This window comes from Haemaphysalis longicornis, unplaced genomic scaffold (genome assembly GCF_048455015.1).
Source record: "Haemaphysalis longicornis isolate Haplotype H1 unplaced genomic scaffold, Haemaphysalis longicornis Haplotype H1 scaffold_14, whole genome shotgun sequence".
Taxonomy (NCBI): Eukaryota; Metazoa; Arthropoda; class Arachnida; order Ixodida; family Ixodidae; genus Haemaphysalis; species Haemaphysalis longicornis.
In genome coordinates, this window is record NW_027526245.1 from 48,779,850 (window position 1) to 48,924,028 (window position 144,179).

Sequence of the window (144,179 nt, forward strand, 5' to 3'; positions counted from 1 at the left end):
TTTTATTGCTGCTCGGAAAAAAAGGGTTAGCCACATTTCACATAATGGTCACCTCCTCGCCGATCCCAAAGTTATTGCTGACCACTTCAATAGCTTCTTTCAGAGCGTTTTTTTCACATTCTTTCCTGACAGTCGAAAATAAGCACGCTTTGTTTTCCTCCAGTTCCCAAGTTATCTCCTATTCTGGTGTCCTGAACATGCTTCTTAGATTGAAAACAAAATAATCCCCTGGACGCGATAATATATCTAACGCCTTCCTTCGGGGTCATGCAGAAACCTTGGCTAGTTTTCTCGTTCCCATATTCCAGGCTTCACTTAGATCAGCTACTTTGCCTCCTGACTTCAAGATAGCCCGTGTTGTTGCCGTTCTTAAAAAGGGTGATCCTCTTATCATACCTAACTATCGGCCTATTTCAATAGTCTCTTCAGCCTGTAAACTTCTTGAATATATTGTAGCAACTTGCATCTCTGATTTCCTGGACCAGCACAAAATATTGACCCCTTTTCAACACGGATTCCGAAAATGCCTGTCTACAGTCACTCAACTATCCACAGTAATTCACTCTATTGCTTCCACTCCAGATAAGGGCGGCCAGGTTGACGTCATTTTTCTTGATTTCAGTAAGGCCTTCGACTGCGTTCCACATGACAAACTAATTAATAAGCTATGTATAATAGGCAATCCTCCTTTCCTTGTGGCATGGGTTTCTTCCTATCTCACTAACCGTAAACAGTATGTGAGCTTTAATGACCACTTTTCCGATGTCCTCCCAGTTTCATCTGGTGTTCCACAGGGTAGCGTACTTGGGCCCCTTCTTTTTCTTATCTATTGTAATGATATTGTTGATGTTGTTGCTGAACCAGTACAAATACGTCTGTTTGCCGATGAGTGCATTCTGTTTAATAACATCCACTCTTTAGATGACCAGACAGCCCTAAATTCTTCTCTTAACAGTATTCTTTCTTGGTATACGCAATGGGGTATGAGAATTAATTACGAGAAATCAGTTTATCTTAGAATTACCAATAAAACTCACCCCCTCAAGTTTTCCTACATGATTTCCAACAATCCCTTAGCCGAGGTAAATGAATATAAGTATCTCGGTGTTACAATTACTAACAACTTATGCTGGAATACCCATATCAGGAACATTTGCGCTTCAGCTTTCCGTAAGTTATGTCAACTGAGGCATAAACTTAAAGATGTTCCCTCTCATGTTAAATACCTGGCCTACACAACCCTCATAAGACCTAAATTAGAATATGCTTGCACAGTTTGGGATCCGCACACTAAAGTTAACATTAGCAATCTCGAGAAAATCCAAAGAAGAGCTGTACGTTTCATCTATTCCAAATATAGCCGCCTTGATTTCGTATCTCAACTAATGAACACGAATAACATCCAAACTCTTGAACTAAGGCGCAAATTTCTTCGCTTGAAGTTTCTGCACCAACTATTTAATAAAAAGCTCGGATTAGATAGTAGTTTGTATGTGAATCCACTCTCAACCAGATCCCGTCACACCCATGACAAATCTCTAACCCGATTTTTTGCTAGGACTAACATTTTCAAATTTTCATTTTTTCCCCAAACTATTGAAGAATGGAATTTGTTACCCGTTTCTGCACTTTCTACTGTTGAATCCCTCGAAGCCTATTTTAGCCCAAATGCCACTGTACTGAGCTGATGCCTTACCCTTGTTAAATGCATTGTTCTTTCCTGTATGTTTTTTTTGTTTTGTTTTTATCTTTATACCTTGTATTGTTCCTTGCAATTGTGACTCAAGTATTCTTGTATTTTGTAGTTTCTTGTCCACTCCTGCTTGGGCTGTCAAGCCTGCAGTATTGAATAAATAAATAAATAAAATTACGCAAAAGGAACGGTGACTGCAATACCTCGCGCTACGCAGTGCGAAGTTTCATGTTTCTCGGCGCAACCGCCACAATTTCTCCCTCTCTGATGTGTTTACCGCTTGGCTAAGGCCTGAGTGTTCCTAACAGGGTGCAGGGAAAGGCGCTAGGTTGGCGCGCCGCTTCTTTCTTTCTCTCCAGGGGTGCTATCACAGTGCTAGGAAATGAGCCAAGGGCAACAGAAATCGGATGCCTCTCATTGGTCCATGGTGTGGGTTTCCCGAGGTCAGCAAAACAAAAAAACAAAAAAGCGGATTTTTCGCCGCCTTGTGCCGTCGGTTGCACACTCTTTCTTTTTACTATCACGCTCGCGCTCCCGCTCCCGCTTCCGGCGCGCCAGAGAGGCGGCTCAGCGAAGAGGGAAAAATTCTCATTTCTGATGCATTTCTGACGCCGCGCTATGGTATTTTAATTGTTGCGACGTTTTAATTGTTGTGTGCTCCACTGTACATATAAATAATGCCCTCTCGACGCCGGTAGCGTCAGAAAGCTCACGGCTGTTAGCCAAGCTTGTATGGCTACGGTTTCGTGTATAGTTTATGTCTGTATATAAAAACCCCGAGACTCCATGTGTCTTCCAAGCGCGCGGAGTGCTGTAGCCTGAGACTTTCACTTTCACTTTCATATCCCTTTCGTATTTATGTTTAGGTTCAAATATCCCTAATGTTTTTTTTTATGAACAACGCTCATAAATAGGCATGGTACCAACTTTAGTAGCGAGGGAATATTTTGCCAACATAAAGTTCTCGATCAAGAAATATTTTAACTTTTGGCCGAGCAGCTGAATCGCGGGGCATTTGGCCAGTTGTATAGAGAGCACATTAATTACATAAAGCTACTTGTTTGGTTATCCCTTTGTGTACTTGTCTATCAGATTAGTGAGAGCGTTTTCCCGTAGTAACAAGTTTTCTTCGACGGTACACGGCGCGTTATCTGTTAGAAAGTGAATCGCAAAAAGTGAGAGTTTGTGGTTAATACGATCCAAATTAGCTTTCTTGTCATGTAAAATGAGCTTGGTAATCGTTTCCCTTTTGATAAAAGGAGGAACGTCATGGAATGAATCTTTAAGGTTTGGTATGTCCGAGCATATATCTGCGTTGGTTCCCTTAAACGTAACCTCACAGATGCTACCGCGCGTTTACGAAAGTTGGAATATATTACACTTATACACCGTAAATTAGAGCATGCGGCAGCCATGTGGGACCCTCATGAGGCGTATCTAGTATATGGCTTCCCAGGCAGCACAGGACTGTTCGGCCTAAAACAGGCCGGTGTACTTTGGCCGGTGATTTTTTGTCCGGCCGTTTTCCGGCTTCCATGTTCGGCCCATGTCCAAATGTGGGCCTTTTGGCCGTATACGGCCGTACTCCCATGGCTGTCGAATGGCCAGTGTCCGTCGGCCAGTCGACCGGCTTCCGGTCATACGGCCAGATTCCAGCCGTAGGGCTCTGGCCATTCCAAAGCTACCCGTGTACGGCCGAAGTACGGCCGCCGGAGGACAGCCGAGATGCGGTCGTCGGACTCCAGCCGGACTAAAGCTACCGGAAATACGGCCGTGCTACGGGCATTGGAGTTCAGCCACAGTATGTTAACTGTACTGAGGCCGGTCACTGCATGTCGCGCAAGCAGATGACTCATTCGCGCAGTGCAGAAGCAGCACAAACCAGCATTTTGGGTCCAATGCAGCCACATCAAAGTGAGCTCGCGCGCAACCACCAGCCGTCAAGCTTTCAGCGCAGCCTTGCTTAATTACCAGCCTCAGTTGACAGCAAAATTCATTTATTAAACAGTGCTCACAAATTGTCGTTCCTTTAATTGCTGTGCCACTTTTACTCCCGAACACAGAAAATATTCAGTTCTTTGCAGAGCTTGAATAGATGTATTGTCCCGGTCCTGATATCCTCAGTGGGGCGGCTTACCTGTAATACACGGGGAAAGAGGAGGGGAGGGGGGCGGAGGGCGCATACTTTAGTGGGTTGAATTTCAGAGAGATAAATTGCGCCGCTTTTAGCCAATTTCTTTTAGGGCAACATTCCGGAACACTCTCATGCTATGACTACATAAACTATTTTTATAACAGTTGCTTGACCAATTTTGATGGATATAAAACCGGCGTGAATGCCTTTACGAAGCGTTTTGGTTCTCAACAAAACACTCAGGAGCATTTAATATAACTCCTTCACAAAAAAGTATCTCCAGTTTCTCCAGTTTTTGCCCATTTTTCTTGCAAAGACATTGTCTACTCGATCAACTTTTCTGATGATCTTGCGCAGGGCTGATCCTAAGAAGGAGCGATGAGGTACTTTCATTTTCAATCTATTTTAATGTTGTTTTGATGAGTATACGTACACAGCCCTTAATAGTCCAAAAGAACTTAATTTTCTTCTAATGTCATACTACGTTAAAAAAATTCTAGACGCGTTGCGAATGACGCCCTGCTTCAGGTGGCTGCAGTTGTATCCCTCTGTGTTCACGCAAGGAAAGGCGTAAAATTAGAGTTACAGAATTTGTTTCATAGCAATAACATAGCAATGGTAGCATGCATACAGGAAACCTTGCATACTGTAACGAACAGGGCAATAAATATTACATTGGTCAAGGTTGAATGCGTAGGGTTCTCAACCCGTCGGAGGCAAACTTGCACCTCTGGAAGTTTATTTATTTATTTATTTAAATATTTTTTATTTTTTTATTTTTTAACCATTTATTTATTAATTGGTTTATTTATTTATTTATTTATTTATTTATTTATTTATTTTTTTATTTATTTATTTTTTTATTTATTTATTTGATGCCTTCTTCCCTTTTCATGCATTACAGAAGGGAGATACATAACACTAAGCAATAAATATGAGACAAAATAACAAAATAATTCTACAAAGCGCGCTGAAAATCGTCAATATAAACAGTTAATGCAATCATACGTGGAAGATAATTACACTGCAGTATTGGTGTAAAATAAAATGAATCGCGCAAGGCGTCACCTTTAAAGGAAAGTTAATAATTTGCTTTAAGCTAGCGGTCCCATTTTGCGATATGTAGAATATTGGCGCTTGAATATACTTCTCCCCTTCTACTCCAGTTTTCGAACGATAGATATTACGAAAAAAGTTCAAATTGTGGTTTCGTCTGTGATCTTTCACGTCCTGCCATTTCACTGCACTTTTACTTTCTCTCATGCTAAGTTGAGCGCGCCAATTACCTAATACGAATCGCACTGACATATTCTGTATGTTTTCGAGCGTATTATCCAGCTCTTTGGTGTAGGGATCCACGAAAACACATGCGTACTCCAAGATTGAGCGCACATGAGTGAAATACGGTTGTTCTTTTCAGTTAGATGGAGGTTCACTGAAATTTCGTCTCAGAAAGCCAAAAACATATGCAGCCGTAACTTTTATGGCGTGAACCTGCCTATTTAACCTGTAACCACTCCCTAAATAAACTCCTAGGTATTTATATTCCTCGGCCGTCGTCACAGCAGCATAATTTACGGTATACGTATGCAATTGGAATGAAGGTTTTCTTGTAAAGGTGCCGTTAACACACTGTTTAACATCCAAAAACTTTTCTGAATCAGCACACCAGGATGTTATTAAAATCGAATAAAACTGCAGGTATACGGAATCACGTTCATTTGCTATAGTCCGGTAAACTACACAGTACTTTTGAACAAAGCTATAGGGCCAATAGTAATAACAATGCAAAAACCGATTCATTCAGTTCATAGGATCGATGAAATGTACTACGCAGAAGGTGATATGAAACACCATGATTTGCTTTTTTGCAGTCCAAGAATATAGAGTCAACCACTTTAAGCTTATCTATTGCAAGAGCCAAATCGTGCGTGAACTCAACAATCTGCGTTGAGCAAGAAAATCCTGACAAAATCCGTGTTTGCTAGGATGCTGGCGATTATGTTTAACCAAATGAGTCATATCCCAAGAGTAGCTAAGCTCACCTTCAAACATCGGAACTAAATTAACAGCTAGGCTTCGTCAGTGACAAGGCTCTGTTGTTATCGCAAATTTAAAATACTTTTTTTTTCTAAATACGCAGTCGTAATAGGAGTCGTAAGAGACTCGCTCGCGCATTGGTAGGATCAACATTCATGCTCTGAACTATGTTATCCCATGAAGTAACATAGTTCAGGGCATGAATGTTGATCCTACCAATGCGCGAGCGAGTCTCTTCTACGTTTATCACGAACAACATAGTGCAACATTGCTTGTCGCAGTTTAATTGTACGCAGAATAACTTGCGCTTTTGCTCGCACTTGCCTTTCTTTGGTGGGGAGTACTTAACATGGTGGCGTTTTAGCTCCTGCGTGGTGGCCGCTTGCTCGACGCCCTTGAAGGCCAGTTATTCTGGTGAACCATCTCCATCTCGGATCGGACATCTCTGCCGGGTCGATGTCTCCAATGCTCTCCATTTCTTGAGGGGGCGAATAGCCTCGAGCTGATGCGTCGACGAAGCCGGCGGCAGCGGCGTGGTAGCGGCGATGACTAGCGAGGCTTAGCTCACCCGTCGGTGTGGCACAGTCTTCTTGTGGCAATAAATAACATTTCGATGGCCTAAACGGTTCCCTGCTAATGTCCAGTGAGTCCTTGCACCTTTCCCGTTCACCGAGAACACTCATTACTGTTTGACAAACGATGTTCGTTCATTTAAAACGTAGAAACACGGAGCGGATGAAAAACGCGTCCCCGTCGTTCGGCTCCCTAACGGCTTTTTCTCCCCCCAGAAAAAAACCGGTCGGTCTCCTTCCAAACACGTCTGTGCATGAATTCTCGGCGCACAGGCGCGTGCCGTTGTTCGGCTGTATGCCGTTTGCCGAAAAAATGACGTATAACCAGATACCTTACGTAGGCCGGTGTCCTCTTGAACACCGGTTGCCAAATATTCTGTCGCCATTCGCTTGCCGTAATTCGGCCGAAGACAGCTAACCGAATGAAAAACGTATATTCTGGGGCCGTACGTCGGCCGGTATCCTTCATAACACTGGTTACCCGAAGAAAACGAATATTCTACCGCCGGACGCGAGGTTCACCGTTGAAACAACGAATGCACGGCAGCCGCGCTCCGGCCGGTCTCCTTTCGAACACCAACTGCCGCAAGAATACGCATATTCTGTGGCCGGTCGCTTGCCGTGCTTCGGCCGATTACCGCTTCCCGAAGAAAAAACGGATGCCCTAAGGCCGTACTTCGGCCGTTGTCTTTCTCAACATCGGCAGCCGTAATAGAACTCAATATCTGGCAGCCGGTTAGCTGCCGTTGTGCGTCCGGACACGGGCGACCGGAAAAATACCGAAGCGCTGGTTGCCGAATGTTGGCCGTTCAACGCATGATCAGTGGCTGCCAGAACCTGGATGCTGGCCGGACATTCCAGAATGCGGCCATAGACGGGCCGGTCTTGGGGCACACTTTCTGTGCCGCCTGGGTTAATAGCCTTACAAAACCCTGGTGCCCGCTTCATATTTTCTGATTACTCACCCTACACCAGCGTAACCGCATTAAAAATCGCGCTTAACTCGAAGGCTCATTGCATCGTCGCCACATATCTCGCTTAATACTATTTCATAAACTATACTATCATGTGTCCCTTCGTAACAAATTCATCTGTGAACCCGCAGCCATTTTTTCTCCCCGAGATCAGTCATGCAAAATCAAACGCATCACATGTCCTACCGTTGCTTTTGCCGAATTATTTGTTCCTCGCAGCACAATAGACAGGAATGATCTACCATCAAAAAATGTTACTGAACCGAATACCATAAAATTTACTAATGTGTTGAGAAAAAATAATAATGCATAGTATCCATCATTTCACTGCCTCCTTTCTCGCACTTAAGCGTTGTCAAAAGACGTGTGGTAAAATCATGCGATCTTAATATGTGTAGTTTGTTTTAGTTACTGTAACAGTAGCTGTACTTATTGTTCCACTGAATGTTTTTCGATTTGTTTCCACTCTAGCGATGCAAATTATTTTTCCCATTTTTAGTTCTTGTGTTTAATTTGCTGTTTCTGTAACACCAGTGGGGTCCCCCTACCCTACGTATTACCTTCCACAGAGGGCACTTACAGAGTTTTTAAAATAATAAATAAAAAAATAAATCATATCATCGCCTTCAATTTGGAAAGTAGGCACGCACACGGCAGTTAATAAAATATGCCTTCACAGTTTCCCGCAGGGTGTGGCTGGCAAATGCTAGAAGGAAGTGTCGCGTCTTGATTTATGCCCCATCTCTGGTCATTACGAATCCGTAAATGCCAACCACACCTTCATCTTTCATTTCATCAATGAAATCAGTGTCTGTCTTGGCAAGGAGTTCTCTTCAGAGAATAGCGCCCGTACGATGTTTAGCGGCGTTGCGACGTAACGGTGACGACCAAGTTGGCAATCCTTTCTTCCTTCAAGATGTGCGGGATTTCGTTTTTTTTCGCATAAGCTCAACAAGAAGGTCGCCAGAAGGCATCTTTTTGGCATTGTAATTTTCTCCAGAAATGTTTTCAATCCACTTGCAAGTCAAGAAGAGTGACATGCCGCTGATTAGTAATTTTTCATTGGTAGGATGCCCAACTAGTTTTTTGCATAATGTTCCCTTAGGTAGTTCGATTCGCAGTGTTTCGGTGCAACCCCCTTTTACGAGGTCCATCAGGACTTTCGGTGAAATAAAAAATGTACACATAAAAAATAAATCGATGCGGTTGCAAATCTGGTCGCGCACGACCGAGCCCAACAACGTACATCACCTTGCAGCACACGCTAAACATACCTTGCAACCTCACATCGTTCTTTGACTCAAAAGAGAGCTGTTTGCAAACGGTTACTTCCCCCGCTTGAAAAAAAACGTAGAATGACGAAGCAGACAGACAACAACGTACGGAAGAAAGAGGATAACTGTCTAATACGGATCGACATTTCTTCGGACATGTGTAGCTTAGGTTTGTCGTCTCCAGGTTTTGTAAGGCATCTCTTTCTTGTTATTGCCTACAATATAGCGAATGCTTATCACAAAATAAAGGAAATGAGTGCGCGTGCTTGTTACGTGTTTCTCGTAAATATATAAAATACTCGCAAGCCTTGGGACGAATTTGGTTTCATTATCAGCCTACTAAAGCAATAATTCGACGCTTTTTATTAAAAAATAAATTTCCCTCTCTTTCAACGGCAAGAGTTCCTATAAAGCCCATGCTTCTCTGAGCACGAACAATACAAAGTAAGCAAAGCAACCGCCTGCGCATATTGCACATTGACTTTTGGTAGCCAAAACCAACGGACGGTTTTTTAAACTGAAACAAGAAAAACAATACTTTTCTTCCAAAAGAAAACAAAGTGAAAAATCCGTTTAACCCCATTGTCCAATGCAGGCTGAGATACGCACAATAGAGCGAACCAGCCTCTCGATTGGGTCACGAAGAGGCAACAGCAGCGTTTTTAAATAACGGTCGCTGCAGTTTTTTCTTGGAAAAAATGATGAGCCCTGTATACCCCCGTAAACGTCATGTGGAAAGGACGAAACGTATGCTTTGGTCGCCTGTAGTGGATTGAATTGTGCAGAGGCCTTCAAAGTTTAATTTGGAGGATTTTGTTCAACTTGCACTTTTGGCGGTATTACAGTGCTTGGCGGTATTACAGGAACTATGAAAGGGCGAACTGTTATGCTAATTGTTGTGATGGTGGGGTTTGTAACGTGAGTAGGTTTTTATTTGTTGTTAGGACATTTTGAGCTGTGCTGAAATCATGTGGGTTTAGATATTGGTGTATGTGCGTGCTGTCAGGGGGACAAACATTTTTGTTCAGCGTCCACAGAAGCAGTTGGCCACAAACAAAGCCTGAAAGAAACAAAACTTTCAGGGTTTTTTTTTTGTGGCATCTCCAAACCCTTTCAGGGTTTGGAGATGCCACAATTCTGCAATGTAATAGAAATTGCTATTTCCAGAGTTCCAGTTTTCTCAAAAGTAAGGAGGTTAAGTATATGTGAAGTCATGCAACCGAAGTGGTATTTATTTTTTTGAAGCAAAAGTGTGCCACATAGCATACCACCCATATGGTTCTTTTGGACATCACATTTAAGTTGCATTACCAGCATTGCTCAGAATAGGTTCATTGCCCACAACCTGGAATAACCATTACCAGAAGGTACAACAAACTGTGGTCCTAACCCATGCAAGCAATTAGTAATTCTGATGTTGTGCATTTGGGTTGCTGAAACATTTGTAATAACTTGATATCGGTTCCTGAGGCCGTACTAGAGAATAAACAAGCTTTCTATAGAAATTGTATTTATACATTTCTGTGTTTTAAAACAAGATAGTATATTCGGAATCACTGAGACTCGTATTGCGGTGAGCGTTTGATGCTCTGCCATTAATTAAACACTCTCAGAAACAAAAGCTTTTCCCGTTCACAGGGAAAACAGAAATGGTAGAAATGTCCTCGTCTAGCCGGAACACCACTGCTCCCTAGTTACGGCCAGTTTAAACGCCCATTTTATTTAAGACAGGAAATGCAGCAAAATCACTTCACCTCTTGGCCTAAATTTAAGCAAGCCCATAGACGTCGAATCACATTGAGCAGCTATTCACACTTAAGGAACATTCTTTCAGAAGCTGTCTGTACAGCACAACCTATGGCATTGCTTTCCGGAATTGGCCAGTGTCCTAGAGTACTGCGTGGTCCCGAAGAGTGAATGGGGTGTATGAATGAGCCCACCGCCCTCCAGAGCTTTGCTCTTAGGGGGCCCATCGGGATATTTCTTTTCTCTGCCTCATTTGAAAAGTTTGGTAGCGAAGGCACAGTGGTGGCTATTGACTTGAACGCCTCATGCGCATTGCTATCTCCTCACGCTGTTGAAGGAGGGACTTACGTTTGACGCGTTAGCCTGTTTTCTTTGCTATTGCTTCGATGTGTATCGGATAGCCTCTAACCACCTCCGGCCTGTTCCTTCTTCCTGCCGCCAAGCAATGGAGAGCATATGCCGACGGTGGAAAATGTTGTTAGTATATTCGCTCGATCGGTAGTTGTACTAATTTTCCCTCACATCCGGAATACTTGAGAGGAACAGTGATTTTGGTACTTCTCAGTTTGAACTCGCGCTACAAAGCGTGTTGCACTAATACCAGCACTCGAAGCAGCCGTTTGTCTGTCGGAGGCAGCAGCGCTGATCCAGGTTCTATCGATGGTTCGGCTAATATTACGCTCGCAATAAAACCGCTAAAATTTATCGCTTTCGAGTATATATGAAACTTTCGTGGGCAGATACAGGTTTATTGTACGGTTTAAACGTGGGGTGCTTGCTTCCGCTTTTATAAATGTAAAATTAGGAAAGCCAAATTTCTTCTTGTATTTTACATAAATTGTGCGCTACTAGGAGCTGGGCATCTTGTTTGGTTAAACATATATAGCATATATATATATATATATATATATATATATATATATATATATATATATATTAGCCTAAAATTGCCGAAATAATCTCTGTAAAGAGAATTTCAACGTTTGAAACCCACGCATTGTAGAGCCATCGTAGATGTCTGCATTTGTCAAATTGTAGCTTTTAAGTATGCTATACAGGGGTAAAATCATTGAACATGCTGGGTTGAGATATTTTTGCTATTTTTGAGACTCTGAACTTGATTTCACGGGGGTGTACACTTGTAAGTGTTTTAGGATATCATAGGATCTCGTAGGAGCTCCCTTGGGCGCTTTCAGGGAAGGAGCAGACTGGCTTGTGCTGAAAATAATGCAGGGACAGCGTTTACCACTGCTTTTGTGAGTGAGCTCTAAGTGTGCATGTCCGACAGAGCAGAACGTGAACTTATAAAATCCAAGCCTACAGTGCTATCGCTTACCTCTGAATTGACTGTCAGCACATGCCTGATGTGGTCTCCTTCCTGTACGTGTCAATGCGGCTATTGGAGAAATGAGTCCAGCACCACGAAGAGGATTGATTAACCGTATGTATAATAAACTGAAGCTCAGTAATACCAAGATTATGGCGTCTGAGGAGTTCATCATCTTCCTTCTTCTTCTGTTGCTTGTAGCTTGCCGCTGATTCATTCTCTTTTTTATAAAACACAATATTCTGTGTGCCCCACAAACAGATAAAATTAGTGAGCTCCGACCGTTCATCTATCAGCTAACTGCCCCCGTAGAGCCTTTGACCCCATTGCCACCTGGCAGATGTACTGATCAAGGTCGTCTCGTGCGCAAAGTTAGATTTTTACACATGCATCTTCCCCGTGAGAACCCCTCCGCTCTTGAACTTCTTTCAGTACCTCACACTTCCGTGAATCAGCTGATACGCCATCACCTCACCTATGATGAGGGTGTTAATGCAGGTTCAACGCGGGAAGCCCCATATTCTTTGGTGTTTGGGCGGTAAATGTTTCCACCAAGACACGTAACTGCTGCGATTCTGGCTCGCTATATGTAGAGAGAATTTGCGCTTGGAGCTCTTGTATTCCAAGTACGAATAAGATGTCCCTTCTTGAAGGTGGAAGCGCTCACAAAACAGGGACGAAAGTAGAAAGAACAAAGACGGCACGGCGCTAACTCGCAACTATTTGTTCAGTGAAAAGAAACACAAATATATACTTTCAACATCTCAATAAACAAATAGTTGCGAGTTAGCGCTGTGTCGTCTTTGTTCTTTCTACTTTCGTCCCTGTTTTGTGAGCGCTTCCACCTTCAACATGAACAGCTACCAACTAGCCCAATCGTCCGTTCTACTGCAGTGATGTCCCTTCACTCGGGAACGTTTTTCAAGTACTTTACGTTATCCCTTAGGGCAGAGGACCTCAAAATTGTACAGCTCTCGTAATCGTACCGGCGCCTGTGAAAAGCTTGATGTCGTTTTCGTTGTGTCGACCCGCTGCTGTGGCATGCTTTCCAGTGCGTTAAAGATACGCTCAATTTTCTGTCGTAATATAGTGTTTTGGTTCTGAAATTATATATTTTTAAGAGCCCGCAATGACTCAAGAACTTGCCCCGCCACCTTGTTCTTGGTGCTCACTCTCGACAGGCAGACATTCGATGCGACAAGCGATGTACATAGGTCAGAGAAGGGACAGTGATACATTCAAACGAACAGCTACAAGACCGGTGTTCTAGTGGTGGTGACACACGGCTCGGGTCCTCACCATTCCAAAGAGTGTCGGCTCTAATCAGAAGGGTAATCCCATGTAAAGAGTTCATGCCTTACCAAAGACTGTTTGTCCTCAATGACGTCATCAGGAGTTTTGATCGAAGTAATAAAGTCACTCGCATTGGGTACTTTCCATATGTCATTGCAAATGAAGGAAAATTCAATTACAACTATAGGGATTACAGCGTCGCTGTGCCAACTAGGATGCTTGCACTATAATGCATTCTTCCATCATCGTGTATGAAGGCACCCTGACTCACGCAATCCACTACACCACTGATGTACCCGCATTGTTTATTACTATTAATCCACAGTTTACACGCCTGTAAAGTACTTCATGTTCGAGAACCGAGTCTGGCAGTGCAGGTTGCTGACGTACAGTGTCCGTAAGACGTGTGTTCCGCTGAGCTGCCAGCCAGGATCGCACACCGATGTCAGAGGTGATCCAGTGCGATTACCGCATTAGACGTCAAGGCTGAACTCTCTCGAAAAAATGTCCTCGCGTGATACTACAAAATCACCGCCTGCAAACACCTATCTTCGTAATTTACGCTGATGCCTGGTGCTCATATCGGATGGTTCCGCAGAATGATCACGTCAGTCAAACAATAGATACCTTGACTTCTGTAAAGGTGTAACATAAAGTGCCGCTATGCTTAAGGCATCATAAATATTACACTGCCCCGCCTGCTATTGTCCGAGCTTGTTTATTTATAATTTTTATCGCATTCAAGCTCTAAGCTGCCCTTCAATGCTGAGGTGCTGCAAACCCGTATCAATCTTGCAATGAAAAGACAAGTAAGAGGCCGTCGCTTCGTCTAGGGGCAATCCTGCCCTGAGGTACTCCAGCTTTGCTAAGTATGGTCCAGTTATCGGTTGTAAGGAAGGATACTATCCAGCGGTAAGAACCTCAGAAGAATGTCCATCATCCTAGAAGCATACGTAACCCACCGCGGTGGCTCAGTGGCTAAGGCGTTGCGCTGCTGAGCACAAGGTCGCGGGTTCGATTCCCGGCCGCGGCGGCCGCTTTTCTGATGGAGGGGAAAAGCAAAAACGCCCGTGTGTACGAGATTGCGGCGCACGATAAAAATCCCCAGGTGGTCAAAATTAATCCGGAGCCCTCCACTACGGCGCGCTTCATCGCCTGCGTTGCGTCGGCGCGTTAAACCCTACAATCAATCAATAGAAGCATACGTAGTTGAAGAAACTTTCAACACAGCCATCCCACGCACGTAACATTGCATGTGGCCCAGGAGTCATCATAGTCTACTGACCTGGGTAAACGAAGGTACCAAGAGAACTGAGAGACAGAGAGACAGAGAGAGAGAGAGAGAGAGAGAGAGAGAGAAAGTTCTTTATTAAAGGAAAGCTGAGAGGTCTGCCGTCATGTTAACGCCTACATGTTTCTCTGCGGGATGGGATGAGAGAATAAATTTGCAATAGAAGTAAGGCGGAAGACAGAGAATGAAGAAAGAAATAAAAGAAGTGAACAAACGATGTAACGTGTGTGTTGGGGACCGTCAGGCTGACACAGGAAAAGGCTGTACTGCAGTTGTAGGCTCTGCCGTTCAGAATTTCTCCTGTTGGGATTTTGGGCTTTTGGTACAGTTCTCAACGATGATAATAAGTGGTAGATTCAAAACACCAGAGCAAAATTATTTCTATATCAATATCAAACTCGCCGGAATTATTTGCGAATGTGTTTTGTTTAATGTACTTTCCGACATTTATCTGAAAAGTTAGCTTTGCGTCCACGCTTGTACATTTTGCACGTAGCCTCCTATTTACAGTGATGACAAACTTTCCGTTGGTCTGCTACAGTACCGTGGAGCTGCTCTTGCAGCTTTTAAGAGACTGGTACTTTTTGTTTGACGCCGAAATTCTTTAAAATACCCATGAAGACAGAATATAACTTTGTTTTATTGGAAAGATTTTGCGTTTTATAGTGCCCCCAGTGCATGTCCGGCCAAAACTCACGGCGTATTAAGGGAGAAATTGATAAATTTAGGTTAAAATTTTGATTATCCCGCCAAATCGTCGGTTTTCGCAATGTCGGCAATAACGTCAGAAGCGCGTGTATTGAAGCGAATTTCTACTGCGTCATTCGGGTTTACGGCCTTGCTGTCCGTCATCCCTCCCAAATTGCGCTGCTGTAGTTATTGAGGACAACTAATGAGGCAGTGCAGGGAGACATGGGACGCGCATCCTTCGAAGTGAGAGAAGCACACAGCAAAATATGTTTTGAAGAATGCCTTAGAGATATGGATGATCAGAGATGGGCGGTCAGAGTGTTACGGTATCTTTACATGAAAAGCGTGGACAAAGAATGGAGGAAAAGAATCAGAAGGCTCAGGACATAGTATATGAAACCTGGAAGTGCAGGGGAAACGACCAAGGCATTAAAAATTGAATGAAATAAACAAACAACGACCTGGAAAAAGAGGATGTATGCAAAGAAGTCCTTAGATTTCTACAGGATCGGGAAGCAGGAGATCACAAGAAAAAAATTATTCGATAATACCAAAGGGAGTGCATTGCTTTTTGAAGCCCGGGCGCGTTGCTTGCAAACAAAAACGGTTATCCGTGAGCCGGTACAGGAAGAACTATGCGGAGGCTGCGGAAATGAGCCACAAACAATACGACATATTGTAAAGGAGTGCAAAAGTATCCTTCCAGTCCTCAGTGATGGAGCCATCCAGCTTCCAGAAGCCCTTGCCTTCAAGGTTAGCGGAAAAATGAATTCGACATCAGTAGAGGATAGTAAAAGAAGGTTAGAATGTTGGTGGGAAAGAGCAGAGAACAATTTGGGAAGGCAGGCGAACAAAGAATTCGGACTAGCACAAAAATTTTGTAATAGTAGTTTATTTTCCTTTTGATTTTGTTTTTTTTTGTATTTTTGGCGAGGTCATTGTACAGTGGCGTAGCGACTAAGGCCGCTGTGCAACGTCACCCGTTACAAAGGGGAAGCCACTAAGCATCATCATCATCACGAATCGTTGTCTGCCATTGCTTTGTTTATGAGCGTATTTGCACTGGCTTGTTTTTGTTAACGTAAAAAGTGATCGTATCATGAAAGCTAGGGTATTCTCGACGAACAGGGTCACGTAAGACAACGCCGCTTACGCCAATCGGCCAGTGTCCTGTAAAACAACATCAAAGCGGCGGAGTGCTGTGCAGCTAAAACAAGCATAGTGCGCCCAGTGCCAGCAGCAGTGCGCATCGGTACTTCTATGCTTACGTGTGTTTTCGTAACTTTTATTGTTTACCGCACCATTTAACTGCTGTAAAATGAATATGCATTACACTTCAGCGAAAATTGTTCGCTCGGAAAGAGTATGCGCCATGCCTAATTTGCGTTTGCTTTTTCGGTCCTCAGCCAATCGCACAGCAAAGCTCATTTGACATCATACGTTCGGTTGCGGAAAATGACCTTGTGGGTCGCATGGCCATTTCGTTTTTTCATATTTATGTAGCTTATTTGAGCGAAGTGTGCGTTGTCAGTGGTGTCAGTATGTTTATATCGAGGCAATCGTTGAAATCATCCCGACTTGTGTTTTCTCCTCATGGCTCCTTTAACTAAGGCAAAATCTTTCTATTGTACAAGCGAGTAGTGGAATGAAAGAAACTCAGAGCTTAAGAAATCTATTGCAATGACGCTATCTGTGGTGGAAGTTATGATGTCATTTCATTAATTCCGCAAACTTCTCCCCTACGCAGTAATACCGAGCTATTTGGTTTTAGTGACCTCACCACAGCCGGCAATCAAAATGGGGAGCGTAAGTTTTCTGGCTACGATTTTAGAATAATAGGAATACTCAGACCAACGATTGTGCACTTAGATTGCACTGTCGGACAAAAAAGGTTGTGGTCCCACAAGGCAGCCACTGAAAATTATCTCAGGACCACTTTCAAAAACCCGCCGACTTGAGAGACCCTGGTGCGTGGCCTATTTTCCCTCATCAGGTATTATTCTATCCCTTACAAGTCTGTACCATTTTGGATGTTAAAACCCACATGGCGCCTCTCCGGCCCCGCCTCCCATGTAACCGTAGTTCTTAGTTTGCCCGTGCCCGTGACTTTCATTCACTAGTACAATCTCCAGGATACCACTTGCTGTCTGTTGGCTCTTTAGCCATCAGCAATGTTTTTGTGTTTTTTGTGCAATAATATTACTATCCCTGATACGCATTCATAAATACAATGCGTTGGATTTTTTTAAACAGCATTTAGTGTGCCAGAGGTTGGAAAAGCCGTAACAAAAGGAAACGCAATTCTGCTTGCTTCATTGCAAGTGTCAAGACAATCTTCTGCCACGCTGACTTGTACATAGGTCGCCCCGATATCAATACACAACTCATACCTGCGCTCTCGCCCTCGTTTTGAGCAATGAAATAACTGCATATTTACATTCAAGTTATTTATCTTTGCCGCGCTTGCTCTAATTCTCTTTTTTATTTTTGCGAGCAGAGGTTATTATTGTTTCGATTGCGTCTACAGCAGCTCGACGACACTTCTCCTTAAGCATTTGGTTTTATTTGTCGTCTTTGCCACCTATTTATTCCTCTATTTGTTGCTACTTTAAATATGCAACTTGTTCTTCTACGGGAATGAATGGGGGCTTTCGTTGGTTTAGATGTTATTTTGCCTCTAAAATGTCGGGTACTGTTTTCAGCTGAATAGTTTAGACAGAAATAGGTCCACACAACAGTTCAATCGCAACGTGGCAAGCCGTTGTGGTAGCGATTCATTACTGGGTGACAATTCGTTGAACCCATGTACAGGCCCACACAAATACAGAACCGCAGACGGACACTCGTGTACATACCCCGAAAGGTGGAGTTTTGGCAGCCCCGTAAGTATTATTGTCCCGACGCAAAATACGACGGAGTTGTCTTTAGGAAAAACTAGTTTATTGGAGCGAACTTGTGCTCCTACAGCCACTCAAGCAATGTAGGCGGCGAAGCAGCATTCAAAAAAGTGACGTGCGAAGGCTAGCGCGACGATTCGAATGTCGCGGCATCTGCTCTGCGTGAATGTATCACTCGGCGCGAGGGTTTCTCGGATAGTCGAAGTGTATCTAGAACACTGTAGATAAACAAAAATCATTCTAGGCTTCTTAGGTTAGTTCGGAAAACTGTCCCTATTAGAAGAGATAAGACATAGGGCACAGAAAGAAAGAACGGAACACGCGACTCCCTTGGCACACAGACAGCACCGATAACACAGACCGGCGCAGCTGGGCGGCCAAAGCAAAACGCAAATGAACAAACCCAATACTTGGTTCGCGGCATTACCACCCTCTAAGAGTGCATCCACCCGATGCTAACACAAGCTACAGTCCGACCAAATAATGAATAAAATTCTGTCATCGTGCGTAGAAAGGTTTTAAGCAAACCACGTGGACGACTTCGGGCTGCGTGCGTCGTCGTGATGTTCCAGAATTACCATCGGTGATCACCTCGTAGGTAAGGTGGCCAACATGCTGTAGAATCCGGTAGGGTACGAAGTACCGTCGTAGAAGCTTCTCATTGAGTCTACGTCGTCGGATGGGAGTCCAAACCCACACACGATCCCCTGGGCGGTACTCAGCGACTCGGCGTCGGAGATTCTAGCGTTTCGCATCCACCAGCGGTTGGTTTGTTGGGCGAACTCGAGCAAGCTGGTGGGTCTCCTCTGCACGCTAAAGGTATCCTTAGACGTCGGCGTTGAGGTCGTCGTCTTCCACGTCGGGAAGAATGGCGCCCAGCATCGTAGTCGGCCGCCTTCCTTAGACAAGCTCGAACAGTGTCATCTGCGTAGTTTCCTGGATAGAATTGTTGTACGCAAACGTGTCATAAGGTAGGACTTCGTCCCAAGTCTTATGTTCAACGTCGACGTACATAGACAGCATATCCTCAATTGTCTAGTTCAGGCGTTTGGTTAGTACGTTCGTTTGGTAGTTCTACGCCGTCGTTCTTCGGTGATTCGTGTTGCTGTAGCGTAAGATTCCTTGCATGAGCTCCAAAGTGAATGCCGTTCCGTGGTCCGTGATAAGGACTTCCGGGGCTCCATCTCGCAGCACAATTTGGTTTATGAAAAACTTGGCGACTTCTTGTGCTGTCTTTCTCAGAAGAGCGGCGGTCTCTGCGTAGCGTGTCTTGCTGTCTCTTGCTACGACAATCCACTTGTTCTCAGATCGTGACGTAGGAAACGGGCCTGGAAGGTCCATTCCAATCTATTGAAAGGGCCTCTACTGGACGTCGATCGGTTGCAGAAGTCCGGCGGGTCTTGTCGGCGGCGTTTTTCCTCGCTGGCAGTCACGGCAACTCCGAACGCAATGGGTGACGTCGGATGGAAGGCGGGGCCAGAAGTACAACGCCTTGATTTTTGCAATAGTGCGAGCTGTTCTGAGATGTCCGGAAGACGGGTCGTCGTGGCACTCTTCCAAAATGTCGTCACGAACGTCTGCCTGCATGACAAGAAGATATTTTGTTTTAGTCCCGGGGCTTAAATTTTTCTTCACGAGCATGGAGATTTGAGGCTGAATGCTGCTAGGCGGCTAGGTCCCTCTCCGTCACGACTTCGAAGAATGCGCTGTCCTTGTCAGAGTCTTGTGGTGGTGGGTCGACGGGGGCGCGAAACTGGAAGTCGGCGTCGGAGTGTTCCCTCCCGTAGTTATACAAACATAATGAGTTGAGTAAATAAACAACACACAAGAAAGAAGAGACGGAGAGGCGCTACACTTCCAACAGTTTATTAGCAATGACCGCAACGTACATATATATACAAATCCTGACATGCGCAATAGAGATGCCCACAGCGTCAACGCAAGAATTTGTCTAAAAACCGCCCCTGGGCTTTGTACAATACCACCGAAGTGTCAGTGACGCAGTCACTTCCCTTTATTCTGATACGATGCGCCTCGAGCAATTCTCGGGCCTTCTGATATCTTCTTTTTCCCAGTATCTTTGTCTCAAAATCGTGTTTCACACTTTGTGCAGGAACCGCAATGCCCTGTTAAATGTGCGCCATTATTAGATTTTAAATTTTGCGCATGCTCCCTTAGGCGGTCGTTCAAACATCTCCAAGTTTGGCCGATGTAGGACTTTCCACAGGTGTGGGGGATTTCGTAAACCAACCCTACGGCGCAATCAACGAACGGCTTCTCATGTCGTTTTTCGCAGGCTCTCTTTCTGCTAGTAGTTGCTATGCGAGGGAAAAGTTCGCCGAGCTTAGTCGGAGCAGAAACAAATGACAGGGACACCATACCTCGTCGCGACCTTTTTTAGGTTAGGCGACACCTTGTGTACGTACGGAACCACTTCAGGCCGCTTGTCATTTCTTAGCTGTGCTTTCGTCCTTGGCTTACTACCCTTCACTTTTTGAAGGAGGGCTTCGGCCACCGCACTCACGACCGACAGAGGAAGCCAACCGACAAAAGTCGCTTCACCTGATGTTCAAAACTCCGCTGCATCATGTGTGCGCACGATTTCCTCAAGGATCGTCTAAATGTAAAAAAATTGTCGAAAAAACGATTTTTACACGATTTTAAGCGCCTTGGAAAAGGCGCTTTACTCATGAGTTGCCGCATGATGATGCCATCGAGTTCTTAGACCTGAATATTAAGGAGTTGCAGGGCCATGTGTGTTTGTCCTTTTCACCTCGGTCTCCAAAAAAACTGCTATCGTATGACTCGACACACTCTAAGTTAGTTAAGCGGGCCATTGCCAGTCTCTGCCTATAATCTGCCTTGAGGAAATCGTGCGCACACATGATGCCGTCGAGTTTTGAACATCACGTGAAGCGACTTTTCTCGGCTGGCTTCCCTCGGTCGTTCGTGAATGCGGTGGCCGAAACCCTCCTTTAAAAGTGAAGGGTAGTAAGCCAAGGACGAAAGCGCAGCTAAGAAATCACAAGCGGCCTGAAGTTGTTGCGTACCTACACAAGGTGTCGCATAATCTAAAAAAGGTCGTGACGAGGTACGGTGTCCCTGTCGTTTTTCTGCTCCAAGTAGCTCGGCCTACTTTACTCTCGCATTGCAACTACTAGCAAAAAGAGAGCTTACGAAAAACGACATGAAAAGCCGTTCGTTCATTGCGCCGTAGGGGTGGTTTATGAAATCCCCCTCACCTGTGGAAAGTGTTATATCGGCCAAACTGGGCGATGTTTGAACGACTACCTAAAGGAGCATGCGCAAAATTTAAAATTTAATAATAGCGCACATTTAACAGGGCATTGCGGTTCCTGCACAAAGTGTGAGCCACGATTTTCTGAGACAAAGATACTGGGAATGAGCAGATATCAGAAGGCCCGAGAATTGCTAGAGGTGCATCGTATCAGATTGAAGGGAAGTGACTGCTTCAGTGACCCTTTGGTGGTATTGTACAAAGCCGAGGTGCAGTTTTTACATAAATTCTTGCCTTGGCGCTGTCGGCCTCTCTATTGTGCATGTCAGAATTTGTTTATATATGTACGTTGCGGTCATTGCTATTAAACTGTTGGAAGTGTAGTGCCTGTCCCTTTCTTCTTTCTTGTGTGTGGTTTATTTGCACCCCTTAGTATGTTTGTAGACCTCAACCAACACGCCCAGCAACACATTCTCTTGAAGTACCATTATTTAAAGACTACTGTAACGTGGAATTCTTGCAGGCGCAGCCACCTGGCAAGACGACCAGAGGGGTCCTTCAAATGGGCGACCCAACACAGCGCACGGTGGTCTGTCAGAACCTTGAACGGCCTTCCATACGCGTATGGACCGAACTTCGAAAGGGCCATATAATCGCGAAACACTCTTTCTCAAAGGCTGAGTAGTTTTTTCTTCCTTGGACACACCACGGCTGGAATAGGCGATTACAATTTCGCCCCCGCTTTGCTTCTGGACGAAGACGGCACCGAAACCTATACCACTGGCGTCCGTGTGCATTTCATTTTCGGCCCCGCACGGGGCACCTTGAGTAATCTTGGTGACGGTACTGGCGATACCGCGGACCCCGAGCCCCCCAACATAAGCTGTGCCCTACCGTGGTGATGTGTTTTTAAGGTGAAGGGTAGAAACCTTTAACGGTGGCCGTCGGAGCCTTGGTCAAGCTCCGGCCGATGGGCTCCCTGCCTGTCTACCAGGCAGGGAGCTCCGGGACCTCTTTGACTACCAGGGTAAGGTCAAAGGAGAAAGTACCCCCGTCTCCCTGCTTTCCAATGTATCACATGGCATTTTCCAAACCCCCCCCAAAACGTGATCGGCCCCCGAAAAGGGGCCGCACCGAAGTTTCTTTTCCTCCTTTGCAATCGATCTCTTCCCCAAAGCCTGATAATTTCTCGCGGTTTTTGATCATGGAATCTGTTGACAAGGCAAAGCCCATCACTTCCCAGTCAGTGTTTCTAATATCCAAGTTTCTTGAAAGCCTTATCGGAAAGTCGTACAAGGCTAAGAAACTCACAACGGGAGAAGTTTTGATAGAAGTAGAGAACAAGCAACAATCCTCCAACCTCCTCAAGCAAACGCGCATGGTAGATGTTGACATCAAGATCACGCCCCATCGCAGCCTCAATAGCTGCCAGGGCGTGATCTCTGATCGGGATCTAATGAATGAGACTGAAGCAGATCTGCTCGAGGGCCTCCGAGATCAGGGCGTGACAGCGGTGAGGCGAATCACCATACGTCGAAATGATGAAATAATTCCAACCAAGCACATAATCTTGACACTTGACCGCTCTAACCTTCCTGAGTCGGTCAACGCAGGTTTCTTGAGATGTTCAATCCGACCCTACGTGCCGAACCCACGCCGCTGTTTCAAGTGTCAGCGGTTTGGGCACGGCACAACCTCTTGTCGTGGTAAATTGACGTGCGCAAAATGTGCAGCTCATGATCATCTAACAGACAATTGTAAATCCGAGAACTTCACCTGCGCGAACTGTCAGGGACCACACGCTGCCTATTCTAGGAGCTGTGAAAAGTTCAAACAGGAAAAACAGATAATTGCCTTGAAAGTCAACGAAAACATCACGTTCCCAGAGGCGCGGAAGAGGTTCGCCTCTTTCCCTCTGGGGAGGTACGCCGACGCAGCTCGCCGGGGGGCGGAGCGGCGTCTTGTTTCGGCGGGGACCCAGTACCGCGAGTCGGACTTGGTCCCGCCACCGCCCCCCCCTGGGTTGCCTCTTGCAGCCCAACCTGCCTCCACAGCGCTAGCTGGGCCAGCAGCGGCTGTGGTGGCATCCACGTCCGTTGGGGATGCTGCTGCGCCCTCTGTTTCCTCCTCTCCACCGGCCCAAAGCACATGCGAGGGCCCGGAGGAGATGGACCTGGAGGAGACCGCAGCGTTTCCCACCTCCGCCGCACCGCCTGTGCCACCCGGGGCGCTCCTGACGCCCTCGGCGGTCGCGGCCAAAACGAAGGGCACCGCAAAGGGTGCCAGGTCCGGGGGGTCCGGTACGCCGGGTACCCCTTCCAAATCAGTTGATGACTTGGATGTGGGACCCTTCCTGTCTGCTTCGCAGCGGAAGGAGCGGGTCCCTCCATCTAAACCTCCAGATGAGGTAAAGAAAACCCGTCCAAGAGTCCAAGCCCCGAAAGACCCTACATAAACAGTCACACTCCAGTAGCTCTAATACATCATAATGGGAAGAGAAAATATCGTTCAATGGAACTGCAGAGGCCTTCTAAATAATCTTGACGACGTGTATGAGATTCTGCATGCCAATCAGCCAAGTTTAATGTGTGTCCAGGAAACACATCTGAATTCCAAACACACAAATTTCTTGAATAGTTACCTAGTATACAGGAAAGACAGGGATGGCTGCACACACTCTTCTGGCGGCGTGGCCATAATCGTCCGGAAATCCTTAGCATGCCATCCTGTCACTTTAAACACTATCCTGGAGGCTGTAGCAATACGCTTAATAATATTTAATAGGTTGATAACGGTATGCTCCATATACATTCCTCCTGATGTTACACTTTTGAGCTCTGATTTCGAGGCGCTGGTTGACCAGCTGCCCGAACCATACATTCTAACAGGCGACCTTAACGCTCACAATTCTCTTTGGGGCTCTTCTCGTACGGATGCCCGAGGTCGCCTGATAGAGAGGTTTCTTACATCCTCTGGAGCATGCCTTTTCAACAATAAACAGCCTACATACCATAACATAGGTCACAACACATACTCACATCTTGACCTGGCTATTGGCTCTGCAATTCTCTTTCCATGTCTTGAGTGGGGTGTGGGCACGGACCCATATGGTAGTGACCATTTCCCCACTTCATTAACGTATATAGGTACAGGCCCGAGCAGTCCATCTTCCCATAAAAGGTTTAATGAAGCAAGAGCTAACTGGAATACATTTACAGAGACATCCAAACTACACCACACATTCATAGGACACCTACACGTTGAAGAAGCTACACAACTGCTCACGGCGCACATCCTCGACGCCGCCGAAAAGTCCATTCCCCACGCCTCTGGTGCCCCGCGCAACCAGCGGAGGCCGTGGTGGAGTGAGGACTGCAGGCGGGCGCGAGAGGCCCAGAACAAGGCGTGGGGTGTCCTTCGTCGGTACCCCACGTCGGGAAACCTCATTTTGTTCAAACGGGCCAAGGCGTTAGGAAAACGTGTGCGTCGTGAGGCAAAACGAGGGAGTTGGCGTTCCTTCATTACATCCATAAACTCCTACACAGACACACGGAAAGTATGGACGAGAATACGCAAACTCAAGGGACAACAAATACACAGCCTGCCTCTGGTCAGCACTACAGGGGTTACACTCGAAGACCAGGCTGACACACTTGCACAACACTTCCAACACGTTTCCAGTTCAGCACACTATACAAACACTTTCATGAAACACAAACAAATGGCCGAAAAGAAGCCGTTACATGACAATGACAGGTCAGCCACTTCTTATAACTCTGAGTTCACACTTCATGAGCTGAGGGGTGCTCTGAGCACGTGTAAACCCTCAGCTCCAGGCCCAGACAACATTACATATACAATGATACAGAACTTACACACAGACACTCTTGTAACACTTCTTCACCTTTTCAATAAGATATGGCTTTCGGGGCAGATTCCAAAGTCTTGGAGGGATGCCATAGTTGTAGCATTTTTGAAAGAAGGGAAGGACCCTTCTTCTCCCGCTAGCTATCGACCCATTGCCCTGACCAGCTGCCTGTGCAAGCTTCTCGAGAAGATGATAAACCGGAGGCTTGTGTACTTTTTGGAGTACAACGGTCTTCTTGAGAGCTGCCAGGCAGGCTTCAGGGCAGGGAGATCCACAAACGATCAACTTGTGGCACTAGAGTCATACATTAAGGATGCCTTCATTCGCAAACAATTCTGTCTTACGGTGTTTTTTGACATAGAGAAGGCCTATGACACCGCATGGCGTTATGGCATACTTACAGATCTTAAGTCGTTCGGTGTCTCTGGTAACATGTTAAATACCGTTATTATTTATTTGTCAGAGAGAACCTTTCGCGTCAGAGTTGGTTCTGCACTGTCAAAGGTACACGTGCAGGAAAATGGCGTGCCGCAAGGTGGAGTTCTAAGCTGCACTCTCTTCATAGTAAAGATGAACTCCCTTGGGAAGGCACTGCCGCCTACAATTTCTTACTCTATGTACGTAGATGACGTGCAGATATCGTTTAAATCTTGTAATATGTCAATATGCGAACGTCAAGTCCAGCTCGGCGTCAAGAAACTTGCCAGCTGGGCAGAAAAGAATGGTTTTAAATTGAATCCTGCAAAAAGCTCCTGCGTTGTGTTCTCTAGGAAGCGCGGGATCCTTTCAGACCCAGACATTACACTTAATGGCGTGTCGCTTCCTGTGAACAAGGAGCATAAGTTTTTAGGTGTTGTGTTTGACCAGAAACTCACATTCATTCCACACATCAAGAAACTTAAACATAAATGTCTTAAAACAATGAATATCCTGAAGGTTCTCTCCCACAATTCGTATGGTTCCGACAAAGAACTCCTACTACGGCCCCGCACGGGGCACCTTGAGTATTCATGGTGACGGTGAGCAGCGACACCGCGGAACCCGAGCTCCCAACATCAGCCGTGTCCAACCGTGGCGAGGTGTTTAAAGGTGAAGGGTAGAAGCCGTAAACGGTGGCCGTCGGAGCCTTGGTCAAGCTCCGGCCGATGGGCTCCCTGCCTGTCTACCAGGCAGGGAGCTCCGGGACCTCTTTGACTACCAGGGTAAGGTCAAAGGAGAAAGTACCCCCGTCTCCCTGCTTTTATACTATGCTTTATGGTATTGTCTAAAACCCCCCCCAACCGTGATCGGCCCCCTAAAAGGGGCCGCACCGAAGTATCGTTTCCCCCATTGCCATCTTTGACATTTCCTGAACCAGATCATTACTCTCGATTTCTTGTCATGGAGTCTCTGAATCCAACCCACCCTCTTGCATCTCAGTCAGTCTTCTTGATCGCCAAGTATCTTGAAGCCATAATAGGCAAATCATATCAGGCCAAAAAACAAAGAACTGGTGAACTCCTCATCGAGGTAAATGACAAGCAGCAGTCCACAAAGCTTCTAGCTCAGACTAGACTGGCTGATCTTGACATCAGGGTCACACCCCACCGGAGCCTCAACAGCTCGCAGGGTGTGATATCAGAGCCAGATCTCCTGAACGAAACCGATGCGGATCTCCTTGCCGGCTTGAAGGATCAGGGCGTCACTGCCGTGAGACGCATCACCATCCGTAGAGACGACAAGGAGATTCCCACCAAGCACATCATCTTGACCTTTGACCGCGCCGTTCTCCCACAACATATATATGCAGGTTTTATCCGTTGCTCCATCCGTCCGTACATCCCGAACCCGCGCCGTTGTTTTAAGTGCCAGCGGTTCGGGCATGGTACCAACTCTTGCCGTGGCCGAACGACGTGTGCGAAATGCGCGGCGCACGATCATCCAAGCGATAATTGTCCATCTGATACCCTGTCTTGTGTGAACTGCGGCGGGCCGCAAGCAGCGTACTCCCGCAAGTGTGAGAAGTTCCAACTTGAGAAAAAGATAATCAACATCAAGGTAACTGAGAACATCACCTTCCCAGAGGCGAGAAAGAGGTTCGCCTCTTTCCCTCTGGGGAGGTACGCCGACGCGGCTCGCCGGGGGGCGGAGCGGCGTCTGGTGTCCACAGGGACCCAGTTCAGCGAGGCTGACCTGGTCCCGCCCCCGCCCCCCCCTGGGTTGCCTCACGCAGCCCAACCCGGCACCACGCCGCTTGCTGAGGCAGCAGCGGTTGTGGCGCAAACCACTTCTGTCGGGACCGGTGCCGCTCCCGCTTCTGTCTCCCCGTCCTCCAGTGCGTTGGAGGGTACCGAGGTGATGGACACCACGGGCCCCACATCGGCTCCCACCGCCACCGCACCGCCCGTGCCACTTTTGGCGTCCCCAACGCCCGCGGCGGTGGCGGCTCAAACGAAGGGCTCCCGAAGGGGGGCCAAGTCCGGGGGGCCCGGTCCGTCGGGCACCCCTCGGACATCCGACGACGAAATGGATGTCGGGCCGTTCCTGCCTGCAACGCAGCGCAAGGAGCGGCCCCCGACGGCCAAGCCAGTAGAAAGGCCTAAAAAGCCTAATCCAAGAGTAACAGCCCCGAAAGACGACACATGAACACACACGAACACACACACTCCAGTCATTCTTAAATTTAAATAATGGGAACAGAAAACATTATTCAGTGGAACTGCAGAGGCCTCCTTAAAAACCTTGACGATGTGTATGAGATTCTGCATGCCAGTCAGCCAAGTATCATGTGTCTGCAGGAAACCCACCTCAATTCTAAACAAACAAATTTCTTAAATAGGTACATGGTATTCAGAAAGGACAGGGTTGGCTGCACCCACTCTTCAGGAGGTGTGGCCATTATCGCCCGGAAATCATTAGCATGCCACCCTCTCTCTTTAAACACTGTCCTCGAGGCTGTAGCGATCCGTACCATAATATTTAATAGGCTGATAACGGTATGCTCCATCTACATCCCTCCTGATCATGCACTTCTGAGCTCTGATTTCGAGGCGCTGGTCGACCAGCTGCCCGAACCATACATACTAACAGGCGACCTCAATGCGCACAATTCTCTTTGGGGCTCTTCCCGTACAGATGCCCGGGGTCGCCTGATAGAGAAGTTTCTTACATCCTCCGGAGCATGCCTTTTCAACAAAAAACAGCCTACATACCATAACTTAGGACACAATACATACTCGCATCTTGACTTGGCTATTGGTTCCGCAGTTCTCTTTCCATGTCTTGAGTGGGGTGTGGACACGGACCCATATGGTAGTGACCATTTCCCCACTTCATTAACGTATATAGGTACAGGCCCGAGCAGTCCATCTTCTCATAACAGGTTTAATGAATCACAAGCAAACTGGAGCACATTCACACAAACATCTCAACTACACCACACATCCATAAAACACCTACACGTTGAGGAGGCCGCCCAACTCGTCACGGCGCACATCCTCGACGCTGCCGAAAAGTCCATTCCCCAGGCCTCCAGTGGGTCCCGCACCCCAAGGAGGCCCTGGTGGAACGAGGACTGCAGGCGGGCGCGAGAGGCCCAGAACAAGGCGTGGGGTGTCCTTCGCCGGTACCCCACGTCACATAACCTCATTTCTTTTAAACGGGCAAAGGCTTTTGGGAAGCGAGTGCGTCGTGAGGCGAAAAGGGAGAGTTGGCGCACCTTCCTCACTTCCATCAACTCATACACTGACACACACAAAGTCTGGGCACGAATACGAAAACTAAAAGGACAACAGACACACAGCCTGCCCCTGGTTAGTACAACAGGGGACACACTGGAAGACCAGGCTAACACACTTGCGCAACACTTCGAACACGTGTCCAGTTCAGCACACTACACCAACACTTTCATTAAACACAAAGCATCGTTTGAGAAGAAGTCCTTGCGAGACACTAATAAGTCGAACTCATCCTATAACACCCCCTTTTCACTTCATGAGCTGAAGGTCGCACTCGGTACTTGTAAACCTTCAGCTCCAGGTGCAGACAGGATTTCATACACAATGATACAACACTTACATGCAGACACGCTTGAAACACTTCTTCACCTCTACAATAAAATATTTCTTTCGGGGCACTTCCCACGCTCTTGGAGGGAGGCCATAGTAGTGGCTTTCCTAAAGGAAGGGAAGGACCCTTCCTCTCCCGCCAGTTATCGCTCCATTGCCCTGACAAGCTGCCTGTGTAAGCTCTTCGAGAAAATGATAAACAGGAGACTCGTGTACTTCTTAGAGTACAATGGTCTTCTCGAGAGCTGCCAGGCGGGCTTCAGGGCGGGGCGATCTACCAACGATCAACTCGTTGCGTTAGAGTCTTATATCAAAGATGCTTTCCTCCACAAGCAGTACTGCATGACGGTCTTCTTTGATCTTGAAAAGGCGTACGATACTGCTTGGCGGTACGGCATCCTTAGCGACTTGAAGTCCTTTGGCATGTCGGGTAACATGATGAACACGCTTGCCAGTTACCTGTCTGAAAGAACGTTTCGCGTTCGAGTTGGAAATGCACTTTCTAGGGTTCATGTGCAGGAAAACGGCGTGCCGCAAGGTGGAGTTTTAAGTTGCACCCTTTTTATTGTAAAAATGAATTCTCTTCGTAAGGCGCTACCACCATCGATTTCCTCCTCCATTTATGTAGACGACGTTCAATTATCCTTTAAGTCTTGTAACCTGTCTGTCTGCGAGCGCCAAGTCCAGCTTGGTGTGAACAAGCTAGCCGGCTGGGCAGATAGCAACGGTTTTAAATTTAATCCAGGAAAGTGCACTTGTGTTCTGTTTTCCAAGAGGCGTGGCATTCGGCCGGATCCAGACATTCGACTCCACGGTGTCTCTATTCCTGTCAAAAAGGAACACAAGTTTTTAGGTATAATCTTTGACGAAAAGCTCACATTCATCCCCCACATAAAACAACTAAAACATAAATGCTTAAAAACAATGAATATCCTGAAGGTTCTCTCGCACATCTCTTTTGGTGCTGACAAACAACTTCTTTTACGTGTTTTTACCAGCTTGATAGGTTCACGACTGGACTATGGTAGCGTTGTCTATGGGTCAGCCACTAAAACATCCCTCAGAATGCTGGACCCTGTGCTTCATCTAGGGCTCCGCTTGTCCTGCGGTGCCTTTCGGACTAGTCCAGTCGAAAGTCTGTATGTAGAGTGCAACAAATGGAACCTACAACGTCAGCGAGCATACACAGACCTCCTTTATACTTTTAAAATTTCATCCATGCCTCACCATCCTTTTAAATCAGTTTTTCATGATACCTCCATGACTGCACTACTCCTAAACCGACCATCGTTCTCTGCGCCCTTCTCTTACAGAGTTAGAGAGGAAGCGTCAGAGCTTGCTGTCTCCTTTTTAGACACCATCCAAAGTTCCGTAACAGATTTCATAGCACCATGGCATCTCCGCCCTGTGTCATGCGACACATCTTTCACATTCACACATGTAGATAAAAACCGAGCTCCCACATGTGCAATTCAGCAGCACTTCTTGTATTTGCAGGAGAAGTATCATTATTCTGAATTTTATACGGATGCCTCTAAGACTTCCACCTCTGTGTCCTGCGCTGCGCATGGGCCCGGCCTTAGTGTCACTAGAATTCTTAACAGTAATACCAGTATCTTTACGGCAGAGGCTTATGGTGTACTTCTTGTTGTTAATCATGTCCTTCAAAGTCACATCCCACGATCCATTATCTATACAGACTCCCTCAGTGTTGTGCGGGCATTGTCTTCTACAAAGTCTTCAAAAAATCACGTCGTAAATCTTATCATCAAAGGTATTATGTCGGTGTGTGTCCACAAATTTGAACTCGTCCTTTGCTGGGTCCCTGGCCACTGTGGTATAGCCGGGAACGAAGCCGCGGATCGAATGGCCGCTGCTGCTACACTCTCGAATGCAGTAGACATCACCAACAAAACAAAACCATTGGAAACAAAACAAAACCATAGGAAACAAAACAAAACCATAGGATAACAAAACCATTGGAAGAATATACAGCAAGTATTATATGATAACAAAAGCTCTTTACACAAACAGTACAGACACAGCAATAGTTATATCAAGAGCTCCTTACTTAAGGAAGCAAACGTTGCAGAAGTTGGCTTAAACACTCATATAACCCAGCTTTACGCCAACTGAAGCAATCCAAATTGAAGCAATGCACAAAATCCAATGCAATACAAAGTGTAACGCAGCTTTTGCACCATGCTTTTCATGTGCTAATTTAACTGGCAGATGCTACAGGAGATCCGCGTCGGACAAGAATTACCTTTTCTCTATGAAGGAAAAAAGTTATTTCTTCCCCCTCGCTGCACGTTAGAAGGCGGCTATTGTGTACAATAGCAGTGATCGTCGGACAGCCAAATTTGTGCTGGCGATATTTTCTTTGCTTCTGAACTCTCTGATGGCCTAAAATCATAGAGGAAGCTGCCATATAACTAGTTACTCTTTAGGTTTGCATTGGCAGCGTAAGAGTATCTGATATTTTATTCTTGGCTAAATTTCCTACAAATTGCAATATTTTTGCAATCACCAACAGAATCGACAGATATGGCAATGTATTCGTTACGAAATTTCATAGAATATGTTTCTTACAGTACAATCCTGGACATTGTCCGGGAGTATGTCGTGCATAAAGAAAGCTTTTATAAAATTACAGCTCAGTTAATATCCACTGACACCTGGCATCTTTGTGGTAGTTGAGAACGCAGTTCGGAGTTCAGGCACCAAACTAATTAATTTCCTTTACATAAAATGCTCCCACTGTCGTAATTTTCATTCCTATGACGTTTGCAGGCTCTGCCCGATGGTGCTCGCATCGCTGCCGCCTACTACTCAAAGGTAAATCGTTTCTCGTGTAACGTACAGTTTCTTTGAGTGAAAAACACCTTTGTCTTTGCATATAAAAAACGTTTTCGCAGCTATCTTTTACCACGGTCAATGGCCACCTCTGGAATAGTCGCATGTTGTTCTCTTAAGCACAAGCACAATTTGCAAATACAAAGACATCCATATACAGCTTGACGTGGAAGGTTCGAATAGTGTCAATCATGGCCGAAAAACGGAGTAAGTAATTAGCCCAAGGCCCATAAAACAGAATTGGTTTTGGTACAGGCGCCTGAGCACGGCTCAAGAGTCAGGTTTTGTAACAAGGGGCTGAATGCGTCATGAGTGAGAAACACATTTTTCTTCTGCGCACGCAACTGGCAAAAGATTGCATTGCCATTAAGAAATCTGATTAGACGTCTTTTTTGCTTTGCAGCGGGTTTGTGTTTTGGTAGGGGGGAAACGGCTTGCTCTATGATCGAAAGTGTACCTGTTCATAAAAATGGGCGGCATGGCTCTCGTTGGTAAAATAGGTCATTCTCACGCCAAGCAGCTTTGCCCTTTCACAACTATTTAGTGATTGCTGGCGTGTGTACTGTGTGTGTACCTGTTTTGGTATAGCCATTACTAAAACACGAACTGGCCTAATCATTGCTTACCACAATGCAGAGTCAAAACAACTTGTAACCTATGCGAATATCAACGAGCAAACAAAACAGGAATTGTAGAACTACAGCTCAATGTTGCAATAAACTGACATTTGCCTTGTCTTTGCACTGAATTATAAGTTAGCTCTTGAAAACAAATTGCGGTGGTAATACTTTTCATCACGCACTGTTCCAACTTTTTGCATATTTATTTGTTCCCAGTCATTTTTACGTGAAACAAAGACGTATAATGCGTTCAGGTTTAATAAAAAACGCTACTGATGCGGGTGCACCCCACATCTAAGAAAATGAAAGTGCATTTCTTTCGACGGAACATGCAAGAAGGGTATAGCTCGCACGCACCTGCCTCAAGCAAAAATACCTAGCTGTTATAGCGTTCAGCCATTAAATAAAGGCCATGTGCATGCTGTGTGGTTTATCCGATTTGTCAAACGCTTATGGATAGAACATAGAGGTTCTTTCCAGAAATGGTAGCTTTGATGGGGCTGAAGCACAAATCTGAAGCCGCTGAAGCACAAACTTTACTGGTTCTCTTCTTCTGTTTCAAATAGTGTGCGTTACTAATAAAATACTCATTATTTGCGTAAAAAATGCTTAGGTTCTTACCAAAAAACCGGTGCATAACTCCTATTGAATCTTGAGCGCACATTTTCACATCTTCATATGTTTTTCATTTTCATATGTTTTATTGGCTAGCGCTGTATTTGTACAGGGTAAATTCACAATTCCTACAAAATGGGTCGCGGCCGGAGACTGGAGTTTGGATTCGCGAAAGGTGTTTGTGAAAGATAGTATTTGCGCACTTATCTTGAGGCGATGCACTACCTGGACATCAAGAAGCACTTTCATACTTCTGCCTGCGTACGGCTGTTCCACCTCTGCGTTCCGTAGAACTTGCCTTTGGGTGAGTTGGTGCTTAATAAAGGTACAAAAAATCCACGTGAAATGCACAACCTGGAAAGAAAACGAGTACAAGGACATGGCCAGACTGCACGTACCTTTATTTTCATAAAAAAAGCTCCCATAAGTGACATAACTGGAACCACAGCACGGCGCCCGCGCTACACAAATAGAGAAGCAAAATCGAATCTAGACGGCCACTCGCGTCGTGCGAGCTGAAAAGAACCCGGTTTGCGCTAAGAAAGGCGCTTTGTTATGTGCGCCAAAACACTTTTTGTTGTGACAGCCACAGGAAATATCCACTATTGCTTTTTAGGAAACAACCTGCAATATGTAAACATATTTGTTTTCGTACGATGCACCCATGTGTAGGGGTTAGGAAGAGTGACAAAAGCTCATTTTAACACCATAAACTCAGCATATTGTCGCGAACCTTGCTTTGGGTTTGTTTGTTTACGTTTTGTTTTTGCCAATTCGATGCGCCCGTCTGTTATCTGTGTTATTCGTTGGCCAATTGAAGCGCATATTCCATTCTTTATGCCGCACGTGTAGCACCATTGATATGGACAGTGTTTCGAACTAACGCTACCAGCCTAGAATAATATTCTTTCATATACAGTGCTTTGTATTAAATTCGAGGGTTCGAGAAACACTCGCGACGAGGCATAAAGGCCTGCAAAGCAGACACCGCGGCCTTTGATTCAGTGTAACTCGCCTGCGGACGTCGATTTGTTTACTTCTGCTTCGCCACCTCGGTATCCTTACAGTTTTAAAGCAAAGCTTTCTACCTCTACCCCCCAAGGGTTCTTTCGCGACCGTTGGTGTCACCAGAAAACTCCAGCGAACAGTAAAATAATTTACCGGCACCGCCGGAAATCGAACCTGGAACTAATAGACTAACGAAGCGAGAGCCCGTTGTCTTACCGATTGAGCTACGAGCCCACGCGAAGACGGGGAAAAGAGGTGGTGTACTCACCAAGCCCATCTACGGGTGTACCCCCTGCGTTCTCGCTCAATGCCACGTGAAAGCGTCACACGACCACTCACGCCCGTCTAGCGGCCCTGTGCGCACCTTGCTTATGTGCTAAGAGATACGAAAATTAAAGGAAGCTGACACCAATCTATTGAATCTCACTTTTAGTACGGCAATGTGCTAAAGCCTGTGGCCTCTAGTGTTCACGTAAACAATCACAGCTACTTGTCGTCCGTCCTCACAGCAAACCAAGAAATACATTCAAATACTCCTTGATGGCCAGGCCATCACTCCAAAACCCTGCATCAAGATCCTGGGCCTACATTTCCAGGACAAAACCAAGAGTGACGTATACTTGAAGCCTCATAACAGCATTATTCCAATTATACACATGATCAGGCGAGTTGCCACCAAGAAGCGAGGCCTAAAGGAATCCGGTACCTTTCGATTAACTGAAGCTTTTGTCCTCTCGAGAGTTACTTACGTCAACCCCCTGTCTTATTCTCGACGAGGAAGACATAGAGATGCTTTATTTAATGCTTAGAAAGGTGGTAGAGCAGGCCATTCGTCATCTCATGAGTGCGTCCACACAGAGGCTGCTTAGCACGGGGCTCCACAACACGGTGGAAGAGCTGATAGAAGGCCATCTTTCTAACCAGATATTCCGATTCAGAACTGTGGTGGGTAACCGCATGCTTCACCAGATTGGCTGGGTAGCTCAGAATGTCACTCCGCTTGACGTTCTCCCAGACTCTTGGCGACTAAAACTAAGGATGCTCCCTTTGCTTAGATATATTAACCCGTCACCTGACGAGGGTTCACCGAAAAGCACGGGCTCAAGCGCTAAACACCACCCTCGGTGAGAATCATGGAGTTATCTACACAGACGCCTCCAAACATCGAAGGCAGCAATACGCTATCATCGCGGCTTCCTCCAGAACCAACCTCCTTGCGTGTACCTCGCTCAGGACTCGCTCAACCCGGAGTTCGGAGGGTAGATACCGATTCCCAGCAAGCCTGCTGGAATTGCCAGTCGGGTTAGGCGTCCTGACCTGCACTGCGCGTGCTAAAAAACCACTCCCCAAACGGTTTTATTCAGCTCATCTGGACACCGCCTCACGCTTCAATGGAGGGCAACAAATACGCCCACCCAACAAGCCTGCGCTTTTACCTCCCGTGCTATGGAGCTGCACGAGGACAGTCACGCGCTTGTCACGTCCAGGGAGATAATCCAGCATTATCGCCTTCTGAGACAGACCGTACCTTCGCCTTACCCTGACCTTTCCAGAGAACAACAAACTACCCTACGGGTCATAAAATCCGGGCTCCTTCCCACAGCATACGCGTCTTCACTTAATGTATCTGAATCGCTACGACGCTGAAGGTAAATTTTGCTCAGAAGTAGGAAGACTCCAACCCGCAATCGGGGTTTGTGACGTTAGCTCTGAGCACCCTCCTCTCTTTCCGTCAACTACCCAACAAGAGCAATGGGAGAGGCTGCTGTCCAGGCCCTCTCTACCTACCCAGTTTCAGCGGGTGGACAGAACACAGGCCGCGCGGGCTGCGTATGGGCTCGACAAAAGAAGGAAGCACTCCCCAGGGCGGCACTCTGGCGCGTTCAGAAATCTGAACAGAAGTATTTCTTCCTCCTCCTTCTCAGCCGCAAGTCTCGTCGCCTCCATCCGTGGCGCAGAGACGGAGAAGTCAGATGTCTAACACCAGGTTGGAGCTTACTTTGATGTTTTAAAGAAAGTTTCCACTCTTGCTACACAAACACAACTCAACCAAACACCGTTCATTCATCATGCATTGATTTGACCTTACCAAGAATATCTCTTTGAAGTAATAAATCGTGTGGTTAAGTGCATTTCACTTCTCTCTGGTTTTACTATTTGTAGAGCGATGTGAGTGATTGTAAGTGACGTCGCCTTCCAACCACATTCACGGGGTGGATTGGCACGATTTTTTTAGTGGAGCAGAAGTTCGCTCCAATAAACTTGGTTTTCTTTCAAGGCAAATTCATCGTCTTTGGCTTCGTAAGATCTGGTGGATGTACTGGGTACGCACACTTTATGCTCCCTACTACCTCTGAAAACCGCCAAGGCCGTCCAACTTGCAGCCGCCGACTGTAAGGTGTACCGCCCGAGTTCGGTCTTCTGCAAGAGGGACCTAAGAGAACCACAGCTGCAACCACCATCATGATGTGTGAAGCAACATCGCTAATAGTCGTGGTAAAGCCACGTAAAGCGCCATTGTTCAGGCAAGAAAGCGTTGGATTCGCGATAACTCTTGCGACACAGACACCGCGGCAGAGAAAACCTTTGGTCACACTCTACGATAGCATGGACATCAGTAGCAGCATCTTGACAGTAGACGGTGATGATCAAGCTTGCGCGGGATGGCAGGGTGACATTATCATCGGCGATCCTTACAGGACCGCGTTGTTCGACTCCGCCGTCATAGAGTGACCAGAGGAAAAGTTATCGACTTGATCAATTATTGAACCGCTGTCCGTCAAAAAGCCCACTCCAAAAATTACTTCACAAGAACAGTTAGGCAAAATGACGAACACGGCAGGGCACGTGGTGCAGTCTATGGTGATGCATGATGTGCACGTTCCACTCGGCGTTACGAGATTGCCTCCTGCTCGCGTATGTGCAGACCATCTCATCTGGTCGTAACGTTTATAGGCAATCTGGTCAGCTTTTATGCAAATGATCTGCTCATTACTGTGTATTCAACTCCCGTGTTTATGCGGGCGACTACATCAAAGCTGCGGATGGACAGCTGAAAGTCCAAGCCTTTATCGAGTTCCGGGTGCGTCGTGGCGTTCAATATTGAATTGGGCAGGTTGACGGTCGGGAACTATGCATCGTCGTTGTGGTCGACTTCTCACAAGAAGACCCGGTTATGTCGTGTTCGCGTCGCACCGTTGGACTCTGGTGGTGTTCAGGAGTCAAGTCAGGGTTAGATCGCGTCGTCGGGCTGAGGGCACGGTGCTCGCTGCGTCCTTGAATCGTTGGAAGGTTCTTGTTTTTTTTTGCCGTTGGCCTACTCCACCTCCAGAAGTTGCTGTTTTAGCTTCCCCCGCGTGAGCGCGGGGACCTTCCACGTGAGAAGTAAGCGGTGCTATGGCTGCTCGGCGACTGGTACAGGTAATGCGATGGCAAAGGCATGAAACGCGTGAAACGCGCTTGACCTCGATTGTCGGTGGACAGGTATTGTTTGGTCTTAGTAGGGCGCTGGCAGTGAAGGGGGCGGGGGTCCTCGACAGCGAATTCGCGTAAACCAGAGGCTCTTGTAAGGGCAGCGACGGTAGGTGTAGTCAGTATCGCCGCAGTGGTAGCAGAGTGGGCTATTAGTAGGCGTTCGCCACACGGCGGAATTCCTCGTTGTCGGGAATTAAACTACAGGGGGTCGGGCGGGCGACAGTGGAGGGTGGTATTGCGGGGCCTTTTGACGACGGGCTGGAGCAGGGCGGGGATGACGAAGAGATGCGGAGTAGGCCAGAGCAAGTGGCTCGCGGTGTAGTTCTGATGGCGTAGGACTCCACAAAGCCTGCTGAACCGCTTCTTTGTAAACGTCAGTCGTGAGAGCCACTTGATGTTGCGGCGTCGTTGTAGACAGCTTCCGAAGTTCCTTTCTGCCCGCCGGACGGGTGGTCTCGCGCAATGTATCGGTGCATACAGCTGCGGCACCGATGGTCTTCGATGACAGCGCACTGAAACGGCAGTCGTATTGCCTCCTTGGAATTTTGAGCATCTTGTGCAGCGCAGCAGTTGTAGGCGCGAATTCGACCTTAGCTCTAGGGGGTTAGCAGGCCTGATCAAGGAAGGAGTGTTTGCTTTGTTTGCTTTACTCCACGCAAAAGAAATCTGAATTTCTTTTTTCTGTCGTTTTCGCTTCATTTTTTCACCCAAGATAACGACTCCTTCGTTGGGGTGTTGTGTTCGAGTTTCAAGCAAAAGCGAAGATCGTTCTTTTGTCACCATGGTAGTGAAGGTTTTAAGCACTACCTTTTTAATTGAGTCCAGTTGGTCTAATAGCTCTCATGGTTCTCAAACGAAGCTAATGGCGCGAACCATGCTTTACATTATTTCTATATATATTGTTTTTGCCGACCGGCTGCGCAGGTTTGTGATATCGGCATTAGGCGTGGGGCATTTGAAGCGTATGTTTCATTTTTTATGCCGCACGTGTTATCTCATTCGATAAAAAGACTGCTCCGAACTAACGTTACCAGCCTAGGATAATATCCGTTGATCTCCAGTTTCCTGGATTCCATTCCACGGTTAGAGAAATACTTGCGCGGACGGATAAAAGCCTGCAGAGCAGAAACCGGGGCATTCATTACGCCTACACTCGACTGCGCACGTCACTTCGTTGACTGCTTCTCTGCCGCCTTGGTATTTTTTCAGTTTTAAGGAGAGCACAAGTTCCCCAAATAAACTTGTTTTTCCTTCCAGACAACTGCGTCGCTTTTGGCTTCATGACAATATCAAACCTAATTTTATTGTGCGACTGTATAACCTTTTGTAGCGTGAGCTACACTGGCCGAGGTTTTACTTGGCTCCTCGAGCAGTTTCATAAGCGGTTTCACTTGGCTCCTGGAGAGGCGGGCTCCACATGCGCGAGGAGAAGTGACGTCACATGGCGCACCGAATGTTGCTCGCTGCCTGGCGTCTCTCACACACCCCACGAGCGCAGCGCCTTTGCCGATCTCCGTTCCGCACATGGGTGCCCGGTCCATTTGATAATCATGCAAAGGGTATCCGGGTGTGGAACCGATGGCTCGTGCGATGCAGCAACGCCGGCGTTCGCCTGATGAACTTGCATTGGTGACGCTGCGCTGGAGCCGCTTGTTAAATATACTTGCGTCACACACTGCGTATACCGTGCGTCTGTCATTGAAGCAGCAGTAAGCATGATAATCAAGCTAATTCTTGACAACCATGAAATGTAAGATTAACCAGCTGAACCTTATCTCACGCTAAGTATACCCTAGAATAGCCGATCTAAGCCACTGCTAACTTTTTTCTCACCATCTTTCTTGTAGGAATAAACTGCCCAGTGAAGAGTGATCTGTTGTTACTGTAGATTTGCCTATCCGTGACAAAATTTATAGCGTGGGACGGCACATTTTGCTTTCAAATTGGTTCAGAATTTTGAGGAGTTATACGTGTGAATATTTGTTTATTTTTCGGCGATGTGTTCTGGAATTTCCACCTCAGTCTATTTTACACTGGATGACGAACGTGCTTGCAAAGAACCATCACGTAGGATACAGAAAACTGTAAGGTGATGTAAGGTATATATAGAGTTTGAACGCTTAGAGCGAAACTGCAATTGATGATCGGTCCGCCAACAGAGATCTGCACGTCAATTGCAGAATTGATACTACTTTTCTGCTCCACGGCCCGCATGGCAATCATCTGTGCTCAATACAGTTTTGGTGGTCTTATGATGGGAAAGATAACCCTGAAAACTAAGCCACTTAGTTCAGAAACTCTATCGCAACTTGATAGAAAAGGCACTAAAAGTGATCACTACTGCTAAATCCTTCACTGAGAACGCAGGTTTTCATTTTTGAAGTAAGTGCTTCGATGGGTTTTAATTGTTATAAAAAATCGATGGTGCCTTAAGAAGCCTTCGTGGTCACTACAGCCAAGTATCAATTCACTGGCTGTCTATGTTACAAAGATCTCAAGGCAGACGGGTAATTAATAGGTGTAGGAAGATATGCATAATACGCAGGGCACAATACATCTCCAAATGTCAAAACTGCATCGTGAAGGTAGTGGCACACAACAAAAAAACCGGCAGACTTCTCAAATAGTGTTCCGGTCTTCACCATGCAATTATTGTTTATGAGCGCTCTCCCTGCCGAATAACATGTCACATATCACAATACTGAAGTAGCCCATGAACTGGAAGTGTTGTCTTTTGGTGCTTTTGAAGGCCTATTACAAATTATCCCCGTCAAAAGCGCTTGTTCGATTGTCAAAAGTTGTGTCAGTTGTGCCAGTGCGCTCCTTATATAAGCACGGTTTCCTACAGTTGTAGGCACGCGGTGTCTTCCAATACAGTGAAACCCAGCAGAGGTGAAAATGGCCCGCTCACCATAGCGTCAAGCACTGTAGTCGGCAGTCTTAAACCGTGTCATCTTCAGCTTCAACAGTGTTATCTGCGTAGTTTCCGTGTTGTACGCAAACGTGACATATTTAGCCGTGTTGTACCCAAACCTGGCATATTTACGAACTTCGTCCCAAGTTTTATATTCAACATAGATGTACTTAAACAGCCTGTCCGTGATCGTTTGTTCAGAATTTCTGTTAGTCCGTTCGTTCGAGGGTGGTACGCCGTCGTTCGTCGGTGATCCGTATTGCTGCGGCGTAAGATTCCTAGCATAACCTCTGCACTGGAGGCCGTTCCACGGTTCGTGATCAGGATATCATTGGCTCTATGTCGCAGCACATTTTTGGCTATGAAGATATTTACGACTTCTTGTGCAGTCAGCCTCGGAAGATCGAAGGTCTATGCCAACTGCGTCACGTAGTATGTCGCTACGGCAATACATTTGTTTTCGGATCGTGAGGTGGGGATCGGGAACAGAAGGTCCATTCCAATCTGTGCGAAGGGCCTCGATGGGCCGGCGATCGGCTGCAGAAGTCCGGCGGGTGTCTTCGACGGCGCTTTTCGTCCCTAGCAGTCAAGGCAGCTCCGACGTAGTGGGTGGCGACGGATGTAAGTTGGGCCTATAGTACCTCGCCTTGATTTTTCCAATAGTGCGAGATGTGCCTATATGTCGGGAAGACGGGTTGCCGTGGCACGGTACCGAAATTTCGTCATGAAGGTCTGCCGGGATGGCAAGAAGATACGTTGTTGTCGTTCCGGGGCGGAAATTCTTCTTCAGGAGAAAGACGTTTTTCAGGCTGAATAAAGGTAACTTCCGTTTGAACCCTTTAGTCACGCTGACGTTGCGTCCTTTGAGGTATTCGATCATGACCCGTAAGTCGGGGTCGGAGTGCGCCTGGGCAGCAAGGTCGATCTCCGTCGCGACTGTGAAGAAGGCGCTTTCTTTATCGAGTCTAGTGGTGATGGGTCAACGGGGCCCGGGGACAGGCCGTCGGCATCGTAAGGTTTCTGCCGGATTTATGGCGATTGAAACGTCGAACTATTGGAGGCGCAAGCTCCACCACTCAAGACGGCTAGAGGGGTCCTTGAAATTGGCAGGCCAACACAGCGCATGGTGGTCTGTCACAACCTTCAATGGTCGGCAATACACGTATGAGTAAAATTTGAAACGCCACATATAATTGCAGAGCACTCTTTGTCGGAGGATGAATAGTTTTTCGCTTCCTTCGACAAACCATGGCTTGCAAAGGGGATTACGTTTTAGTAACCGCTCAAGTAACCCAGGCCTATATCACTGGCGTGCGTCTGCATTTCCCTTTCGGTGTTTTCGTCAAAATGCGCCAGCACGGGCGGCTTTTGCAGGCGTTTTTGTAGTTCGAAGAATGCTTTTTCTCTGGCGTTTTTCTATATAAGAGGGGTGATATCTTTTGTCAAGCGCATCAGTGGGTGTAAAATGCGTGGGAACTTTGCGTCGAAGCGCCGATAGTATGGGAACAGTCTGAGAAATGCTCGCAAGCCCTTAATATTGTTCAATCTTAGGAAGTTCGCCATGGCTGAAGTATTCGCCGGGTCAGGCAGCGCTCTTACGGCGTTGAAGACATGGCCCAAAATGGTCAGTTCCTCGTACTCGAAGCGACACTTTTCGTGCGTTCGCATTAATAACGACAAGCGAATAGCCACGAGTACAGACTCCAACCTTGCACCGTGTTTGTCGAATGTCCTGTCGAATGTCCTGACGGTGACCTTAATTTTGCCCAGTGCGATCTTCCAGGGAGCTGTGGGTTGTACTACAAGTGTTTCGGCGAGAGGCATTAGACGGCAGTAACAAGGGATGCGCTAGAGATGAGCAGCAAGATCCTCGGGACAGCGAAAGGGAGCAGCGTTTGTCATGGCTACATATTTTTGGCATCAGTCCGGCGGTGGCAGAGCATGTAGAGCATGCTGCAGCTTTTCACGGTACACATGAGATATTTCGGTGAAATGAGGTTGCGGCGTTGGTGGGAAGACCTTTGGGAATTCTTAGCGAACTACGGCGCGGATGGTATCACGAAGGACATCCGCTAAGGCTAAAATAGTGTGGGCACCTTCTGCTGTGAATATGTTGTGAATAGTGTGGGCACCTTCTGCTGTGAATATGGCGGCAGATGGTTAGATGGGGAGATTAGATTAAGAAGTTTGCGGGTCTCATTGGTCGCACTTAGCACAGGACAAGATATTTAGAAATCTATTGGAGAGGCGTCTACCCGTCAGTTGGTGTAGGCAAACTTATATTGATGATGATTAGAACAGGAAAACACACAGTTTTAAATGCAGGTCTTTTGTTCCTGTATGCATTTTTTGCAAATATTTAGGCTGTAATATAAACATTTCAGTGCTTTATTGCGTACACCAATTTGGCACGAAAAGAAGACTGGCTTTGAAAAACAAGATTTCAAAAACCAAAATTTATTTTCAGACTAGTAATAGCAAGTATAAAAATCTGACCTTTACGAAACTTGCCGTAAATTATTTTAATTGCCGTTATTCTAGCAACATTCTGGTATGTGAAGGCAAGGAAAAAAATTAAACATGCTTCTAGTACATGTAAAACGTGCAGGCAAATCCCTAAAAACAGCCTAAGCAGGCTTTAAATAGCAATGGATATCACATAATGTTTTAATAAAACAATTTTTTGATACTTGTGTACAGCCTTGCAGTGCTGGTATAAGAAGAATGATGAGGCTGCATTCAGGTGGCTTCAAATTGCTGTGATGTGTGCCGAGTTGACATGACTGCTTCTTTATGAGGGATCAAAGTTCAATTTAAATTTTTATACTTGCACACAGTTGATGTTGCTGCTGCTTTTAGGTGTAATTTAAAGTCAATACCATTCGCGCCCTTGAAGTCGTTTAGTAATCACGGCTGCTTTTGCTTGATAAAGTAAGATGCGTACTTGTGTAGCCGCCATAAGATTCGCCCCTACTTAAGATGGGGACTGTGTAAGAAAGCCAGAAAAATTTCACGCGGTTGGCCAATCGGGGTGACTGGCTGGTTCGTAGTGACCATCTCCGTCTGCGCTGCACGTACAGTGGAATCAATCCCCTGGCAGCAGAACTGACCATGTCTTGGAGGGTCACTCATATACTACCACACCTTCCTTGGGGATAGCCATCACGGGGCTCTTCAAATAGGGTCCTAGAACTCTTGTGATTGTGCCGTGACGATCATCATGAAGGAGTCTGTGACTTTTTTCACTATAATCTGGTTTGCGGCAGAGTCACTAATGACTCTATGTACTGCAGTCACCCATACTTTTCTGTCATTCTAGTATAATGTGATACGCGCGACCCTCTCTAAATAAAGAGTCGCGTGACACTGTGAACAGGGGTCCACAAAGAGTCGATTCTGCGCAGGGCAGATATACTCGAAGAGAGTATTAGAAACTCCGTTTTTATGTACAGTGCGGTCCACTCTTAAAGGGAAACGGTAAGCGCATGGCGCGCCGCCTTAAGTGCAGATTATCGCAGACAGCCGGCACATGCACACTGAACGCATGAGGCGGGAAAAGCCGCTCCGTCGTCTGCTACGGCACTTCACTGTGCCGCTCACATCTTTCGAGTACAAAATGTCCCAGCTATGCCAAACTGAGTGGAGCAGCAGAGCGCCGTAGCAGACGACAGAGGGACTTCTTCCGCCTCATGCGGCCAGTGTGCATGTGCCGGCTGCCTGCGTTTCTCGCCACTTCTCTGCGGCGACCCCATGTCAAGCGCAGCCGCCACGCGCTCACGGTTTTTCTTTAAGAATGTACCACACTGTAGTTCCACGACTCGTAGAAAAACGTGTTTCTTACGTCACAATAGAGAACGTGTTTTGCCCATGAACCTGATTATACCAAACTTAAAATTCTTATGTTTTCTTCCGTGCAGGACACGTCCCCCGCCCGTCACTAGAATTGATCGGCTTGAGTGCGAAGAGATAGTAAGTGCTCATAAAATTTGCAGTTTCGTTTCCCGGAGGTTCCCTGCGGCACATAATGCCGTGTTATTTATTTAATTATTACAGACTGCGGGCCACAATTTGGTCCAAGCAGGAGGGCATGGTACAACGGAAACAAAAATATCGCTTCGTGTGCCCAAAAAACTATACACCGTTACCTTGTTGCACTCTGAAAACGTGCGCGCGAAAAAAGATTATTTTGATGCGTCGGATCTCGAGTACTACGTATCACGAAGGACATCCGCTAAGGCTACAATAGTGCGGGCACCTTCTGCTGTGAATATGTTAACTTCTCTGTCCTATTGTTTTCTGCTAATACTTATTGCTTCCTCAACGATTGCATTATCTCATTCCAAAGCAGCTGTGGTTTTTGCGGCATGATTTATTAGCCCAGGGAACAGCTCCTGATTCACACCTCGCATAAGGAAGCGCTGCTTCCTATATTCCGTAATGTTACTTGATTACTTCAACGTTCAAATGAACACTTTTGTTAGGGTGCTGCGTCCGTGTTTGCAACGAATGCTCTGATCGTTCCTTCCACACGAGCATAGTGAACATTTTTAGGGGTGACTTTTTCACGAAAGTGCACATCTTCTGGAAGCTCTCGTGGATCTCTAACATGATTCGAGCCGCTTTATGCAAATAGAAATTACGTGGAAAAAAGTTTGTTTGTAATGTCACCTGTTGAATTCCAAACGTGCTCCACCCACCCCAACCAGTGCTCGGGGTGATCAGTGGGGGATCCGCGGAAAAAGGGTGGTTCCTCGGACTGTTCCAAGACGATAGGAGTAGTGCACCAAGTTTCCTGTTGCTGTGGCCCTATCTTGGTCAATAGATTTATTTATTTATTTATTTATTTATTTATTACAGACTGCGGGCCACAATTTGGTCCAAGCAGGAGGGCATGGTACAACGGAAACTAAAATATCGCTTCGTGTGCCCAAAAAACAATGCACCGTTACCTGGTTGCACTCTGAAAAAGTGCGTGCGAAAAAATATTATTTTGATGCGTCGGTTGTCGAGTACTACGTAGTTTGTGCGTTTCGTTGGTGAGACCTTAGAGGACTTGTGAATAAGAGGGAAAGAAGAGGGGATGGATCAAGGGGAAGCTTCCAAATATATAAAATAGGCAGAAAATCATGGCGGGGCGCGATCCTCAAGGGAAGATATATCATTATTATAATTAGCTAAGGAGGGGAGCATCTCCATGAAAACTTTGAATATACGAGCCGAATGGCCTTCCGTTGAATTGTCTCAAGTTTTTTATGCTTGGTTGAGTACGGGGGTCCCACAGCGTACTGAAATATTCAAGCTTCTAACTAATAAAAGAAAAACATTCAACGGGCTTGACGTTTGCAGAAGAAATTCCTAGATTGTATCACAAGAAGTATAATTTCCGGAAAGTAGATGCGTAAATACTACATATCTGCAAATTTTATAAGTTGTTTGCGAATGTGGCACCTAGGTATTTATTGCTCTGAATCTATTAAAGACGATCGTAGTTTACACGCCTGTTCAATGGGTTTTTCATTCGCGTCAGAAAAAAATTTACACTTTTTCCCAAATTTACTTCCATTCCCAATTCAACACTTATAGACATTGTCATTTTTTAAGTTGACTCTTATCATTAGTACCTTTGACTTCTCGAAAGAATACACAGTCGTTACTGAACAATCGAATTTGAAAATTAGTGTCAACAACACTTGCTAATTGTTTACTATGCAACACAAAAATCTGCAGTCCAAAACACTACCCTGTGACACTACTGAGGTGACACGGAGGCACCGAGATTTTCTATCTGGCTATCGAGATTCTGTCTATGGTATCTACTACAACCTGGAAAGATCTCGCCTCGATTCGCATCATAATCACCAGAGCTGAATAGCAGTCGAAGTAGGTAGGGGCATGTCAGATGCAGTTGTGACACCGCAACGTGTAGCAAGGAATGCCTACACACAATTTGAACATTTAGACGCCAGCATTAAATTTACGGAAAGAGTAGTTTAGCTATTCTGTAGGGTCGAGGGTACGGATATTGTCGTTGTAGTTTCGGTTAGGTTTAAGGTTTTGTTTATGTATAGACATTTGGGTTGGGTTGAAATGATATCAGGTGGTCTAAAGGAATGGTTAGTTGAGGTTACTCTCAGTTAGGTTGGAATTTACTTTTAACAATACCTACTCAACTGGATTCACCTTAACCCATTGTAGCTGGGGTATTTTACCTTTAACTATCCAAATACAAAAAATCCCTCTTAACTTTGCTTACGATAACAAAAATTGTCCTAATAATTTGTTTTCTTTTTTGCCTTGCACCATTAACGGATAGGTATTGTCGCGAACGCGACAGAGAGACGAGCCGAGGCACGTATGAACGCTATGCCGTGCCCCCGGAAAACTGGGGCCCCGTTTTATTCCACGCTCGTGGAGTTCGTGGCTGCTTGCGCGCCGGCGACGCGTGGCCCGATCTCATTGCTTGTCACTCAGCCCCAGTGCCATCGCCGCTCGAGCGCCGAAACATAGCCCCCTCCCCTTGAGACAGAGTATTGAGGAGGAGTCCGTGTAAAGAGCGGTAGAGCAAAATGCACAGCCTTTGCATTGCGAGGTTCACGGGTAGTGGTGCGAACGGAAGGGGGAGTGTTCGTGTTGAGGGTGGTGGAGTGGAACGCAGGCAGGGCAGCTTCGGTGAATGCGGACTTGAGGCGATCGATGATAACGACGGTGTGGCGGCCGTTTACCCGAATTGTAAACGTCTTGTCAGAGCGTGAAATGACGACAGGGGGGCAGGTGTATGGCGGTTGAAGTGGCCGGCGGGTACCGTCGACACGGATGAAAACGTATTGGCTGTCAGAAAGGTTTGGATGAATAAAGGTGTGGTTGGTGGAACACGGCCGTGGTAGTTAGGGTGGGATGTAGCTGAAAAACCGAGTTAAATAGCTTACGTAGGAGGGTCCAGGGGACGAAAGGTTGTCTTGCGGCTGGGGAGGAACCATTCGGTCTGTCGGTAAGCGCAAAGACGTGCCATAGACCACTTGAGAGGCGGCAACACCAAGATCTTTTTATGACAGTGCGTAGTCGTAGCAGCACAAAAGGAAGGTGAGCTGTCCACTGTTCAGGTGATTCGTGAGCCATCAATGAGGCCTTTAGCTGACGATGAAACCTCCCGACGATGCCGTTGTCTTGAGGATGGCAGACTGTTGTTTTTAGGTGTGTTACACCGAGTAGGCATGTCAAACAGTGAAAGAGCGTAGACTCAAATTGGCGGCCACGGTCTGTTATAATCTCCTACGGCACGCCAAAACGGGCGATCCACGTGGACATAAGTGTGGAAGCAACAGTCTCAGCTGTTATGTCGTCGATTGGAACTGCCTCCGGCCAGCGAGTAAAACGATCGATCACAGTCACGATGTAACGGCAGTCCTTAGATGGTGGTAGCGGGTGAACGAGGTCGGCGTGAATTGTGGAGAACCTAGAGGAAAAATAGGTCATAGGTGACGTGGTATGCAGAGAGACCTTGCATTGCTGGTAGGCGAGGCAGGAACGAGCCCATGCGCGTACGTCAGAATTCATGCCAGGCCAGGCGTATTTCTCGGCAACCAAACGCCGTGAGGCACGAACTGTAGGTTGAGATAGACGGTGAATAGAGTAGAAAGCATTGCGCCTTAGAGAAGCAGGAAGGTACCGTTGTCTGCGGCCTGAAATCGCATCAATGTCGCAAACGATGCTGAATCCCGAATCAGGGCAGATAATGTCCTAGAGTTGCAGAGAGGAACTGTTTGAAGAACGCAGAGTTCGGAGCTCCTCGTCATCTGGTTTGGCTTGAGCCAACTCCTGAGTACTGAAACCAGAGCGCTGTATGACCGAAATATGGCTAAGGGCGTCGGATGGGATGTTGGTAACTCCCTTGACATGCTGAATGTCCGTCGTGAACTCTGCAAGATACGCCAAGTGCCGTGTCCCTCGGGGAGAATATTTCGTCTTCGATGACTTGAAGGCGTTCGTAAGAGGCTTGTGATCGGTGAAGATCCCGAAGCTACGGCCCTCAAGGGAAAAACGGAAAAGCTTCACAGCGAGATATGCCGCCAGGGGCTTCCGCCCGAAGGTGGTGTCGCGTTGCTTAGTTGAAGAAAGCTTCTTCGAAAAGAAATCGAGCGGGTGCCAGGTGCCACGGGTGTGTTGCTTAAGTACATCTCCAACCGCACACTGGTAAGCGTCTTTCATAAGGCTCGTAGGAGCGTTGTGGCACGGGTGCACAAGGAGAGTAGCAGAAGCCAGGCGCTTCTTGATGGCAGTGAATGCGCTATCGGCAGTTTCAGGCCATTCAAGCTTGCACTAGGTAGACTTGGAAGCTTGAAGGGAAATTTTGAGAGGGTGCACAATTGCCGCACAGTTTGAGATGAACCGTCGGTAATAATACACCAGTAACAGGAAACGGCGCAGTTGGCGTAAAGACTCAAGCCGAGGGAAATGAATTATGGCCTTCACTTTGTCTGGTAGAGGGCGAACTCCATTGTGGTCAACGAGGTGACCGAGAAACTCAAATGACGGCAACCCGAATGCACATTTGGAACTGTTAAGGATGAGGCCATGCTCTGCTAGGCTTTCGAAAACTATCCGCAGATGGTGCAGATGCTCAGATAGCGACGAACTGGCGACAAGAACGTCATCTATGTAGGCGAAAACAAAAGGCAAGTCAAGGTGGACGACATCTATGAAACGTTGAAAAGTCTGAGCTGCGTTGCGCAACCCGAAAAGCATCCGGGTACTTCGAAGAGGCCGAACGGTGTATGATGGCAGTTTTCGTGACGTCATCCGGGGCTACAGGGATTTCGTGGTAGGCTTGTTGGAGTTAAAGTTTATAAGATATGGTACATCCGCTGAGGTTATTGGTGAAGTGCTGTGTATATTAGGTAGGGGGTACCTGTCGGGTACAGTGGCCACTTTCAAGGAGCGGTAATTACCGCACGGTATCCAGTAACCAGATTTCTTCGGGGCCAGGTGTATCTACGAGGACGAGCAATGCCAATCTCAACCATGTGATGAAACTCCTGCTCCGCGATTTTATGTTTCTCCGGAGGAAGGCGACGCACTACGGCATGCGTAGGGTGACCGGTTGTAATGATTAGATGAACGACGTCATGCTTCGCTGGCTGTGGCCAGTCTGGAGGTGCTGTCAAGGAAGGAAACTCATTCACCAACTCCCGTTACGGAGAAGGTAAGTCGCAAAGAAGCGTAAAAGCGAACGGGTAGATGGTAGACGATCGGACTGTGACAGAATGGCCGGTTACGGCATCCAGGGTTTTTTTTCGGGCCATGTCAGCCAGGAGGCCGAAGTTCGAAATAAAATCGGCTCCTAGAATGGCGTAGATCATGTTGGCCACGAGGAAAATCCAGCAGAACGGAGGGAGTAGGCCGATGTTTATGATAAGGGATATTTTCCTGTACACGGGGATGCTGGACTTGTTAATAGCTTGGAGATGGCACAGTGGTGGTTGAGTGCGGTCATAAGAATTAACGGGGAGCACACTCACTTCAGCACCAGTGCCAACTAGAAAGCGCTGACCACTCGTTGCACCTGTGATGCAGAAGAGGCGGCTGTCGCTGGCTGGAGAATCGGTCGCCGCCGCTAACGATCCCTCGTCGCGTTTCTGGACCAGCCACAAGGACGCGTGCAACGTTGCGGCGCTGCACCGAAGCGGCGATGGTACCAGAACAAGGAATCAGTGTGACGGGGCTGCTGGCGCGTTCTGTACTCCTCACGGTAAACGTGCGGTGACGAGGGACGGGGAGAACGACGAAACCGACGAGTGTTGTACCCTTGCGACGAGCGGTAGCCAGCAGACGCGACGAGCTCCTCCAGGGTTTGCATGCGCTCTTGTAGAGCGGTGACGTCGTTGGATACCGGTGAGGGCAAGGTGGTAGAAGGTGGTAGTTCGGGAGATCGAGCGGATGCCACCGTGGTTAAAGACGAATGTAATGTGGCGACTTTCATTATCTTGTGGGCATGCGCGGCCAATTGTGGCAAGAGAAGGTCAGAAGCCATCGCGAGGATCATTTGCATAGACGAGGGAAGCCGTTGTAGGAAAAGTTCCTTCAGCAAGCGGAAGTCCGCGGAGGAAGGTGTGTCGCCGAGCAGGATTTGCAGTTGGCGAAGGAGCTGCGAAGGTCGACGATCACCCAACTCCTCCGCAGAAAGCAGCCGCTGGAAACGCTGCCATTCGGAAGGTCTCGTGCTGCTCAAGATGGCAGCCTTTAATGCGTCGTAAGGGTTCTTGGTAGATGCGTTTGCGTGGGTGTCGCGAACTTCGACCGCGATCTCAATAGGCAGTGACTGTTCGAGATGGTTGAAGCGGGTCTCGTGCTACGTAATGTGGCTCACTCGGAAACTTGCCTAGGCTAGAAGGAACCACACGACGGGGTGGTGAGCGCTGAAGGTGGGCAAACGGCAGGCGATGGTGGAGATGCCATGTGAAGAGGCAGCGTAGGACGCAGAATTGCCGCCGGTGTCGTGAGGAAGGTCCATCCTGGCTCCTTGACTCCGCTGTAGCGTCCGGGTCACCAATGTCGCGAACGCGACAGAGAGACGAGCCCAGACACGTCTGAACACTATGCCGTGCACCAGAAAACTGGGGCCCCGTTTCGTTCCACGCTCGTGGCGTTCGTGGCGGCTTGCGCACCGGCGACGCGAGGCCCGCTCTCATTGGTTGTCCCTGAGCCGCAGCGCCATTGCCGCTGGAGCGCCGCCACAGTATCTTCATCACCAATTTCTTAATGCACCGTTGCTTAAATTATTTGATTTCTGCCTCTCGTCCGAACCAGACCAACCGGCCGTAACAAATTTTAATTTAATCACAGCGATCTGAATCTACCTGAACTCTACCTAATTCCGCGTTACAATAATAATGCAGCTGAATCCGCTCTGCCCGATCTAATTCATATAAATATTTATTTATTCACAGTACCCTCAGGGTCATAATCCATGAGAGAGCGGAGTAGTTGATGCAAAAAAGTAGTAACAAAGAAAGTAGAAGAAAATGGTTACAAAAGCGGCATCTAAAGATTCATTATACCTGACGAGTAGGGCCAGTAAAAATTACGCAATTTGGTTCCTATTATACAATATTAGCTAATGCATAACATTGCGACGGGAGAGAAAAAATGCCTATAGTTCTGTAATGTAAGCTATTATTTTCTTGACTTACTTTTGTTAAATAGTGATCAACAATGGAGGAATGTGGTTCCATTCGTCTGAAGCCTTGGGTATAAAAACTAAAAAAAAACGACAAATCATTTGTTATTGACTTCGTAATTCTGTACAATACCCAGACTACATACCGTAAGTGGACTTCATAAATTTAATCTTTCCTCAGGCTTTTCTATGTCATAACAATTTACCTTGAACAGTATGATCTACCGTTGTCCCCCGAAAGTTATATTGATCTAACCATATAACCTCAGCTCATCTGAAGCCCATTCCGTTTATCGTATTTCCATATCATTCCTGTTTTATCTGTGTTAAAACTAGCAATTACTTCCCTTTGTTTAAATGCAGTCCTCTTGTTTTTGTCAACCTAGTAATATTAGACATCACTTGTCCATATTAAAGCTTATGCGAACAATGTTTTTCTTTTTCCAGCACATTTGAAATCAGTGTAACCCACCCAAAATGTTACACCTGAAGTAGAAAAAAATAAAAAAATGCGGGCGAAACAGAATAGACAACACTGTTCAAGATGTCGAGGCAACAGAAAGCTGCAATGAGAGGAAAAATCTCAATCACAATTTCGAGGGCATGCTTTGCCTTTTGCATTTTTATCACGTGGCTTGCAAACAAATAGTTTTGTTCTTTTTGACAGCATTCACAAAATGGTGGCCACGAAGGTTGGCAGAAAACAAGCGAGAAGAGCTCGGAACATTGTGTTAAAAGAACGGGTATATCTCTCAACTTCTCGTAAGGCAAATATTGGCCTTTCCAAAACGCTACAGACTTAAGACAACAGAGAGCCTGTATGCAGCAAAGCCGTACAGGGATATAAAGAAGTTTCGTGAGGTAGTAAATAAAGCAGACTGGGCAACATAGTTTAGCTTAGCTGCCACACCTTGCAGACAATTTATTTCAGCTTGCCACCAATAGCAGGGCTAAATACTGAACAATAGAACTACATAAAGTAGATCTATGGGGCGATGTCTTACGTAGGTCGCCAGGTACTGTGGCATATTAAAATAATCAATTGCGGATTTAAAAATTGGCTCAGAATGCAGTAGTGGTGCAAAGATAGGGATGCAGCAGAGTTGGCGGCCCCTCTGTTTTCGTTGAAGACCCATTGTTACATCCTATATGAATTTCCGCACTTCACCCTGGAAGTTCTGGCAGGTCCTGATGGTACTGTTCGCAGTGTTCCACATCTTCCCAAAGTGGACCAAGTGAGCACACGCTGGTACCCATAAAAATCAGCTTCACAAACACGCGTCTGCATCTCGAACTCATCCCCTGTGCTCCCCACTTGATGTGTGAACGGACGTGAACTGGCGAGTAGGATGGCATGCGAGAGATCACGCCACGAACGATCAGCCCACCGTTCCTTCAGTTCGAACTAGCCGACCCGCGGCGCTCCTCACGAGGCGCCCACGAGCATGGAATCTGTCTTCTGTATTGTCTTTTGTTTTCGTGACGCTATACGACAGAATTTACAGCGCGGACCGCTCGGCCATTAAATTTCAATGACGCTAGAGAACTACACCTCAGCTCTGAACCTACAGTTAGCAATTGACTGCCCCTTCCCAAAAATGGCAGCGTTCCCACTGTATAAACTTGGAATATTGCGTGAAGGCAGCATACATTCCTGCAGTAAAATATTATAAGACTGGATAAGACTTTCAAGTTAAGTGTTTAGGTGGATGTTGAACTTTTATTACTACGGCTATACTCTCGGGCTACGGAACTGCAGTTTGGCAAAGTTTAAACAATTATCGGGTACTCCTTTGACTTGAAGTACAGACAGAGCGTTGCGCATTGTACTTTAGAAGTGCTAGCATCCTGTATATGGAAAGAGCTGGAGCGCGTTATCGAAACACCGATTTTAGGGTTTTGTTACCGCAAACATATTGAAATGTTAGTGCGATTTTAGAAAATGTACCCAGCCAAGGGAATTAGTTCTGTGTAACATCAAATATTTCATTGACTGTAAAGCTGCCTTACCATAGAAAGAAGGTTTGTATTGCATTTATTTTGTTTTATTGACATGAAAAAAAGAAATTGATTTGGAAATATGTATTTATTTATTTATTACAGTAACCTCACGGCCTTTACGGCGTTACAGAGGGGGTGGGTACAGTGCATAAAAACAGGTAACAGTGTAGATATACAGGCAGTATGTAAACACAAGCATATTTCCGGAAACCAGGTTACTGCATTACATGTACAGAAAGTGCATCCTTGAATGATGCAGGATCTTCAATGGACGCCATGTGGTGGGGAAGGTGGTTCCATTCCATTCCATTCCATTGGGAACACATTTCGCCAGGTCACATTTGTCATGCAGTATAGGCTCTGCAACGTTGGGCAAGACGGCTTTGTTCTTTCCGCACCAGGCGTAACGAGACTGTCGAGTCGTTGTCGTACATTACGGGAATTCGCTCCATCGGAAAATGTAGGGAATGGGGGAAGAGGATGACGTACACCCTGGAACATAGCACACCACTATCTTTATCATTGTATATTATTTCTCTTTCGCCTTTAAAGCGGTGTACGACTGGGGTCTCGCGGGTCCTCTCCCTGGCGGCGAAACCTTTACGTTGTGAGCTTAAGGCAACAGTTTTTATGGTTGGTTGTCCTGAATGGTGCAAGTGGACTTTCGAAGCGTTGTAAACTGTGGAACGTTTTGTAATTCGATAATATGTGCACACAGAAGATGATAATGCCAAACAGCAGAAAAACGGGTCCGAGTACTTGCATCGTCGTCTTCCGGTGTTCCTCTAGGGAGTATTGAAAAAATGAAATATTTTTATTGCTATAACACCCTGATCATAATATGATTTCCATTCCACCTTTGCACTCTAGAACAATGCCCGGACCCGGTGGTTGGATAATCGAAAATTCTGTATTTGCTCAATCATTAAAAGCATGCAGCTGAAACTCCGCAAGGTTGGCACCACTGTTGTATTCTAAATGGGAAGCAATTTCTGATCAAGAAAATTTCTGTGATTAAATTGAACGCGGCTCGCGTAGCATAACATTCATCAGGAGACCAGCCGTTCCGGGTAGGCCAAAATATTATTTGGCGTCCGCCAGATATGTAAAGCTTTTTTAAACACCAGCAGATGTGTTTTAATAATCCCATCATAAAAGCAACACCGTACAACAACCAAATGTTCAAACGACTACTTACCCGCTGGAAGTGTTACGTCAGCAGGCGAAATAAATAAATACATGTCACAGCTTTTAATTAAATAATATGTGTTAGGTGGGGCGGTGTGTGGTTACATAAACCATCGCGGAACTATCCCAACATGTGGCGCACGAGCTATATGAACACAGTAAAATTTATTTGAATAGAAAAATCCTTCATTATATTTAGGCTGCGACCCTATAAATTGTGTTTTGTGTAGTGCGACATGTAGCTTTAATGTCGAACCATGTTCAACCATTGGTGTTGGGAAAATATAAAGGTGATGGTGGTTGTTGGCTACATAAATATTTCCCCGAAGCCAATAACGACGCAGCTTTCTTGAAGGAAAATCAAGTTAATTGGAGCGAACATGTGCTTTCCTAATATAAGGGGGATTATAGCTCGGGACCAGCAAGACGCTTGGAAAGAGGCAGAGACCAGAGACGGGCAAGGCAGCGCAGACCGATGACTCGGTGCGTTCTCTTAGAGCGAGCCACTCGCGATGCTGACCGTTCCTCTTCTTCTCTCGCCCAGCGCCTTGCGCGTGAAATCATCATGCGGCACATAGCAGTCCTGGAGATTGGCTCACACTAAGCGCAAGGTATGTCTTCATGTCGGTGACAACTATCTCTAGTACAATCACCCCCCGGCGAAAAGAGGAGCCATCCTGGCGACTTAAGGTGACGAAACGACGAGGGGATCGTAGTAGGGCTTTAAACGTTCGATGTGCACTATTTCCCAACCTCGACGGCGAAGGTTCGAGGTGGGAGTCACGGGCTCGATAAGCTAGTTAACGGGCGATGTTTGTTCGAGAATCCTATATGGGCCGTGGTATTTACCAAGAAATTTCGCCGAAAGATCAGGAGTGGGGCATTGCACACGAATCCATGCAAGGGATCCAGGTTCAAACGTTGGTGCAGTGGCGGAGCTGTCATGTCGAGACTTCTGGCGTTCTTGGTCTTCTGATGTGAAATTGCGAGCCAGCTGTCGACATTCCTCAGCATACCTCGCCATTTCGGAAAGTGGGGCACATTCAGAGGCGTCGGGGCCATAGGGCAAAATAGTGTCTATCAAGCAAGACGGCTCACGTCCATACAGAAGAAAAAACGTTGAAAAGCTTGTGGTCGCTTGCGTGGCGGTGTTATATGCGTACGTGACGAACGGTAGCACCATGTCCCAATTTGAGTGGTCGGACGATATGTACATGGAAAGCATATCTCCAGGAGTGCGGTTGAACCTTTCAGTTAAGCCATTTGTCTGCGGGTGGTATGAAGTCGTGGTTCTGTGGACAATTTGACATTGCTGTAGCAGCGCCTCCACGGCGTCGGAGACAAATACCCGGCCGCGGTCACTAAGCAGCTCTCGGGGAGCACCGTGTCGTTAGATGAAACGCCGGAGTAGAAAAATGGCGTCGTCGCGTGCCGTTGCGGTGGCCAGGGCGGCTCTTTCGGCGTATCGAGTCAGGTGATCCACCGCGACAATGATAAAAAGGTTGCCTGATTTAGGGCTCGGAAGGGGTCCGTAGATGTCAACCCCAACCCGATCGAAAGGCCGTTCCGGGCATGGTAGCGGCCGCAGCTCTCCAGTGGGGTGCTGTGAAGGGGTCTTGGGACGCTGGCAGTCAGTGCAGGAACGAATGTACTTCGCGACGAACGTGTACATGCCTCGCCAGTAGTAGCGTAGGCGTAGGCGCTGATATGTCTTAAGTGTTCCAGCATGGCCACACTGGGCGTCGGCATGAAACAATGCGCATATATGTGAGCGCAGGTGACACGGTATCACCAGCAACCATTTGCGGCCTTCTGCGGAATAGTTGCGCCGGTATAGGAGCTCCTTTTGAATTGCGAAATGTGCTGCTTGGGGCCGTATTGTGCGAGATGCGGATGACTTTGTGGGGTTTCCAAGGAAGTCTAGTAGTGAGGCTATCCAAGGGTCCTGCGGTGCTCGGTAGCCATGTCGTCAATTTGTAGCGACGACACGTCGCTATTCGACACCAGCGGTGACGTCGTGGCTTCCGGTGGCAATGTCGAACGAGAAAGGGCGTCTGCGTCGGTGTGTCTTCTTCCTTAGCGGTAAAGAACACGAACGTCGTATTCCTGGAGCAAAAGGAACCAGCGGGCTAGACGTACGCAAGGGTCCTTCAATGATGCCAACCAGCATAAAGCATGGTGGTCCATGACTAGTTCGAATGGGCGGCCATAGAGGTAGGGTCGGAATTTACCAATCGCCGAAGCGATTGCAAGGCACTCTTTTTCTGTGACGGAGTAGTTGTACTCCGCTTTTGTCAGAGCGCGACTTGCGTACGCCACGACATATCCGTCAAAACCAGCCTTGCGTTGAGCCAGGACAGCGCCGAGACCGGTACCACCGCCGTCCGTGTGAAGTTCAGTGGGCGTGATAGGATCAAAATAGCGCAATATCGGCGGCGACGTCAGAAGCCTTCGAAAGGTATTGAACGCTCTCTCGGAAGCCGTTGACCAGTTTGAAACTTCTTTGGCGTCACCGATCAGCTGCGTCAACGGTGCGATGATAGACGTGAAGTTCCGGACAAACCGCCGAAAGTAGTAGCAAAGCCCAATAAAGCTTCGAAGCTCATTCATTGTGCTCGGTTTAGGGAACTCGCGGACCGCACGCAGCTTGGCTGGGTCTGGTAGGATGCCGTCTTTGGATACCACATGACATAATATAGTAAGTCTGCGGGCAGTGAAACGACATTTCTTCAGGTTCATTTGCAGGCCAGCCGAAGTAAGGCACGTAAGGACTTGGTCAAGCCTCTGGAGGTGGGTCGTAAAGTCCGGTGAAAACACGACAATGTCGTCCAAATAGCATAAACAGATACGCCACTTCAGCCCACGCAAAACATTGTCCATCATTCGCTCGAATGTCGCTGGCGCATTACACAGACCAAAGGGCATGACGTTGAATTCATAGAGCCCATCCGGTGCCACAAATGCCGTTTTCTGTCTGTCAGCCTCAGCCATAGGTACTTGCCAGTAACCCGAGCGCAAATCTAATGAAGAAAAGAACTCGCCACCTTGCAAGCAGTCTAGCGCGTCATCTATTCGAGGCAGTGGACAGACGTCCTTTCGTGTAATATTATTTAGGCGGCGATAGTCGACGCAAAACCTAATAGACCCATCCTTCTTGGCGTCTAGCACGACGGGAGAGGCCCAGGGACTCGTGAAGGGGCGAATAACGTCCCGGTTCAGCATATCGGCTACATCCTCCTCGATAACGCGGCGTTCCTTGGGTGATACACGGTACGGTCGCTGGCGCAGTGGTGCATGGTTGCCGGTGTCAATCGGATGGCAGACAGTTGACGTGCGCCCCAGGGATGTTTGCTGGGAGTCGAATGATGAACGGAATCGTTGTAGAAGATCCATGAGCTGGTCTTTTTGCTCCTGGGTGAGGTCGGCGTCGATGGAGGGCAGAAAAGCTGCCGGATTAAAAGGGACGTCGGGGCTCAGGGCGTCGAGATGGGCCGGAGCGGCCTCGTTCGGGATGTCGAAGCCAAGATGTGGTGGACAAACTTCGACGCATCCAAGACATTCGCCATGAAGCACTGAAGACGGGCAAGGTGACGGGTTATTATTCGACATCGTGCTGGAAACACATCTCATTTCCAGGACAGCGAACGGCAGAAGATTGGCCGCGACGAAAATAGACGGGAGGGCGTGAAGACACCGGTGGCGTCTGGGGCATCGGGTGACAGCACAGGTACAACGACAGAAGAGAATGGAGGAATGGCGGCATCTTCAGCAGCAACCAATTTCGCGCTGCTAGTCTCCGCGGTACTAGTACTGGGGGAAAATAGTTCAACTTCTGCGCGGAAGCAATCGATGATAGCGTGGTTATGTGACAAAAAATCAAACCCGAGGATGACGCCGTGAGAACAAGCACGAAGGACGACCAGTTCAACTATGTGAGGGATGGTTTGAATGGTAATGCGAGCGGTGCACATGGCTAGCGGTTGAATGGACTGTGCGTTGGCAGTGCGAAGAGTAAATTCCGAAAGCGGCGTCATCACTTTACGAATTTTGCGGCAAAAAGTCTCTCGAATCACAGATACGGTGGCTCCAGTGTCAATAAGCGCGAGTGCAGGGGTACCATCCATAATCACATCAATCACATTTCAAGGCGAAATATGAGGACTTCGAATGTTCGACGGTTGCGCAGCTCGTGCCTCAGGAACTGCGGCTGCTAGTTGCCCTCGGCTGCAGGGTTGCCACGGGGGCGCATCGGTGATATAGAACGGCGGCGTGGTGAAGGGGAATGTCGTCCAGAAAAGGGAAAGCCATCTGGGGAATATGAGTTTGTCGTTGATCCGGAAGGAACGGAAGCGGAGTGCAACTTAGGCGCAAATGCGGACCCCCGAAGAACGTCACTCATAGGAGGAGGTCGGCGCCGGCAGAAACGTGCGACATGTCCGGGAACATTATACGAAAAACAAATGGGCTGATTATCGGACGTGCGCCACGGGTTATGGCCCTGAGCTGCCGCTCGAGGTTATGGGAGCACCCGCTGGCTCGTGGTGTACTGCAACGGCTGAAATGTGGCTGGCGGCGGTTGGGCACAAACACCAGCATAAGTGTAAGGCCCTGCCACGGGTGAGGCGAAGAGCACGGCCACAGCGGAAGGAATCGGTGCTGCCGTCGGTGAAAAAAAAAGGCGCAACCACGGTTACGGCTGGGGGCACGGCCATGGGCGATTCGAGGAGGGCAGTAACAGGCGGGACCAGGTGCGGAGTCGAGGACGTAGGCTGGCGGTCTGACGGCAGCGCCTCGGCGACTCGGTCGTGAATTACGCGGCGCACCGACGTAGGCAACGGGCATGCAGGCTTGGATGACAACGGCTGTAGGTTGAGTTGACGCGCAACCTCCTCGCACACGAATTGCTCAATGTGAGGAAGAAGCGGCGCAAGATAAGATGAGATTGCAAGCGCTGAAAGTGAGGCCCGATGCGGTTCGTCATTCGGGGAGCACTGGCGGGTAGAAATGCGCTGCTTCCTGAGCTCGCCGTAGCTGAGACACTATTTCATGACGTCTCCAACCGACTGTGGGTCCTTGCTGAGCAACATCTGGAACGCGCCGTCCTCTATGCCTTTTAAGACGTGCTTCCTCTTCTCGGACTCGGGCATAGCAGGATTTACGCGCCTACAGAGGTCGACGACGTCCTCAATGTAGCTCGTGTACGTTTCGTCGGCAAGCTGTGTGCACCCACGTAATCTCTGTTCAGCCTTCAGCTTGCGTACCACGGGGCGACCGAACACTTCCGAGAACCTCGTTTTGAAGGCAGACCAAGTTGTCATGTCGGCATCGTTGTTTAGGAACCATCACTCGGCTATTTGAGTAAGGCTAAAGCCGACGTTTGCACGCTTCATCGGGTCATCCCAGTGGTTGTGGGGACTCACTTTTCCGAAGTACGAGAGCCAGTCTTCTGCGTCGCGGTCGTCGGTGCCGGAGAACTTGGCAGGGTCAAGGTGAGGAAGGGATCCGGCGCACGTGATGGGCTGATGTTGCGTAGGCGCCATGTCGTGAACTGTGTCTTGGGATAGTGGTTGTATTATGCGCTTGCTCCGTAGCTCCAGGCTTGAGAGGCGTAGGAGGACTGCACCTCCACCGCACTATAAGGGGGATTATAGCTGGGGACCAGCAAGACGCTTGGAAAGAGGCAGAGACCCGAGACGGGCAAGGCCGCGCAGACCGGTGTCTTGGTGCGTTCTCGTAGAGCGAGCCACTCGCGATGCTGACCGTTCCTCTTCTTCTCTCGCCCAGCGCCTTGATTGATTGATTGATTGATTAAAATTTGAAGTTTATTTGGCAGAATGGCGTACATGGTGCCGATGCTAAAGGCGTTGAATGTCGCCTGACTTGACCTCTGGCTCCCAGTGACACTGGCAGCACAGACAGCGTTTCAAGCTTGGAAACGTTTCACATAAAAAAAGAAAAAGAAAGAAAAAAAGGAAAAAGAAGGGGGACAATCAGATAGCAACACAGAGTTATACAATAACCAACATTTCCCCCGAGAATTAGCAGGATTACACTAATACATACATTGTAGCCAGCAAACAAAAGCCAGAGAACAATTGGGGTTGCATAGTTTACAATCTAAATAAACACTACATAAACAGATTCCAAGAGCATGAAGGTAGCAAATCAGGTCAATGTAAGTCATAATAAATTCATGAAGTTAAGTTTAATTTGCTTTTTAAATTAATATAAACACCTACAACAATCAATAAGGCCTATTATGTCGGGATGATAGTTTAAAAGATTCGGTATCTGCCAATCTAACAGCTGGGTACCATAATTCGTCCTGATCCTGTTTTTCTTGAAAACAGTATGCCGAAAGCTGTAGTGTGGATGAGTGTCTGTGTAGTGTAAGAGAAAGGATTCGCGGTCACTTATATAGGTAAGGTGTATGGTCTCAGCTAACTTAAGTTCGTACATATATTGAATACTAATAATTACATTTTGTGCAAAATAAGGTAAGGTATCAACAGCCATAGGCAAGTTATTGATAAAACAAATACCCCTTTTCTGAATCGAAACGAGAAAGTTAAGGTTGGACTTAGAAGTAGCACCCCAGACCAACCGACAATATCGCAAACGAGAATGAACAAGCGAGAAATACAGTTGACGCTTTACAGGTGTTGGTAACAAAGGACGCAGTTTATTTAACACCCCAATAGATGGTGCGGTCTTGTGTTTAACAAAATCAACATGGTGATTTCAAAGAAGATTTTCGTGAAAGAAAACACCTAAAAATTTGTGTACTCGAACTCTTTCGATTGGAAGGGATTAAAATGTTAGAGGGCAAGGAATTCTTATAGGCCTATTCTTAGACGTGAAAATGATGTATTTTGTTTTCTTAACGGTAAGCTGTAATTCATTCGCATCCAGCCAGAGGGAAAGCTGTTGTAACCAGGAGTTTGCATTAGCGATGACGGATGCCAAATCAGTGGACGAAAAAAAACATTCGTATCGTCAGCATAAAGAACAATATCCTGGGTGAACGGAATCAAATCAATATCATTAATGTATAAAAGAAATAGAATTGGCCCCAATTGAACATCATGAACTGAAACGAATTGCTCAGGGTCTGATAAGTAGCTGCGAAAAAGCTGAAGTGAAGTTCCCCTTATACCATAATGTGACAGTTTAAGAAAAAGAATATCATGTTTAACTGAATCAAAAGCCTAATAAAGTCTAAAAAAATTCCTACACAAAAAACACGGTTTTCTATGTTGCGAATAAGGCTATCCTTGATGTTAATTAAAGCAAGTTCAGTAGATTTCCCTTTTTGAAATCCATACTGATTGCCGAAAATTATTTTAGCTTTTGGAGGTAACTTGATATTCTAGAATTTATAACTTTCTCCATGACCTTGGAGAAAAAGGGTAGCACTGAAATTGGCCCGTAATTATTAATTTCATCAATCGCACCACCTTTATGTAAAAGAATAACTTTTGCTATTTTCATGTTATCGGGGAAGATTCCTGTAGACAGAATTAAATTTGCTAGGTGACACAAGACTTCACCGATCAGGTCTATCACAGCTTTGATTGGTGCGGCCTTAATTCCATCAAAGCCAGAAGAACAATTATTTTTTAGACTATTTAACACATTGGTAATTTCAGTTATAGTAGCCGGATAGAGGAACATTGAGCTGCACACGTTTTGAGTTAGATAAGACCTTGGATCCGAGCTACGTGACTTGGACACCCCAAAAGACAGGAAGTGTTGGTTAAACAGATTAGCTAGGGCTTTACCACTGAACGTATCTTCTCCTATTTTTAGTTCAGATGGCACTGAAGCCTTTGATTTCCGAAGCAAATTTTTTATAACCGTCCAATTTTTTGAGGGATCAAACTGAATGCTCGCAAATTTGTTTGAGTAGTACTGAAGGCGCGCTCTCTTTATATCCGTTGTTAAGTTATTTCTAACTTTCTTGTAATACATCAGGACCAATAAATCCCGGGAGTTTACAAATTTATCATACAACTTTTTGCGTTCTTTTATTCGTTTTAAGAATTCTAGTGTAATCAGCGGTTTTCTAGCTTTTCTGGCTTTAGTCAGAGTAATAAAAGGAAATGCACTATTATAGGCCTCAATGATCTTATTAATAAACAAGTCGTAAAAAGTATTGGGATTTGATGTTGTGGAAAGGCTGCTCCATTCTATGGAGGACACAAGCTGGCGGAAATATTTCACATTACCCTTATTCATCTCCCTGTAGATTCTAGGTGCACATAAAGCACGCCTGCCATCATCATGCGGCACATAGCAGTCCTGGAGATTGGCGCACACTAAGCGCAAGGTATGTCGTCGTGTCGGGGACAACTATCTCCAGTACACTAAGTCGAAGTCTACAGAGGCGGCGAAGCAGCAGTCAAAAAAGTGACTTGCGCAGGCGAGTGTCGCCCAATAGAATACCGCTGCGGGTGCTCTCCGGGCATTTTTCTCTCGGTTTGAGTGTTTCTCGACCCCTCGAATTACATGCAGAACACTGTAGATCAAAAAACGTTATTCTAGGCTGATGACTTTAGTTCGAAACATTCTCCCTATCAAAGGATATAACACGTGCGGCGTAAAAATAATGAACCACGCTCTTTACTTGGCCCACGGATAACACAGATAACACAGCCTAATGCAGCCATCGGCAAATAAGAAATAAAGAAACCCAGTGCATCGTTCGCGACCTTACTCCCATTCTCTAAAACTGCATCTGCTCGATGCTGTAATTAACGACAGTCCAAACAACAAAACGTCCGCCATCTCGGGTAGTAAGGGTTCAGGCACACCACGTGGAAAACGTCGGGGCGGGTACGTCGTCGTGATGTTCCGGAATCACCAGTGGGGATCACCTCCTAGGCAACGTGCCCCACACGTCGTAGAATAACGGTTGGGTCCGAAATATCAACACAGCAACTTCTTATTGAGTCAGCATGGTCGGATAGGAGTCCAAAGCCACAGACGATGCCTAGGGCGGTACTCGGCTTCTCGGCGTCGGAGGTTGTAGCTTCCGGTATCCACCAACTGCTGGTCCGTTGTGCAATGTCGAGCGAGGTGGCGGGCCTCCTCCGTAGTCGTAGAGCATCGTAGTCGGCAGTCTTCCGTAGACAAGCTGTAACGGCGTTATCTGCATAGTTTCCTGGATAGCCGCGTTGTCAGCAAATGTGTCGTACGGAAAGACTTCGTCCCAAGTGTTATGTTCAACGTCGACAAGCATAGACAGTTTATCCGCGATAGTCTTGTCCAGACGTTCCATTACTGCGTTTGTTTGGCGGTGGTACGCCATATTTCTTCGTTGATGCGCGTAGGCGATAGCGTAATATTCCTAGGATAAGCTACGCAGGGAAGGCCGTATCGCCGTCCGTGATTAGCACATTAGGGGTTCTATGTCGCCGCACAACCTGGTTTATAAAACAACATCTCGACTTCCTGTGCAGTCCCTCTCGGAAGGCAGGGGTCTCTGAGTAGCGCGCCGTTTATTCTGTTGCTACGACAATCAACTAGTTCTCGGATTGCGATTTAGGGAATGTGGCCGGAAGGCCTATGCTAATTTGTTGTAAGGACGTTGATGGCACGGTGACCCACTCCGGAAGTCCGGCGGGTGTCGTAGGTGGCGTTTTGCGTCGGTGGAGTTTTGCGTCATGGCAGCTGCGGACGTAGTTGGTGACGTCGGATGTAAGTCGGGGCCAGTAGTACTTCGTCTTGATTTTTCCAGCAGGGCGAGCAGTGGCGAGATGTCCGGAATACGGGTCGCCGTAGAATGCTTTAAAATTTAGTCACCAACGTCTACGGGGATTACAAGAAGATTCTTCTTTCTCATTTGGGGGAGAAATTCTTTTCACGAGGACGGACTTTTTCATGCTGAATGCTAGGAAGTTCCGTTTGGACGCCCTAGGCACTGCGACGTCACATCCTTCGAGGTAGTCGATCATGACGGGTAAGTCGGGGTCGGCACACTGCTAGGCGGCTGGGTCGCTTCCTGTTATGACCCCGAAGAACGCGCTGTCATCATTTGAGTCTTGCGGTGGTGGGTCGACGGGGGCACGGGACAGCCAGTTTGCGTCAGAGTGTCCCCTGCCGAATTTAAAGACTATTGTAACGAGAACTTTCGCAGGCGCAAGCTCCACCTCCCAACACGCCCAGACGGGTCCTTTAAATTGGCGAGCCAACGCAACGTTTGCTGGTCTGTCACAACCTTTAATCGTTACCACACACGCATGGTCGAAATTTTGAAATAGCTCATATCATGTCGAGGCCGTCTTTTTCGGGGGCTGAGTAGTTTTTCTCTTTCTTTGATAGACCACGGCTGGCATGGCGATTGCTTTTTCGTAACCTCTTTGCTTTTGTACGGGGATGGCAGCCAAGCCCATATCACTGGCATCTGTGTGCATTTCCTTTCAAAGTCTCCGTGGAAATGAGCGAGCACGGGCGGATTTTTCCGGCGTTGTTTCAGCTCCTCAGAATGCTTTTACTTGGGCGTTTTCCCAGCAGAAAGGAGTGCTTGTTGTGTTATTGTGTGTATGCATCGTGGACCTGCAGCATACGTGCTTCACTATCAACGGTGGCCCGGACCATTCTAAGTGACGTTAATTTCTCCGTTATGATTGCGGCTCTAACCTGTGCATAAGAAGGCGCTCTTTCCTTCGCTTTGTTAGTCTACTTGGTTGTGTAATTGAATAAACAGGTCTTGCACTTAGCTAGCGTGTGCTGCCGGCCGGTCTCGCCCCTGTTTCTGCGAAGACACAAGAGTGGCGCCGAGGATGGGATGCGCGTGAATCCTCCCTGCTAGCAGGAGCTCAGGCAACTTAGGAACACGGAATATAGCAACATCGCAGCGGCTGGCAAGTTCGAACCCTTCCTCGACAACGTACAGCAGGATTTCGAATCGTACATCGAGTGGTTCGAGCACATCCGTCGGGCGACCGAGGTGAGCGATGACCTCACCGCTTCGGCTTCGTTACCGATATTGGGAAGAACTCCCTCCGCACGCTAAAAAATCTACTAGCTCTCATGGTGCCCGAAGACAAAGAATATGTGCAACTAATTTTAGTCCTCAAGAAGCATTATGCTCCGGAACCCGTGGTCATAGCTGAACGTTTCATATTCAACCACCGGATTCAACGGGACGTAGAACCAGTAGCGGGCTTTGTGTTGGAATTGAAGGGTCTGGCTGGCTCCAGCAATTACGGGGCATTTTTGGATAAAGCATTGCGCGACCGTTGCGTGGATGGGCTGAAAGACGAGTTAACGCAAGAAGAGCTTGGGAGAGGAGCACAATAACGTTTGCAGAGGCGTGCGAAGTAGCCCGAAGTGTTGAACTTGCCTGTTCCGAGACGGAGAAAATCCAGCCACAGGGGCAAGAACTGGGTGTCCACTCTGTACAAAGAGAGGCTCCGAGCACAATGTCGGGACAGCCGTGGCGAGAGTACATGGAAAACCAAGTGTTGTTGTATGCAACGGGACACAAGTGCGTTTGTTTTTATCGTCCCAAAGGCGCCCTATAAGCGACATATAGGGGCGACGGTTCTTGCAGTGTAAAATAAAGCTAAAACCCTATGGGGGAACGCTGTGAGCGGTTCCTGCCAATCTGGTGATGCCAGTAGAGCACAATACCCACACATCGACGCTGCCCCTGGTCATTGTCCGCACTATGCAAAAGAGTCAGACTGTGTTGCTACGGCTATACTGGCTGGAATCTCCTAATTTGGATTGGGTGAGTTTATGAGGTGTGTGGATCGATCAAGTAGCTACCTTGCTTGAAAGTTTCGCGAAAGTCTTTGAACCAGACCTTGGAAAGATAACGAATTGTCACGTAATTTGGTTGCTGAAGCATTGCACAAATCCGGTCTTTTGTAAACCCCAGCCAGTATCCTTCGGACTCACAGATCCCGTTTCCGAACAATTGGGACACGCCTCTAGGTCACGCCGCTGGTGGTGGTTCCAAAAGGAGACAACACGGTTAGGATATGTGGGGACTACAGAAAGATGGTGAATCCTGGTTTGCGCACCAATCATTATCCGCTGCCAGTCATGGAAGACCTGTTTGTAGCCTCGCATGTGTGCAAATATTTCACTGTGCTGCAACTTTCAACGGCGTATCAGCAGCTGCGGTTGCAATTTGACTCGAAGTCTTTGCTAACTCCAAATATGAACAATGGTTTTTTTAGGATATAGGCTAGGCTATAGGATACCCGGTGCATCCTCGATATTTCCGGCAGTCATGGATATTGTTCCCTCAGGCCTAGATAAAGTTGCCTGCTACTTTGATGGTGTGTTAATTGTCGTGGAAAGTTTTGAGCAGGGATAAAAAAAGGGGAAAAGCGTGCTTTTTGAAAGCCTTTGGAAGACGTTTTTCGAAACATCTGTGGCGTATCTATGTGACGTGCTACACGCAAATGGCATTCCGCCATGAGATGATAAGGTGCATTCTATGTAGGAGGCGCCGATACCAAAGAATAAATGGAGCTGTGGGCACACCTCGGAATGCTTAATTATGCCAAGTTCATTCGAAACATGTCAGCCGAGCTGGAGCCACTGTACGAGTTGTTAGGCAACATGTATAGTGGCAATGGATGGAGAGGGTGGCGGATACTTTTAAGAGATGTAAGGATTGCCTTCTGCATCCCATAGTACTAACATACTACAATCCGGATCAAGAACTGTGTATGATATGCGACGCGTCGGTAGAGGGATAAGGCGCGATCTTATTCCATAAAATCGCAGGGGCCAAAAAACCGATAGCGTTCGCTACTACTAGTACTGCTACTACTGTGTATCTTGTATTGCTGGAGTAAAGGTATAGACATAGATGGCCGACTGAGAAACGAGTGCATGGCAGAGGTGTCATTGACTACAAACGAAGAAGGGTGATTTTTTACGGATGTTGTCTTCAAGGCATACAATAGGTCTGTGTATAGGCGCTGGTCGTTCAGGCACTATGGTCACATTGCGCATATTGGCTTTGTGCAGGACTCGTCCGGAAGGCTCCTCACGAAAGGCAAAGCCCCAGGTGCAGGACTAGGTCAGGCATTTTTAAAGCTGTTTTCGAAGCTGACCCGTATACTACGCTCCCATAGTCCAACCGGGACTTCACTAAACTGTTGTAGAGACGCAGCAGGCACATTTTATCTGTGTCGTAGGAGTGGTGGGATAGGACTTTTAGGATATTCATTGCCTTTATGCATTTTATTTTTAGTAGCTTTATATGTGTAATAAATGATAGCTTTTCGTCTAGCACAATCCCTAAAAACTTGTGTTCCTACTTCACGGGCACAGCTACTCCACTAAGCTGGACGGTTGGCTCAGGGTGAAGACCACGCCTCTTGGAAAATACGACACATTTGCCCTTTTGAGGATTTAGCTTAAAGCCGCTTTCATCGGTCCATTTTACAAGACTGTTTGTGGCAAGTTGTAACTGCCCATCACAGACATACAGGTTACAGCACCGGAAACTGATATGAACGTCATTTACGTAAATGGAGTAAAAAATGGTACGGGGAAGAGCTTGTCCAAGTGTGTACATCTTAGCTATAAAAACTGTGCAACTAAGTACTTCACTCTGAGGAACACCGTATTCTTGCACGTGCTCTTCGGATTCTGCAGCCCCGACACTCACTTTGAATGTTCCTTCAGACAGATAGCTTTCAATGGTGTTAAGCATATTCCCCCAAATACCAAAACATTTTAGGTCCCGCAAGAAGCCGTAGCTCCATGCAGTGTCATGTGCTTTTTGTAGATAATAAAATATGGACATATAAAACTTTGTTAACAAAGGCTTTTTTCACATAGGATTCAAAAGCGACAAGTTGGCCTGTTGTTCATCTGCCTGACTGAAAACCTGCCTGGCCGCTGTCAAGAATACCATTATAGTCAAGGAAGTATCGTAACCTTCGTAAATCCTGTTGTTGGGCTACTTGGTGTTGCATAGTTGCAGTAAAAACGGCGCTAATGGACGGGACAGATGAAGAAGGACAACAAAGCATGCGCAGACTCAAAACTAATTTTTTGGAAAAACGCCTACGCCCCTACACACCCTTACGGGCACATTCGCACAGTCGCGTGCGTTAGATCACAAGAAAGGCTCGTTTAGAAATTCATATTCACTGCAATGCAAAGATAGGGACGCTTCGCTAGCGTAGTTATCACGGTTTGTTCGTATAAAAAAGGCCTCTATCAGTTATCTTGCCACCTTTTCCTTCATCCTGCCAAGCACTTCGGTTTTATAGGTTTTATCCAGTTGAAGCTTGTAGGGCTTGTTTGCACAGTCCTTGCAGTGGTGCGAAAGGTGCGAGCCAGGTTCATTCCTTAGCGACAACTGGTGTTATCTTACACGGTCGTTCAAACACCGGCCAGTTTGGCCAATATATACCTTCCTGAACGTAAGCGGAATCATGTATACGACCCCAGTTGCACAACCCACATACGGTGTAGTATATGCCTTCAGGGAGTATGTTTGGTTGTCCGATCCTGTCAGGATCATGGGGCACAGACTAGGCAACTTTCGGGGGGCAGAGAAGACTACCGGCACTCTGTGCCTGTTGGCTACATTTTCAGGTTGTGTGCGACTCTAGGAACATGCGGTACACCCACCGGGTTCTTGCGCTAAGGGGCGTCTGTCGCCTTTTGGGCGTCTGTTAGGGGAGTCTGTCGCCCTTCACCTTTTGTAGCAACGACTCGGCAATCGCTGTGAAAACGACCACAGGAAAACCAGCCGTCTGCAGCCTGGCAAGCTGAGCGACGAAGATCTCATGCCCCCTGTGATGGCATGACTTCATCAGAGCACCTGGAAGACAAGAACATGCAATGGCCCTTTTTTAGATGCGAAGCATCTCTTGCTCGGGGAGATGCCCCACGTCCGTGCCCCATCCGTAGCGCCTCTGATGATGATTGTGGAAGGATGCCTCTACGGATTCGCCAACCAAATAATCCATCACAAGATAGCTTCGCGTTCAACCACCGTCTTCATCTTCCCGTAGGGAAACCGCTGAAGAAGAAGGAGAAGACAAAGCTGCGAGAGGAGGGCCTGTACGTTGCCCTCATCCGGTACACCATCGTCAACAACCTTTACCTCACCAACGCTGACGGAAACTACCGATTCTACCACAGAGACGACAACATCGACAAGAACATGATGGACGAGTTTCGGCGCCTCGAGAACCACCGCCTACTCACCTTAACACAACAGTACTTGCGTGCCTTTCTCACAGGTGTAGACCCGGACGCGTTATTCCCTCTGGCGCTACTAAACACCGGATCACTCAACATTGACGGCAACACAAGGGAACCACACGAAACCCCCTGATGCTTCACGTCCTCATCAGTGTTCCCCACGGGAATATGGTGTAATTTTTTTAGCCTTGGAGTGCGTTGAACCATACGGAAGCAGACCTTTCCGCACTCTCGGCCGGTGCAACCAACAAACGTGGTCTGATAAAGCGTAAGGTTATATCCAAAGTGCTTGGCAGGAGCAAGGAAAACGTGGCAAGAGAACTGATAGAGGCCTTTTACATACAAAAAAACTTGCGCCAATCCGCCTTGTGAATGTGCTTGGAAAGCAAAGCTGTAAACACCACCCACAACGTGTACCCATGTGACGTCCCTTAAATTGTCACGTCGCTATACAAATACTGAAACCAGAGAGAAGTAAAAGGCACTTAACCACACCCTTATTACTTCAAAGACATATTCTTGGTAAGGTTAAATCAATGATGATGCATAAACGGTGGTTGGTTGAGTTATGTTGGTGTAGCACGTGAAAGGAAACTTTTTTATAGAATAAAGGAAGCTCAAACCCGGTGTTAGAGGATCTCACTTCTCCATCTCTACGGCCGCGGGCGGAGGAGGCGAGCTTGGCGCCCGAGACGTGGAGAAGAAGAAGAAGAAGAAGAAGAAGAAGGAGGTGTAGGAGGAGCACGAGGAAGGGATGAGAAGGACGACAACGAGAGGAAGACGTAGAATAAGAAGAAGAGAGGAGCTGATGAAGGAGGAGAAAGTCTTGTTTGCAACTTTCTTAACAGCCAAAAGTGCGGCCCAGGGGAGTGGTTCTTTCTTCACTGGAGCCCATATGCAGTCCTGTGTTTTGTCGAACAGCTGAAGCTGGGTAGGCAGACAGTGGTTCGACAACAGCATCTCCCATTTCGCTTGTTGTGCAGTTGACCCAAAGAGAGGAGGGTGCTCAGGGCTAAAGTGGCACACCCCGATTATGTGGCGGAGTGTGCCTACTTCTGAGCGAAATTTACGTTCAGCGTGGTAGAGATTCAGGTGCATTTAGTGAAGACGCATCGGGTATGTGAAGTAGCTGGAATGTATGTGCCGTAGGGGTGTGTTTTTCTCTGGAAAAGTGAGGGTAAGGCAAACGTAGGGTCTGTCTCTGAAGGCGATAATGCTGGGTTATGTCCCTGAACCAGACAGTCGGGTGAATATCCTCGTGTAGCTCCATAGCACGGGGATAAAAGCCCAGGCTTGTTGGTGTGCGGATTCGCTGCCCTCCATTGAAGCGTGAGCGGGTGTCCAGATGAGCTGAATGGAACCGTTTGGGGAATCGGTTTTTAGCACACGCAGTGCAAGTGGAGACACCCAACCCCGACTGGTCATCCTGAAGGCTTGGTGACAATTGGTTACCCGGCTTCGAGTGGCTATGCCGAGCTCCATGTTCACACGGTCAAGAACATGTTTAAACAGATACTGGATGAAGAAAGAAAAAGAGACAGGAAGTTCATACTACACCGTATAGAAGAATTCCTCTTCAGTTATCTCAACACCCCTTCTAGCACGACGGGTGAGACCTCGGCCCAGCTGTTCTTGTCATGGCAGCACAGAACCAGGCTGAGTCTACTGCCCCCGGAAATGGAACAACGCATGCGCGAAAGGTGGGAGCAGACGAAGCTATACGCAGCCCAGAAACAAGGCCACGGACAGACTTCAGTGAAGCCGACCAGGTTTTGGTTAAAGGAATCCGCCCGGATGATGACAAATGGATGTTGGGTACAACTGCTCAACGGGGCAGTGCTTGCACGTACATCGTTCGTGTCGGAGACGATGATCGATATTTTCACGCTGATAACCTGCGACTGCGCACAATTCAGCAGAACTCGAACTAGCTTAAGGCAGCGGGAACAGTACTGGATGAGCCAAGAGTGGAAGACACTAGGGAGCCTACCTCGCACAGCACACCTACCTACTCGGCTCAATAGTCAGGACCAACGAGCATTGAACCGGACTTCAGCAGCAGCTGATACGGCATGGTTTAAGTGGGTTTTCTTCTTCGTCTGACAAGTCGGATCCAATATGTCGGATCCGACTTGTCGGAGCGACACCCGAGGCCGCGTCGGGCGATTGTTTTCTTTTCCATTCTCCAGCAGGACCCCGATAGCAGTGTCGGAGAAACACGTCACTAGAATCACGTATTGTGATTGGTTCATCGGACCTAATAGTACTTTTCTGTTTACGCTGAACCAGCTAGTGTGATAATTTGAGAAAATGTGAGTTGATCTCCCTCAGCATAACTGAATTTACCCTACCGATGGCGTGAATGTTGATCTCGCTAGGCGTAATCAGCCAGCAGCCGGCAGAGCAGCCTCAGGTGCATTGCAGGGCTTCCCATAAACCGGCTATGCTGCAGCTTGGCTCGGGCAAGATCACTCTGGGTCGGTCTATGAAGAAGGATACCGCACAAAATGTATCCTTCCCGCTTTTCCGAATGTAATGCGGCAAGAGTGTTCTTACTTTGAAGCATAAGAGCACTACCAGCATATTAACATGCATCCACGTAGCAGCACCCTATGATTCCGCATAAGCAAGCTCGCGCTCAGCGCATCGCATTCTGAAATGGGGTGCACGGACTGGCTATTTACATTGTTGAGATACATTTTAGCGCTCCTTTTGTTAACTGCAATGAGCGCTGGTATCGAAACTTCTGCGACGCATGGTACCAAATCTAGTAGGGAAATATCGGCAGCATAGTTGTTTTGTTACAGTAACATAAGTTAGTGTAGCTGTCCACATTTCTTAGACACACATTTAACTACTCATTGTGCGATTACGGGCATGTACAAGTGCGAACGCCAGCGATGGTATGTAGCTGGCAAAAACAGGATTAGTTTCACCCACCGGCACCGCGGTATATTTCCTTTTTTTGCATTAATGGCCGGTGCCGGCTTCGACATCGAACTTTGTGTTCTACAAAGAGATAGCCTTTTTTGGACGACTGTACGAAGCGTTCCAATTAGGCCAATAGTTCTTTTTATTCCGTAAATGACTTTCACAAAAAATCAGGCAAACGTATTTAGCACTTTGCTGCATACTTACAGTACAGTGTTTTCACATTTATTGATGCTGATTTCGACACTAGAAATTTGTTTGCAAATTAGAACAGGCATCGAACCTAGTCCAGGGTTTGTAAAAACAGGTGCCCGTACACGTCTTCATATAGTGGCCATATAACAGAACGCATGAGGGATATACATACAGCGGAATTGAAGATTTTTTAAAGCAAAGCTTTATCCCTCTACCTCCCAAGGGTTCTTTCGCTACCGTTGGTGTCAAGAGAAAACTCCCGCGAACAAGTAAAAGAATTCACTGGCCCCGCCAGTAGTGGACCCTGGAACTAATAGCGTAAAAATGCGAGAGCCCGTTGTCTTACCGATTTAGCTACGAGCCCACGTGGAGACGGGGAAGACATGTTGTGGACTCATCAAGCAGATCTGCTGGTTTAGCCCCTGCATTCTCGATGAATGCCACCTGATAACGTCACGTGACCTCACGCTCCGCTGTCCGGTCCGTCCACGGCACGTCTAGTGGCCCTGTGTGCGCCTTGCACGTGTGCTAGGAGTTACAAAAATTAAGGACGCTCACACCAAGGCATGGCACCTCAGCGGCATGGCATGACATGGCATTGCATGGTACGCTAGTGTACTAAAGCATGTTGCCGCCGGTGTTGACGTAAAAATCACAACTTCTTCTCGTCAGTCCTCACGTCAAACGGCAGGCACACTCAAATACTCCCCTGATGTCCAGGCCATCCCTCCAAGCCCCAGCATCAACATCCTGGTCCTACATCCCCAGGCCAAACACCAAGTGTGGCGTATCATTGCAGCACCTCAAACACAGCAACAATAAAGTCATACACTTGATCAGGCGAGTTGCCACCAAGAAGCGATGCCTCAAGGAGTCAGTTCTCTTTCGATAATTTCAAGCTTTGTTCCTCTCGAAAATTACTTACGTCAAACCCTTGTCTTCTTCTGGGCAAGAAGGACATAAAAATGCTTTATATAATGATTGGAAAGGGGGTTGAGCAGGCCATTGGTCCTTCCCTGAGTACGTGCACAGAGAGGCTGCTTAGCACGGGGTTCCACAAAACGGTGGAAGAGAAGACAGAGTGGCCACCTTTCTAACCAGAAGCTCCGGATGAGCAGAACGCGCGGTGCCTAGCCGCAACCTTCACCAGATTGGCCGGGCAGCACAGAGTTTCACTGCGCTTGATGTTCTCCCGTACCCTCGGCGACATGGACTAAAGATGTCCCTTTGCTTATAAATAGAAACCCCTCACACGACGAAGGTCGCCGACAAGCACTGGCTCAAGCGCTCAACAACACCCTCGGTGACGATCATGCAGTTATCTACACTGACGCCTACCAACATCGAGGGCAGTAGTAGGCCATCATAGTGGCTACCTCCAGAACCAAACTCCTTGCGTGTACCCTACTCAAGACCAAACCAAACTCCTTGCGTGTACCCTACTCAAGACCCAAGACATGATGGCAGCACAATAGACAGCCATCGCCTTGGCTCTCACTCAACCAAGGGTCGCAAGGTAGTAACCCATTGCCACAAAGCCTACTAGAATTACCAGTCGGGTTGGGTGTCTTGACTGGCTCTGCGTGTGCTAAAAACCGACTCCGGAAACGGTTCCATTCAGCTCATCTGGACACCCGCTCACACTTCCATGGAGGGCAGCGTATAGACACACCAACAAGCCTGCGCTTTTGCCCCTGTGCTGTGGGGCCGCACTAGGGCATTAACCCGCTTATCTGGGTTCGGCGACATAACGCAGCATTATCGCCTTCAGAAACAGACCCTACCTTTGCCTTATCCTGACCTTTCCAGAGAAAAACAAACTTCCCTACGGAACATACAGTCCGGCTCTGTCACACACCCGACGCGCCTTTACTTAAAGGGGTTCTGAAATACCTTCCGCCGATACATGGATCTACATGTAACCAAAGAAAGCAATGTCTTAGCAATGTCGTCCTGCAAGAATTTTGTTAATAGCGATGGGTATTACCTGAGAAATCGTAAATTAAAAAAACGCGCATTATCGTGGTGCCGTATTTCCTCCTCCTTTCAACATTTTCATAGCTGTTGTCAGCGCGCGAGTCTTCCCTCCCATGATGCTGCGCTCCTCAGCGGTGACGTACTTCCGCTATTGCGCTCCTCAGTCTGCCGTCTGCTATGGGCAAGCTCTTTCGTCCTTTTCAGCTTTCTTGACACTATGCACATGGATCCCGCACTCCGCTCAAGGCTGGAAAAGCGAACGAAAGACCTGGCCATATGGTTGCGGCCTCAAGTTGCCCTCTCGCGGTGTACGTTTCTGCAGTTGCTATCGGCGGTACGTCAATTTTATCGGCGTCGAACTCGCAGCCGTACGGGGAGAATCGTGCGATCGTTCCCTTTGATGCACCGCACACTGTTTATCCAAAAAGCCATCTCAGATGTGGCTCCGCAGGTGCCGGGTCATATTTTGCGGCGGTGGGAATTCCTACCGGCGGTAAGTGAAAAAGACAGCTTAAAGCGACACAGAACGCGCCGAATCGGATCACTTTATCGGTGACGATGAACGCGAAGGTGCAGAGCGAACCAGCGCCGCAATGGACCAGCGAGCACCCGTGTTCTTAAAAGCTGCACCCATGTGTTGCAGTCAACAATGACGGGAAAGCGTTTGTTTTCACTTGTTTGGATAGTCGTAAAATGTCCAAGCACTCCGGCACTCCGCTAGCCGATCAGCCGGCTAGTCATTTAGCAAAACATTCGACAGATGGCACCGTATGCATTACAATGTTGCTACGCCAAACTGATGACACGCTCTACTAAAACTCCCCTCGCGGTGTTTACGTAGCGGGACGAAAAAAATTTAGCGTTTAGCCTGTGCAAAGTCAACAAACGCTGTACTAAAACTCTCTATTAGCAACAAAATAGCGTGCGTACGTAAGGCCGCAACATGGCGGCAGGTAGCGCGATATAGAGGAAAGATTTTTTGCTTCCGATGAACCAAGTTCTTTGCCCCTGTGTTTTTAAATACGAAAGTCGTTAGCACGTCGCCTTCACGCACCTCTGTATCGTCGTAACAATGCTGACTGTCCGAACAAAGCTTGCAGCCGAAGCTGTGTGTGTGTGTGTGTGCATAGCCTCCTGTCTTGTGGACGCATTCGTTTCGCGATGAAATGTGACGTTGTACTTCTGCGGGTGGATAGTGCTTCCCATGAGTGACGTACGACTCAAGCTCGCATGGGGTATGTGCAGTGTGCCTGGCTAAAAGCCTTCTCGGCTTGCGCACCACAGTTAAGTGACTTGCTGTTCGTCACCACAAATCGGGCGCGAGGTGAGTGCGGAATTTACGGCGAGAAAGATGAAGCAACCGATCGTCTGTCAATCGCTGTTCAGTCTTGCAGCCCATGTTGTGACGTTGTGTTCGTTCGAAACGTACCTCTGGATTGTTTTGATGTCTAATGAAATGTGTGCGTCAAACGCGGGCATTCTGCTCAGGGACTTCTCTGTGATTGCATGAATTTGCCACGGGGCTCCGACACTTTTTTTATGGTACGTACTCACGTAAGATAATATCTATACCGTATTATGGCAGTCATTTATTACAAACTGTTAAGCGTTTGTTTACACTTGTTTCGTTTGTCGTAAAACGTCCAAGCTCTCCGGCACTCCGCTGTCAAATCAGCCGGCGAGCCGACGATGAGCAGACGATTCATCTCTTGGCCGGAAACCCGTGAACAGCCGCCCAATAGCAGGATGTCTTCTCATGAGGAACATCTGGGAATCGATGACGTAGACATGTGTAGATGGCGGCGTCCAAAATCACACAGGGAAGGGTGAGAAAGGGCGGCAAACTTTGCAACAAAAGTGTGAGCTTTCCGCTGCGCGTAAAAGAGTAATACTTGGCACTGCTGACGTTGACGACCCAATCTAACGATTGGGCTAGTTCATTTATTGTGCTCAAAACGTCTTTCAGGGCCCCTTTAATGCACCTAAATCACTACCACACTAAATGTAAATTTCCTTTCCTGAGAAAAACAAACTCCCCTACGGCTCATACAGTCCGGTTCCTTCATACACCCGATGCGTCTTCACTTAATGCACCTGAAACTGCAACGCTGAATGTAAATTGTGCGCAGAAGTAGGAACACTCCGCCACATAATCGCAGTGTGCCACTTTAGCCCTGAGCACCCTCCTCCATTTCCGTCAACTACACAACAAGAGAAATGGGAGATTCTGCTGTCCAGCCCCTGTCTGCCTACACAGCTTCAGTTGGTGGACAGAGCGCTGGCGCTGCGGAGTGCATATGGGCTCCAGTGAAGAAAGAACCACTCCCCTGGCCGCACTTTTGGGCGTTAAGAAATTTGAAAACACGTACTTTCTCCTGAATCTCATCCTGCTCTCCTCGTCCCACCTCGAGCTCCTCCTTCTTTTTGGCATCCCTGTCCCTGAGAATGGTGGCTGCAGTGTGTGGCCTGAACAAATCAAGAAAACATAGCATCAACAGATTCACATAATCAAACGCATAAGCAACCGGTTACGAGGGCTACAACGGAGAGACTCAAACTATTGACCCAGGCTGTCCTCACGAGCAAAGTGACATATGGGGCGGTATGCTTCGACCTCACTAAGGCTCAGTTGCAGCAGCTGGAGGAGCATGAGAAACTCGAGGAGCTCTACATGCACGCTCAACTCCCTCCTCTCACAGAAATCATTGGAACCCGTCAGGAAGGCCACGACTCCCGACGAGCATCCAGTCTCGCCGGTCGTGCGCTAATCGCGCTACTGCCAAAATGCGCGACACCACAACATCCCATCCCATTGCCGCTTCCACAATGGGACGACTTCATCGTCGTTAATCCGAAGCCACTACCAGTCACCGGTCCTACGCTTCACCTCTCTAACGAACACAGACCAACGGCTGAATTGATTAACCTTACCAAGAATATCTCTTTGAAGTAGTAAAGGGTTTGGTTAAGTGTATTGCACTTCTCTCCGGTTTGACTCTTTTTAGAGCGACGTGACAATTTAGGGACGTCGCCTGGGTAATCGTTGTGGGTGCCGTTTACAGCTTTGCTTTCCAGCCACATTCCCAGGGTGGATTGGTGCAAATACTTTTTAATCACTCACAGATACAGGTCAGACCCACCACCCGCACTTACCTGTGGTACCTGCCGTCTGGCCAAATTAGTTTTAAAAAATTAATTCACACTGCCTCCCACGCGCCCCACTCCTTTTTTATAGACTAGATTACTGCTTGTTTGTCGGATAGGAGTGAATAGCTGACCCTCTAATTCTTCTTTTAATGGTCCCCACTGGAGCGGCCTTGGTCTTTCCTTTAAATTGTCTGTAACGAATTGTTTCCCTTTTAATTGAGCCCATCCAGATTCGGCTATATACAGGCAATTTCACTATTTCTGATAATATCCCCGCCTGGAGTCATGAATAGGCTACGGGGTTATACCCGGATGACCCACTCTGCCTTCCGATTGCCAACCAAATGAATCCAATCATATTTCTCAACCCTTTTAAAGCAAACCTTTTTACCTCTACCCCCGAAGGGTTGTTTCGCGACCGTTGGTGCCAAAGGAAAACTCCCACGAACAAATAAAAGAATTTACTGGCACCACCAGGAATCGAGCGTGGAACTAATAGAGTAACAAAGCCGGAGACCGTTGTCTTACCTAACTAGCTATAAGCCCACGCGGAGCCAGGGAAGACAAGTGGTGCACTTACCAAGATCAGCTACGGGTTTACCTTTTGCATTCTCGCTGAAGGCCACGCGATAGCGATTAAAGGAAGCTCACACCAACCCCGTGGCATATCACTTCTATTACGTCAATGTGCTAAAGGCTGTTTCAGTGTTCACATAAAAATCTCAGCTCCTTGTCGTCCACATTCAAGCCAAACGACACCTCAATGAACACATACAAACACTCCTTGATGGCCAGGTCATCACTCCAAGCCCCAGAATCAAGATCCTGGGCCTACATATTCAGGCCAACACCGACAGTAACGTATCCTTGCAGCGCCTCAAACAGAGCATAAACAAAATCATGCACATGATCAGGCGAGTTGCAGCCAAGAAGCGAGGTCTCAAGAAATCCCATACCTTTCGATTAGAGCAAGCTTTTGTCCTTTCCAGAATCACGTCTTCTTCCCCCTGTCTTATTCTTGGCAAGGACAACATAATCATGATTTATATAATAATTAGAAAGCCGGTTGAGCAGGCCATTGGTCTTCCCATGAGTGCGTCCACAGAGAGGCTGCTTATCACGGGCTCCACAACACGGTGGAACAGCTAATAGAGGGCAATCTTTCTAGCCAGAAACTCTGATTGAGCAGACCTGCGGCGGGTTGTCGCATCCTACACCAGATTGGCTGGGCAGCACAGAATGTGACTCCGCTTGATGTACTCCCGAAATCTTGGCGACAAGAACTAAAGATGCAACCAGCCACAGGAAGACAATCGCCGACAAGAACGGGTTCAAGCACTGAACACCAGCCTCGGTGGTCATCATGCAGCTATCTACAAGGACGCCTACCAACGTCGAGGGTAGCAATAGGCCATCATCCTGGCTACCACCAGAACCAACCTCCTTGCCTGTGGCTCACTCAAGACCCAAGACATGATGGCAGCAGAAGAGGCAGCATTCACCTCGCCTTTCACTCAAAAGGGTGTTCTATCGCTCGACCCACTGCGTCCTCCGAGCACGAAGACGACGAGGTAGTAGAAAAAGGGACGGGAGCTCGTGCATCCAATCTGGCAGGGGACAGTTCGGAAGCTTGCCGCATCGCCAATAAACAGTTTTCGTACGCCTTGAGTCTCGCTTTTTGGCACTCGTGGCTCAATAAGGGGTTCGTAAGCAGTCACCGATTCCCCACACGCCTACCGAAATTACCACTCGGGTTGGGTGTCTCGACCTGCACTGCGTGTTTTAAAACACCGCTCCCCAAACTGTTCTATTCAGCTCATCTGGACACCGGCTCGCGCGTCCATACAGGGCAACCAAAACGCACACCGACAAGCCTGCGCTTTTACTACCTGTCCTATGGGGCTGCACGATGAAACTCACCTGCCTGTCACGTTCGGGGAGATAACCCAACATTATCCCCTCCAGAGACAAACCCTACCTTCGCCTTACCCGGAACTTTCCGGAGAACAACAAACTAACCTACGGCTCATAAAATCTGGCTCCTTTCCACACCCGACGTGTCTTCACCTAATGCACCCGAATCGCTACTACACAGAATGTAAATTTTGCTCAGAGGGAGGAACACTCCATCACATATTCGGGGTGGGGGACTTTTGCGCTGAGCACCCCCCTCTCTGGCCGTCAACTACCGAAGATCAATGGGAGATGCTGCTGTCTAGCCCCTCTCTGCCTACCCAGCTTCAGCTTGTGGACAGAGCACAGGCGGCGGGGACTGCATATGGGCTCCACTGAAGTAGGATCCGCTCCCGTGGGCTACACTCTGTGCCGTACAGAAAGCTGAATAGAAGTTGTCTCTCCTCTTCTTCCGCCTCTGCTGCCGATCTCGTCACCGCCGTCCGCGGCGGCAAAGACAGAGAAGCACGATCGTCTCATACCGGGTTTGTGCTACCTTTGATTTTTAACGAAAGCGTTACCACTGATGTGATAGACCAATGCAACTTTACTCAACCAACCAACGTTCATGCAACATGCATTGAGTTACTTTACCAAGAATATATCTTTGAAGTAATAAATGGTTTGGTTAAGTGCATTTCACTTCTCTATGAGTTCACTATTTGTAGAGCGACGTGAATAAATTTAAGGGGGATCGAATGCGTCATCGTAGTGGGTGCCGTTTAAAAGCTTTGCTTTCCAGCCACATTCACAGGGTAGATTTGCTTTCCAGCCACATATACAGGGCATAAAAATTAAGCTCCTTGTCGTTCACCCTCATGCCAAACGACACAGCAAGGAACAAATTCAAATACTTCTTGATGGCCAGGCCATCACTCCAAGCCCCAGCATCAAGTTAGTGGGCTTACATCTCCAGGCCAACAGCATGAGCGACGTATCTTTGCAACGCCTCAAATACAACATCAATCAAATCATATACATGATTATGCGAGTTGTTGTCAAGAAGCGACGCCTGAAGGACTCCAATACCTTTCGCCTAATTCAAGCTTTTGTCCTCTCGCGAATCACTTGCGTCAACCCCCTGTCTTCTTCTCGACAAGGAGGACATAAAGATGCTTTATATAATAATTAGAAAGGCGGTTGAGCAAGCCATTGGTCTTGCCATGAGTGCGTTCAGTGAGAGGCTGCTTAGCACGGGGCTCTGCAACACGGTGAGGTGATAGGGGCCATCTTTCTATCCAGAAGCTCCGAATGAGCAGAAGTGAGGCGGGTGGCCGCATCCTTCACCAGGTTGGCTGGGCAGCACAGAATGTCACTCCTCTTTATGTACTCCTCGACTTGTGGCGACAAGAACTGAAGATGCTCCCTTTGCTTAGAAATATGAACCCCTCACACGAGTAAGGTCGGCGACATGCATGGATTAAAGCCCTCACGCCCAACCTAGGTGGGCATTATGCAGTTATCTGCACAAACGCCTCCAAACATCGAGTGCAGTTTTACGAATACAGCTGTACGCAGCTGTAAGCTGTCATAACCAACCTCCTTGCTTGTGCCTCACTCAAGACTGAAGACATGACGGCAGCAAAATAGGCAGGCATCGCCTTGTGCCTCACTCAACCACCGGTTCCGGAAGCAGTCACCGATTCTCAAGGAGCCTGCCGGAATTACCAGACGGTTTTGGTGTCCTCACCGGCACTGCGTGTGCTAAAATAACGATTTCCGGCATGGGTCTATTTAGCTCATATGGACACCTGCTCATGCGGTCATGGAGGGCAACGAATATGGCCACCAATCCTTCACTTTTACCCCCCCCCCCGTGCTATGAAGCTGCACGATTACAGTCACCTACTTGTCGCGTTCAGGAACATAACCCAGAATTATCGCCTTCAGAGATAGACCCTACCTTCGCCTTACCCTGACCTTTCCATAGAACAACAAACTACTTACGGCTCATACAATCGGGCTCCTTCCCACAGCCGACGCGTCTTTACTTAAGTCACCGGAATCGCTATGATGCTGAATGTAAATTTTCCTCAGAAATAGGAACACTCTGCCACATAATCGGGGTCTGCGACTTTAGCCCTGAGCACCCTTCCCTCTTTCCGTCTAGTACTGAGCTGGGACAATTGGAGATACTGCTGACCAGCCCCTTTCTGCCTGTCCAGCTTCAGCTGGTGGACAGAGCACAGGCGGTGCGGACTGAATATGGGATACAGTGAAGAAGGAACCACTCCCCTGAGCCGCACTCTGCGCCGTTCAGAAATCTGAATAGAAGTATTTCCTTCTCCTCCTCCTCCTGCTTCGTCTCTGCCACTTATCTCGTCGCCTCCGTCCGCGACGTCAGAGACGGAGAAATGAGATCGTATAACACCGGGTTTGAGATTTACTTTTATAAAAAGTTCCCACTCATTTGCTACACAAGTACAAAAGCCAAACACCGTTCATGCATCATGCATTAATTTATTGTAACCAATAAAATCTCTTTGTAGTAATAGAGAGAGTGGTTAAGTGCATTTCCCTTTTCTCTGGTTTCACTATTTGTAGAGCGGCGTGAATGAATTTATGTGATGTTGCATGGGTAATCCTTGTGAGTGCCCTTTACAGCGTTGCTTTCCAACCACATTCAGAGAGTGGATTGGCGCTATTTTTTTGGAAATCTGTTGCCCGAAACTCAGAAATGCACTTATTTACCTATTTCAAAAACCAGCAAATATAGCTGGTAGTCACATATAACAACCAATGTTTCCTCATCTTGTCGTAAGTGTGTTTTATAAAGCATCAACTCACCGATGCTCCAGGAAAAGTTATATAACTTTATACGCTACTTTAATTTTTAGAAACTTCAGTATGCCTGCACTGTCTCATAGCTTGTAGAAGAAATAATATCCAATTGCTTGAAAAGGCTCTGCGAAAGGGTGGTGGCTTCATTTATTCTAAATATAATTGCACGGATACTGTTTTTGAGATCATGTAAGCTGATGGGATTCAAATATTAGCCAAACAGAAAGTTTTTACATCTCACATTTCTTTGCTGTTCATAATTTTAATTGTAGTCGAACGATTCGGTCGCAGGTATTCTGTTTCTGAGCTCATGCAAACTGGTGATTGAAGCACTAGGCAAAAAAGACAATCTTATTGGGCTAAATGTTTTGCTGTTCGGCTATAAACTTGGCCTAGATGCAATGAGTACAACAGTAAAAAGGACAAGCAATCGAGATTGAAACGTGAAAGTTGTGGAGTCATCATCGTGAGCATGCCCAATACCATGAACCAGACGGAAGGGACATCACCAGTAATCTATCTTCGTCATTTTGTCACAAGCTTCATGGTAAAATCTTTATTGCTTGTTCTTTTTTGCCGCATTGTAAACAAGGAACCTGTGAGGGTTTCGAAATATCTTTTCACATTTTTGGCTTGATGAGTGTCACTTTTACTGTTTATTGGCATTGTGAAAAGGTTGAAGATATAAAACAAACTTGATATATTCAGTATTCAGATATACCGGCGGTAAGTAAAAAAGACATCTTAACGCGACACAGAACGCGCGCACAAAAGGCGCCGAATCGGATCGCTTTATCAGTGGTGATGAACGGGAAGGTGCAGAGCAAACCGGCGCCGCACTCGAGCAGCGAGCACCCGTGTTCTGACAAGCTACACCCATGTGTTGCAGTTAACACTGACGGGAAAGCGTTTGTTTTCACTTGTTTGGATAGTCGTAAAATGTCCAAGCACTCCGGCACTCCGCTAGCAGATCAGCCGGAGAGTCATTTTGCAAAACATTCGATAGATTGCGCCGTATGCATTTCCATGTCACTACGGCAAACTGATGACACGCTCTGCTAAAACTCCTCTCGCGGTTTTTACGTAGCGGGACGCAAAAAATTTAGCGCTTAGCGTGTGCAAAGGAAACAAACGCTGTACTAAAACTCTCTATTAGAAACAAAATAGCGTGTGTACGTGAGGCCGCAACATGGCGACAAGTAGCGCGATATGGAGGAAAGATTTTTTGCTTCCGATGAACCAAGTTCTTTGCCCCTGTGTTTTTAAATACGTCAAGTCGTTAGCACGTCGCTGTCACGTACCTCTCTATCGTCGTAACAACGCTGACTGTCCGAACGAAGCTTGCAGCTTACTCAAGACAGCGAACGAAGCTGTGTGTTTGTGTGTGCATCGCCTCCTGTCTTGTGGACGCATTCGTTTCGCGATGAAATGTGAAGTTGTACTTCTGCGGGTGGATAGTGCTTCCCATGGTCTGGATTATCTTTTTCGAGTGACGTACTACTCAAGCTGCATGGGGTTTGGGCAGTGTGCCTGGCTAAAAACCTTCTCGGCTTGCGCGCCACAGTTAGGTGACTTGCTGTTCGTCACCGCAAACCGGGCGCGAGGTGAGTGTGGAATTTACGACGGGCAGGTTGAAGCAACCGATCGTCTGTCAGTCGCGGTTCAGTCTTGCAGCACATGTTGTGACGTTGTGTTCGTTGGAAACGTACCTCTGGATTGTTTTGATGTCTAATGAAATGTGTGCGTCAAACGCGGGCATTCTGCTCAGGGACTTCTCTGTGATTGCATGAATTTGCCACGGGGCTCCGACACTTTTTTTATGGTACGTACTCACGTAAAATAAAATCTATGTCGTGTTATGGCAGTCATTTATTACAAACGGTTAAGAATTTGTTTACACTTGTTTAGTTTGTCGTAAAACGTCCAAGCTCTCCGGCACTCCGCTGTCAAATCAGCCGGCGCAGACGACTCATCTCTTTGCCGCAAGCGCGTGAAAAGCCGCCCAATAGGAGGATGTCTTCCACATGACGAACATCTCGGAATCGATGACGTAGACATGTGTAGATGGCGGCGTCCAAAATCACGCAGGGAAGGGTGAGAAAAGGGCGACAAACTTTGCAACAAAAGTGTGAGCTTTCCGCTGTACGTAAAAGTGTAATACCTGGCACAGCTGACGTTGACAACCCAATCTAACGATTGGGCTAGTTCATTTATTGTGCTCAAAATATTTTTCAGGGCCACTTTAATGCACCTGAATCACTACCACACTAAATGTAAATTTCCTTTCCAGAGGAAACCAACCTCCCCTACTGCAGATACAGTCCGGCTCCTTCATACACCCGATGCGTCTTCACTTAATGCACCTGAATCTGCAACGCCTAATGTACATTTTGCGCAGAAGTAGGAACACTCCGCCACATAATCGCAGTGTGCCACTTTAGCCCTGAACACCCTCCTCCCTTTCCGTCAACTACACAACAAGAGAAATGGGAGATTCTGCTGTCCAGCCCCTGTCTGCCTACCCAGCTTAAGTTGGTGGACAGAGCGCTGGCGCTGCGGAGTGCATATTGTCACGTAGCCAAGGACGAAGCAGTTGTTTGGAAAAGAAACAAGTTTATTGGAGCGAACTTGTGCTCCCCTAACAACTGAAAAGAATACAGAGGCGGCGAAGCAGTGGTCAACAAAGTGACGTACGTGCGTCGGCGAGCGTCGCAGAATCGAATGCCCCGGCGTCTGCTCTGCAGGCTTTTTATCTTTCGGCGCGCGTGGTTCTGAAACCGTCGATTCGCATCGAGAACATTGTAGATGCAAGAAGATTATTCCGGGATGTTCACGTTAGATCGGAATGCTCTCCCTATCTGAACCGATAACACATGCGGCACAGAAAGAAAGAATGGAACACGCGCTTCCCTTGGCACGGAGATAACACAGACCGGCGCAGCCGGGCGGTAAAAGCAAAACACAAATAAACAAACCCAATGCATGGTTCGCGGCATTACCCCCCCTCTAAGAGTGCATCGACCCGATGCTAACATAAGCGACAGTCCGAAAATGAAAATAAAAGTTCGTCATCGTTCGTAGAAAGGTTTTAAGCGAACCACGTGGACGACTTCGGGCCGCGTACGTCGTCGTGATGTGCCGGAGTCACCATCGGGGATCACTTCGTAGGTAAGTTGGCCAACACGTCGCAGAATCTGGTAGGGTCCGAAATACCGTCGCAGAAGTTTCTCGCTCAGTCCGCGTCGTCGGATGGGAGTCCAAACCCACACACGATCCCCTGGTTGGTACTCGGCGTCTCGGCGTCGGAGGTTGTAGCGGCCGGCATCCACCAGCTGCTGGTCCCTTATACGAACTCGAGCGAGCTGGCGGGCCTCCTCCGCACGTTGAAGGTATCCTTGGACGTCGGTGTTGAGGTCGTCGTCTTCTACATGCGGAAGCATGGCGTCGAGCATCGTAGTCGGTCGTCTTCCGTAGACAAGCTCGAACGGTGTCATCTGCGTAGTTTCCTGCGTCGCTGTATTGTACGCAAACGTGACATACGGGAGGACTTCGTCCCAAGTCTTATGTTCAACGTCGACGTACATGGACAGCATATCCGCAATTGTCTTGTTCAGACGTTCTGTTAGTCCGTTCGTTTGGGGGTGGTACGCCGTCGTTCTTCGGTGATCCGTGTTGCTGTAGCGTAAGATTCCTTGCATCAGCTCCGCGGTAAAGGCCGTTCCGCGGTCCGTGATTAGGACTTCAGGGGCTCCATGTCGCAGCACAACTTGGTTTATAAAGAACTTGGCGACTTCTTATGCAGTCCCCCGCGGAAGAGCGGCGGTCTCTGCGTAGCGCGTCATGTAGTCTGTCGCTACGACAATCCACTTGTTCTCCGATCGTGACGTCGGGAACGGGCCTAGAAGGTCCATTCCAATTTGTTGAAAGGGCCTCCGCGGGACGGCGATCGGTTGTAGAAGTCCGGCGCGTCTTGTCGGCGGCGTTTTTCGTCGCTGGCAGTCCCGGCAACTCCGAACGTAGTGGGTGACGTCGGATGTAAGGCGGGGCCAGAAGTACTTCGCCTTAATTTTTGCAATAGTGCGAGCTGTGCCGAGATGTCCGGAAGACGGGTCGTCGTGGGACGCTTCCAAAATTTCGTCACGAAGGTCTGCGGGGATGACAAGTAGATAATTCGTTCTTGTTCCGGGGCTGAAATTCTTCTTCACGAGGACGGAGTTTCTGAGGCTGAATGCTGGTAAGTTACGCTTGAACGCTCTAGGCACGGCGACGTTACGTCCTTCGAGGTAGTCGATCATTACTCGCAAGTCGGGGTCGGCACGTGCTGGGCGGCTAGGTCGCTCTCCGCAACAACCCCGAAGAACGCACTGTCTTCATCGGAGTCTTGTGGTGGTGGGTCGACAGGGGCGCGGGACAGGCAGTCGGCGTCGGAGTGTTTCCTGCCGGATTTGTAGACGATTGTAATGTCGAACTCTTGCAGGCGCAAACTCCACCGCCCAAGACGGCCAGAGGGGTCCTTCAAATTGGCGAGCCAACACAGCGCATGGTGGTCTGTTACAACCTTGAACGGTCTGCCATACACGTATGGGCGAAATTTTGAAATGGCCCATATAATAGCCAGGCACTCTTTTTCGGAGGCAGAGTAGTTTTTCTCCTCCTTCGACAGACCACGGCTGGCATAGGCGATTACGTTTTCGCACCCGCTTTGTTTTTGGACAAGGACGGCACCCAAGCCTATATCACTGGCGTCCGTGTGTATTTCCGTTTCGGCGTTGTCGTCGAAATGAGCGAGCACGGGCGGGCTTTGCAGGTGTTTTTGCAGCTCGCAGAATGCCTTTTCTTGGTCGTCTTCCCAGCTGAAAGCGGTGCTATCTTTCGTCAAGCGCGTGAGCGGCTCTGCAATGCGTGCGAAGTTTGCGACGAAGCGCCGGTAGTATGCGCACAGTCCAAGAAATCTGCGCACGCCCTTCTTATCTTTCGGCCTTGGGAAGTTCGCTATGGCTGAAGTTTTCGCCGGGTCAGGCAGGACTCCCGCGGCGTTGACGACATGGCCCAAAAACTTCAGTTCCTCGTACGCGAAGCGGCACTTTTCAGGCTTCAGCGTTAACCCCGACGTACGGATGGCCTCGAGTACTGACTGCAACCTTGCGAGGTGTTCGTCGAAAGTCCGGGAGAATACCACAACGTCGTCGAGGTATACGAGGCAGGTGTGCCACTTCAGGCCAGCTAGCACAGTGTCCATGACTCTTTGGAACGTTGCTGGTGCCGTGCATAGCCCAAACGGCATTACCTTGAACTCGTATAGGCCGTCCGGGGTTATGAATGCAGTCTTCTCTCGATCTCTCTCGTCCACTTCAATTTGCCAGTAGCCGGTCTTCAGGTCCATCGATGAGAAGTACCTCGCATGGCAGAGGTGGTCGAGGGCGTCGTCGATTCGTGGCAGGGGGTACACGTCCTTTTTGGTGATCTTGTTCAATCGCCGGTAGTCAACGCAGAACCTCAGTGTGCCGTCTTTTTTCTTCACGAGTACGACCGGCGCAGCCCACGGACTTTTCGATGGCTGTATAATGTCGTCGTTGAGCATGTCGTCGACTTGAGTCCGGATGGCTTCGCGCTCGTGGGAAGAGACGCGGTACGGTGACTGTCGGGTAGGTCGGGCTCCATCCTCGGTTATTATCCGGTGCTTCGCCAGAGGTGTTTGACGTAACTTTGAGTTCGACGAAAAACACTCGCTGTAGCGACGCAGCAAAGCCAATAACTTGTTCCTTTCTTCTTGCGGTAGCGCCGGATTCACGTCGAAGGGGTGCGGAAGCTTGAAGGTATCGTCGGGTGCGCGTTCAAAGTCGGCGACTGCTATCACGTCACTTGCTAGTTGCGTTTCTTCGACGAACGCAATTGCAGCGCCCTTGTTTAAATGCTGGTACTCCTCGGTGAAATTGGTGACCAAAACGTGGGATTTGCGATGCTTGAACCGCGCAATGCCTCTTGCGACAGACACACCGCGGTCAAGAAGCAACCTTCGGTCACTCTCCACGATAGCGTCGACGTCGGGAGCAGCACCTTCACAGTAGACGGTGATCATCAAGCTTGCGCGGGGTGGCAGGGTGACGTGATCATCGGCGATCCTTACAGCTGCACGGTGTTCGGGGTTCGATTCCGGCGTCATGGAGTGGTCGGAGGAAAAAGTTATCGACTTCGTCTGGAGATCGATTATTGCGCCGTTGTCTGTCAAAAAGTCCATTCCGAGAATTACGTCGCGGGAGCAGTTGGGCAAAACGACGAACACTGCAGGGTACGTCGTGCCATCTATGGTGACGCGCGATGTGCACGTTCCACTTGGCGTCACGATGTGGCCTCCTGCTGTGCGTATGTGCGGACCATCCCATCTGGTCATAACTTTCTTCAGCTTAGACGCAAATGGTCCGCTCATTACGGAGTAGTCGGCTCCCGTGTCTACGAGGGCGACTACATCAAAACCGTCGATGGACACCTTGACGTCGGATGCCGCCTTCCTCGAGTTCCGGGTGCGTCGGGGCGTCGCATCGCGGCTTGTGCGTGTTGACGGTCGGGCACTGTGCGTCGTCGTTGTCCATGTCTTCTCAGCGGACGTCTCGGTCAGGTCGGGTAAGCGTCGCGGCGTATAGCTGTCGTCGTGTTCGGGAGTCTCATCAGGGTTAGGTCGGGTCGTCGGGATGAGGGCATGTCGTGAATCACTGTCTTCGGCGCGTCCTTGCGTCGTTGGAGGGTTTCCGGTTTTTCGCCGTAGAGCAACTTCACCTCCAGAAGTTGCTGCTTTTAGTTTCCCCCGCGTGGGCTGGGGGACCTTCCACGGGCGAAGTCAGCGTTGCTACGGCGGTTCGGCGACTTGTATGGGTAGGGTGACGGCGAACGGTTGAAACGGGCTGGTCGACGGCTGGTGTTGGACAGGTACTCTTCGATCTCCGATGGGCGCTGGCCAGTTCGGGGGCGGGGTGCGTCGACGGAGAACCCTCGCAAACCGAGCCTCCTGTAGGGGCAGCGACGGTAGACGTGGTCGGCCTCTCCGCAGTGGTAGCACAGCGGACGATTGTCGGACGTTCGCCACACGTCGGTCTTCCTTGGGGCAGGGGGTTGCGCCGCAGGTGGTCGGGCCGGCGAGAGGGGACGACGGTACGGAGCCTCGTGACGATAGGGTGCAGGTGGGCGAGGGCGATGTACAGCAGCCGCGTAGGTCATGGCTTGCGGCTCGCGAGGTGCTACTGGCGTCGTTGAAGTTCCCAGCGCTTGCTGCACTTCTTCTCTAATGACGTCGGTAAGAGAAGCGACTTGTGGTTGCGGCGGCGTCGGGAGCAGTTTCCGCAGCTCCTCCCTCACTATTTCGCGGATAGTGTCGCGTAGTGAGTCGGAGTTGATAGCGCTGGCACCAAGCGTCTCCGAAACCAGCGCATTGATTGGGCGGTCGTACTGCCTCGTTCGGATTTCGAGCGTCTTTTCCATCGCGGCAGCCTCAGACGCGAATTCGGACACGGTCTTGGGGGGGTTGCGAACAAGGCACGCGAAGAGCTCGTGCTTCACACCTCGCATCAGAAACCGTAGTTTCTTTTCTTCCGTCATTCCTGGGTCCGCGCGGCGAAATAGCTGCTTCATCTCCTCAACGAAGATCACGACACCTTCGTTGGGGTGTTGTGTGCGTGTTTCCAACAAAAGGGCGGCTCTTTCTTTCCGCACGACGGTAGTGAAGGTCTTAGTGAACTCGCTTTTGAACTGAGCCCAGTTTGTCAAGGAGCTCTCGTGGTTCTCGAACCAAGTGCGAGCCGAATCTTCCAAGTAAAAGAAAACGTGCCGGAACGTTTCTGCGTCGTCCCACCTGTTGAATTTCCGGACGCGCTCCAGTTTCTCCAACCATTCTTCTGGGTCTTCTGCGGGTGCTCCTCGGAATGATGGCGGTTCCCGTGGCTGCTGCAGAACGACAGGAGGATTGGCTTGGTTGAGCATGGTGCTGGTGGCGACGTTTTTCTTCTTCGTCTTCTCCGGTAGTAGACCGAACTCGGGTGGTAAATCTTGCACGCGGAGGCTGGCTCTTGTGGGACTGGCTTGGCGGCTTCCAGAGGTTGTAGTGGGCATGAAGGGTGCGTACCCCGCACCTCCACCAGATGTCACGTAGCCAAGGACGAAGCAGTTGTTTGGAAAAGAAACAAGTTTATTGGAGCGAACTTGTGCTCCCCTAACAACTGAAAAGAATACAGAGGCGGCGAAGCAGTGGTCAACAAAGTGACGTACGTGCGTCGGCGAGCGTCGCAGAATCGAATGCCCCGGCGTCTGCTCTGCAGGCTTTTTATCTTTCGGCGCGCGTGGTTCTGGAACCGTCGATTCGCATCGAGAACATTGTAGATGCAAGAAGATTATTCCGGGATGTTCACGTTAGATCGGAATGCTCTCCCTATCTGAACCGATAACACATGCGGCACAGAAAGAAAGAATGGAACACGCGCTTCCCTTGGCACGGAGATAACACAGACCGGCGCAGCCGGGCGGTAAAAGCAAAACACAAATAAACAAACCCAATGCATGGTTCGCGGCAATATGGGCTCCAGTGAAGAAAGAACCACTCCCCTGGCCGCACTTTTGGGCGTTAAGAAATTTGAAAACACGTACTTTCTCCTGAATCTCATCCTGCTCTCCTCGTCCCTCCTCGAGCTCCTCCTTCTTTTTGGCATCCCTGTCCCTGAGAATGGCGGCTGCAGTGTGTGGCTTGAACAAATCAAGAAAACATGGCATCAACAGATTCACATAATCAATCGCATAAGCAATCGGTTAGGAGGGCTACAAAGGAGACACTCAAACTGTTGACCCAGGCTGTCCTCACGAGCAAAGGGACATAAGGGGCGGTATGCTTCGACTTCACTAAGGGTCAGTTGCAGCAGCTGGAGGTGCTACATCGTGAGAGCCTTCAAGTCATCACTTTCCTCCCCAAACATGAGAAAGTCGAGGAGCTCAACAGGCACGCTGAACTGCCTCCTCTCACAGAAATCATTCGAACCGTTCAGGAAGACCACGACTTCCGACGAGCATCCACTCTCGCCGGTCGTGCGCTACTCGCGCTACTGCCAAAATGCGCAGCACCACAACATCCTATCCCATTGCCGCTTCCACCATAGGTCGACTTCATCGTCGTTAATCAGAAGCCACTCCCAGTCACCGGTCCTACGCTTCGCCTCTCTAACGAACACAGACCAACAGCTGAACTGACCGAGTCATTTCCACACAGCGCTGTTTATACCAACGCCACTTGGCTCCCAACCACGAATACTGTGGGATTAGTGGCCATTTACTCGACATTTCAAGCCGCCTGTCAACAAGAATACCGAACAACGCCGTCGTCTACCCACCTCTAACTCGAAGCGATATTACTGGCTGTCCGACAACTTTACATTTCTCACTCGCCTACCAACCAGCCTCATGCAGCTATCTTCACAGCCAGCCAGGACGCATTAGGTGCATTGCACCGGGTGCCTTATCACAATTCCATTGTCCGTCCATCAAGATGCTTCCCTGTACAACAGGACTACGAATTCGGGTGGACGTGGTGCCAGGTCACTGCGTTAACTCCTCCATGGAGCCCGTGCGTGCCCTGGCGAGCGATGTTCTTTCCACCCGCTCCCACCCAGTTTTGCCTCATCACTACCCCAACTCTGACCGCTTTCAAGTCCGTGCCAGCTACCAGCGATGTGCTAGAGCTCTACTCCACAGCCACGTCCCTGCCAATGATTACCCCTTACCTAAATGACTGCCACGTGGCCTTCAGTTTCTGATTCACAAGGCTCGTGCTAGGGCGGCGCTTACAGAGCACATCATTTTCGAGTGGTATTCTTACATACCAAAGAAAGGGAGGCCACCCGTTCTCACCAGAACTACCGCAAGCAATTCACCTCCGCCGGCAATCACACCACCCACGTGGGTGACGCGCTCTTTAGGAGCCACACCAACCATGGAACATCTCTTTCGGACGTGTCCAGGACTGCACGCGAGCGCACCTCTTGCAAACACAGCAGCGTTACGTGTTTGATGGAGTGGCTCTGCCCACCCGCAGCCACAGCCAAGCAGGTGTATGCCTCCTTGTGGGACTTCGCTCTCGCTACTGGCGTTTATCTGAGAATGTAAAGTTTTCCCGAATTGATACCACCCTCCCCACCCGCCCCCATATAGGCCGAGTCGCCATCCTTGTGTATAAAGTTGCATTCATTCGTTCATTCTTCTCCTGCACCTTCTTCACCGTCTCGGCCACCGAGCTCGTCACCTCCATCAGCAGCTGCAGAGATGCAGAAGTGAGATCGTCTAACACCGGGTTTGAGCATCCTTTATTTTATAAAAAAAGTTTCCACTCATGTGCTACACCAATACAACTCAACCAACCACCGTTCATGCATCATCATTGATTTAACCTTACCAAGAATATCTCTTTGAAGTAGTCAAGGGTTTAGTTAAATTTATTGCACTTCTCTCTGGTTTCACTCTTTTTAGAGCGATGTGACAATTTAAGGGACTTCGCATGGGTAATCGTTGTGGGTGCCGTTTACAGTTTTGCTTTCCAGCAAACATTCCCAGGGTGGATTGGTGCAAATTCTTTTTAATCACTCACAGATGCAGGTCAGACCCACCACCCGCACTTACCTGTGGTACCTGCCGTCTGGCCAAATTAGTTTTAAAAAATTAATTCACACTGCGTCCCACGCGCCCCGCTCCTTTTTTATAGAGTAGATTACTGCTTGTTTGTCGGATAGGAGTGAATGGCTGACCCTCTAATTCTTCTTTTAATGGTCCCCACTGGAGCCGCCTTGGTCTTTCCTTTAAATTGTCTGTAACGAATTGTTTCCCTTTTAAATGAGCCCATCCAGATTCGGCTATATACCGGCAATTTCACTATTTCTGATAATATCCCCGCCTGGAGTCATGAATAGGCTACGGGGTTAAACCCGGATGACCCACTGTGCCTTCCGATTGGCAACCAAATGAATCCAATCATATTTCTCAACCCTTTTAAAGCAAAGCTTTTTACCTCTACCCCCGAAGGGTTGTTTCGCGACCGTTGGTGCCAAAGGAGACCTCCCACGAACAAATAAAAGAATTTACTGGCACCACCAGGAATCGAACGTGGAACTAATAGAGTAACAAAGCCGGAGACCGTTGTCTTACCTAACTAGCTATGAGCCCACGCGGAGCCAGGGAAGACAAGTGGTGCACTTACCAAGATCAGCTACGGGTTTAACTTTTGCATTCTCGCTGAAGGCCGCGCGATAGCATTAAAGGAAGCTCACACCAACCCCGTGGCATATCACTTCTAATACGTCAATGTGCTAAAGGCTGTGTCTTTCAGTGTTCACATAAAAATCTCAGCTCCTTGTCGTCCACCTTCAAGCTAAACGACACCTCAAGGAACACGTACAAACACTCCTTAATGGCCAGGTCATCACTCCAAGCCCCAAAATCAAGATACTGGGCCTACATATTCAGGCCAACACCGACCGTAACGTATCCTTGCAGCGCCTCAAACATAGCATCAACAAAATCATGCACATGATTAGGCGAGTTGCCACCAAGAAGCGAGGCCTCAAGGAATCCCATACCTTTCGATTAGAGCAAGCTTTTGTCCTCTCCAGAATCACGTCTTCTTCCACCTGTCCTTTTCTCGGCAAGGACAACATAATCATGATTTATATATTAATTAGAAAGCCGGTTGAGCAGGCCATGCAGGTTGAGCAGGTCTTCCCATGAATGCGTTCACAGAGAGGCTGCGTAGCACGGGCTCCACAACACGGTGGAACAGCTGATAGAGGGCAATCTTTCTAGCCAGAAACTCCGATTGAGCAGAACTGCGGCGGGTTGTCGCATCCTACACCAGATTGGCTGGGCACACAGGATGTCACTCCGCTTGATGTACTCCCGGATGCTCGGCGACAAGAACTAAAGAAGCTCCCTTTGGTTAGAAATATGAACCCGTCACAGGAAGAGAATCGCCGACTAGCACGGGTTGAAGTCCTGAGCACCAGCCTCGGTGGGGATCATTCAGCTATCTACAAGGACGCCTACCAACATCGAGAGTAGCAATTGGCCATCATCCTGGCTACCTCCAGAACCAACCTCCTTGCCTGTGGCTCACTCAAGACCCAAGACATGATGGCAGCAGAAGAGGCAGCAATCGCCTTGCCTTTCACTCAAAAGGGTGTTCTATCCTTCGACCCGCTGCCTCCTCCGACCATGAAGAGGACGAGGCAGTAGTAAAATGTACGAGAGCTCGTGCATCTAATATGGCAGGGGACGGTTCGGAAGCTAGCCGCATCGCCAATAAACAGTTTTCGTACACCTTGAGTCTCGCTTTTCGGCACTCGTGGCTCACCAAGGGGTTCGTAAGACAGTCGCCGATTCCCCACACGCCTACCGAAATTACCAGTCTGGTTTGGTGTCTCGACCTGCACTGCGTGTTCTAAAACGCCGCTCCCCAAACGGTTCCATTCAGCTCATCCGGACACCCTCTAGCGCTCCTATGGAGGGCAACGAAAACGCACACCGACAAGCCTGCGCTTTTACCACCCGTCCTATGAAGCTGCACGATGAAATTCACGTGCTTGTCACGTTCAGGGAGATAACCCAACATTATCGCCTCCAGAGACAGACCCTACCTTCGCCTTACCCTGGCCTTTCCAGAGAACAACAAACTACCCTACGGCTCACAAAATCTGGCTCCTTTTCACAGCCGAGGTGTCTTCACTTAAAGCACCCGAATCGCTACGACACAGAATGTAAATTTTCCTCAGAGGGAGGAACACTCCATCACATATTCGGGGTGGGGAACTGTAGCCCTGAGCACCCTCCACTCTGGCCGTCAACTACCTAAGATCAATAGGAGATGCTGCTGTCCAGCCCCTCTCTGCCTACCCAGCTTCAGCTAGTGGACAGAGCACAGGCGCGCGGACTGCATATGGGCTCCAGGGAAGTAGGATTCGCTCCCGTGGGCTACACTCTGTGCCGTACAGAAATCTGAGTAGAAGTTTTCTCTCCTCCTCCTCTGGCTCTGCTGCCGATCTCCTCGCCGCCGTCCGCGGCGGCAGAGACGGAGAAGCAAGATCTTGTCACACCGGGTTTGTGCTACCTTTGATTTTATAACGAAAGCGTTTCCACTGATGTGATAGACCAATACAACTTTACTCAACCAAGAACCGTTCATGCATCATGCATTGAGTTACTGTACCAAGAATATATCTTTGAAGTAATAAATGGTTTGGTTAAGTGCATTTCACTTCTCTGTGAGTTCACTATTTGTAGAGCGACGTGAATAAATTTAAGGGGGGTCGCATGGGTCATCGTAGTGGGTGCCGTTTAAAGCTTTGCTTTCCAGCCACATTCACAGGGTAGACTTTGCTTTCCAGCCACATTCACAGGGCATAAAAATTAAGCTCCTTGTCGTTCACCCTCACGCCAAACGACACATCAAGGAACACATTCAAATTCTTCTTGATGGCCAGGCCATCACTCCAAGCTCCAGCATCAAGATACTAGGCTTACATCTCCAGGCCAACAGCGTGAGCGACGTATCCTTGCAACGCCTCAAATACAACATCAATCAAATCATATACATGAATATGCGAGTTGTCACCAAGAAGCAAGGCCTGAAGGACTCCAATACCTTTCGCTTGATTCAAGCTTTTGTCCTCTCGCGAATCACTTGAGTCAACCCCCCTGTCTTGTTCTCGACAAGGAGGACATAAAGATGCTTTATATAATTATTAGAAAAGCGGCTGAGCAAGCCATTGGTCTTGCCATGAGTCCGTTCAGTGAGAGGCTGCTTATCACGGGGCTCTGCAACACGGTGAGGTGATAGGGGCCATCTCTCTATCCAGAAGCTCCGAATTAGCAGAAGTGGCCGCATCCTTCACCAGGTTGCCTGGGTAGCACAGAATGTCTCTCCTCTTGATGTACTCCTCGACGTTTGGCGACAAGAACTAAAGATGCTTCATTTGCTTAGAAATATGAACCCCTCACTCGAGTAAGGTCGACGACATGCATGGGTTGAAGCGCTCACGGCCAACCTAGGTGGGCATCGTGCAGTTATCTACACAAGGGCCTCCGAACATCGAGGACAGCTGGACGCTATCAGCTGTACGCAGCTCTACGCTATAAGAGCCAACCTCCTTGCTTGTGCTTCACTCAAGACTGAAGACATGACGGCAGCAAAATAGCCAGCCATCGCGTTGTGCCTCACTCAACCACCGGTTCCTGAAGTAGTCACTGATTCCCAAGAAGCCTGCCGGAATTTCCAGACCGGTTTGGTGGTCTGACCTGCACTGCGTTTGTTAAAATAGCCATTCCCTTCATGGTTCCATTTAGCTCATAGCCATGACCTCATGCGCTCATGGAGGGAAACGAATATGGCCACGAATCCTTCACTTTTACACCCCCGTGCTATGAAGCTGCACGATTACAGTCACCTACCTGTCTCGTTCAGGGACATAACCCAGACGTATCGCCTTCAGAGATAGACCCTACCTTCGCCTTACCCTGACCTGTCCATAGAACAACAAACTACTTACGGCTCATACAATCGGGCTCCTTCCCACACCCGATGCGTCTTCACTTAAGGCACCGGAATCGCTGCGATGCTGAATGTAAATTTTCTTCTGAAATAGGAACACTCTGCCACATAATCGGGGTCTGCGACTTTAGCCCTGAGTACCCTTCCCTCTTTCCATCTACTACCGAGCTAGAGCAACTGGAGATACTGCGGACCAGCCCCTCTCTGCCTGTCCAGCTTCAGCTGGTGGACAGAGCACAGGCGGTGCGGACTGAATATGGGCTACAGTGAAGAAGGAACCACTCCCCTGGGCCGCACTCTGCGCCGTTCAGAAATCTGAATAGAAGTATTTCCTTTTCCTCCTCCTCCTGCTTGTCTTAGCAAGCTATCTCGTCGCCTCCCTCCGCGACGTCAGAGACGGAGAAATGAGATCGTCTAACATCGGGTTTGAGATTTACTTTTATAAAAAAGATTCCACTACTGTGCTACACAATTACAAAAGCCAAACACCATTCAAGCATCATGCAATAATTTAACGCAACCAATAACATCTCTTTGTAGTAATAGAGAGTGTGGTTGAGTGCATTTCACTTCTCTCTGGTTTCACTATTTGTAGAGCGACGTGAATGAATTTATGTGATGTCGCATTGGTAATCGTTGTGAGTGCCGTTTACAGCTTTGCTCTCCAACCACATTCACAGAGTGGATTGGCGCTATGGTTTTGGAAATCTGTTGCCCGAAGCACAGAAATGCACACATTTAGCTATTTCATAAACCAGCAACTAGAGCTCGTAGTCGCATATAACAACCAATGTTTCCTCATCTTGTCGTAAGTCTGTTTTATAAAGCATCAACTCACCGATGATCCAGGAAAAGTTAGATAACTTTGTACCCTACTTTAATTTATAGAAACTTCAGTATGCCTGAACTGTCTTATAGCCTGTAAATGAAATAATATCCAATTGCTTGAAAAGGCTCTGCGAAATGGTGATGACTTCATTTATTCTAAATATAATTGCACGGATACTGTTTTAGAGATCATGTAAGCTGATGGGATTCAAATATTAGTCAAAGAGAAAGTTTTTACATCTCACATTTCTTTACTGTTCATAATATCAATTGCAGTTGAACGATACGGTCGCAGGTATTCTGTTTCTAGCCCATGCAAACTGGTGATTGAAGCACTACGCAAAAATGACAATCTTAATGCGCTAAATGTTTTGCTGTTGTGCTATAAACTTGGCCTAGATGCAAGACCAGGGCATACTTCAAAATATTATTTGTACTTACCATTTCCATTCTTTCACCCTTTCTACACACTTGTTCAAAATTTTTTTTCTACATGTTGTTATCGACTGGAAAAATACAGCTGAATATATGACGTGATTCATTTGAATGAATAGAAGCAAATGTTTATTTGATTTTACCCTTTTCTTCTTTCTCATTGCCGCCACACATTGTACTGTTGGCATCTTCCAACTTGTAATTGTTCACACCTTTATGCCCCTCCTTTTTTGCGATAGAATGCCGGTTGGCATAAACCTAACTTATTTACAAATATACATGGGCCCCCGTCTCTCGAAGGAAGTCAAGAAGGGCGCGATGGTGGGGTCCCTGGAGCCACCGCTGAAGGTCCGGGGGTCTTCCAGGATGAAGGCCTGTGCCTCTCAGGTGTCGCTTTCTGGCTGAGGCAAGCGAAGGACACGTCCATATGAGATGGTCCGCGTCAGCTTGTGCGGTCGGAGCTGTGCAGAAGGGGCAGGTGTGGTCGAACGTGGCAAGGTAGCGTGGTGGCCACGCCCGGGTTACAGCAGGTGAAAGCGCTACTCCAACGCGAAGTCTGCGCAGCAAAACGTCTTCCCAGCAAAACGTCTTCCCAGCGAGCAAGTCTACTGGGGAGGTCCGTTCCACACGGGGGGATGAGGGCACGTGTGGCGCGACGCAGATCGTCCTTCCGTTGGAGAAAGTTTTCTATCGGACCGTTTCTAACATTGGCAGCGGCCGAGGAATATTGGCAGCGGCCGAGGAGCCTTTCGCTTAGCACAAATAGCTTTGCAGTTAGTGTGACATTTTTTATCCGTGATCGCATTGTCATTTGTATGGCACAGACCACACCAAAACTCGGTCTGCAGCGATGCAGCCGACTGCGTAGCTGGTGGCTCTGATGCATCGGTAGCCGGTGGGTCTGGTGCAGGGAATGGGCACGACTTGCTCATGCGTCCCTGACGAAAGCACCGATAACAGTGCACCACTCCGGCTTTGTATCGACGTGGACGAAGTATGCACCCGTTGTACAGGAGACGGTCAGGTGGCTTCAGCGGGCCTCGTAGAGTAACAAGGCACGTACGGCCGGAGCCCATGTACCACACAAGGAGCACCTGGTGGGTGGCGCACCGGATGGGAGACCGGAGGTCTTCTGGATTTTCTCCTGGGTCCACGCCGGAAACGACATAGCGCCTGATGTCAGTTCCTGATAGGAGGTACGCTTGTATAGACAGGCTCTTTTCAGGCATGAGAGGAATACAATCCAGGGAGCACATCGCTGGACAGCCTCAAGAGATGGCAACCATACTGATATTGAGTTGGTGCGATTGTGGTACGAGGAGCCGGTAAAACCAGATGTTCCTAGGCAGCTGACGAGCGTCTGTTGGAATGTCTTCGTCGGAAGCGAGGAAATGTTGAAACGCTCCCGAAGCTTAATAGCAACCTTGTACGTCGAGCGGTTCGTAGCCTTACCCGTGGCACCTTGGGAAACAGCGGCTGCTCTATGGGGTGGAGGGGCAGCCGCTGACGTAGCTTGTTCACCCAACGGTGGGAGTGACACTTTGTGGCTGGTGTACACACCCGCTTGGCTGCAGGCGCAGTTGTGTCCACTGTCGGGACTGCGGGTGCTGTTTGGTCCGACAGGCGCTTCGGTAGACTGGACGGGTCAGCCGGAGGTAGTGGGAGCGGTGGCGTTACCTCCATTGGTAGTGAGCCGTCGAGTGCCATGTCAGTAGCAGTGTCTGCAGCAGTGGGCGTCGTTAGCAGATTTGTGGATAGAGCTACGCCGAGCTTCTCTGACGTGTGCGACATAGCTGCACGGCGCCGAACACGGCAGTGGTACACCGACTGGGCTGCTAGGCCTAGCGACCGGTGAGCTGGATCCAACGCAGCGGACGGCCCCGAGGGGTCATCCTGTTGCTTGCCGATGGACCGTGGAGTGGCCAGGGATGTCGCAGCGTCGACAGAGAGTAGTGGATGCAGTCAACAAACGAAATAATACTTGCTCAGGCGAAAACAACATAAAGCTTCATTCGGCTAAAATTAGGCTCGTAAAAGCGCAACAAAAAGATCTCGTTTGGTCAATGCTACCAAATGTACCCAGTATTACAGACTTAAAACATACAAGTTAATTGAACGAGAGTACATACAACAATAACTTAAGTTGATGCAGAGTTAAAAAAAAGGGCGGCACACGATGGCAATAAACTGCAGCATGGTTTATTGGTCTTTCATCAAGGGGCACACAACTGGAAATGTAACAAAAAGTCTCATAGCTCAACTTTACAGTACATTATTGCCATTGAACATGCAACTTGTGCATGCCACACCCTTTCATTGTACAAGATTCATATTTTTCTCTCTTTTGGGTTCTAAAAGTAAATTGATATTTGAGAATCATCACATACACAGTGTTCTTGCAATCCATAGAAATCCTGTGCACTCAAATTGGCCGGTCAGGTTAAACCAAGTTGAACGCTGCACTTCGTCAGTGCTTTTGTGGTGTGCAAAAACTTTGACACCAAGCAACACTAGCATATACTTAATTTAAAACTTACAGGTATGCCAAATATTTGTTGCTCACAATGCCCTTGTTTCATCTTGTTGGTTTATTAGCTTTTACTTAACTCTGTTCCTAAATTTTCCGTGGTCACAGTGGGCCACGAAGAACCGGTATGTTTTGCTGGCTGCCTGTCTCCCAAGCGTAAAGCACCATGTTTTCCAGAAGCTCAATTATTTGGCCAATGTGCTCCTTTGTGCACAACATGCATGTGCAAAACAGACGTCTTTTTAAAATGGGTGGATGGAGTGCAGGAAACCTGGAAAGATTTTTCAATGATCCCCAGCAACGAAATCAATTGCATTAGTGTCTAACATATTCCTGTACAAAGTAAGACATTTCCTACCTTTTTGATAGCTACAATTTGCCGCATCTTCCGATGAGCAACATACTCTGTGTACCGAGACTCCTTTCCGAAACCAATTTCAGTCATTACTTGTAATTTACCCTCTGTGGTGTGTTTGTCGTCCTCACTTTTCTGCAGCTACATATAACAAGGAAGACGCATTCGACATAAATGTTTCGCCTAAGCTGCAAATATTTGTTATTGAATTAGGTATGTAGGTTAACAACCGTTCGCACTGGAACTTCTCTCATGCTGAAGGAAGTGTAATAAAGCATATTCACACAAAGCCGCGTGTCAATAGCACAATTTTCAATGCCATTAATAAGTAGCCTCAAGTTGAAATCAGTTTACTAGATGTAGCTTTGCCTGAAATAAGGTCATTCGCTCCATTAAAGATAACAAGCCCTCATAAATTTACAAATCACAGAGTTTGAGTTCGTTATAAGTGGGTTTAGGCGTACTGAATATATCAAATTTGCTTGGGTTCGATAGGTAACAGTAGCTCCTTCCCCCAGCAACGCAGATGCTTTTATAGAACGGGGAGATAAAGATGTTTATTCTCTCTCTCTCTACTTTCCACGATGCTTCAACACCACTTAAAGAAATACAAAGAGCAGTCCCCTCTAACGCCGAGACATACACGGATGACGTGCTCACAGGAGCTGCAATCGAGGAAGCTACGGTGAAGTTCTACAACAACGCAACCGCAATGTCTGAAGGAGTAAAAATGTAACTGGACAATGGTCGTCCAGCATTAAAATGCTCCTACAGCGATTTCGGCGTGACTCCCGCGCTACCATGCATCTCGGTTATGTGAGGGAGTGCTGAAGGTTTTGCGACTTACATGGGAGGCGTGTGCTGACCAGTTAACGTTGTCGCCATGCATGGATTACCGTCATGTCATAGAATCATTCACAAATTGGCCCATGCTACAAACAACGGCATGGATATGTGACCCACTATGGTGGCTTTCTTCCTTAATCGTCCATGCCAAGGCCCTGTTCCAGGGACTGTGACATAAAAACATCGACTTGGACACGCTAACGGACAACACCATGGCAGCCTGCAAGGTGTAGCTAGATGGACTCTACTATCTTCCCGAGGTTCAAAAACCCTGCTACTACAGGTCACAAACAAATGGAGGGAGGACGGGCTGCCTTCACATTTTGGCCGGTGCAGGTTCACTGGCGTATGGAGCAGTTGCCTACCTCACCCTGGAGGGTGAAAACGGTACAAGTTCGACCATTCTAGTGAGCAGATAAAGGGTAGCGCCAGGCAAGGAAATTACACTGGCGAGACCAGAACTGATGGCACGCCTGCTTGCTGGTCGATTGTGTCACTATATATAGGAAACCCACAAGAAACAGCCTTCAAACCTCGACCTATGGACAGATTCAACGACAGCACTCTATTGGATTCATGAAAATGTTGACCGCTGGAAGCAGCTCGTGTTCAACTGTGTCACTGCAATTCAACATCTCGAAGACAAGTTCGAATGTAGACATTATCCGGGAAAATAAAATCCAGGACGCGGGATCCTAACCAGACAGCTGGCGAAAAACAAATTGTAGTGGAGCAGAACACTGTGGATTTGTCCCGCAAACATGAACTGGGCTCGAGTGGTTCTGAAAGCGACAGTTGGTGAAATCGAACTAGGGGAAACGTAGGGAACAACATCACTGCAACGGCGACGTCGCCAACTGCTGAGTAATGTGGGATCCATCTGAAACACTAAGGAAAATTCCCAAAGCTAATCAGGGTAACAGCTCGGGTTGTTGGGTTCATCGGTAGAACCAAACGTCAAAGCAACGAATTGGGACCCGTAATATGCAACGAGATTAATAAAGTGATACTAGATACGTTGGGAGCAAAACGAGGGATTCCAAAAAGTCACGTGTGTCGCCTAGGGAACACAAATTTCCCAAGACTCAACTTTGAGAATGTCCACTGATGATTGACTGTACTGGCATTTGATTGCATGTATTCCCAAGATTGATTAAAAACTTTCCCAAGACTCAACTTTAGGAATGTCAACTGATAATTGACTGTACTGGCACTGTACTGGCACAGCGTAGACAACTTTGTTGTGGCTCAAACCAAACAACAATAACAAAAGTGTAAATGTGCATTTTAAAAGGTTAATGGCAGAAACCGTTTTGTGAACATGGTACGTAAACACTACTTTTAGACATCTGTAATGACTGAATGGTTAGAATAAAAATAACCATGTGCTTCTTTTGTAAAGGAACATTTTCGAATAATGGTGCGTGGCAGCGTTAGCTTTACCGAGTTCCTATACGCGGCATGTGTAAACAAGAAACGGCTACAAGGGAAGTAACCATGAAAATTTAATTTAGTCCCGAATCAAAACAGGATCTCGCATGAAGCACACGTCACGTTACCAACCCAGTCGAAAAAGACAACACAAAAATATGACAGAATGATCCTGCGACAGAATTGGACATTCTGTATTAACCCTGTCCTGTAGTCTGTAATAAATCCCGTCCTGTATTCTGTAGTAAACCCTGTCTTGAAGTCTGGAGTAAATCTTGTCGTGTAGTCTGTCGTAAATCCTGCCCTGTAGTGTGTTGTAAATACTGTTCTGTAGTCTGTAGTAAATCCTGTTCTGTAGTCTAGTAAATCCTGTCTTGACTGTATTCGTAGTAAATCCTGTCATGTCTCGAAATTCAAGTTGTTTTGCATAAGCAATTTACTTCCCGTGATGTTTTTCTATTAAGTACCTGAAGTATGGAGGATATGCATAACAATGTCAATAAAAATATGACCAACAAACATAAGCATTCGGGGGCATACTTGCCTTTCTGGTACAAGCTTAAAATTGTTTTCAGTAAGTAACTGATTCCAGAAAGCTGTACCAAAAGGCAATTTAGGCAATGCAACAAGTGGTACATTCATGCATTCAATACAAAAGTTTGATGTTACGCAGACTGCACATGCCTGACCACAATCCCAAAAAAGCAGTTTGCGGTGCTTATCCATTTTATTTTCCACTTTTTACAACACTGTTCCTGGGCACTTTGCCATGGCTTGACTTTTTGTCATGGAGAGGCTTGCACTGCCCTCTTATGTTGCTGTTATACCCAACAAATGACTTTTATTTCATTGCCAAACATAAAAACAAAATATGGCGCGTTATTTGTATGCTCCATGATCGTGCTCACTTGAAAACGGTCAGTACTATAATTTATTTTTGTAGAAAACCGCTTTCAACCGCACGTCATGCGAAACTGCGCCTGCTGCAAATTCACGGGAGCCTGGACGCTGGTAGACGCCAGACGCGCAAGGTCATGGATCCGGCAGCCGCTGGAACATAACGCTGGAACACGCCGAAGACCACGCCATCCCCAGCGAATAGCGTGGCCGATGCTCGCGCTAAGCCTTTGTTCTTTAAAAGCAGTGTAATACACCATTTGCAATATACTATCACGCATTGTGGACAAGCGGAAGGCCAGTCGATCAACGTTACGCGCGGCCATGATGAAGGAAACAGAGCGAGTGTGCCGGCTGCTCGGCTCAGCGCGCTCACGCATCGCCTAAGCACGGACTTCATGCACGCGCAGTACTGAGATACTGGATGACATGCCGTCTTCGTCACGGAGATCGGTCTTTCCTATCACCGGGTGGGACACCAACCGCGTTTGAGCGGCGAGCGCATCCGTGCCGTTTGAAGAGGTGGACGCAGCAGTGAGTCGGCATGACTCCTGCACCACTCGTAACCGCATGTCGTGATAAAATCAAAAGAGCAAGCAAAAACTCAGACACCTATCCGATCAGACAGAACGCCGTGGTGACTACGAGTGGCTCAAAGAAAGCGCCGCGCAGCCGCGCTATGATGCAGCCGCGTCTCCTTTATCATGACCAACGCTTGCGAATGACCTCAGTGTTGTCATCGTGAAATCTCGCGTATGTACTATTTTGCCAACTTTTCTGGAAAGGGTCTATTACAAACCAGCGTAGCTGTTAACAAGAAATACAGAATCCTTCCTCCAGGGAAACCTAAGTAGCGCTACAAAATTTAGCCAGACTTCGTTCAATGCAATTGAACGACATGAGTGTCACTCGCACGCAGCATTGTTTCCGTACAGCGCACGCCCAAAAAAATAGATTTCGCGGTACCGCACGGGCCCCAAAAACCAAGTTTTGGAGCATCTGCGTCGATCGTGGCACTGGAATACAACCAGTCCACCCCTTAACCGGCGCGCGGCATTCCCGTGTCCAGCCAAGCAGCGACACAGTACTATCCCGTACTATCTCGTTCGTGCTATCCCGTTCGCCCTGGCAGAAGCCCTGTCCCCAAATGCAATGCCCCGTGTTATTCGATGCTCTCCAGCAACGGCCCAACGTTGCTGTCGTCCAGCGTGGCGTTTTCCGGCGTTTTCCGTTGTCTCCAGCGTATTCCAACGCTCTCCTAATGCTTGAAAACGCAGGGTGTTCCGACAGGGTACGCAAGAGATTTTGTAGCAATACTCAAGGGTCTCTCTTGTGACACTTTCGCAATGAATCTAAAATTCTCTTTCACACTATAAAAATAAGCAGGGACTACAAAATGGTCGGTCGCATGGCAGATAATATAGTAATTACGGAATGCTGAATGTAGTGGCTGAAGGACAGTCTGTGGTGCAACAGAAATTTGTGTAGTGCCTACAGGGTGTTGCACAACAGAACTTTCTGTAGTACAACAGAAATATCTCAAGCGACAGATATTTTGTAGTTCTACTAAAAAGGGTTTTGTAGTTTGACTACAGAATGTCTGTCGCATGATTGATATGTCTGTTGTGGTTGTACTACAGAAATTCGTTTCGCACGAGAGACTATCCTGTAGTCCCCACAGAAATCCCTGTCGTGCGACAAAAATGCCTGTCGTACGACAGATCTTCTGTATATGTACTACAGAAATTTCTGTCGCATACACACCATCTTCTAGTCCAAACAGAAATCCCTGTCGTGCGACAGAAATTGCTGTTGTGCGACAGATATTCCTGTTGTGTTTTTCGACTCGGAAAGCAGTACTGAACGCTAAAAAAACAGCCTGGACACACACTGCAGTTGCAGCTGAAACAAAACACACTTGCCACCACATCACGCGGCGACTAGAAAGCAGAGCAATCACGTCATTTGTTTACGAACGCCGCAGTCCACACCGGCACCAAACCACTAGGAACACTCCCACATTTTAAAACTCTAAAAAACCACCACACATCACCACCAATGCGCAGATATACACATGGAAAATGATGTAAGAGGAGAATCTCTCAGATTCGATGTGTTTCTTGCAGTATCGTATATTGCGGCGCCACACCTTCACACAAACGTCACACAAACAGTAAACTCCGGACGAACTGCAAGTTACGACACACGTCAATCGCATTTTGATGGAGTTTGGCGCACACGGCTGATTGCGAGAGCTGAGCTTCCATAGATCAAGCGTAAACACACACCCCTGAAAAGAAAACACTGCACTATATACAAGCGCGCACTGTCAGTTCGCGTTGCTTTTACTCAGAGTGACCGTATTTTGAACGTTATCGATGGTCCAAGCATGGAGACAGACCTTGATATCTCGGAGCGCATTTCGGAGCGCGCGCGAGCAGGGCCACGATGAATTGGATTTGTCAGTCGTCTCGCGCTAGCGACCATGTCACGTTATATGCATTATTTCTAGGTGAGCACGACGAGCGTATCGCTAAGCACATGCTAGGAAACAAAAACACAGCACACCACACTGCAGATTCTGGGGCATGTCGTTCCTCGGCTGCACACAAATCACGGACATTTGAAACAGACCAACGATAAACGCGTATTGCAGTACTGACTCACGACCGGCATGGTCTATTGTAACTTCTGCAAGTGCTTGTGGTTCTCATATCACAATCAAGTAGTGAGACGCACACCGGCCCCGCAGTTCGCTGCCGCCATGTTGGCGCCGGCCGATGGGCGGAGCCAACTCGTCTTGGATGGTCGAGCTGGACGGCTGAGCCAGATAATTCGCTCGCCGAGCGAATTTGGCCTCGGCGTCCATTATGGCCCGGCACGAGCTACCTGAGAGGGCCGAACAGGCCTTGTGGGACCAAGTCGGGCTCAGTGGGACTAAGAAGAAAACAGCCTTTACTGCGGGCCTTCTACCGCACAGTGGTCCGACGCTCGCCAATGGTTCCCATAACGGCGACAACTCTAGACTGTCAGCTCCGCAGCTTCGACGTTCTACCAGGTTTTAGGGTCCCACCAGACTGTTACGTGCAGTTGGGTGAGAACTCATGCGGGGAGGGGAGTGTTTCGTTATCGTGTATGTGCATCGTGATGCTGCAGCATACCTGCTTCGCAATCAGCGGTGACCTGGATGGTTCTTCTGCGCGACGTCAGTTCCTTTGTATGATACTGGTTCGAGCCCTAGTATAAGCTGGTGCTCTTTCCTTCGTTTTGTTAGACTGTTTCGTTGGGTAACCGAATAAACACGTGTTGCACTTGGCCAGACTGTGCCTCCTGCCGCTACCGCCCCTGCACATGCGAAGACACAATAGTGCTATCTTTCTTCAGGTGCGTGAGTGGCTCTGCAATGCGGGGTAGAGGCCCAAAAAAGAGAAATCTTCGCATACCCTACTTGCCTTTCGGTCTTGGGAAGATCGATAAGGCTGAAGTTTTCGCCGGGAAAGGGAGGGCTCAGGGCGTTGCCGACATTGCTCAAAAACTTGAGTTCATCGTACGCGAAGCGGCAGTTTTCAGGATTCATGGTAAGCCCCGGCGAGCGAATAGCCTCGAGTAAAGGCACCAAACTTGCAAGGAGTTCTTCGAAGGTTCGGTCGAACACCACAACGTTGTCGAGGTATACGAGAACGGCGTCCTACTTCAGGACAGCCCATCTAGCACGACGTCCATTACTCTTTGAAACACTGGTGGTGCAGTGCACAGCCGGAACGGCATCACGTAAAACTCAAATCATCCGGGGTTATGAATAGAGTCTTCTCTTGGTCTCTCTCGGGTTCTTCTATTTGCCAGTACCCTGTCTATAGATACACCAATTTAACGCATTTCGCGTAGCATAACTGGTCGAGTGCGTCGTCGGTTCGCAGCAGCGGGTACACGTCAACAGTGGTGTTTGCGTTAAGTCGCCGGTAGTCAACGCAAAACCATAATGTGCCATCTTTATTACTTCAGGAATACTACCGGCCCAGCCCAGCGGGTTTTCGATGGCTGCATAATGTCGTTGTGAGGAGGCGCTGCTCACCGTACAGGGGTCGGCAGGTCAAAGCGAAGACGACGAGGTGTGTGCGGAGGCCGAAGAAGGGCGCGGGAGAGAAAGAGGAAGAGCCAGAGGATCGTGGCACGAGAGCGGAAGGAACGAGGTTCGAGAAGCGACCTGCCGGACGAGAACGTTTGGGGAACCTCCGTGGCGAGCCGCATCTTCCCCACGGGCATCGAGGCAGCTCAGCCGAGACTGGCCACGGAGCACCCGGGACGAAGCGCTCGTCAGTCGCAGCACCGGCGTTGACAAGGGCAACGCGGCAGCGCCCCGAGCCTAGCGCGCGGGACCCGACTTTGCGGCGGACAGCGCCAACGTCAAGAGGACAGCGCCTGCAGACATCACACCAGTCAAGTGAACCGCCACAGCTCCTTGCCACCAAGTACTGCCAGCCGTGAGCGGGAACTTTTTTTTAGTTAAGAACATTGTCTTGGCGGACATCTAGTCATTGGATTAGATTAGCTCCTAGTTATTTGTGTAGTTTTCTAATTTGTGTATTTTTCTAATTCTGTCCCGTGAATAGAGTCTGTCCTTGTCTGACGTCATGTGCCTCGCTTCTTCTCTGCCAGTTAAACTTGACCTCCTCATCCACACAACAACCCGCATCACAGTCGTCGCTGAACATATCTGCCGCTTGTGTCCGGATGGCTTCCCGCTCGGGTGAAGGCTCCCAGTACGGTGACTGCCGGGTATGTCGGACTCCATTTTCCGTTATAATTTGCTGCTTCGCTAGAGATGTATGACGTAATTTTGAGCTCGACGAAAAACACCGCTGTAGCAACGCAGAAAAACAATCATTTTTCCGTTCTTCCGTCAAAGCAATGCGGAAGCCTGAAGGTATCTTTGGGTGCCCGTTCAAAGTCGGCGACCGCGATCGCATTCACTTCCTTCTTGCGTTTGTTCCACGAACGAACTTGCAGCACCGTTGTTCAAATGCTGGTACTCCTCTCTTAAATTAGCTACCAAAACGTGGGACTGGCGTTGCTTAAATCGCGCAATGCCACGGTGGATTAGCAACCTTTCGTCAGTCCATCTGGTAGTGTTGACCTCAAGAGCAGCATTTTCACAGTGAACGGTGATCCTCAAGCTTGCTCAGGCTGACCGGGTGACATTTTAATCGGTGATCCTTACAGCAGAAGGATGTTCGTGGTTCGGTTCCAGCGTTATGCAGTGTTTGTAGGAAAAAGTTATCGACTTGGTCTGTAGATCAATTTTCGCACCGTTGCCCGCCAAGAAGTCCATTTCAATAATTTCAAGAAGAACGCGGTGGCGGGGCACGTGGGGCTGTGTATGTTGACGTAGGACGTGTTGGCGCTACGAGATGGCCTCCTGCAGTGCGTATGTGCGGACCATTAAATCTGGTAGCAAATGTCTTCAGCTTAGATGAAAATAATCTGTTCATTGCTGCGTAGTCGGCTCCCGTGTCTGTGAGAGCAACTGCTTTCACCGCAAACCAGTGCCCGCGCAAACCGAACACCGGTGATGCGCGTGCGCCTAAATGTGAAATACATTGTCGAAAATGTCACGCGGAAAGCCTTGCATGGTGAAAAAAAAATTATGAACTTCCGACGGTCTTCAAAGTGTGCAAGTTAATCGTGTAAACCCTGATAAGAGCGCTACCGCCTGTTATCAGCCGATTCCATGCCTGTGAAAGGGGCATCAGTTGGGGAGAGGGGGATAGCAGTTCTGAAAGCGGAGTCGATGATTGCGAGGAAGAGAGCGCTGCGGCAACGAGTTAATCGGCATCACCGGAATGGAAACTTCGGAGGAGGTGGATAGACAAATACTGCTTGGAAATAAAAAGACGGTTCTCTGAGGTTCCGTCACGAAAAGAGGTATTCCCTCGCCCACAAATCCGCAATGCCCTTTTCTACCTTTACCACTTGATGTAGGTGTCTTTGACGTGCATAAAAACTAGTGTCTAGAAAATGGAATTACGCGAGAGGGACAGGGACCAGGAGAAGGCCGCAATAATAACGCCGGATAGACTGTATGAGTTCTAGGTGATGCCGCTTGGACAGTGCACGGCAGCAGCAACGTTTTAAAGAGTAACTGGCACTGTGCTAGCCAGCCTTGAACATCAAGGGCACTTCCCTCACCTATCTCGACGACGTAGTTATTGGCCGGAGCTGAAACCTGAGAAGCGCGGCTTGGCGTGCGAGGGGAACACAACCTTTTGGGCACGTCAACAACACCGAGGAAGTCTTGCCTCAAGGGGCGAACACTTCAGCAATCACCAAGTTTCCTAGGCCGCAGCACATGAAAGGCGTGCGAAAGTTCCTCAGACTATGCGTCTACTTGGGGGCTTCGTCGAAAATATTGCGAAAATGCCCTAACACCTAAGGCGCCTGAATAAACACAGCATTTAGTTCTGCTGGGAGAAGGAGCAGCGGCATGGTTTCGGCGAGTTTTCAAATTGCCTACAGCGCCCGACTGCGCTTTCCCTTTCGGCGAGTGCGTTGAGGCTGAAATGCACACAGCCGCCAGTGACGTAGGATCCGGTGCTCTTTTCGTACAAAAGCACAACGGCTGTAAAATGCACTCGCTCATGGGGCCGCACTCTATGAAAACGTAAAAGGAACTACTGGGTCTCTGAACATGAGTGCCTCTTCGTATTATCGGCTATTTTTAGGTTTCGCCCTCACGTCTACAGCAAGGTTTTGTATGTGGCGACCCATTACCTCCCGCAATGTTGGCCCTGTTTTTAGAAGCCTGCTCCTGTGGAAATCCCACGTGACCATCATTTGAAAAAACAAAAAATTCGGATGCTGACGGCCTGTAACTGTGCCCTGTCGGCCCGCCGCAACAGGACTTCAACGAAGACGCAGCGTTTCTCGCCATCGTGACAGAAAGCAAGCCAACCCCTATTTGCGTGTCATGATCGAGTACTTCTAAAGACGCATTGTACTAGTGGGCAAAGACCGTTAATCATAACTTCGCTGAACTCTGTCTCAAAATGTGGTGCTCTAAAAAACTTCCACTACACCACGACGAACAAGTACCACGTCGCCATCCGCACCTGCTGCAGTGACAAAAAAGTCGAAGCGTGCACGACGAAGCATCTTCACGGTATATGGGCATGGCACGCATGCTCGGGCCGATTAAGGCGAGGTACTACTGGCCCCGCCTGATACTTGATGTCGCCCATTGCGTATGGGGCGGCCGTCACTGTTCTTAAGCTGAGGTAACCGCCGTTTTCAGCGGCTTCACTGTTTGCTGCGGCAAGTGCCATGACAAGACACGTTGGACTTATCAAACCCATCGCCGTGGTACCCAGGCCCTTCAGATTTTAATGAACGTTCTAGGCGAGTTTCTCCCGTCACGAGCAGCAAACAGGTGGACTGTTGTAGTGACTGTTAAAGAACCGAGGCGAGGACCGCGGGACGTGAGCGATTCTTTTTAATGGCGGATGGAACTGTACATTGATAGTGATAGTAGGAGGCAGCTGCTAATGGCCACCTCTTCTTCCTTTCGGATTTTTCCAACATCCTCCCGGCCACGCGATAAATGGCGGAGGAGAATGGGCATGACGTGAAGGATTGCAGTTTTCAACGGTCACCAAGCAAGCACTCGTCTTTCAACACAACACTTTCGTCTAAGGTCCCGTGATCAGTTCAATGTGCTCAAAATCCTTGTCATGAACGTCGTAGCCGCCCTGTGTTAGTCTAGTCTATACTTTCGTTTCCATCGATGCTTGGTGCGTTTGTGATACCTGCGCCTGGCAGAATCTGAGCAGGGTAATCGACTCGATTGCACCGTCGTCCGTCCTGGATGACGACCTTGCAGACTTCGTACAAACTTCATGCGGCATGGTCGTCGGGTTGACTGTCGGGTCCTAAGGAAATTCAAGTACCGGATGAATCTCTTCAGGTGTGTACAGGTCCTTCGACATGTGGCTTTCCCTTGATTCCTTGCTTTTAGTCTCACATTGTACTGGATCACACGTTTCGGTTGAGCCTTATTTGTGCTACTTGTACCTGACTGTCGTAGGGTTGTCCGGCTTCGCCATTTTCGCCGTCGTTGTTTTGGCATCGGGGTTACAAAATCTTCACGTTTTGTTCTATTCAATAAAATCCCCACCAAAGTCGTGTTTCCGTGATTGCAACATATAATTGAACGATCGACAGGTGCGCCTGTAACTGCGTCAATCTGTCGATGTTTCTGCAGTGTTCTTTGGTTCACCTTCGGGGTTCCATGAAGTCGTTCGTTGTGCGGTGCACACTTCTTAATCTCTTCAAAATCCTGCGCAGAAGACTTCTTTTTTAGTACCTCGAATGTAGTGCCGTCGCTTCTATCCCTCTTTATATTCATTGGAGGTAATGACACAGGTTCATCGCTTGCAACGTCAACTGTGGAAAAAGTTCTTGTAAGTTCATCTGAGCAAGCCTTAGGAGCCTCTGCCTGCACTTTGTCACTTGAGGCATTATGTTGTACTTTGAAAGTACCAGCTCGTTCAGTGACATGGGGCTCCTGACGATCGTCCTTCGGAGGTGCCGCCAAATCGCTGTTTTCGTTAGGACGGCCACTGTTCTTTAGTGCTGACTCTTTCTTCTTTATGGTGCTGTCGTCTTGTTCAGAGGCTATTGCTACAGAGTCATTGCTAGGATATTTTTGTAATTCTGGGAACAATCGTTCCATTCTAAATTTTGTCAGCAGGATTGAATCTTCGAATTCTATTGATGCTTCACATTCTTTCTCTAAATCATCCAATTCGACAAGCTCTTCAATTTCACCGTCCAGTTTCTTCAGGATTTCATATTTTTCTAATAAACTTTTTTTCACCAAAATTAGCTCACCGATTGATGATGTCTCGTCAGTAATGCGTGATTTTATGTCGTCGATCAGTGCTTTGATGTCCTGTCGGATTACGCTTCTTCTTTGGCAAATGTTTTGCAGGTCCATTCTCGACGTCGTTAATGTCTATAGGTAGTCGTCGAGAAGGATCACGCTCAGTGGAATGTCGAAGCCGTTGTCGTTGATGTCGAAGCCGTTGTTGTTGTCTTTCAGTGGTCTCCGCGAGACGTCCGTCAAGAATCGGTAAAATGGTTGAAGGCGTGGGATTCGGTACATGCACGTTTGGCTCGTCCTCAATTCCTTAAGTTTTCTTGTGGACGCTTGCGGTCAATGGTCAGCGGTGACAGTTCAGTCCCATCGTTGCGGTCACTCACGTCATCGTTGTGGGGCGGTGCGCACTCAGGTCTTCAACTGTGTTATCCTTTGATCCTGGTCACGGCACCATTTTGTTAAAGAACCGAGGCGAGGACCGCGGGACGTGAGCGATTCTTTTTAATGGCGGATGGAACTGTACATTGATAGTGATAGTAGGAGGCAGCTGCTAATGGCCACCTCTTCTTCCTTTCGGATTTTTCCAACAGTGACCAACTGCATAACACGCTACGCAGAGACCGCCGTTCGTCCCAAGGAGACTCTGAAGACGTGGCAAAATTTATCATTCCCTAAATTGTGTTGTGGTATGAAGCGCATGAACTTCTAATCATGGACAGCGAAAAGCCGTTCACTGCAGAGATAATACAAGGCGTGTTTATACAGGAACACGTATACTAGGACACGATGGCGTCCAACTTTCATGCGAACTAAAAAATTTCCCCGCATTTCCCCGAGGGGAAGAATGTGAAAGTGCGAATGCACGAGTTGAATTTGCGCGGTTCGGTAATGTTCGCGAAAGAGAGATCACACACACACACGCAACTACAAAAAAAGAAATATGCATTTATTCACAGACACCTATTTGTGTTGTCGTTGTACTTGATTGCTAGAGCGGATCTCAGCTTTGAAATTTCGTGTCAGTACTCCTTTAGGCGGGGGCATTAGCCCTTCTCACGCCCGATTCCTGGCCAATCCCTTACGTGGGTATGTGCCATGTCAGCGGCCAGGCAGCGCGCGCCCATCTCCCCCCGTTGCCAAGGAAGACGAGGAGAGTCGTGGCCAATCCCCCACGTGGGTATGCTATGCGGACATCGCCGGTGGACGCAGGTTCAGGGTCGCTTAAGAAGTGCATTCGCACTTAACTGGCCAATCCCCCACGTGGGTATCTTATGCGGACATCGCCGGTGGACGCAGGTTCAGGGTCGCTTAAGAAGTGCATTGCACCTAAAATCTAAGACCAGAACAAGACAATTTCATCAAGGCTGTTTATGTACGTCGACATGGAACCTAAGGCATGGGACGAAACATTCCTTATGCAATATTACAGCTATTCAGGGAATCACTCAGATGACTCCTTTCAAACTTGTCTGCGGTCGACAGCCAAAGACGATGATCGACGCCATACTTCCACCGTTGAAGACGACGATCTCATGGCCGATATGTAAAGTCCCCTACAGCAGGCGGAGAAAACCAGCTAGCTTGCTCGCGTACGTACTACATACAAGCAGTTGGTGCCTACCGGACGCTACAACCTACGAGGCCGAGATGCCGAGTGCCGCCCAGGTGATCTTGTGTGGCCTTCGACTCCACTTTGGCGAAGCCGGCTGTGAGAAGGCCCTGTGACAGCATTTCCGGCCCAACCAAAATCAATGGGGTGTTGGCCAACTCATTTGAAAAGTTTCCTTCAAGATGACCAAAGCACATTGCCAAGACGCCCGCGCCGTCTAAATGTCTAGGTGGATCGCGTCAGCCCTTACTACGCACCTCTGTCTTCCCCCTGGGGCTCTGGTGAGTGAAGCTATTGGGCACAAGCTCCGGCTTTCGAGTACCCATTCGCATTCTTGAGGCGCTGCCCAGCACTCTGCGAGGTTCAGAATCGGCGTGGACGTTAAATCAATTCAGAAGCTAGGGTAATCGCTTCACCTTACCGAGACTGAGCCCCGGTTCGCAGCCCGACGATGAGTCCGCTTTCTGGTGTTCTTTCTGCACAGCGACTAAAACGACAGGGGATAACCCTTATTTACATTTAAATCCATTTTTATCCTCTCCTCTACTCTAACTTTTTTTTTTCTCCCCTACATGCCCTCCACTTTTGAATGAAATGTTTTCATGAATAAATGTGCAGTGCTTTACGGACCGGGCTTGTCATCGTAGCTAACGCGTAGCAAATAACGCGGTGTCAGGCACACAAACAGAGGCTTCCAGGAGATAACCGCTTCCCATGGTAAAGATCGAACCTGGTTCCCTCGTACCACAAACCTAATATTACGCCCATTTGCGACACAGGCACACGTTTGTGTTAGCAGTGTTGGGGCGTATCTTTGCGCTGCACCGTTTATACGGAGCCTGCCGTTGCAAGGCCGCGCATAAAAACCAATAATAGAAAATACAGAGAAAGTTATGAATCAAAGCTATTATTCCCCCAACTCATAAAAACTTAACCCGGTGTCTCTTTATAGGCTTTTTTCAGAGGCGGAGGATACCTCCCGTGACTACTTGCGCTATTAAAGCAAGAGTTATATTGAAACTACTCGAAACAGGGCTCCGCAGCCTCCCTAGGCAATCATGGTGCCGTACTTGACAAGTTTCACATTTAGTACAACTGATTTAAACGTTATCGCGTATTTTAACCTTATTGTTAAGTTTGCTTTCAAATTACTGTACATTTATTCAGACAAAAGGGTCGTTGAAACAAACAGAACTTGTACTTTTTCTGCATAGTTCCTTTCAAATACAGGCTTGATTTTTTCGAAGTTGGCAATCTCGTAACTGGAATCACCGAATCACTGTACGAGATTTATTAGAACCGGAACTTAACCGAAACGAAACTAGTCAGACTAACCTGTGCTATAACCTAATCATATTCGCATTCGGTGTGCGTGTAAAATAGTATTTTTGTATGCATATTTACCTATTGATTTATTGATTCCTCAAGGGTCCCATTGGGACATATCTTGAGAGGTGGGCATGCCACGGCACTTAAAATAGGGTTACGACGTCGTAGTGACGACAGCAGAAGGGGTTCAGTAATTATTGTCACTTCTTCTATTACATGCTTGAATCGGGATTGGGAATTATTGTAGCAACTGCAGCAAGTAGGTCATTCCATTCTCGGGATGTGCGGAAGGAAAATGACTGCAGGAGGGTACTAGTAAGGCCACGTTCTGGATGGATTCAGTTGGTGTGACTAGTAAGGAAAATGTGGTGGGCTAGCCGGATGTACTCCTTTCTAAGTTGTGTTATTTACTTGTGGATTCGCGTGCACATGGACAAGTTCTATTATAAGATATTGTAACACGGATTAGTGAATGTCACAAAATATTTGTCTTACTGGCTTTGTGACAGCCATTATCGTTCTAGATTAGGGTTTTTCTACAATTCAGAGCTCCTTTAAACGCGCACCAATGTAGCCAGGGAGTTTCCAGAAGAACAAATTCCTGTATATTTACAATTACTTTTACAATTACTTTTACATGTGACAATTACTTTTGAACGCAGCTGTACGTTTCATGGCACTTTTGACGGCGCACGCATACGCTCGCGGGCGCCATAACAGGACTCACGTCAATTGATAGAGACTCGTTTATCGAATCCATTTCTCACGTGAATGAGGTCACTTGGATTAACGCCGACCGTGTAACTCAGGGAGCACTGGGCCCCACCAAACACGGTAGGAAATATCTGGCGTGAATATGCATCTACAGGTGCACTGCACCTGTGCATGCACTGCACTGTGAGCGCGGTTTTATGTACGACGATTCTGTGGTGGTTGTGCACACATGGTCGTCATTTACCTGGAAAATCACGACACGACTGTTCGGGTATTGCTACTAGCGGCAGCATAGGCGCCGGTGAGCCTAGCCACCTCCGACAGCCGGGTGTCACGAGGTGTAAATACCATCAACTGCAAAGAGCTTTAATATCAAGGACAATTACGGCGCATTTTAGATTCAAAGCATCTCTTGCTAGGGCTATGTTCGGCGTACGTCTGTTGTCCGCATTTCTCCCTCTACACTATACAAAAAATGGTTAGCGGCGCCCGGTTTCGACCCCCCGACTGTCTTGCCGCCACGGGAGGTACGCGGCACTCTTCCCGCTGCGCTACAAAACCGACACAGGAGCTAGTGCTACGAACGCGCCTTATGTCCTTGACTCATTCAAACTATGTCAAGAAGCTACTGATACAACGAAGGCACGTGAAGCTGAACGTCAACGGAAACGACGAACTGAAAACTTTAGAGGAGTATGTTACCGTCTTTGCTCGGGGGAATGTCCCGCGTCCGTGCCCCGTCCGGAGCGCCTCTGATGATGATTGTGGCAGGATGCCCCTAGGGACTGGCCAACCAAAGAATCCATCACGAGATAGCTTCGTGTTCAACCACCATCGTCATCTTCCCGTAGGGGAACCCCTGAAGACGAAGAAGGAGAAGACAAAGCTGCGAACAGGAGGGCATGTTCGTTGCTCTCGCCCCGTCCGCAGTGCTTCGGATGATGATTTTCCAGGATGCCCCTAGGGATTGGCCAACCAAAGAATCCATCACGAGATAGCTTCGCGTTCAACCACCGTCGTAACATTCCCGTAGGGAAACCGCTGAACAAGAAGAAGGAGAATACAAAGCTGTGAAGACGAGGGCGTGTACGTTGCTCTCAGCCGGTGCACCAAAGTCAACAACCTTTACCTCACCAACGCTGATGGAGACTACCGATTCTACCGATAGCGCGCGTGCTGCTCCCCCTCTCCACGCCAGGTGCGAGATAAGCCCACATGCGCGTCTCCTCTCTCATCTCCTCCTCTGCACTTCATCTGCTCTATATAATGAACCCGGTGCACGCGCCGCTTCTTCAGTGGCTGCTTCGGTTGAGACACGCTGCGCCGTCCGATGAACTGAACGGACGCCAACAATTCTGCGTCGCATTACCACATAGTTCCCTTCGGGGAGATGGGGCAATTTTTTGACATTTAGAGAATTTTTAGTTTTTTAGAAATGCAATATGGACACACTTATTGCAATCTAAATGCCGAAAAGCATGTTCTGCGTGGTATGTAATTGTGATAAGAACGGAAAACAACGTTCGAATGGCCCGGCTGTGACTACATAGCGCTGGAAAAGCGAAAGTATTAGTTGGATGGCACATGTTAGAATAACAGGTATTTTTCGACACAAATTTCTCTGTGCTTTACGAAGTCAACATTCAAATCGTAAGGGAGCGTGAGCTTGCAAGAAATAGAGCGAGGGAAACCTGCCGAGGGCAGGTTTCACTGGCTGAGAAAAACAATTGAAAACAAATATTGCTGCGACAGAGCACAAATTACTATAAAATATATTTATATTTGCCCTACAGCTAGTAACATATGTAACCAACTTTTGAGAGGTATAATCAATGAATGGATCAATCAAAGAGTGCATTTTTGAGCAGAACAAAATATCTTGAAACTGTGCTTGAACTCATAGTCAAGGCCTATTTGTTGGTCCAAATTTTAAAACGCATAGTTCCAAGTAATAACACTATAAACACAGTACTTAGGTTAAAATATTATAAGCAGGTGAATGCCATAGTAGTTATGAGTAATGTGGTGCATTCTCCAAGGTCGCCAAACCAAAACATTATATTCCCCAGAGAAAGTAAGAGAGCATGAAGAAAAGCTCAAGGAGAGAACTTTGCACACTCTAAAATGCAAACGTAGGAACTTTTTCTTGCGTATTGAGGCGTCCCACATAACCGCGGTATTGTGTTGCTTTGCAGCTTTGAGGCTTCGGATTCCGTTTTTTCGCCGCAGCACTTGTTGTCGCCGTCCTCTTCTGACGCTGGGTGTTTGTCCCTTTAGGTTTTGACGCCGCCAAATATTCATTGACTAGATTTTTCCCTTTTACCTAATAGTGACAGTACGGAAAAAAATTATATTATCAACAGCAGAACATGCACAGAGACGATTCAGAAAGAACATCTCTGCAAACGTTTCCCCTATTTGATGGTGATAATGGTGATTAGAGGTCCTCCCTTTGTTTCGGGACGTGGGTTGTCACAAACCGACTTACCTGTGTTATTCGACTTATTTGTGCTACATATCCCTAACCTAATGGGTTAGCCACCTTACCTCGTTATTGTACTCCCATCGCTTCCGCCCCCCCCCCCTTCCTGCCCTTGCACACCTGTTTACCACTCCGCCCTTCTGTTCGATATTCTGATTCGGTATATTGCTCTTCCCTACATGCCACTCTCGTCCCTTCTTTCTTCCACCACCACACCAGCCACCAACCAAAGTCACCTTCGTCACCTCTATGGCCCTGAAGTTGAGACTACCCCTCACACCAAATCCCAAAGCCTCCGTCAACGTTGCTTCCCCATTGTACCGCCGCGGTCTGATATCTCGGCAGTCTAGGACAATATGCTCTACGGCTGCCCGATCCCTTCCGCAGCATACACAAGTTTTGACCTGTTGCCTATAGTTAGCCGTGTATGCCCGTGTTCTCAGGCATCCAGCCCGTCCTTCGAAAAACAGTCCATTGCCTCGGGTATTGCCATAGAGACCTGCCTTCCTGATTTTTAGTTGCTGTGTTTTATGTCTCCAGGGTTTTTTTTCACTTCCATTCTCTGTACCAGTCAATACTTATCAGTGAATAGCAGTGCCATCATGCGGAATTTATGGAAACCTAGAATACACGGCACTGTCAAAGAATATTAGATTCCACAAAAATGCAAACGGTGAGCGAAAAAACGTAACAATACAAATGAGCATAACAGAATGAGAGGTTTCGTTGTTTACGTGTATTCTTGAACCACCGTTTAAAAATCTAGTTTCTTTGGAATTTACCTCCTATGAACTGGGAAACGTGGACAATCACTCACGCATGCAGGTATCTTAAGTTGTACACTGCTTGCTGTATTTACCCTTATGATTTAGCCTCTTCTCTACAATTTTCCTTGATACAAAGCAGCCCACAATTCTTGCTGTCTCTTTCACCAAAACGGAAGCCGAAAATAGTTATCTAAAGACACATTGCGGGACCGTTTTAGGTTACTGAGCTTGATTTCTAATTTCCGAAAACGAAATATTTAGGAAATGAACGCCGCACATAACATAACATCTATTGACCAAAGACAGTTTGAACAAAGATGCACGCTGCCGCTTCACCGAAAAAAATAAATCCTCGTAACAGGAATATTTTACTTCGTAGCTTGAAACATCTTGTTGTGATATATTTAGTCTTCAACGCCGCACCTATCCCTCAATTGCCATTAAAAGTTATTGCCACCCTTGCCTAAAGTGATTCGTGCCCGCCCTCGAGTTTAAAATTGCGATGTTGCGAGCACTTTTACGAAAGAAATCCTTCCCTTCTAGAAAGCTGCAGAAACCATGGTATATTGTGTTTTCTTCGTTTCATTATTTTTTCAGTGCCGTCACGACGACCCTGTAGGTTGTCCATCAAGCTGTCCTTGCATAAGCCACTTCAACGCTGAGGAAGGTGTCTGCACCAACTTTGTGTGATGGCTACCGTGCTTCGCTTCGCACTCATCAGAGAAGTTCACATGAAGCAAACAAATAAATGAATTCATCGAATTTTAAACAAAAAAGAATCGAGTTAATAAAACTGCTTTTTGGTAGACGTCGGCCACAGAGCTTCAAATGTCATTTGACAACCTGCAACAAATATTTTATTCCAAAGTATTTTGGCAATTTTCACTATGCTGTTTGAGTTACGGCTTACCAACAATTCGGCATAGAAAAGAAAGAATAACAGTAGTGGCATGAAAAATTAAACACATACGGACAAGCTATTTCAAAGCTGGGGCAACTCTGAGATAGTATTGATTTATATAGAGAGATATTTCCCTGCAAGTTTCAGCCGTAAAAGTTCAGAATTAACATATGTTAAAACTATTTTAATCTCCGCGCGCCTGAGAAAAATCACAACGGGTACCCCGCCGCAATCGGCCTCAACAGGACTCCATCCACTCCTAGCCGCAAACTTCCGACGTGTAAGCTCGCGTGACGTGCACAACACACACTGGCTGCGGTTGGCGCGCGCTATTGCACCGTGTGCGAACGTCAGGGTCAGGGGTGTGGGAGTGACGTGATGCTGCCTGGCGAGTGGATATGGTGGAGACCACAGCCAATCTGGGCGCGCGAGGGAGAGCGAGCGCGGGCGTGTCCACACGGGCAGTTGTGCGATAAGAATGGCGGTGTCCCGAGTCCCCTCCTGTCATGACGTCCATCTCGGTGTTTGTTTATTCGACACCGAAGCTCACACAACTGAACCACAATTTAATTAAATACTTACGGCGCTATCGACAGACAAGAGTGAACGTATATGATTAGTGGGCTCATCGGCACCTATAGCTGCAAAAGAACCTAATAGGTGAATTTATTCTAAGAACTTCTCAGGTATCATATAAAACCGCAGCAGACATTCAAAATGAATTGTTGAATAAAGTTTAGAAACAGTACTATCAAATGCAAAGGAAAAAAATGCTACTAAGGGGGCAAACGTTATAGAAAACCGTTTGGCAGAAATAGAGAAATGATTACTGTGTCAATAAAATGGAACGCGGAACAAAAGGGCACGGAAATGGGTGCAATCCACCTACAAAGGTTTTGGTAAGATAGCAACAACTTGAGCCTCTTTGTAACGTTTTGTATGGACTACTGCTGCTGAACGACTTCGCTGGTCAACCTTTAAAAATATTGCATTTTTCAATGCTTTTTAAAAGGCCGCAACTGCGAACGAAACGAAGGTATGTTCAAAATCAGAAACAAAGTTAAGAAGCAAAATGTACAAAACTACAAATCGGAAAGCAGGCTGGCGTGATGATGTTACGCGAATATGCAGACAACTCGCTGGAAGTGTCACGCATGCATGAACACCACTTTGTGGAACAAAAGTCGTTCTAAGGTTGCAAACAATAGTTTCTCTAACTATGGAGTCTGAACATGCTCAGGCAGCCTTGCCTGAAACATCCGTCAAACATAGGGAGCACCTTCTTAGCGGATATCTTACAAATAATATTTTATGAGTGTTACTGTATAATAACACACTACATAATAATTAGGGTAAAAATCTGCACCGGACGCCGCTCCACCACCTCACAACATTTAGTGTTATTCCTGAATGTCAACAACCTCCTTCTTTCACTCTTCGTCGTCTTCTCTCACTAGCAGTGTATGGAAGCTTATTAAAGAGCTTGGAAAAACATGTTTCACATATCTAGGTACAGCACCAAGAACTCCCTAGGAATGATAACAAAGCTTGCAGATGGTTTCCCACATATACAACCAAACAGCTTATACGTACCATGGTCGGCAAGATGGACAAAATGATGTGATGCTAGCCTCACATGTTGCTGTCGCTGTTGGCACAAAAAAGCGCAAGATTCCATTTCGCACGCCTACAATGTTATCCTGTGCCAGAAATGAACTTCAGCCAGTTTTCTTCATACTTTTTCACCTTTACAGTAGCAGTGCGGAATAGTTAGCATAGGACTGCACCACCACAAACTTTGCAAGTGCTATCTGCACAAGCAAACATACAGTATAGTCAGAAGAAAGTTACCATAAAGGTTTCCAATCACACAGGTGCACCCCTTGGTGTTGTCGGTTCTCCCGCTTTACCGAATGTGGTCGTGGTGAGAGTAGAATACCAATTCGATAGTCAATAGACTTCATTTACTCTACGCCTGGGCAAGGGGAGCCTCTCGCTCGGCTTTCATAGCTGCTTCTCAAGGAGCTACACGTCGAAAGCCACCTTCTCCCTGTGCTGGACTGCCGCGTATAAACATTTTCCGTCCTCTTAAAACGTGGGGGAACATTTCAGAGCAAGTTTCATGTTGAGGTAGGAGTATCTATAAGTCTTAGCTCAAGACTACGGCGGCCTGAAAGACCTAGGTATGACATAAGATGTGTAGAAACTCCTGCTTGGAATAATAATTTAGATTTGGATTAGACACTGCTCCTGCAAGGCACCATCGGCTTTGCCGGCGTTATTGCGATCGCAACAAAAAATTGTTGTTGTGAAGAAGTCAGCATAAAAAGCGGTAATCCTCACCGCGTTAGGTATTAACATAGATAACTTCAGTGCTAAAGATTTTAATAATGACAAAGTTGTTGCCACAAATGACGGTTCTATTACCTGTAACGCTACTTTGCGGAGGATTAACCATCCCTTGACTGTGATAGACGGTATGTCACATATCATTCTCATTGTCCTAAATGCCTCATTCAATGGCAAACACCGGTATGCGGGACTACACTTATGAATTTTGTTGGATAGCGCTCATTATTTGCCCTAAAGTTACGCTTTTAGCACTAACGTGAATAACCGGTACATGCCGCTTCTCGTAGCATAAACAGTTTTGCTTTTACCACTGTTGCTATAGAAAACGTACAAATATATGTGGTTCTTTTTATTATATAAAAACGGCGCTAAATATAAAACTGGGGTAGAAGTACGCAGACAGGACCGCTGACTAACAAGGAAGGAATTTCAATTGCACCATGGAATATAAATGGAAATATTGAATTACGTCAGGCATGCGTTAGTGAAAAGTAAACACGTGCACAAATGTCTGGTGTAAGAGTGCAGCCACTAAGTCAACATCCCAAAGGTCATGTTCAAATAGCCTAGTTCCTTGTAGAAGGCTATTGAAGGTGTGCTGAAACAGCTCTATATCACACGAAAGTTTGCTACTAAAACACCTGGCTTGCATGATGGTGACTCGTCTCCTCCACTCACACATCGGACAGTTGCGTTTGCGTTTTTCTGCACTGGCATGTGTCTGGCATAATTTTACTTTCACTTTTACAAGGCCTGGTGCCATCAAAACCTCTTAGTTGATATTCAGCGGTCTTTCTCTGTATACTTCTTTTCCTATCTTTGTTTAAGCGATGTTTTCACGTTATAATGAAGAACCGAATAGCCCACATTCAAACCTCCGGTAAATATGCGTGGAATACAAGCACATGCGGTGGATTCATCATTAGCGATTAATCTTAGAGGCGTTTACTGCACATTCGCCAATTTCTCCTCCACTGCAACATGAGAATACGAATAAACAAGTTCACATACCCAGATAGCAGGGTAATGAATCCTGACAACAACTTGAGTTATGAGGTCGCGGTGGATAGGCCAAATCCAACGAAGCTTGGAAAATACGTTATTTCTAAGAATATAAGGTATTAAACATAGATAAAGGACCTAGGTAAGGCTATTGATTCTAGTAAACGAAAAAAATAGTATTCTTCAATCGTATAATTACACCGAGAATATTGTGTCTAGGGAACCTACAACTCACCATCTCCCATAAAACGAGAGTTCTGGATATCCGGTTAGAGTCGTTTTGAAGCAGGTGTTTGCAAACCTGCATGTCCGGCTTTTAGCCCAACCGCTTGATCCTTTCTTCTTTTGAACTTTCTTTATTTCTATTACACTGAATTACACAATTGTCAAATCACAAGCCAGAATCATCCCTGGCTGGGCATTTTCAGCTTACAGCTGCTGAAAATTGTAGAGTTTCTTATAATTTTATCAAACAAAAGCAAAAGCAGAAATACTGCAACACAAAATGAGAAACCGTAACACCGAAGGTGGGCAGTAATTGGTTTGTGTAAAATTCAAGCTGCAAAGTTCGCGTACACATTGCCATGTTCGGTACCATAGTTTTGCTTTACGGAATATTTACCAGTGTCAACGTAACGCTTCGAATTGCGAAGAAAGGCACTTGATGTAGAAAAATATCATGATGAACGTAATCGAAAGCGCACCTAAAATCCGAAAATAAACCTTATAATAATGCTTTGCCTGAATGTTTCGCGTATTCCCACCCAAATGTAGTGAGAGGTATGTCTGTTTATTTGTTTTTACAAAACTCAAGGTATTCCTCCCCCTGAATACAGTTTGCCATTGCGAATCCTGTGAAATATTGATTTCTTATACGCTGGACATTTATCAACACCGCGCAATTCTGGCTCCAAGGACAGCCACACAGCATGCTTTGTACCAGCTTACATTTAGGTCATATATATGTAAAAACGCCGTAAGCCCAGTCGAAACCGGCAGAACGTGCTAGTTGGATGCGCTATCACGCAAAATAATATCGGTGTACGCAATGCCGCTTGTGGTGTATCTTACCACGTCCAGGATGCGTTTCGACGACCCCTCTTTTTAGGAACAGTCGGTTGTTATTGAGTAATCTCGGCTATTCTACAATTTCACGAACTAATGCTGCGCTGAATCGCACTAGGCATTCGAGGTCATGTCAACATCTCGCCTATAACTCGCCAGAAAATCCAAATGTAACACTAAGTCGACCATTGCACCGGCTGCTTACCTCTGGCTGTATACGAATCACAATCAGATGGGTAAATTAAGGGTCCCATCTAATGATAAGACTCTATTCATTCGTCGATGGCCCCGAGTTTAGAGGGTAGCCTGTAAAAGTGCATTACAACGTACGAAGGAGTATGTTCGTGCAAAAGACGGGGACAGAGATACAGAGAACAAGATAAGGTAAACTTCCAACTTTATTTTGCAGAAAATAACAACACTCATATATACCTCCCATCGGTATCACCCGCAATCCGATTGGTATACGCACCAACGATTCGGCGTTACAGGAATCACATGTCAAATACAGCAAAGAAACATATTCAGTGAAACGGTGTAATCAACCAGTAGGAACCAGATTTTAACTTAGACAGTGTACACTTGTGCCAAAATCAAAACGTGAGGAACTTAAAAGCAAAGATAACAGAATGAAATCAGAGCCAGAGGGCATGAAACCACTAAGATATTTTTATAACAGGGTTGGGAGTATTGAAGTGATGAACAACACAGAGGGTGTATTTCAAAAATTTATTAAAACTTGAAAACAGATCAAAATAAATACTACAAACGGCTTTTAAAATCAATATGTCTCAAACCTACAGCCAAGGAGAAAACAGTTAAACCATAAAACTGGAGAGAAAACGCATAAAACTACTTAAAATAGAATGATAGAATAGGTGGGAGAACGCACGTGATGGCCAACCCCGAGGGTACGCTCCCAACATTTACCAAAAGCCCAAAAACTCTGAAAAAAAAATCGAGCTTGTTTTAAACACGACCCTCGAAAAAGGTTAACTCTGGGCGTAGGAGGATCACTAAGGGCTTGCTGACGCTATTATCACAGTAGTCTCTACTTCTGTCGGCTTCATTATTTTTCTCTCTCGGTTCTAGCGTTAGCTCGTGCTAAGAATTCGATATTTTCTATCTTTGGAACATAGCCTCAGGTTCTGCAAGGCATACACAGAATTCCCCCTTCCCCCGATTTATTTTTAACAGAAAGATTGTGCTTCCGCCCTTTATTACCGATATATGCTGTTTCGCAGTTCAAAGGAATTTGGTAGACTGTGCCTGAAACGCATTTCGTGTAGGATTTTTCGTTTCTTTTTCCACACACACTCTTACTTTGCCTATATATTAACGTGCACACATTTGATAACTCACATGAAACTGAGAGAATCATGTTAGCACTGTACCGGCTGGCTATTTTTTAATGCTGCGCGATGTTCTGTGGATGTACGGCGTGACGTGCAGATTCTTACTTTTGCCTTCCTGCAGTTCCTCTTTTGTTACAACATTTACCGAAAGCGTAATTTTATTACAACGTTTACGAAAAGCGTAGATCTAACAAATTCCAGCTCTCCTGACCACCCCTCCAATCTAGAGGACGTGACACCCTTCAGGGATTCTTGTACGGCTTACGGGTTCTAGCAGTAAGAAAAATCCAGCCATTGTCTCGCATCTACAAAAGCATAAATTCCAACAGCATATTCGTACGTTGTATGGACACGGGATCAAGGGGTACGTTCTGAGGAATAAGCAGCCAACAACTGTTCTTATGCTGTAATGCCCGATGAACCCTCGGAAGCTGACCAGCGCTTGCTCCTTTATTCATAACCTCAAGCTGTGCATTTGTTTAATTTTTTCACCCTATACACAGCTTCACAAAAAAAATCCTTATAGCCATGACTCCTGACAAACTGCTACCTTCATAGCACACATCCTCTTCCGATACGTGGTGCACCGTGCCATCCCACACCCTTTCTCCTGCCTGTTTCACGCCGAATCTGGAGCAGTGGGCCTGCGGCTCCGAAGCAGTGACTCGTGTAGTAGCGCAAGAATATTTCCGGGAGCGCGAGGGTTTTACAGGGTTGTTTTTCTTATTTTAGTACCATTGTTCTTCTTTCGGAAGCCGGTTCAGCCGCTGTTCCTTCCAGAGTTTACGTTGGAAAAACTTCGTTTAGAACGAATAGGGCCATTCGCGACATCACTACCGAGAAGTCAGTTTGAGAGAGACAGAATTTATTTGTTGCAACAATAGAAAAGTTTTAGGGGAGAAACATGTATGGGTAGCAGTTGGCCATATTGTTGCGGCAGACCATGTGCTGCTGCCGCCAGTCCCGCAAAAGGAAACAGGGCCTCCTGTTGTTCGAGCAGCAAGCTCGGGAAGGTGAGGTGCAACTGTTTGAGGCTACGGCATCTTGGTGGGAGAGAATTCGTTGTGCATATCCAGATGAGATAAGGGATATACAGACTCATTGCATGGAGGCAGTTAAATAAGTGGCTGGTTATTGGGGATTGGTGGTGAAGATAAGGTGATTGTAGTACGTGTTAGTTTGAAGTCGGCGCCAAATGGCGGCATCTACGGAGTGAACGGAAGGCGGAGGATGGTATTAGCTGCGTCGGTGTGCTCTGAAGTGGTACCGGATTTCCGTGCAGTTTTTGAGGAACGGCGTTAGACAGTTTGTAGCCTTGTTGGCCTACTTTGGTAATTTACGTTTAAGAAGAGCACGGGCAGTACGTCTGCTGCCTCGGTCTCTGGGAGGGCAGTAACGTTAACGATACATTTTCTGTAGACGTAGAGGTACAATAACGTGTGGAATAGTGAGGGCACGCAAGTACTAATATTGAATGGCAAACAAGCCGATAGCACTGCGCTGCACCCCTTTTTGGTGCAGTTGACTCAGTAATTACTAGTGTTGACGGGGTTTATTTGGTGTAAAACGTACCGGGTGTGAACATCTGGTGATGCGTAGCAGGCATTTCAAAAACAGTTCGTGCTTGTTACGCAAACCAGTCGGAATGTGTGCCCACAGACGAAAGTATTCTTTGGGAATCATTCCTAATAAAGTTACATCTATCCATTCCTTCCTTAGAGACCGAAGGCATAACATGAGCCGTAAACGTTGCCGTAAACATAATTACATAAGCACATAACCATGAGTAGAGTCTTCTCAAGTGTTTATAGCTGCGCCTTTCTTCAGCCACACTTTTTATTGATAGGGAAAGTGCGTAAAATATTTCCTCATGGTTTGTGCCGGCTATACAAGTGTGCACTTGCTAGGTACAATCAGCAATCTTGTGTATGCGACGGCGTCACGTTAGCCTTTGTGGTCAACCTTCGTTAAAAGGGCCGAGTAGACGAAAACAAGCGTTTATCTAGACAACAGTAGATACAAGAAGGACGTTACTCCTCAATAACGAACTCCACTCTAAGGACACACAAATTTCGGCTAGGGCGGGCAATATTGTCAGTTCTCAGTTCAGGTCGTAGACATCTGTAATAGTTAAAAACCTCAGGTGTCGCTCTAGATTCTGGCACACTGGAAACCCGTGGTTGTCCGCGCCCGCTTACTAGTTGACGAGGGTTGCATTACGACGGACAGCCGATGCCGGCGATTCAATGTCCGGTCGTCGAGGGCAGCTGGTAGACACGCCTGGCACGACAGACAGGTGAAGTTCTCAGCGTCCTGACAATGGCTTCGGAAGATACCGGCTATTGCATAGCAGGAATCTGGCAGGCAGCCTTCAGAAGCATGTCTCTGTGAAATTCACTCTGCTCCGTAGCTCAAACTTTTGCCCCTCTTCTTCTTGTTCTCGTGGCATTTTATTACTTATACTATTTTCACGTTTCCCTTGCTGTAACATTCTTCATGCCACGTATCCGAACACGGGCGATTAACTATTTTTGGCAATCCCATTATAACAGGCTTGCATTTGTTTGCCAGCGTGTTAGTCTAAGCTTAGAGGTAATTTAAATAAAACCCTTATTTTGTAATATCCCGATACTCACTCAAATGAATTGCCCAGTGATGATGACCGCAACTTTCAGAAGATCGACGCGGATTCACCAATGCCGATTTGTCTGAGACATTAGCATTCCAAGGACAATTTCTAACCTCCCTGTTATGGTGAGGAAAAATATTGCTAGTAGCTACCGACAGTGTACGGGTGCTGCAAAGCGTCACAATTCGCTACACCTGTGAGAGACTCTATGACTATGTGCTCAGCCTTCCTTTACGACAGTAACAAGGCTTGACAGTGTCAGTGTCAGCCTTGAAATTTTAGGCGAGAGTGCCATCTTCTGCGAAATTGCTACGCCTTTTTTTATACAACCACCACAGGCCGGGGTTGGAAATCTGGAAACCCGCGCCAGCAAGCTCCAAGGAACATTCCCTGGTTAAGTGCCTCGTACCTTCACATCGAGAGAAATCTCGCAGGCCTCAATCCAAAGTTTAAGTCTGTTAGTTTGTGATAACTAGTATCGCACAGTACCTTCAACCATACGCTAGATGGAAGTTTTATTATTGTGAGGACGGCATCAAAATCTAGATGAACTCAAGGGACTACATAAATAAACAAGCGGTGATTACGGCTTTGTAAGGAGTTGCGGCAAACGTTGATGATGATGGTTAGAGTTTTTTGGCGCAAGGGCAGCTGGGGCAAAGAGCGCCAAACAAGAGTATCTAAAAGAACATAGTGGCTACTAAAGCCAAAATAACAATAAAATCACTAACGGCAATGGTGATGGCTGGTGTATAGGGCCAGATTTGATTATGCGTGATAGGAAATGAGGTTTAAAAACTTCACGTCTGACAAGTACTCAAACACACATTTCACGGCAAACATGGCATCGTCACCCGCAAACAGCGATGGGTGTAGGGGAATATGTTGTATGTAGAGTTCTCTGAAGTGTTTGTGTCGTGTTGTGTCAAGTGCCTTGCATTGTATGAGTATGTGGACTACGGATATGCCCTCCCCACACCTGCTACACAGGGGTCTTGGAGATCCCGTGAGCAGGTGGGAATGTGTTGCATGCGTGTGGCCTATCCATAATCGAGCCAGGGAACTTCGTTGTGTCTGTTGTGTGTGTCAGTGGTGTATGCTCCCAAGAGTGGCTTTATAATGTGTAGTTTGTTGTCAGTCTGTTGATTCCCGTGTGCTTGCCATGTTGTGCGAAGGTGTTGTCTGATGTGTGATTTGAGGTCGGTGTAGGGTATTGTTGTTATGTCAACTGTAGTTGTAAAGGCAGCAGCGGCCGCCATTCGGTCTGCGGTCTCATTACCTGGAATTCCAGAGTGCCCTGGCACCCAGCACACGGTCCCCTCAAGGTTTAACGCATGCACAGACATAATTGTACTAATGAGAGCATTGACCACATGGTTTTTAGACTTCTGTGAGGATAATGTACGCACAACACTTAAAGAATCAGTATAAATTACAGATTTCGGAATTTGACTCAGAACAATATGTTTAACTACAAGAAGTATGCCATAGGCCTCTGCCGTAAATATAGTTGTATTTCTATTCATAGTTCTACAGACATTAGAGGTGCCACCATGCGCAGCACAGGAAACAGTTGTGGCAGTTTTTGAAGCATCCGTGTAAAATTCAGGACCCTTGTACTTGTGTTGCAGGGACAAGAAATGTTGCACGATCGCGCTTCTAGGCACTCTGTTTTTCTCGACACTTCTAAAAAATACATCACATGATATCGGGCGAAGCTGCCACGGTACTAGAAGATCAGTAGCGGAGGTTTTGATGGTGTCTGAGAACAGGACATCAAGTTGTGACGCTTCTTCTCTTACTCTGAAAGCGAAGGGAGCAGTGACTGTTGGGCGATTAGTAAGAAGTTGAGATATGGATGTATCATAAAAAATTGATGTAAAAGAATGGTGAGGCATTGATGAGATTTTAAAAGCATAAAGCAGGTCTGTGTAAGCTCGCTGACGTTCTAGGCTCCATTTGTTGCACTCTACATACAGACTTTCGACTGGACTAGTCCGAAAGGCACCACACGACAAGCGGAGCCCTAGATGAAGCACAGGCTCCAGCATTCTGAGGGATGTTTTAGTGGCTGAGCCATAGACAACGCTACCATAGTCCAATCGTGAACCTATCAAACTGGTAAAAACACGTAAAACAAGTTGTTTGTCAGCACCAAAAAAAATTTGAGACAGAACCTTCAGGATATTCATTGTTTTTAAGCATTTTTGTTTTAGTTGTTTTATGTGTGTAATAATTGTGAGCTTTCGTCAAAGATTATACCTAAAAACTTGTGTTCCTTTTTGACAGGAATCGAGACACCATTGAGTTGAATGTCTGGATCTGGCCGGATGCCACGCCTCTTGGAAAACAAAACACAAGTGCACTTCCCTGGATTAAATTTAAAACCGTTGCTATCTGCCCAACCAGCTAGATGGTTAACACCAAGCTGGACTTGGCGCTAGCAGACAGACAGGTTGCAAGACTTAAAGGATAATTGTACGTCGTCCACATAAATTGAGCAAGAGATCAACGGTGGCAATGCCTTCCTGAGGGAATTCATTTTAACAATAAAACGGGTGCAACTCAAAACTCCACCTTGTGGCACTCCATTTTCCTGCACATGCACCCTAGAGAGTGCAGTTCCAAGTCGCACGCGAAACGTCCTTTCGGACATGTAACTAGAAAGCGTGTTCATCATGTTACCCGTTATGCCAAAGGACTTCGGATCAATGAAGATACCATACCTCCAAGCAGTATCATACGCCTTTTCTAGATCGAAGAATACTGTCATACAGTACTGCTTATGGAGGAAAGCATCTTTTATATACGCCTCTAATGCAACGAGTTGATCGTTGGTAGATCGCCCCCTCCGGAAGCCTGCCTGGCAGCCCTCGAAAAGACCATTGTACTCTAGAAAGTACACGAGCCTACGGTTTATCATCTTCTTGAGGAGCTTACACAGGCAGCTTGTCAGGGCGATGAGACGATAACTTGCTGGAGAGGAAGGGAACTTCCCCTCCTTCAGAAAGGCCACAACTGTGGCCTCCTTCCAAGACCTTGGAAGCTGCCCCGAAAGCCATATTCCGTTGTAGAGGTGTAGGAGTGTCTCAAGAGTGTCTGCGTGTAGGTGTTGTATCATGGTGTATGTAATGCTGTCTGCCCCTGGAGCTGACGGCTTACAATTGGCAAGAGCAACCTTCAGCTCATGAAGTGTGAATTCAGAGTTGTAAGCAGAATTCGACTTGTTCTTGTCTCGTAAGGGCTTCTTTTCTGCAGATGTTTTGTGTTGCATGAATATATTAGTGTAGTGTGCTGAGCTGGACACGTGTTGGAAGTGTTGTGCGAGTGTGTTAGCCAGGTCTTCCCGTTTGTCCCCTGTTGTACTAACGAGGGGCAGGCTGTGTGTCTGTTGTCCTTTTAGTTTTCGTATACGTGTCCAGACTTTGTGTGTGTCTGTGTATGAATTGATGGAAGTGAGGAAGGTGCGCCAACTTTTCCTTTTCGCGTCACGACGCTCTCGCCTCCCAAAAGCCTTTGCCCGTTTAAACGAAATGAGATTATCTGACGTGCGGTACCGGGGAAGGACACCCCACGCCGTGTTCTGGGCCTCTCGCGCCCGCCTGCAGTCCTCGTTCCACCAGGGCCTCCTTTGGGTGCGGGACCCACTGGATACCTGGGGAATGGACTTTTCGGCGGCATCGAGGATGTGCGACGTGACGAATTGGGAGGCTTCCTCCACATGTAGGTGTTTTATGGATGTGTGGTGTAGTTGAGATGTTTGTGTGAATGTGCTCCAGTTTGCTTTGCATTCAATAAACCTTTTATTGGAAGATGGACTGCTCGGGCCTATACCTATATACGTTAATGAAGTCGTGAAATGGTCACTGCCATATGGGTCTGTGCCCACACCCCACTCAAGACATGGAACGAGAACTGCCGAACCAATAGCCTAGTCAAGATGCGAGTATGTATTGTGTCCTAAGTTATGGTATGTAGGCTATTTTTTGTTTAAAAGGCATGCTCCGGAGGATGTAAGAAACTTCCCTATCAGGCGACCTCGGGCATCCGTTCTGGAGGAGCCACAAAGAGAGTTGTGCGCATTAAGGTCACCTGTTAGTATGTATGGTTCGGGCAGCTGGTCAACCAGTGCCTCGAAATCAGAGGTGAGAAGTGCAAAATCAGGAGAGATGTAAATGAAGCATACCGTTATGAACCTATTAAATATTATTGTACGGATCGCTAAAGCCTTGAGGACAGCGTTTAAAGAGAGAGGGCGGCATGCTAATGATTTCCGGGCGATAATGGCCACACCTCCTGAAGAGTGTCCAGCCAACCCTGTCCTTTCTGAATACCATGTACCTATTTAAGAAATTTGTTTGTTTAGAATTGAGGTGGATTTCCTGGAGACACATGATACTTGGCTGACTGGCATGCAGAATCTCATACACAACGTCAAGATTTTTAAGGAGGCCTCTGCAGTTTCATTGCATGATGTTTTCTGTTCCCATTATTTAAATTTAAGAATAACTGGAGTGTGTGTGAGTGTTTGTTCGTGTGTCGTCTTTCGGGGCTGTTATTCTAGGAATATTAGGCTTTTCTGTCGGCTTGGACATCGGAGGCCGCTCCTTGCGCTGCGTTGCAGGCAGGAACGGCGCGACATTAATTTCCTCGTCGGATGCCTGAAGGGTGCCCGGCGGACCAGGCCCCCCGGACTTGGCCCACTTTCGGGAGCCCTTCGTTTGAGCCACCACCGCCGAGGGCGTCCGGGGCACCAGAGGTGGCACGGGCGGTGCGGTGGCGGTGGGAGCCGATGCGGTGCCCCCGGTGTCCATCCCCTCGGCACCCTCCAACGCTCTGGAGGACGGGCAGGAAGGGACGGGAGCGGCATCGGCCTCAACAGAGACGGTTGGCACCACAACCACTGCTGCCTCAGCAACCGGCGTGGTGCCGGGTAGGGCTGCATGAGGCAACCCAGGGGGTCAGGGGGTGACCAAGTCCGACTCGCGGTACTGGGTCTCAGCCGAAACCAGACGCCGCTCCGCCCCTCGGCGAGCTGCTGCGTCGTACCTCCCCAGGGGGAAAGAGGCGAACCTCTTCCGCGCATCTGGGTAGGTGATGTTCTCTGTCACTTTTATGTTGATTACTTTCTTTTCCAGTTGAAATTTCTCGCACTTCCTAGAGTAAGCCGCAGGTGGGCCTCCACAGTTAGCACAAGTGAAGGTAGCAGAGTTGCAATTATCAGCAGGGTGGTCCTGTGCAGCACATTTGGCACAGGTTGTTTTGCCGCGGCATGAGTTTGTGCCATGTCCGAACCGCTGGCACTTGAAGCAGCGGCGCAGGTTTGTAATGTAGGGACGAACTGCACATCGGATAAAGCCTGCATTGATGTGTTCAGGAAGTTTGGATCGATTGATTGTCAAGATTTTGTGCTTGGTTGGGATTTCCTTATCGTCTCTGCGGATATTGATGCGGCGCACGGCCGTGCCGCCCTCATCCTTCAATCCTTCAAGGAGGTCTGCATCTGTTTCATTCAGAAAGTCTGGCTCAGAGATCACACCCTGGGAGCTGATGAGACTCCGGTGGGGTGTGACCTTGATGTCCAGATCACCCATTCGAGTCTGAGAAAGAAGCCTTATGGCCTGCTTCTTGTTGTCTACCTCGACAAGGACCTTACCAGTTCTTTGTTTTTTAGCCTTGTAAGATTTTCCGATAATGCCTTCAAGGTATTTAGAAATCAAGAAAACTGATGTCGTTGCAAGAGAATGGGCTGTATCGCGAGATTCCATATTAAGAAATCGAGAGTAGTTGTCCGGTTCATTAAGGTTAAGGCTGGCAATGGGGGAAAAGATACTTCGGTGCGGCTCCTTTTCAGGGACCGATCACGTTTGGAGGGTGTTTTAAATTTTCCATACAGCATAGAAAAAAGCAGGGAGACGGGGGTACTTTCTTCTTTGACCTTACCCTGGTAGTCAAAAAGGTCCCGGAGCTCCCTGCCTGGTAGACAGACAGGGAGCCCATCGGCCGGAGCTTGACCAAGGCTCCGACGGCCACCGTTAGAGGTTTCTACCCTTCACCTTAAAAACACATCACCACGGTAGGTCACAGCTTATGTTGGGGGGCTCGGGGTCCGCGGTATCGCCAGTACCGTCACCAAGATTGCTCAAGGTGCCCCGTGCGGGGGGCGGCAAACGTTAATTCTACCGTACCGGGTCCAGGCCTTTTCAAAGCCCCTAAAACGAAGTTGCCTTCAGATATCGCCCTGAATCAAACTCCTGATTTTACTTCTGTGTGTCTTGGTTGGCACCACACCCGTGGACGCAGACCAATACCCTATTCGCCTACTGGGCATCCCCGCCTGGCTCAAAAGCAGTCAGACTTTACTCTTACGGAAAAAAAGAAACTGATCTCTACTCAACATGATATTCGAAGACTATCAAATAAGCATTGCAAAAACCAGTGAATACACTTGCCAGCACTGCCGCAGTCCGCATCATTACCAACACAAAAATGTGACGTATTGCATTGTACCTTACTACGCCTTCTTAACGTTCTTCATTGTGCGATAAGGTAACAAATTGGGCGAGTTTGAGTGCGTTCATAATGGTCAGCGCAGACGAAAACCGGACAAGAAGCGTAAGGACGCCACGCGAGCTATCTAGCAAATGAAGTTTTATTACAAAAAACACGTGTTATACAGGAAAAAAGTGAGATAAATATTTTTTTAACAGTGCAACGAACAGTTCACGGCTCCCACGCAGAAACTTGACGCAGGCATTGCACATTCGAAACTTAGCGCATGTGAAAACGCAATCTGGAGCTTCTTGTCACGGCCATTGCTGCTCGTCGCCAACCACGAATTGGCCACGTGCTGGTTTCGTAATTATCTTGGAAGGGATTCACGGACAGAGAGGTATGAACAAAACATTTCTCACTTAAAGTTCATCCCGCCACGGGAACGTCGGAATCCATCGACCCAATCTTCACTGAGCACTGACCAAGCCTTCAAACAAAATGAGAACATCCCCCTCGCGAGGGGCAAGATCAAATGCAGAGCATTTCCGCTCTTCTCTTCCAGCGTAAACATTGTAGATGAAGTCGATGGTCAAACGTGAAACGTGCCGTGAACCCCCTGCCGCGGCTATGACGCAAAGTGGCGTGGCTTTGACGCAACACAATCCAAAACAATCCACTTTAATCCAATCCAATCCAATCCAAATCCAAACCAACCCAAGCCAAGCCAAGCCAAGCCAAGCCAAGCCAAGCCAATCCAAGCCAATCCAATCCAATCGAAGCCAATCCAATGCCCCTCGCGAGAGAGTTTTAAAGCGCCGAAATCGCGTCACCACACGAACGCGTCATGTTGACGTCACGATCACGCCACAGATGTTAGCGACCGGAGCGCACGCGAACGACATATGTGGTTTAAGCGCGAACCGACCGCGGCGAGAGAGCGCGATGCGAGCGCATCAGCAGCTTCTTGACGTAGTTTGAATGAGTCGAGGATATAAGGCGCGTTCGCAGCCACCCATTCTGTGTCGGCTTTGTGGCGCAATGGGTAGAGCACCATGTACGTTGCGTTCCGCCCGCAGGGTCGAGGGATCAAAACCAGGCGCCGGATAGAATTTTTTTTATATAGTGTACGGGGAGGGGTGCGGACAACGACGGTGCGAACTGCGGACGTCAACGCGGGTGACATAGTGAGTTACTGAAATGCTCTGCATTTAAAAACCAAAAACGGGTCAATAAACTTAAGTCACGCAAACACTTAAACACCCGACTTGTCTAGGAAGACAACCTCACCGTCAGTAAGCGAAATTGCGGATGGCTCACGCACGTGTCTGCGCTATTTAAGATCTTATAAGCATTGGCTATTTCCCGCGTTCGCTGGCTTTTGCTTCTTATCATCCCGACGGTCCGATTAAACTGTGGAGCGCAGCCCCACTCTTTGCAGTGAAGAGAAGTGTGAGGACGGAACGCCCTCATGGACAAATTTGCGGTGCCAAGTGAACTGATTTGTCAACAATGTCCTTCATGCATTTGTTACGAATAAAGAAGGGTGCTTTGTTGCCGTGCCTGAGGGAATGTTCGACAGTAAAGCTATTGAGGCTGTGGAGAAAAACTTCAATAGTGTAACTGAAAAAACTCGCAGTATAAAAAAACGCGCTCTTACCTTCCTTGCTGACTTAAATCTAGAATGTTTGCATTCAGGAGTGAAATGGGCCATGGGACTTGAACTCCTGATTTTTTCACAGCAAAGAGTCACAAGGCTGGAATTCCTTTCCGAGCCACCGTAACTGAGCGCTATTTATGGCAGTACTTTGTGTCGGGTTTTTTTGCAGAAGAATTTGGAAGCACTTACCATTGTTGACCCGTTCCTTGTACGTTACTCGGCGTATGTGGTGACTGTATTGACTGAGCACAACGCAGCAAAGGGTTCGCATTCAGTGTGGACATACAGGACTAGCTCTATTCATTTCCCCACGAGCACGTGATGATGCGCGATAAAGAAACCATTCTTGAGGACAACGGGGAAGTTATTTTCGGAAACAGTGCTGGAATATCTGTGCAAGGCTTCCTAGAGCTAATATGGTGTTATTTGTGCTCTACAGTAGTTTCTTTCAGGAAAGGTCTTTTTGTGCAAACGTCTGGGGTATGTATCGGCTCTAGGGTGGCCCCAGCACTTAGTAACATTTTTTTCTCAAAAGTTCGAAAAGCTTTAAAAGAGCACTTAGAAGGGCACGCATGACGTGCCTTTAAATATGTGGATGACTATTTGGTGTTTGTGGACCGTGTGCATTTTGTTAAAGTTTCATTTTGTTAAAGTTTCATTTCGCACATTCCAAGATTGTAAAAAACGGGTGGGCCACTTCGTGTCTCGGCTCAGCGCTGAAGAAGTCCTGTTCGCATGTTGTGCACGAAAGGTTCCCGCGCCAAAGTGCCAGATTTGAAGCGGCAGGTTTCCCACGCTTGCCTCTTGCCTCCGTGTTGCAACGATTGCTGAATCGACGGAAGCAAGAATAATTCTCTGGGTAGTATGCAGCGGCAATGCTCCCGGAAAGCAGTAGAAAAATAGCAGTTATTCTGTATCTGCATTCTGTCTCACACCGCATAAAAAAGATTACGGGCCAGTATGACGTCAATGTCGTCTTTCGGCCCGGCAATATGCTGGCGAGTGTGTGTGCCGGTATTAGAAAATTGCAGGAAGGAGGATCTGCTAATGCTGGTTAAAACTGCACTATAAAGCACGAAAAACATTTCGCCAACTCTGTGAAACTGCTCCACTACTTCCTGTGTTCCGCTACTTCCCTGGGATGGCAAGAATATCAGCCAGACGGGACGATGCCTAAACGTTCGCCGCTTGACTGAAGGTTGTGCAACCTCGAACTTGTCCCGCCACTGCAAAGAGTTCGGTTGCGCTCCGCAGTTTAATCGGACAGTCGTGATGATGAGCAGCAAAAGCCAGCGAGCGCTGGAAATAGCCGAAGCTTATAAGATTATAAAGAGCGGAGACATGTGCGAAAGTTATCTGTCAATTCCGCCCACGGATGATGAGGTTTTCTTTTTAGACAAGTGGGGTGTTTCAGTGGTTGCGTGACCTAAGTGTTTTGTGCTGTTTTTGGTTTTTATCGTACTTTTTTGCTTACATACACATGTTTTTTTTATAAAAATTCAGTTGCTAGACAACGCTTGTATCGTCCTTACTGTTCTTGGACGGTTTTCGTCTGCGCTGACCTTCATATTGGGATTCTTCGTACCTTCGTCTGATTACAATAGCATACAAAAACTGTTCACCTCGAAGATCCGGCGGTCTTTCCACCAAATCAAAATTATTCACGAGCAAACCGACCAATATAACTTCTAATGGAAACTTCTTCTTCCATGTAATGGGCTGAGGGCCTGAGCGAACAAAGATGGCCCCTTTACATGTATTTCGAACACCACTCCATATGGCACCACAACTTCTCCTACCGAGGGGAGGAAAACTATTTTTCCACAGACAGTATTACAGTCAAACCCAGCTATAACGAACCCGGATAGAGCGAATCATGCTATATATCGAACAAAAATATTTCAGTTACGGAAATACATGGGAAACATATTCCTTATAACGAAGTTCACATCCGATATATCGAACTCTGCGCGCTTGGAATGGCCGCCGAAATGCATGATTTCGGAGCAGCGATTGAGATGTGGATTGGCCGCGACCACGGAGCAAGAGTTGCGACTTAGACATTGCGCCTCGCACGGAGCGACATGACGCCGGACACTTTCCGTAACTGTTTCCGACGCGCGGGACTCACGACGGAACCCGCGCAGTCCGCGAGTCAGGACCAAGACAGCAGCATGGGTGAACTGTGGAAAAAGCTCCCCCACATTCCCGATGGTGCCGCAAGTGAAAGCCGTCCGATGCTTATTATGAAGCGCTTTCGGCAGTCAATGTGCTCCGCCAATGCTTCTTAGATTTTGGAGGACGCGGACTCGAACTGGTGCAAATATTGTTCGTATAGAGAATGCTATGCTATTTGAAGCCACCAAAATGAAAGTGAAAACAAAAACCACCACTTTTTTCTTAGCAAAGTAGGCAGTTTAGGCGGAAAGTAGCTTTAATACTTGCAATAAATAGATTATTTTGGGTATGGTAACATCTACTTTACTGTGTTCGTTTTTGCATGCGGGGATGGTGGAGTTGAGGAGGGAGAGGGGGGCTCCCGCGGATTGCGAACTTGTAACGATAAGTTCGTTATAGGCGGGTTCGGCTATATCGAACTATTGGATATATCGAACTAATCGAGGTGCATATTGCAATTCGCTATAAACGGGTTTGACTGTATAATGTCTGCTGTAGGGCTAGGAGCGCAAAGTATTGAATGCCCCAAAACTAACGACAACCCATCTCATCGCCCAGCACTACAGCCACCTAAAGACAGAAATGTTCTCAATAACTGGTAGCTACTAAACAGTGCAACAAAAATCAACATTTATACTGATGAAGGAACTATTATGCCAGTGAAGCGTGGGTCTCGTCACGTTTGTTTCAGAGGTTTTCAGACAGGGAGTCGGGCATATGCATATGCAGGGGACCGTATTTGGAAGCCAAAAGAACGGACATGTATACTACAGAAAGGACGATCTGCGATACGGCACAGGACGGTGCACAGACACAGAAACGGCGGTAAATGCATCGTCCTACGTTGGGCTTGCAGTGCAGTGAGGCTGTCGGCACAGCGGTGTCGCTTCGAAGTTCGTTGCGTGGACTCGCTGTCATCGTTGTTGTCAAACGCAATAGAAGGTCACGCCCACACCGGGCGCGGATCGGTGTGCCGAGCCTGTTGTGCTGCGTCCGGAACTCGTCGTCTCGCCCGCCACTGGCGTACACATATTGCACACAATATGGGCTTGTGATCAACATTAAAAGTGGACCCCTATCCCCAATCCAACACTGGTATCCTAGGAGGCAAGCCAGGCTGACACCAGCGCTGCGACAAAGCTCCTGCTGATATCCATAGCACAGGAAGCAATGACCACAGCTTCCCAAGACAGCACCCTGTAGTAAGAGTGCTTAGGAAGATAAAGGTTTTAATGCACTTTATAAGCGACCCCAAACCATCCACCGCCGGCGTCGGCGGCGGCGGCGTCGGCGTCCGCAGTGCTCCTCTATAAAGAAACAGCATCCGGCGCCAGGTTTCGATCCGCGGACTTTGCGGCCGCAGCGCGACGCACTACCGACCAAGCCACGGACGCGACGTAATATCAGCGTTAGTGACGCGCCTTATATCTTTAACGCATTCAAACTACGTCGTCAGCGGCGTGCGTTGGCGACTCAGCGGCGTTATAGCGGCTTGATAACTGCGTGGTGTACACGTGATACTACAAACCCGATGGAAGAGGTGGAAGAGAAGGCGGCGAGGCGGTGGGCTGCGGGGGCCGAGCGCAAGCGCCGCAAGCGGGCCGACAACCGTGCATTCGCACTTTCACATTCTCCCCCTCGGGGAAATGCGGGGGAATTTTTTCCTTCCTTCCTTACTTGCCGCGACCGTTCTCAGCGGCAGACGTTCGATGATGGTGATGAAGGTTTAGCCGTGTACCCACAACAGGGGATTGGCCAGGGAAAACTCAATTGCTTAAATTCGCGAGGACCTCAAAAACTGATTTATTACCGAAAAGACCGAGGCCATAAATCAAAACTTGGTTATAAAAAAAAACCCAAATTACCCGTTAAATCTGGTCCTTCAGCTATTCACGCGACTTGAAGCAGAAATAAAACTTGAATGCAGTTATACATATATCAATTTTTGCATCCGCAAAACTTATTTCGCCAATAAATATTATAAGTGGAACCGATGAAGTCAAACAAAAACGCTGAATTGGGTTCTTCATAAGCACTGTTCTAGCGGCCGAGAAGCGCCGACAGGCGAGAAAAAAGTGTTCGATCGTTCCAGAGACCTGTCACCGCGCGTTACACCGCAGATCTTTCGCCAGCCGCACAAACCCGACTTCCTGTTCTCGTTCTGGCACTACGGCACATACCCGGGGGTGGGGGGGTTGTTGTCCGGCATATTGCTGAATAGAAACTCTTGACCTTTCGGCCACATTTTTACAATGACCACTACCTTTCGAAAGTTTTGTCGCGTAAAAGTATTTACGCACACTCCCCATCACAGAAGTCTCAGGTGAATTGTTTATAGCAATCAAAAGTGCCTCAGGCGGGAAAGTCACAAGTATAGTATTTAGGTCACGCTTGTTCAATAACAGCACTCAAACATGTTGCCGCTAGAAACAGATGGACGCCAAGCAACTCTGCCTTGCGTATAAACACCCCACTAACTCTTGAACCTGTATCGATGTGGTGTCGCGGGGAAGCTGCGGCTTCCTAAGGGGACAGTACGGCGGGGGACACATTCTCTTTTCCGGAGAGCAGTTGCCAGAATATTGCTATTTGATGGTGGCTGCTCGACATAAGTTGCAAGACCTTATAAAACGTTTGGTGTCCCGTCGAACACCAAGCCAATAAAATTCGTCACTGTCTCGTACCCCAAGGTGACCGTCTCTAACGTCCTAATGCACCAATCAAAGAACCTGTAATGGGATCAGCAGTTGTGGAATATGTGGCCGGTTGCGATTTCGTAGTGATGGTGCAAAAGAGTCCCATCATGAACGAACGCATAACGGTCACCTATTCAGGACAAAAAGGCCTTGCTCGTTTTGCGAAAGCAACATCTCAAGGTAAAGTCGTTACGCTGTTCCCCTCCGAGTTGATCGCTGGGGACGTGAAGACATCGTATGGGTGGTACTCTCGGAGACACAAGCTGCGGCTTCGCTCTGGCGACGATAGAAACTCAGATACAGTGGCATTTGGACGCGGGTTTCTCATCGGAATCAGCTTCCCCTGCAGAAACTTCGGATCGGGTACCTGCAGAAGCCACGGTTCGGTATTTGAGTTGGAGGCCCATGCACACCAGCGATATTGCCTAAGACAAGATCGTACATTGGCTCATCCGTGCAAGCAGCGGCAATTTCACCGGTGATATATAGCGTGTCGACAGTGATAACCGCCTTTGCTGTTGTAGTTTGAACCTCGGCATTTTCTTGCAGCGGGAGTGCAAGTGCTGAGCGGCCAGCTGCTTTCCGGTGTCGCCGTCTTGAGACCGTGCCATCCTCAAATTTTCCTGATAGCCATGCGCCGTGAATCAGTCTGGCAGAAACACTTCAGAGGTATTCCCGTACAGGCGGTTGTCCGAAACCAAGGCACGTCGTACGGTCTCCATATTACTTCTCGAGTCTCTTAAAATGCTTGCTGTTTTCCCTAGTACCCGTCCTTCGACAACGGCTATCCTTCGGTGAGAAAGGTGAGATTTTTGTGCCTCGCATGATGCTCTTTGTTCTCGGTCGGAGTGCTGGACTTCTGGGAACGCTGTGGTTCCGAGCAGCCATGACGAGAGTTAAAACGCTTGGCTATCGCGCAAGCAACGACCTTTTTATCTGCCAGCTTGCCTGTGCCTCGTGACCGAGCTATCCGCATATCTTGCACTTACGAAAGTCCTTAGGTGTGTTTCAACCGTCAACAGCATGGTGCATGACTCGGTTGCACAAGAACCACCTTGCAGGCGATCGGCACTTCAGGTGGCTCTT

The 144,179-nt window shown here is 47.7% G+C and overlaps 1 long non-coding RNA gene across 1 annotated transcript; it reads left to right on the forward strand.

Annotated features, from left to right (window-relative positions):
• The first annotated feature begins 9,502 nt into the window (after positions 1-9,502).
• LOC144165081 (uncharacterized) lies at positions 9,503-121,500 on the forward strand. Its single transcript, XR_013321345.1, has 4 exons — positions 9,503-9,605; positions 31,877-31,921; positions 44,488-44,539; positions 121,361-121,500. It is a non-coding gene; the product is annotated as an uncharacterized LOC144165081 (long non-coding RNA).
• Positions 121,501-144,179: the final 22,679 nt, after the last annotated feature.